General features: G+C 38.5%; 2 protein-coding genes across 2 annotated transcripts; one reads left to right on the top strand and one right to left on the bottom strand.

The window, feature by feature from the left end:
- Nucleotides 1-4,059: 4,059 nt before the first annotated feature.
- On the top strand, nucleotides 4,060-5,936 carry LOC128737119 (translin). The gene is made up of 4 exons (XM_053831685.1): nucleotides 4,060-4,392; nucleotides 4,923-5,223; nucleotides 5,284-5,363; nucleotides 5,422-5,936. Exons 1-4 carry the CDS (start codon nucleotides 4,318-4,320, stop codon nucleotides 5,683-5,685), a joined length of 720 nt encoding a protein of 239 aa, XP_053687660.1. The 5' UTR covers nucleotides 4,060-4,317; the 3' UTR covers nucleotides 5,686-5,936.
- Nucleotides 5,937-12,774: 6,838 nt separating this feature from the next.
- On the bottom strand, nucleotides 12,775-94,855 carry LOC128733947 (proteoglycan 4-like). The gene is made up of 7 exons (XM_053827852.1): nucleotides 94,478-94,855; nucleotides 51,998-52,042; nucleotides 41,405-41,580; nucleotides 15,817-15,917; nucleotides 15,635-15,752; nucleotides 15,430-15,563; nucleotides 12,775-15,374 (listed from the first exon to the last, which is right to left on the bottom strand). Exons 2-7 carry the CDS (start codon nucleotides 52,032-52,034, stop codon nucleotides 13,343-13,345), a joined length of 2,598 nt encoding a protein of 865 aa, XP_053683827.1. The 5' UTR covers nucleotides 52,035-52,042; nucleotides 94,478-94,855; the 3' UTR covers nucleotides 12,775-13,342.
- Between the last annotated feature and the right edge of the window lie 31,011 nt (nucleotides 94,856-125,866).

The following is a 125,866-nucleotide window of genomic DNA, read 5'->3' as shown; positions in this document are numbered from 1 at the left end:
CATGGCTTTGATGAAAAACAATTGATTTAGTAAATTTTCATGTATTAAATTAAAGAAATCTGCTCTGCGGTGATCTTTTGATGGTTTGGCTCAACAGTCAAGATAACCGCGATGTGAGGATTTTTCTTGCAAACTGCAATACAGCAAACAATATTAACGAACTCGCCACCGTTTGATGGATATCGGTACACTCAACCCCCGCTAATATGAAAAACAGCTCGTTCAGATTGGGCGTGTTAATTTTTAATCTGAATATTTGGTAACTCTATTCATTTTCACACACGCGCAAGACGCGCACCCTATGAACTTGTTGTTTTGATTTGACGAAAACAATTGATTTGAAAACATTTCAAACATGCGAGAATTCTAAAGGCTCGGTTTGTAGAAGACGAAATTGGCTCGGCAATTTTGACTAAAATGGTCTATTTTGAGTGCTGGAGAGAGATAAGTTGCATATGAGCTATATTGTCAAAGCTCCTGAGCAAGAGGAAACGCATTAAGATTTTTTGCTTTTTTTTTAATTTACCGGTCAACTTTAACGTCAATTGTGTGTGACGCTTGATCGGTTTTTAATGTGAACGCATTCATACTAGGGATGCTATACCGGTTTTACCGAAACCGGTTTTACCGGTATTACCGGGCTATTTTCCAATACCGAATTACCGGTTTTTCCAAGACCAAAAACCGGTATTTTCGGTATTTTTTTGCATGATCAAATAACAACTCAAGAAGCCTGAATCGCTGGTAAAACTTGTAAAGCACGGGGAAACTTAAATTCATGATTGAAGGTTCTACAAATAATAACTCAATTATGTAGTTCTTCCAAAGGGAAAACCCTGAAATACCTCACCGCTGTCAGCGTGAGCCGGAGTGCCTCATGCTTTTTAAGCAGTCGTCTCCATTCAACTCGTTCCACTCCATGGGCTACTCGTCGCCAATTTCTCAGTCGTCTCAGAAGTCGCAAATCATTATCGACCTGATCGTGCCATCTTGCATGTTGAGCTCCTCTGTTATTGGTGTCGATGGGGTCGTTGAAGAGAACTGTTTTCGTTGCTGAGAAACAAGGATACGCTTTACTTAAGCGATGAGAAATTCATGAATAAATAAGAAATTGTTGTTGAATAAGAACCAGCCTCGGCTGCTGTCGAATTGCTATACCGGAAAAATTGCAAACTCTACGAACTACGAACTCTAAAACTACTCAAGGAACACCTTTCAACTATCGCATAACTGCTGTTCGAGTTACTGTATTGGTAGAATTTCAGAGAGAGTTCGTATATTTATTCGTTTTATAATTAGCCGCACTATTTGCAATGACTTCGTAATATTCTTCAAGACATCAAGGATGTTTTAATAATAAAATTCTGCAATGTTTTATTATTTTAGTCAATGGAATAAACTCAGAAACCGAGCAGCAGAGTGGACCTTCAGTTATAATTTATCATAAATGTCAGTATCTAAGCAGCTTATTAAAAGCTCGTGAACAAGAGTTTTCCTACGCTACATTTCTAATTTATCACTAGGAATTGTTCTTTTTTTCTCTGTGCACACCGAATGAAGATTCTCTGCCTCCGGAAGTTTTTCATTGAAATTTGTTCTCGTTTAAAAGATGATACGGTAAATTCTTTTCGCATTGTTAAATATTATTTTTTAATGAACTAGTCAATTTACTATACGACAGATATTAAGTATCATTGATTATGGAAGGATCTTCTTTAAATCATTTGATTTTTAAATATAGTTTTCAAGAGTTAACTTTTACCGGTTTTTTACCGGTTTTACCGGTATTGCATTTATCAATACCGAAAAACCGGTTTTCAAAATAACTCCCGGTATTGGCATCTCTAATTCATACCATCGGGGTACAGATTAAAAATGTTCAGATTAAAGAAGGTCATACCAACGGGGGTACACGGTATTGAGAAATGTCAAGTATTGACGATGCTCAGCATTTTTTGAAAAAAGAACGGATAGGTCAGTATTGTTCCAAATATACCGATAAAATCTGTAAAATAAATTACCTGTCATTTGAAAAAAATTTAAGTGTAGTCTGTGGTAATACTTTATCCAGCTTTTTACGAGTCATAATGGAGGACGTGTTCGTAATATTTGAACAGCATTTTTGATATTTTCCTAGTACATCGCACGTTTTCTTTCCGTACATTCTTTCAGTTTTACCGTGAACGCGCGGAAAGTAAACGTGCGATGTATTATAGCGAATTCATAAATTAACCTGGCTCAGGTCGATTAGCACTCAGTTTTAATCGAAGTGCCGTCAAAGCGTTCATAAATTAACCGAGATTGCATCTCGGTTAAACTGACAGCATTCAGTTTGAAGCGCAGGTTAAAACTGTCTAGCATTACGGTTTACGGGTCGATCTGTCAAACTGCCCGTATCGTTAATAAATTTCGGGTTGGAGTTAGCACGAACCCAGGTTAATTTATGAATTCGCTATTAGGGAAATGTCAAAAATACTGTTCAAATATAACGAACACATTCACCTTTATCGCTCGTAAAAAGCTGGATAACTATGCAGTCCAATTGAGGATGAAGAGCGCAATAAATATTGTGCTTTGCAGCTGTACCTGGATTAATACAGATTATTTTCTCTAATGCCAATGTATATCACAGAGAACAGACTAACAGGTAATCGACAAAAAGTGTGTAAAAGGTTTTCCTTCAATAGAACACCCCTCGAGCAGTAACTGGCAAACTAAATCTTGATGTCGCTGCCATCGCTGCTATGTAACTCCAGCACAAAGAAATATTGATAAAGGTACATGGATATTTTTTGATGCGTTTGGCAAACTATTTCTGGAGGGCGCCACCGACAAATTTTACACACAAAAAATCGATTACTTCCTTCGAGCCTGTTAATCTGTTCTCTGTGTATATGACAAAACAAAACAGCAACATAGCAATTGTCACTCTTTCTCTTTCTCACTCACAGCATTCGCATTGTCGCATTTTTAGACTGCGGTGTCCAGTAAGGTGCAAAATGTGGGATAACTATACCTATAGAGTGACTATATGCAGAGTGGGGACATGTTATCCCAAAAGTATGCAATGCGTATTTTCTTTCTCTTTCCTGCATACGTGTTGGATTGGTCGTCTGCTCGATTGGAATGACACTGACAGAAAATTATCATTCCAATTTTGACATTATTGTCGCCACTCTATATATGTCGACCAACATTTGAAAAGGGTGGATAAACCAACTGTCAAACAGAACGAGTGAGAGTTATTTTTTGCTGAAGCAGCATATCCGATGTGGTTGCTCTAAACGTAACGTTTGTGTTGAATAACCCAAAACGCTGTTACCAAGTTACTAATAAAACGTACTTTTTTCACTGGGCTTTTGCTATAATCAGGACGATTCACATTAACCTTCAAGCAGTGTCACTGGACTTTCAACAGAAAAAACGCCAAAAATTGTTGTAATTATTGTACTTTCACACAGCTGAATTGACATTCTGCGATTTAATGTTATGCGATTATGAATGATGTGTGAAATGATGTGTGCTTTAAAATTCATGTAACGATCATTGCCGTTGTTCTGTCCAATCCTTGGTCCAGTTTCATGAACGTTCCGTGTCAGTGGTATTCCGTTGACGGTTGATGTAATTCGCTATGTAAGCACAAATGAAGATAGAATTAACAAAAGGGCGAATGTCGCAAGCTTAAACAAACCGAGTGAGGGTTGATTTTCCTATGCTGGTCCAGCAAAAAATAACTCTCACCCGTTTTGTTTACATTTGCGACATTCGCCCTTTTGTTAATTCTATCTAGAAATCGATGTCTTGTACTCTCATGGAACTGCCATATGGAAAGTTTGTGAAGATTTAGTGCAAAGTTTTGTCTATCCTTTTCACTCTTCAATAACTCTGTGCACAGACTTCACAAATAGAACAAACTTGGGAAGGTGGCAGCACCGTTTCGCGCACATAGCGAATGGAAAGTTTGTGAAAATTTGGTGCAAAGTTTTGTTTGTCCTTTTCACTCTTTAACAAACCTGTGCACAGACTTCACAAATAGAACAAATATAGTGTTTTTCAAGATTTTTTTCGGCTAAGGATTTTTGCAAAAGAGTGAATGAAATAGCAAAGTTTTTGTTGGCGTCTAGTTAAATTTCATGCCTGTAACGCAAAATATTGTGCAGCAGAAGAGTTTGGTGCAACAGTGAAATCGGACGAAGCTTTCTCTTGTTTACAAACACGTGTAGAGTAATCTCAATTCAATTGTTTCGTAGTTTCAGTACTCTGCAATTAAATATTGATCTTTGTTAAAAGTAACAACAAAATAAAAAATTATTTACCATGCAGAACATTGTAGTCAAAGACATATTTGAAAGCTTTAACGACCATCTCAACAAGGAACAAGAACTTCGTGAGGTAAGCATCACCGGCAAATGTAATGGAGGCCTATTTATAAGTATAGACGCGCAGTGCAAACTCGTAGATGAATATGAAAACGATCTGTAGTTTTTTGTTTGAAATCCATTGTTTTAATAGCATACCACAAATTTTCGCACCAAATAAACTTTTTCTCAATCCATACAGCATCGTAACCTAATCATTTTACAGTTTTGTTGCCGTTCATGAGTAATGGAAGGTGTTTGATTAGTCACAAGTTTGATTTTTATAATAGGTATCTGTAAAGACGTCTTGCATTACAATTTATAAGTTTTAAAAATAATTTTTGCAGCATAACTATATATATATATATATATATATATATATATATATATATATATATATATATATATATATATATGCATAGGTTTACGCGTTTTAATCGTAGTTCGCTGAAATTCGCGGTGACCGGTTTGTGGCATGTCGTCTTCGTTTTTGATTGTCCATAAACGAATTAATCCTTTTTTAAATCATTTTTAACATTAATTTACGGTGTCTTACTCTACTAGCAAATTCGCGAGATAGTCCGTGAAATCGATTATGCGGCCAAGGAAGCAACTATTGTACTGCAGGTTATTCATAGCAGCCTAACGGATGTTCCGACTGCTTGCAGTAATGCTCGCGTTCACTTCGAAACTTGCAGTAATGGTTACCAACGGTTGGCCGCTCTGATTCCAGCAGGACAGTACTACCGATACAATGATCACTGGCACTTTCTTACCCAGCGGGTAGTTTTCCTGGTTGCGCTTACAGTCTACTTAGAAAAGGAGGATCTTGTGAGCAGAGATGCAGCAGCCGAAATTTTGGGAAGTATGTTTCGGATATGCAACAAATTACTCAATTATCTATAACATGGTTCATTGATTTCAGTGAAAACCAAACAAGCCGATGGCTTTCATTTGGATATTGAAGATTATCTTGTGGGCGTTCTTCAAATGGCGTCCGAATTGGTAAAAATTTTTTCTGCCATTAAAATAACTTTTTATGTAGCGATAAATTATTTTTTAGAGCCGTTATGCAACAAATTCGGTAACATTGGGAGATTACGAGCGTCCATTGAAAATTTCAAAATTTGTTGCCGACGTTAACTCTGGCTTCCGTTTACTGAATATGAAAAACGATGCTCTGCGTAAGCGATTTGATGCGCTGAAGTACGATGTTAAGAAGATTGAGGAGATCGTCTATGACATATGCATTCGAGGGCTGCGCGTCGATTCTGGATCAACACCTGCGGTCAGTGAGTCTACTGCAACCGCCGAAACAGAAAAGTAACGTAAGGTTTTTATAGAACTGTAAGTTTGTGCATATTGGAGTTTTTTCTTCTAATGTAACTAGCTTTTGAGCAAAACTATACAGTCTTTTCTCGAAGATTTAATACTATTTTCACAAGTTGAGACCAAATGGCAGCTTCAAGAGCTTCACATCTGATCAATTCATCAATTCATTCCATCGAATTCACCTAAAATAATAAATTTGCGTTAATAATAATTTGCGATAAAACCAATAATTTTCTCATGGTTCAATATAACTTTAGTATAAGATTTGCTTCTAAATAAATAAAATTAAATTACATTTTTTTTGAATAACATTGTATTTTGCACGAAAAAAGGCACCTTGTAAGTAGCAAATGTAGTCATATATCGGATAATAATCTTCTGTAGCGAGTGCCGTGAGGTGCCCTAATTCCGTGCGGCGCCATATTTCGTGATTTAGCATTAGGTTTCTTAATAAAGCATTCAAAACGTTCTTCAAGTTCCTACAAGCGCAATGACAGTGCTGGCGTTGCTAGGAAAATTGCCTGGAGGGAGCCTAGGGGGTGCCTTCCAAAAAATTTTTGGTTACGATCTTGTTACTCCGGCTGTCACCGGCACAAAGTTTTGTAGGGAAATACCAGGCGGGTTTCATGAGGGTCCGCGTAATTACCAGATGTCTTACCAACCGACAGATCTTGCAAAAAGGCTCGACGTGCAAGCTGGCTCGTCCAGGTCGAAAGCGATTTGCGACTTCTGAGACTGGGAAATCTGCGACAAGTGGACAAGTGGAATGGAAACGACTGCTTGAAACAGCATGAGCCGGGGTGGCTACAGAGATTACAGAGGCGCCGAGACACTCAAAATCCGTTAAATTTTGATACAAAACGGAGAGTACCTTCATAAATAAAAGTAACTCTCCGCTTTCGTTCAAAATTTAGCAGTTTTTGAGTGTCTCGGTGCCTCTGTAATCTATAGTCTCTGTAGGGGTGGCTACTGACGACAACTACGCGTTTGCGACTTCTAGTGAAAAAGAAAATATCTACGCAGCGGGAACATACCAACATACACTAATTTTTCCCGTTTTTTAAAATCCAATGGGGAAAATTTCTGAAGGGGGTCTGGTACCCCAGGCATCCGGCATTTATGACATCCTCTTTCTTGTAAAGAAAGGCGAGAGCTTCCGGCCACCCGACGGTGTTGCGCGGCCGTAAAGTGGCGCAGAAGCTGAAGAGGAAACCCGAGAGCAAGGTGTTCTCATCGGTCTGCGCCTTGGGCTGAGAGGTTAGTTCAACCTGCCAAACGGCGGAGAAGTACATGTCCAACATGGACATGTTTATGCGGAAGCGTCAGTCAGAGGTCGGATGTGTCTGAGCACCCGGCACTCACTCAGATGAAGATGCCCATCAACCAAACCAACGTATTTTGGACCCCCTCAGTAGCTGTACATAATTTGGACACTTACAGCAAAATCAAATGCAAGTGTCCAAATTATGTACAGCTGCTGATGGGGTCCAAAATAGGTTGGTTACCCTAATTAGAGGCAGTTAAGTTATAATTTTTGATATTTTAACCACTTACTTAATTGGCCTATGGTCTTATGACAAGACCTGCTCAGTATAATTTCTCCATCTGTTTCGGTCCATGGCAACTGATCTCCAGTTACGCGGGCACCCAGTGCTCGCCAGATCTCGCTCCATCTGGTCTTGCCACCTCGCTCGCTGTGGCCCTCTTCGTCTTGTTCCTACCGGATTTGTTGCGAAAACCATTTTTGCAGGATAGTTGTCCGGCATTCTAGCAACATGTCCTGCCCAGCGTATCCGTCCAGCTTTAACCACTTTCTGAATACTTGGTTCGCCGTAGAGACGCGCGAGTTCGTGGTTCATTCTTCGCCTCCATACACCGTTCTCTTGCACTCCGCCAAAGATGGTTCTTAGCACCCGCCGTTCGAAAACTCCGAGTGCTCGTAGGTCCTCTTCTAGCAGTGTCCACGTTTCGTGCCCGTAGAGGACAACCGGTCTAATTAGCGTTTTGTACAGTGTGCACTTTATACGAGGGCTCAAATTGTTCGACCACAAGTGTTTGTGGAGTCCGTAGTAGGCCCGACTTCCGCTGATAATACGTCTTTTAATCTCACGGCTGGTATTGTTGTCCTCTGTTTCCAGCGAGCCAAGGTATACGAACTTGTCGACTACCTCGAACTCATCCCCGTCGATTACCACGGTACTGCCCAAGCGAGCCCTGTCGCGCTCGGTCCCGCCCGCCAGCATATACTTCGTTTTAGACGTATTTATCTTCAATCCAATCTTCTCTACTTCGCGTTTCAGTCTGGTGTACTGATCTTCCACCGCCTCAAATGTTCTGCCGACAGCATCCACGTCGTCAGCGCAAAGCAGATAAATTAACTGGATTTATTGAAAATCGTGCCCCGCATTTCGATCGCCGCTCGCCTTATAACACCTTCCAGCGCAATGTTGAATAGCAGCAGGAAAGACCATCTCCTTGTCGAAGTCCCCTGCGAGATTCGAATGGGTCCGACAATCCACCCGGGATTCTCACACAGCACTGGATCCCATCCATCGTAGCCATAATAGGTCTAGTAAGCTTACCCGGAAAGCCGTTTTCGTCCAAAATTTTCCATAGCTCTTGTCGGTTTACGCTATCATATGCGGCTTTGAAATCGATGAACAGGTGGTGCGTGGGGACTCGGAATTCGCGGCACTTCTGGAGGATCTGCCGCAGGGTGAAGATTTGGTCTGTTGTAGACCGACCCTCCATGAAGCCGGCCTGGTAACTTCCCACAAATCTATTGGCTATTGGCGATAGTCGATGAAAGAGGACTTGGGACAGCACTTTGTAGGCGGCATTCAGGATAGTGATGGCTCGGTAGTTCTCACAATCCAGCTTATCACCTTTCTTGTAGATAGGGCAGATAACCCCGTCTTTCCTCTCCTTCGGTAGTCGTTCCGTATCCCAAATCTTGACAATCAGTTGATGCAAACAGCCGGCCAACTTGTCCGGGCCCATTTTGATAAGTTCCGCTCCAATGCCATCCTTTCCCACTGATTTGTTGTTCTTCAGCCGCTGGATGGCTTCTTTAACTTCCCTTATCGATGGAGATGGAACATCTTCGTCGCTTGCTGCACCAATGTGGTCACTTCCTCCGCTATCATGGTCTTCCGCCTGCACGCCATTCAGGTGTTCATTGTAGTGCTGCTTCCATCTTTCGATCACCGCACGGTCGTCAGTCAAGATACCTCCATCTTTATCTCTGCACATTTCGGCCCGCGGCACGAAGCCTTTGCGAGATCCGTTAAGTCTCTGATAGAACTTCCGTGTGTCGTGAAAGCGGTACAGCTGTTCGAGTTCTTCGCACTCCTTCTCCTCTTGGTGACGCTTCTTCTCCTTGAAGAGTCGGGTTTGCTGCCTCCGCTTCTGTTTGTATCGCTCCACATTCTGACGGGTGGCTCTACGCAGCATTTGTACCCGCGCTGCGTTCTTCTCAGCCAATATCTGCTGGCATTCCTCGTCAAACCATTCGTTACGTCGATTCGGTGCCACACTGCCTAGGACGTTCTGCGCTACGCTGTTAATGGCTGTTTTCACGGCATTCCAACAGTCCTCAAGAGGGGCTTCATCCAGCTCACCCTCTTCCGGCAGTGCGGTTTCGAGAGATTTTAACCACTTACGGAGGCTAATTTATACCAACGGTTGTTATAATATGATCAAATATATCAAATTAATAACAACTGTTGTTAGAAAATTTGAAGATGAACCAAACTCGGAAGGGCTATACACCGAGACCTGACATGTGTAGGGACGAGGGAGGGAATCTAATTACAAACGAGCGCGAGGTGGTCGACAGATGGAAGCAGTTCTTCGATGAACACCTCAATGGCGAAGTCGCAGATGGAGGCGGAACGGAAATTAACCTAGGAGCGCCCATGGAAGATAGTAATGTCCTAGCACCTGATCTCCAAGAAGTCAAACGAGAAATCGGGCTGCTGACGACCAATAAAGCCGCTGGGAAGAGCCGGCAGAGCTTTATAGACATGGCGGAGAAGCGCTAGCAAAGGCTACACTGGGTTATTTCGACGATTTAGGAGGAGGAAAAGCTACCGGAGGAATGGATGGAAAAGGGTGATCGGCTATACTGCTGCAACTATCGTGGTATTACGCTGGTAAACGCCGCCTACAAGGTACACTCCTAGATCCTGTTACGCCGGTTGTCACCGATAGCACAAGGTTTCGTAGGGAAGTATCAGGCGGGTGTCATGGGGGCTCGCGCAACTATGGACCAAAGTTTTACTATCCGACAGATCTTGCAGAAATGTCGGGAGTACAACTTGTCCACGCAACACATCTTTATTGATTTCAAAGTAGCATACGCTACAGTCGATCGAGACAAGCTATGGCAGATATTGCACGAACATGGTTTTCCGGACAAACTGACGCGACTGATCAGAACTACATTGGATCGAGTGATGTGTTTCGTACGCATCTCTGGGACACTCTCGAGTCCCTTCGAGACGCGGCGAGGGTTGAGACAAGGTGACGGTCTATCCTGCATGCTGTTCAACATCGCTCTTGAGGGGGTGATCCGACGAGCGGGCATCGAAAGGAGAGGCACGATTTTTACCAAGAGTAGCCAACTTCTAGGCTTTGCAGATGACTTCGATATCATTGCCAGCAGGGATGGTTCCTCCTCAGAAGAAAAAAAGAGAAGAGAAAAATTCAAACTGTGCTCAGTCTTCAACGCGATTTATTCTGCTCCGTTTCATTTTAACTTTTCTCTTTCTTGCTGAACGCAGTTGTATGAGCAACCGCACACTGTGCTACTCATTGAGGAGAATGTTAATACACTTTGAATACGTTGATGCGATGCGCTGACGCATGGCAACTACGGGTAGTTTTAACAAGGGTAGTGCGTTGAGAAAAAACGACGATTGTCAGTAGCGGTCACTGCCATCAGAAAAATATTGATCCATTAATGCAGTTGAATCATGATTCTTACATTTAGTATATTCAGTTGAGTTTGGCTGCCCGTGAACGCAACTGCATCATATGGTTAGGCATGTCACAACGGCAACAGTGCGAAAAACGTTATTTAGATATGACAACATTTGAATTCCCATGCATTTGCTTCTTGACGCGCACCAACAAGAAAGTCCCATTATAAACAAAGGTAATTCTCCGCTAAGATTCAAAATTTAACGACTTTTGATTGTCTTCACGCCTCTAAGTCTATAGTTGCTGTACGTGCACCGGTTTTTTCGTTTACACGCTTACTGCTGTAGCTACCGAGAGGACCGGGAGCAAAACCGAAAGTTGCTCATTTAAGAGCGCATTAAGAAGTTTTACTTCGCGTCGGTTTTTCTCATTGTGTTTAGTCTGTTTCTCATTGTGTGGATTTATTTCTCATTTCTGAAAGCAGTTCTGCTCATTGTGTTGAACAAAAAAAGTTGCACTTTTTGCACAATGAGTGAGGAAATAACAAGCCTGATTGCCAGGAACTTTGCGACGGCGGAGGCAATCTACGCCAGACTGAAAGCGGAGTCTAGGAGAATTGGGCTAAAAATAAATGCGTCGAAGACCAAATACATGAAAGGAAGAGGCTCAAAGGAAACAAACGCGCGCCTCCCACGGACGGTTACCGTTGACGGCGACGAACTAGAAGTGGTAGAGGATTTCGTGTATTTGGGATCGCTGGTGACCGCGGACAACAGCAGCGGGAAATCGGGCCTACTTTGCCCTTCGTAAAACACTACGATCAGGAAGCGTACGCTGCCGCACGAAGCTAACAATGTACAAAATTCTTATTAGACCGGTAGTTCTTTATGGACTCGAAGCCGTGACGCTGCTCACGGAGGACATACGCACCCTTGTCGTGTTCGAGCGGAAAGTGCTGCGGACGATATTTGGCGGGGTACAAACTGAAAGCGGAGAGTGCCGGAGGCGTATGAATCACGAGCTAAAGGCACTGCTTGAGGAGACTCCCATCGTACATCTAGCGAAAGGTAGCAGGCTACGGTGGGCCGTACACGTCGTAAGGATGCCGGACGACAGTGCGATGAAAATAGTCCTCTTCAACAACCCCACCGGCACCAGAAACAGGGGGGCCCAACGTGCACGATGGCTCGACCAGGTCGAAAGCGATTTGCGACTTTTGAGACGACTAGGAAATTGGTGACGAGTGGCCCAAGACCGAGTTGAATGGAGACGAGTGCTTGAAACAGCACGAGCCACCCCGGCTCTATGCTGCTGAAGAAGTTAGAAAATTTGATAACAAAATAACAAGATTTGTTATAATTTTGTTAGGTCCTCCTGATCGGGCTACTTAACCTGGGTCGGTAACCGCCATGCAGGCAGAGGACCGGATACTGTACGTTTCCAACCAAAAAGGTAAGGGATGACGTCAAATATATCTCACACCAATTTCACGAAGAAGGTTCTTCTGTTGTTCGCGATCAGCGAGAAGAGAGTATTCAAGTCTCTGTTCTTTTCTTCGGGGCTAACGATAATCGGGGAGACATACAGTACGAAGTGGCTACTGGAAGTTGCCGCATTCGTTAAGGAGCATTACGTGAAGGAAAATGTGGCCGTTTGGCCAGATCGAGATTGTATAATTACGTGGAGCAAGGTCTGAGGACTACTAGTCGTCCGCGGAAGTGTAGACTAGCTGCCGTGGACTGTAATAGATGGAGGAATTACTCTATGCAGACTTTGTCATATAAAGACGTCAGACTAACTAAGTTAGTGAGTAATTAAACTTATTACGACTTTGTAACTCACTCATTTCTCTTTTGCATTCCTATCATAAGCGATTCTTATTCAGATCGAATTTAACATTTTCGCACTGGTACCTCTGAAAACTTCGGTCAGGAAGATTGCAAGACTACAATCATTTAAGTCCAATTTAAGCTTCTGAAAATATTGAGAATAGTAATTGAAATTACGATTAAAGGTAAAGTGTTTCGGTTAAACCGAACATTGATACAGGCTGCAGTTTGATGTAGGTTTTTATTGGTTTTAAACTCCGAGTGATTGTAAAGGTTTTCCTAAGAAATGAAAAAAGTACATGAAAATCAAATTTTCTTTATTTTTCGCTTCCTTAATTTACACTGTCTCAAATCATGTTCTATCTAACGCTCTCGTATCTTAACGTTCTTTTCATTTTTTTGTATGGTTGTCAAATATTGCATCTAATAATCTACAAACTAAATTGATATTGCAGTTGTTAACTGTGTATTTGTTCATCGTCACGTCTAGTATAGGCTTCCCATTCAAGGTTTAGCAAAGATTGCATTACGTCGATATCACCTTTATTGAGTATTTATCTTTAAGAATACAGCAGAATCATATGTACAGATAAGTTTTGTTTTTCGAAGAATGTAATCCGCTTTTCATTCTCCATCGATTTTTTTTTTTCTTCATTACGACCAACTGCAACTTTGTCACTATCGTTGCCTGCTCACGCGGAATCTTACTCACTTTCTCTAGACTATAGGACTTTCTTTTGAACACTCTATCTAACCTTACCGGTTTGCCGGCGATGCTGGATTGAGTAATAAATAATTTCCCTTCTTTTCTCCTCACAAGAGGCTCGTGAATTTAAATAAATTAAAAGAGTTTATCCTCATGTTTGTTCCGTTCTAATCGAGTTTCCGATATTTGCGCGTTCAGTATTCGTACTCATAGGGATACCGTTGCAGTGGATGCCCCCGCACTTGGCTAACGTAAACGGTTGGATGATGGTGATGATGCGGAACCATCGCTACCGGTGCTCGGATGGTTGCCCTTCGAAACTCGGACGGAGCGTAACTGGGTTCGAATGGGACAAAGTCCGAATCTGAGCTCTGGTGAACGTACCGGTTGCGGAAGAAATTCTGAGGTGCACTTCGTGTTAGTGGTTTCAATGTCGGATTCAAGGCATCGTTCAGCGTGACGTCAAACTCTTCATCGTAGAGTTGATCCAGTGTTTTGACGCGTTCATCGGATGGTCGGCTTGTACTGGTGGTTCGTGGGTCTAACTGAATTGTGCTGGGTGGTGAACTGTCCACGTCTATGCGGAAAGGTGCCGGTCGTTCGGCTTCGTTGTTGGGAATGGAAGGTCGGGATGGTTGGTTCGGTGGTTGTTTCGCTACACCAACCGGTTGGAGTCCTCGAGCTGCGTAGGGATTACCTCCACGGCTTGGTAGGAATGGTCGCTTCGTGGCACGGAGAAGCGGTCTCGAGGGTTCAGTAGCTTTGTTCACTGTGTCGAAATCTCGATTGCTTTGGACTGGCACGGATTTCCTGCTGTCGAGCGGAGATTGTGGTTTTTTATTTTTGAAATTGGTGAATATATTCGCCGGCTGTTTGGTGGTACTTTGCGTTCTAGACTTTGGTCGCTCCGGAGGTTCATCGTCGACATATTCTGGCTTGGAATTGCGCTGTGGACTGTCAAATGGTTCAGGCTTTGTAATCCGTTGGGGAGTGCGGATTTTTTCGTTGTAACGATTTGCCAGCTCTGAATTGTCACGGCTGTTTACTCGCTCAATGCCCTCCGGCTTTTTTACGTTTCCCGGAATCGGTTTCTGTGGGATTGAGTCTTTTGGTACAATAACGTCGTCGTAGTATACTACATCTGAGGATGCACTTTGTCGTTTGTCTTCCTTACCTGCCTCTGTCGCTTTTCGTTTGTCCACGACCGGTTCAGGTTTTTTCGGTTCATCTTCGTATTCATCATAATATTCAGGCTCTGGTTCATTGGCAGGTGCAGGACTTGTAGTGGTTTTCTTTTTCGATGGTTCAGGATTAGCATAGGAGTATTTTGTTTTTTCATTTAAGGGAACCGGTCGGTTTATCCTCGGAGCAGTTCTAGGTCGATCGTAAATCGTCGAACCGGATGGTTTGACGGTAACTACATCACTGGGAAGTTTCGACTTCTTTTCCGGTCTCCGCGGGCTGTAGTCTTCATCTTCCTCATCATATTCGAATCTCCGATCATCATTGTATGGACGTCTTCCGCCATTACGTTCCTCCGGAACTTTTCTTCGGTCATCCTCAGGAAAAGACCTTCGATCTTCGTTCAATGGTCTGTGATCATCAGCGAGTGGTCTACGCTCTGGGATTCGACGGTCGTCAGCCGAAACTCGCCGATCATCAGACGGGAAAGGTCTTCTTCGACGCTCGCTTTGCGATGAGCGTTTTTCTTCTTCCAGTGCACTTCGGCGGTCGTCTTCAGGAGGCCTACGTCTATCCTCATCTATTGGCCTTCGATCGCGATCTCTTCGGCGTTCATCATATCCATACCGACGATCGTCTTCTTCGTTTCTGCGATCATTGTTACGGTTCCTGTTTTTCGGTCGATACGGACGACGATCATCATAGTCTTCTTCCTCAACAACATGATCCCGCTCACGATCCCTATCGCGGTCCCGATAGCGATCAGCGGGACGTCGATCGAACCGTTCATCTTCGTCGTACTCATCGTCGTATGTTGGGCGCCGGTTTCGGGGGCGGTTCTTTCGGCGGCGCGGACGCTCCTCATAATATTCCTCATCGTACTCATCGTCGTCGTAGTAGTAGTCGACTTGAGGTCTTCGTCGTCGAACTGGCTTACGCAAAGGCTTCAGTCTGCTGGGAGCTGTTGAAGGCGAAGGCGTCGTTGGCGTTGTAGGGGAAGGCTTCTGCGTTGTTGTTGTAGTTGCTTTGTACAGTGGCTCGTTTCTGGATAGAAAAATTAGAAAATATTTCGTTAAATATGATATTGTTTTCAAAATACCTGAACCAATATTTCGGTGAGTTTTTGCAGTCCACTTCGGAGGCAAAATGGCAGATGAAGGTCTTTTGATCGAATGCTGTATAGTTAGCACACAGGAAGTCATATCGAATTCCATTGATGCAGTGGTGGTACAGCTGTAAAGAGAGCCGAATTCGAAAGCATTATTTTTTCCGCTTCCTTAAATAATATTGTGTTCAATATTTACCTGGCAGTTATATTTGATTGATGCATAGAAACCGTCGTGTAATTTAGGATCGCAGGTGAATCCTATGTCCTCTTCCGCTGGGACCGAGTCCAGAAAAGGATAAGTGGACAAATTGAATCTGTTGAAAAATGACTGGTATCGTTTGCCTTCCAACTTTAGTGTGCATCAAATTGCGAACTTACCCTCCAAGTTCCCGCGGCAGATTCGGATCCCATACATAGTCCACCTGTGGTATGCCGGTAAGTGGCGCTTTGGTGGCCGGTACTTCACCTTGATCGTCAGACTGATGGTAGTGAGTGATGTTTCGGTTTGAAATCGAGAAAAAGAAAATAAAAAAAAACAGGTGGTAAATAACGCGGTGTAAAATTCGTATAATATGCGAGCCACTTGAATCAATTTGTATGTGGATCGCGTTTGAACCTAAATACATTTAAAAACTGATCGAATACGTAATCGCAAATGGTTATTTGAATGCAGCCATGTCGATAATTGCATTAGGGCTAGAGTTGTTTTTCGAAAGGTACGTTTACCGGATGCCGCTTTCATTGCGTTATTGTAATGAAATGAAATAAAGCTCTCCTTTAAAAGTACACGACTTTGATAACTCATATATTAATTATACTAAATGCTAAATGTTTAACACAAGTCTTTAAATATAGCACTTATTTTTCGACGTCAATGTAACGTTTAACCGCTACAATGATTGTTATAACAATCGTTGTTAGCAAAGACAATAATGACGATTTTAATTCCAATTGAATACCTAATTAAATTCTAATTGCAACTCAAATTTCAAGCCCAATGCCAAGTCTAATTTCATGTGCAATTTCAAACCAAATTTTAAGTTAAATTTAAGTTCGATTTCGTCTCCAATCTAACGTCCCATTTTAAGTCTAATTTAATTTCAATTTCACCTCCGCTCTTAAGTCCAATGAATAAAACAGTTTGCTTTGCTTTTCCCGTGTAAATCTTATGGGAACATTTGCTCTAACTCTCTTATTCATGCGGCCTAATGTCCCATTTTAAGATCCAATGCTAAACGAGTTTAATTCCAGTTTCAACTCCATTTTGAAATCTAATTTTTAGGTGCAACTTCGAGTCCTATTAAATGTTCCATTTCAAGGCCAATTGTAGTTTAATTCCAGTTTTATTTCGTTCTCAAGTTTAGCTTCATGTCCAACTCTAAGTAGAATTTCAAAGGTCGGTGCCCCACCTTCTGTCTATGGCTGGGTCCGCCAGCAGTGATAGTTTGTTATAATTTGTGTTACATCCTCCTGAAGGCTTTCCACCGGACGTCAGATAGGTAGCCGATTGAAGAAACTAACATTCAACGACTAAAACCCTTTGAAAGTTTATTAAACCGGGAAATAGAAAAAAAAAACATGACGAGTGACGAGTGCGATTGTTTAAAAGTGTAACCGTGGCTTTTTGAGGACCGGTCGATTTTTCCTGCTTGTTCAATTGAGCACTATAATAGTTCAGAAACGTTTTACAATTGACTGTGGTGGTTTTTATCCTATTTGTATAGCTGTCTTTTTACGAGCGTGGAACTGACGTAATAGGTTGTTTTTCGCTTTGTTAAGTTAAGATAGCTCGTATTTGCATTGCACTTCCTGATTGGAAAAATTACTACTGAAAACAATAAAATAGTAAATCGAACCAGTTGAATAGAGCGACGGTAATATGACATTGCTTAGCATAATTTTTCGAATTTCGTGCAAAACGTCATGTTGTGTAAGAAATAACCAACACATTCAGCAATCGTAGATGACGGGCGGGTCCTCGTTTGCGACCAGATCGGACGTTAATACTAACTATAAAACTTGTACAATCAATGATAAGTATGTTATAATAATATTCTCACTGATTGACAAAGGTACAAATAAATTCAAACTGCTGATCCTAATCCCGGTCAAAATGTCCAACAACGTGCGGGAGCAAAGTTGTCAGTGCCAGTTAAAAGTAACCATAAATCTAGGAAATAAAGATAGTATATACGAATAATAGAACAGAAAATTTGGTATAATTTTAGAAAAAACTATAGTTAGTTAACTTTAGATAATAAAAACTAGGGAGTAATTTTTTTATACATTACAGCTGTAAGATCCCATGCACTGATGTGCATTTAATTTTAATATGCTAAGGCTTGCTCTACTCCATTCAAGATTCAGTCAGATTCTTCCGAAAGAAAGTCAGTTATCTCCATATCTAAGTGCCTAAGGATATTTTGGTAAGATATCTAAAGAGATGCGTCCTTTTCTAGCAACTTTGGACAAATTAGCGGCATTTTACCCAAACCTGGTTAATATAAAAAAGTGTAAAAGTCAATTTCTCTGGATTTCGTTGGGATAAAATTAATCTTTTTCACCATAAGAAAGTTGCTCTTATGTAGATTCCCACAGCAGTGTTTGTTTACGGCATAGGCATATGGTATTAGATATCAGAAATCAGAATTTGTGGCTCGACCAGCACGTTCCTTACATTCTTCGTGTGGACGGCATATAGTTGTTTTTTTATGCTATGGTCAAACGAATGGTATTTTACGCTAATTTTCACAGTGTAAAAGTGGGTATTTCTAGATTCCGAGCTGGATTTAATCTTTTTACATGAGATAGATTCTATACGCATTGCAACGCCTTCGAGGCCGAAAAGTAAAGCTTAAACGACTTCCTAAAACATCACTCCTCTTTACCGGCAAACTTTGCAGCTGGCTGTTAGAGTCCAGGACAATTGCGGGAATAGTGCAATCTAGCAAGTACCACCTAACCGAGATTCGAACATACGACAACTGGCTTGTTAGATCAGTAACGTACGTCGAAGCTTATTGGGTAGCCGATAAACAGATGTTGAAAATTGTTGCAACGGAAGCAAAGTTCATTATAGCGATATCCAACAATCTTTTGTCGATGAGTCAAATCGTTCGCCGCGGTTAAGAGGTCCGGTTTAGAAACAAATGTGTGACGCTTATCGATTTGGATGGCGAGCTGACAGCTGATACTAGAGAGTAGCCTAAACTCTTTTCCTGTTCGTGCGCCTGCTTGAAAGTTCTAGAAGCTATTGTATACGATCATCCAATGTTTAGCACAGAAAACTATATTTCAAATGCTTATGTGATAAACTTGGAGTATCTGTGTAAATGGTTGCATGGATAAAATCGTACCTGCGGGATCATAAAATTGCTGTGAAGCTGGGAACACCACAATCTTGTTGGTATAGTTACAACTCCGGAGTTCCTCAAAGCAGTATCTTGGGGCCTTCACTGTTTTCGTTGTTTATCAACGATGTCACAAGGTTATTACCTCGTGGTACACGACTGTTGTATGCCGATAACACAAAAATTTTACAGCTTATTCAAAGCTAAGATGATTGCTTCACACTCCAAGCATTAAATGATTTGTTCGCTGAATGGTGCCGCCGCAATTTTTTGTCATTAAGCATCGCCAAATGCACTGCCATGAACTTTCGCCGCAAAAAAATAGCCTTTGTTGTTTGATTATCACATTAATGGAATACCCCTACCACGCAAGGAAGTTGTCACGGTTTTTGGGGTTATTTTGAATGCTGGAATTGACATTCAGGCAGCATCTCCCCATGATCATAAACAAGACGAATTGGCAACTCGGCTCAATTTTGAGACTGGGAAAGGAGTTTGATGATCATGGAACCTTGCCGACCCACTATTGCTCGCTAATACGCTCAATTCTGAAGTCTGCTTGCGTGATTTGGGACTCGTATTGCGACATCTTGGTGAAACGTATAATTCAAAAACGTTTTTATTCATCGTACTTGCCGCACTCTGCCATGGAGAAATCCTGAGAGCTTACCATCGTACAATGACCTCTGCGTTCTTATTGGAATAAAACCCCTAGAACAGCGACGCAAGGCTATAACATCTTAAAAGGCCCACAAAATTCTAACAGGTAAATACGATTGTCCCACTAGCCTTGCAATGCTACAAATATATTGTCCTCTGGGTCCGCAACGTCCTTTACGTCTTCTACGGATAAACGTTTATCGCACTAATTATGGTCAACACGAATCTATCCGTCGTCTAGCTTTGGCATATAATGAAAATGACAGTAACTTTAATTTTTAGTGTTTGTCAGCTGCTCTTAATTTAAATCATTGTAGAGTGTGCTTAGTTGTTAAGTTTTATAATCATGTGACTATGTGAATAAAAAGATGCTGGGCTTTTGCGCTGCTTTGAAAACTTCACTGTGCATTTTCAAGGTGGCTTTTCCCAGCCATATTAATTAGTCATTAAGACTATGTATATCGACTGAAATTATCAATAAATAACAAATAACTAGGATGCAGTTCAAGGAATCGGAGACAGACAACTGTACGGTGTGTGCCATGGGTAAGCAAATTCGTTTACCACTTCCGACGAGCGGTCATCCTGGAACTTGTCCAAACGTGAACACACGTATGAAGCTGAGGTTCTCCATGTATTCAACCAGTTCCGAGCACGAGCTAAGAGACAGACCGGGTCCAAACTGAAAGTTCTTCGCAGCGACAATGGAATGGAATTGTTTCAGAAACGCCTTGCCGGGGCACACCAAACTTTCTTGAAGCACACTTCAGAGCAAAATGGGATGGCCGAGCGTGTCAACAGAGCTGTCGTTGAACGAGTGAGGTGCATGCTGTTCGAGGTGAATTTAACGAGGTCCATCTGTGCGGAAGTGGTAGGAGCTTCGACAAACGTCATAAACCGTTCCCATATTAAAGGTCACAATTTGTTGGCAGAGAAGACCTGGTTCGGCCGCAAGCCTAGTTTGCACCATGTGCGTGTTTTCGACACGAAGGCGATATCACACATTCCTTAACAAAAGCGGAAAAAGTGGGAGGTTACATCGAAGGAGTACGGCCTAGTCGGTTTCGATGAGTAAAGCAAGGCCTACCGTTTGTACGATTTGGTGAAAAAAGATTGTCTTCAAGATCCGAGACGTGGTTTCCTCAACATGTCACCACAAGTCGATGCGCAGCCTCTAGCAATGAGCAGTCAGCAGCGCCAAGTTTGGACTTTCGAGAGTGCGGATTTCCACCACTATGTTCCGGAAACTAGACTATTGTTGGTGTGACTATTCCGACACTCTCTCTGTGGTAATCTTTATATCCACCCGAGTCACATGTGAGATGTGAGATCTAGCGGCCGAAAGCGCGCAATTCAAGGCAAGTACCTTGACTTTGTGTTCACAACCAAAGACTTTCCGTTCCACAATCCTCTAGTTCAACTTGACGAAGCCTGTCCAAGGACTGACGGCGAGCAAGCGACGAACGAGGAGAAAAACCGGCGATCCTCAAACTCCAGCGGAAGCGTTACGAAGCGACAAGGCGTTCCAGTTACAGAGAGTATAGATTACAGAGGCGACAAGGCACTCAAAAACCGCTAAATTTTGAATTATAACGGAGTGTTACCTCTCCTGCGTCCTCCAGTACCGTCGGCCCTTGACTGCCGTTCTCCAACCCCCACGAACACCAGCTGAACGTGCATCGTCTTCGACAGCACACATCCATCGGGTGCGGGATCTGCCTCGGAGTCTACGAGCACTTCCTGGTTCTCTGCTGAAAATAGTTTTGGCTACTCTTTCATCGGGCATTCTGGTCACGTGTCCAGCCCACCGCAGCCTGTCACATTGCACTACCTTCACTATATCAGCATATTTGTACACTTGGTACAGCTCGTGATTCAGGCGTCTGCGCCACACTCCATTTTCCATTTTGCCACCATGTATAGATCGTAGAATTTTGCGCTCAAAAACCCCAAGCACTCGCCGATCAGCTTCCTTTAGCGTCCATGATTCGTGTCCGTAAAGGGCCACCGGGAGGATTAGTGTTCTGTGGAGGGCCAGTTTTGTGCGAATTTGCAAACTACGGGAATTCAGCTGGCTACGTAATCCATAGAAAGCCCGATTCACTGCTGCAACTCGTCGTTTCACTTCGCGGCTCGTTGCATCGTTGTCACATGTCACAAGTGTACCAAGATATATAAATTCCTCCACTACTTCATATCGTTCCCCATCTAACTCCACCTCGGCACCAACCACTTGAGTTCCCACATTCCCTACCAGCAACCATGTACTTCGTTTTTTTGGGGGTTTTAATGGTAAGTCCCAATCTCGCCGCTTCCCTTTTAAAGGGCCTGAAGGCCATCCAACCACTCCTCCGACATTTGGTCTTCCTCCCAGATCCTGACAATGATCCGGTGGATTGCTTCGTACAGCCGCTCGCTCCCCGCTTTGAGAAGTTCAGCCGGGATACCGCCCTTCCCAGCAGCTTTACCGTTTTTCAGCTCACTGATTGCCTTTTCAACCTCCTCTTGTGTTAGTGGCTCCACAGCTTGACCATCGCTTACAATTCCTATCCTGTCTCTGCTGATCTCCGCATTTACCTTTCCATTCAACAGTGTCTGAAAGTGCTCCTTCCAGCTGGCTGCTACCGCCGTTTTGTCGGTAAGCAGGTTGCTAGCACTATCATTGCACATCACAAGCATGGCAAAATTCCTGCATCTCACCGTTTTATAGAAACTCCGTGTGTCGTTGCTGGCGTAACGCTCCTCTGCACCGGCGAGCACGTGCTCCTCGTACTCGCGTTTCTTTAGACGGTGAATTCTTTTTTCCGCAGCTCTAGGCTCTCTGCACCTCTCTCTGTTTTAACGCGTTGCCGCAGTGAGCATGCGACTCCTGGCCTGGTTCTTTGCATCTGTCACTCTCTGGCATTCGGCATCAAACCAGCTATTACGCTGTCTTCCACGCGTCGTGCCTACCACCTCTCTCGCAGCTGTTTCGATGGCACCATGGATGTTCCTCCACAGCCCATTTATATCTTCTCCTTCTACCTGCTGTTCTGCGATTCGTTGGTCAAGCTTCTTGGCGTACTCCACTGCTACGCCGTCTGCCGTTAGCCGCTGGATGTTGAAACGCAGCGTCCTCTCAGTGCGAGCTTTCGCCGTGTTCGACAGTCTTGCGCGAATCTTACTCACTACGAGATAGTGGTCAGAGTCGACATTTGGTCCCCGAAAAGAAGACGTTCACTTTTGCGAAATATTAACTGAAGCATCATGTTGGGATCTACCTACGGTGAATGGAGGACAAGCAAAGCAAAATAAAGTGATATTCAAAGTACCTAAAATCATTAGCTAGTCACGATTGAACCACAGCTGATTGTCTATTGAGGAGAATACTAAGTAACAAATGAAATCCAGCTAACATTAAAGTAGTTAACAGTTATTCAATGTGAATTGAAAACTAATCGACTTCGACATTAACACTTTGGCACACCGGACGATGAAGGTTATTTGCTTGAGTGCGTCGCTTTCCAGGTTCAGAATTTTGTCATTAATCGAATCGAGCGAAGTGTGTTCCTTGATACGAGGGGTCTTTACACTCTGGCTGCATGTTCAATGTCACAGATAAGTTTTCCAAGAGTTGGGAAGCAAGCCGAAGATTGGTAGTAGGCACGAGTCTCTAAAACATGCAACCACATTTTAGCTAGCGTCACGAAGTGGTACGGCGTGAGTCTTTCATAATGCATCTTACCTACCAGCTGGATCGCATGCCTATTGAAACTGCAAATTAACAAGTCGTGGCGCGTTAATTCATTAAGGCTCGTTTTTGTTCAGCCGAAACGAGCGCTTGCTGTTAGAATTCAATTCGCAGCTTTTAAAGCAAGTTTGTTACTATCGTGTAGGTATGGTAAGATTGTTCGTAAAGGTTGTTCCTTCATTTAGTCGGTAGGGTGATTCTGGTTTGAGAAAACGCTCAGCAGGATTAGCTACGACTGTTACGGCTTTATTACAAGGAGAGTCAAAGATTTTGTTTAACAATTAAACCACACACACCTGATTCTGGCCGCTTAAAATATTTACTTATTTTTATTTATTTCAAATACAAAATCTAATACTTAATTCAAATAAGGTTGAAGTCATATTTCTAAATTTGTAACGGGTACTCCCTTTAATTTTTGCAAAGAGCAAATTTAATGCTGTTAAATAAATTGTTTTTACAATTAACTTTAAAGTGAATGTCCGTGTTTTTGCTTTGTAAATTTTTTGCAGTATTTTACAGCAACATAGGTGTTACATAGTAACAATACACCAAAAACACTACACGTGCACAATAGACATCGAAAGTAGAGCAACATAATTAACACTATGGTCATGTACACGCGATATTAATCCGCTATCAACCGATTACTTTGCGTTTTAAACCACGCGTAAAAATCGTACCAAATACACGACAAGCCATTCCAGACACCACGCTGTGCAATGAATCAAAAATGCAAGCAAAAACACGATTGGAAAAACTAGCGAACAACGCTTTCGGAAATGTGTAAGGACGCATATCACATGCTTGTTGTTTTGATTTTTTTGCTTCTGCGACTTACATAATAACGGTGACAACATTTAAGACCGCTTATGGCCCACTCTTTGATGCCAATCGGGTGGAAGTATCTCCCGTGGAATACAAATAAGTTGATTGACGCGATTGAATAGGCGAATTTGAATTAGCGGTTTTTAAATAGATCGAATGGCGTTAAAATTTCAATGCTTATGTTAGAGCTGACAATTGTGTGTGGTGCACGATTCGCCGACATGGTATGGTATGGCCCTCTTCACAGGAAAAAGGTATAACAAAGGCTGTCAAAATTGACTTTCTAGAAAAGACCCAAAAGCCGATTGTTATACATAGGTATATATCAAATCGTTACACGATATATTTTTTGTATGATTGTGGGAGTTGCACTAAAAAAGCTCCAGCACAGCCTTTGCGCCATGGCATGAAACCAAATTCTACCAGAAGATCGTAGGACAGTTGTGAGACTTTGGAAGAGGAACAAGTCGCTTTTCGAGACACTCTTTCAAATGCGCCGGTCCATTCATGGTATCCGTGGTCACGAAAGGTATACTCCGTTATCCACATTAACAAATTGCTTGCCAAATCAAGAATTTTTTGACAAAGTTCGACATCTTCTGTTTTGGGGGTTCTCTGGAACATTAAACTTATCCTTTGCAGTGAAATACTGGTTCCCCGGAATCTGGTTGGAGTCCGTTTTCACGCTTCTGAACCTCGGCTCGAGTTTTGGCCTTCAGCATGAAACTTTTGTTAGAAAAGTTAGACCAATTTTTTAGTGTGTTGCAATTTTATTGGGGACACCTTTTAATCCCAAAATTTAATTTCAAAATCGTAATTAATTCAACTTTTAAGTCCACATTCATGTCGGATTCAATCGGAGTTCAAGTCGGAGTTCAACTTCAGTCCAATTTCAATTCCAATTACATGCTGAATTTCAAGTCCACTTCCATGTCGAACTACAGGGATACCTCGATATAAGACAATTTATAATTTCAAAAAGTTGTCTTATATCGAAATTGTCTTATATCGAAACATGATTTTTTCAAACATTTTTGCATTAGCAGTCGCCAATTTTGTTCTGTGAACTATTTTTTATTGTTTGAGCTATTAGTTTTTTACAATTTTTAGCATTATTTAGAAAAAATGAAAATTTTTATGGCGCCGGTTTTGGATTGGAAAATTGGCTCTGATGTCGTTACCAACTATGTCAAAGCAATATGTCTTATATCGAGGTAAAAATTGTCTTATATCGAGGTTGTTTTATAACGAGGTTGTCTTATATCGAGGTATTCCTGTACTTGTCCTAAGTCCAATTTAAGTCTTCTAAGTCCAATTTAAGTTCAATTACAAGCCATATTCTAAGCTTCAGTCCAATTTTAAGCCCACTTCAATGTCCAATTTCACTCTAAAGTTCAATTCCCATCTTCATTTCAAATTTTAAACCCAACTGCAAGTCTTATTTGAATTCCTATTCAAAGTACAGTTTCAAGTCAAATTTACACAGTTTAATGTTCAATTTCTAGCTCAATTTAATTCTGATTACCAATTAACTTTGACTTTTGAAGTCTGACGTTCAACTTTTGACCTGCAAATTTTACCGATTAATTTTCGGCTTTTGGCGTTTGACATTTTGGTTTTGAAATTTGAACCTAAAAATGTCAAAAGCCTTTTGAGTTTGATTTTTGAATTTTCAACTTCGACTTTTAACTTGTGAATTTTGACTTTTGGCTTGTGATATTTTACTTTTAATTTTTCATTGACTTTTGACTTTTACCCTTCGACTTTCATTTCTCTATTTTTCATTTTCACTTTTGACTTTGAATAAAATTTTAACTTGGGTTTTGACTTTAAACCTTGCCTTCCGAGTTATGAATTTTAAATTTTGACTTGACATTTAATGATTGTCGTTTAACTTTTGATGTTAGGTTTTTAATTTTTCAGAAGTCAAAGGCTTTCACTTTTCGGTATTTCACATTTTTGACTTTTGTATAAAATTTTAACTTTTAGTTTTGTCTTTTGGCGACTTCTACTTTTGGGAACTTTCGACTTTTTTCTTTCAGCTTCGGAATCAGCTTTTAACTTTAGACATTAATCTTAATTTTAAACTTTTTAATTTGACCTTTGACATTTTACTTTTGCCATTACTTTCAAATTTCACCGTTTCCCTTTTAAATTTTAAATTTTTGCTTTTTACTGTGGTCAACTTTTAATTTTTGGCTAAAGCCTAGTATCCAGCTGAAAAGAAATCAGCTCAAGAAAAAATCTTACTATTTACCGAAGAAATTTTGACAACTGCAAGGCAAGCAATTATCTGTCATTTTTTCTTGTGGTAAAAATTGCGCCGGATATTATTCCGTACGGAAAAGTGACATTTCAATTCACTTGCATGTAAAACTGCGCCATCTGAAAATGAAACAATATTTCTTGTGAAGTGCATACTGGTAAAGAAATCGCAAACGGAAAATCTTTTCTTTAGCATTTCTTGGCATATCTTTTTGCCCATTTCTTTTCAGGTCGATACCAGGCTTAAGGGTTTAATTTGATTTGGTATTGATTCTTGACTTTTGACTTTTTACTTTGGCTTTCGTTTCGACTTGTCTCTTTCGGATTTTTGACTTTTGGCTCTTGACTTTTGGTTTTACAACCTTGATTTTATTTATTTATTTTATTTTATTTTATTGATTTACTTCATCTGACACAAAGTCTAAATAAAGATTAAGTGCTATGAATGGGAAAAGCCGATTTGAGTTGAAATTTATTATCTCATTCTCAAATCGGCATAAAAACCCATTATCTTTTCCTTTGTAATATCACATCAAAATATAAACTTAAATAAACATAAGATTTGTTTTTCAATTATGATTCTTGGTTTTTGACCTCTAACATTTGACTTTCAAGCTCAAACTTTTAACCTTTAATTATTTTTACCTTGGGTTTTTGACTTTTGAGTTTTGACTTGAAACGTGTAACTTTTGATTCTTGAGTTTTGACTTTTAACCTTCCGAGTTTGGTCTTTTGACTTAACTTTTATTGCTTTTTTAACCTTTACGTCCCCGACATCAAAAATGAAAGTACTCTCAGTTACACTTTTGGCTCTATCTCATCTGATTTTCAATCGATTTTTATGCAACTAGTCTTAAAAAAACCACATTAGATTGGCCTTTAATGAAAAAATATGCTGGTAAATTCTGGTTTCATTTTCCCGGAGATATTCCAGATCGCGGTGGGATTTTTTTTGACGTCATAAGTAGCAGATGAAATAAAACTGGAAATCTACTTAATTGACTGCGCAAAAGTTATCCATTTTATTTGTAGTCACTAATAATGACTTTTACACTACCCTGTAGAGCGCTGACTTATGCCCCACACTTCAGAACATCCGTTGTCGGTTCTACCGGAACTCAAAAGTGGCCATTTGAAATTCTCTTTGGAAATATGGCAAATGGGGTATCAAATGACAGGATTTTTCAACACGAGTTCTTTAGTGGACATTTGGATGTATTTTGAGCCGATCTGAGTATTCCGGAACATCCGGCATCGGTTCTACCGGAACGCAAAAATAGTCATTTGGAATTCTCTTTGAAAATATGGAAAATGGGGTATCAAATGACAGGATTTTTCAAGGAGAGCTCTTTAGTGGACATTTGGCTGTATTTTGAGCCGAACTTGGCATTCCGAAACATCCGGAATTGGTTCTACCGGAAGTCAAAAGTGGTCATTTGGAATTCTCTTCGGAAATATGGCAAATGGGGTATCAAATGACAGGATTTTTCAACACGAGCTCTTTAGAGGACATTTGGATGTATTTTGAACCGATCTGGGCACTACGGAACATCCGGCATCGGTTCTACCGGAATTCAAAAGTGATCATTTGGAATTCTCTCCGGAAATATGGCAAATGGGGTATCAGATGACAGGATTTTTCAACACGAGCTCTTTAGTGAACATTTGGATGTATTCTGAACCGATCTAGACATTTTCACATTACAAAATTGTTTGGTTTGAAAGAGAAAGGGTTTCAAACGTTTGTTTCTACGGCATTACGCGAATTTCCGGACCGGTAGCAGATGTAAAACTGGCAGGGATGACAATAGGGAAAAGTTTGGGGGCGGCCATTGGCAAGGAGGAGGTTCAAAAAAGACTTAGTTTTCCTTTTCAGTGATTTGATACTCTATTTGCCATATTTTCGAAAAGAATTCCAAATTACCACTTTTGTCTTCCGGTAGAACCAATTCCGGATGTTTCGGAATGCCAAGTTCGGCTCAAAATACAGCCAAATGTCCACTAAAGAGCTCTCCTTGAAAAATCCTGTCATTTGATACCCCATTTGCCATATTTTCAAAGAGAACTCCAAATGACCATTTTTGAGTTCCGGTAGAACCGACGCGGGATGTTCCGGAATGCCCAGATCGGCTCGAAATACATCCAAATGTCCACTAAAGAGCTCGCGTAGAAAAATTCTGTCTATTGACACCCCATTTGCCATATTTTCGAAGAGAATTCCAAATGACCACTTTTGGTTTCTGGCAGAGCCGATACCGGATGTTCCGGAATACTCAGATCGGCTCAAAATACATCCAAATGTTCACTAAAGAGCTCGTGTTGAAAAATCCTGTCATTTGATACCCCTTTGCCATATTTCCGGAGAGAATTCCAAATGACTATTTTTGCGTTCCGGTAGAACCGACAACGGATGTTCCGAAGTGTGGGGCATAAGTCAGCGCTCTACAGGGTAGCGTAAAAGTCATTATTAGTGACTACAAATAAAATGGATAACTTTTGCGCAGTCAATTAAGTAGATTTCCAGTTTTATTTCATCTGCTACTTATGACGTCAAAAAAAATCCCACCGCGATCTGGAATATCTCCGGGAAAATGAAACCAGAATTTACCAGCATATTTTTTCATTAAAGGCCAATCTAATGTGGTTCTTTTAAGACTAGTTGCATAAAAATCGATTGAAAATCAGATGAGATAGAGCCAAAAGTGTAACTGAAAGTACCTTCATTTTTGATGTCGGGGACGTAAAGGTTAAATTTTGGTTTATGAGTTTACACTTTTGACATTTAACTTCGGATATTTTGGACAACTTTTGAATTTAAACTTTCTATTTTTATGCTTTGGCCACAGACAAACAGACATAACTCTTGGAAGAAAAATCAATAAAAATTATCGCATCTCACATTTGACCTGAAAACCAGCACCATCTATGATAGACATTCCCAAATATCAAATAGCAACAGGAGTATCTCTCAAAGTAGCAAGTATTTTTTATGGGGAATTCCCCTTCTTTCATCAAAAAGCGCCACTTTGACCAAAACGGAGACATTCCCAACTAAGCCCAAATTTGAAATGCCGGTTTAATCGGTACCAATAAAGGAAAACGAGTGTTATGTCTGTTTGTCTGTGCTTTGGCTTTTGACCTTCTGCCTTTGGTGACTTTTCTACAGCTCCTTTTGTTTTAGCTTTCAAGATTTGGATTAAGCATTTGTGAAGATAATTTGAAGACTACAGACTCATTTTTAAACCGATTTGCCATCTGCAAAACCGTTTAGTTTTTTGACAGTTTGAATCGGTGCCAAGCTGAGAGAGAGGAGCCAGCTGGAATTGATTTTGTGCACCGAACTGTCAAGTCAAGTCAAGTCAAGTAGTTCTGCGGTTTCAAGTGACTCAACCGGCGTTGAAATGAGACTGTCGGCTGGTCGATGTTCGGGATTATTGAATGTTTTCAATTGATGGGGGTCGTTAAATCACTATTGCAAATGTTCCAGAAGTTCTGCTTTATTTTACGTTTAAATGCACCGTTGGTTTTAACTTTTCTTATTTTCTCTTTCTGGGCATCCATTCCATTATTTCAGTGATAACAAAAAATACTTGTTTTGGTCTTATAAGCTTTGGTTTGTTCAAAAGCTTACAAGATCAAAAGGTGTAATGATGGCATATGTAATTATAAAACACGCTTATAACATACTTTACTGTGACGATTATACACTCAAGTCTTTTTTTACACGGTTTATTTTTTTCGATTATTCAAGAATGGTACGACTGAGGGACCATTTACAAACTACGTGACGAATGTCGGGCCGGTCCCAAATGTATTGAGAAATGAGTGAATGGTCCCTAAGTTGCCCTGTTCTTAATAATCGAAAAAACAAACCGTGTAACAAAAGTACTTGAGTGTAAACAAACGTCAATGTAATTTATTATTGTTTTATCAGACGGTTTTGTTGACGAACAGACAAAAAGACAGCTTATAGCAAAAATGCTTTGCTTTATAAAAATTAGTTTGTAATCTAAGAAGGATTCCAAATGCCGCTAAGCGAGTAGGGCGCTATATCTCTGCATATTAGCGTTGATAAGAGGAAATGCTTATCAACTTAGGGACTTTATTGGCTCGTTCTATTGTGCCTGATTTTTATTTTCAGGTGATTTCAAGCCACCGTGAATCTTGCATGTGCATAGTATTTTTCGATATAAATTAACAAATCATGGTTGTTTATGTAGTACGATTACATTATATTAAATTTATTAAATTTACAAAAAAGGTGTATTTGTGATCTTAATTTTCGTAATTAATACTGACTACAAAAAAAACTATTGAATATCCAAATTATTTTCAAATAAAGGGTGTTTACATAACGAGAATCGTTTCGTATGGAAATTTAGAATCGTTTGTTTTTGTGCCTCGTTTGTTGCATTATTCCACACCGAAACCGCGCATCGTTTTCGACTAAATTACATTTCAATTAAATTGGATCTTTATCTAGCTCCCCCTTCTACTAACAACAATTCCTTTCCCGAAATGCTTGTGAAGCTGCAGAGGATTCCCTGGTCTTTAGTAGAAACAAGCATTGGACTAACATTCCTTCCCATCCCACCAGGACCCGCATTCGAACGTGGCCGGCGTTGGTATTGATCAGCATGCAGGGACCTGATAAGGTTGCACAATGAGGAACAGTGTGTTGTCCCAAGCATGCTTTTTCCAGCCATCATTTTGTAATTTTCATCGGTCCTGGTCAATAACGGAGTAACAGCACACGGGCGGTATCCTATGCTTATGCTTATGCTTAAGAAGGATTCCAAATGCCGCTATAAAACCGTTATAAATTATCATGAATGCTAAAAAGCTGTAGTATTGTTACTTGGGAGCTTTATTAACTTTAAGGTAACTTTAAGGCCGTGAGCATAAAAGGTAAAATTTTACTGTCAGATCATCCTGATCGATTTGATAATTTTCAGCAGTTTCCATAGTTGTACGGCACATGCACATTAAATTTTATCGTGCATATTGGAATGGTAAATGAACGCACCACCAAAATTTCGCAAGTTTTGAAAACCAGTTATTTAAACAAAATAATTATTCGATTAGTCAATCTTAGTTTTTAGTAAAATCATTCTAGTTGCATACTAACATGAAAACTAATTATCAATAACTTCCACTTTGCAACTCGTAATTTGCTTTGACTAATTGTTGTTTGGCGACCAAAAAAATGCTGCAAAACGGCAATATGGCCTCGACTAAAAAATAATTTCAGAGTTGAACTCTAATATTCTTCATAATAGCAGCTATAAATCTGTTTGGTCAGGGTTAAGTATATAACCTTCGCTGATATGGCTCACTATCATAAAGAACTCCTTTTCGCTCTTTCTCAATAGTCAAAAACTATCGAGTCACTAAAGTCAAATATTAGTTTGCCGCGTAACGAAACACAAAGCAATTGGCTGAACTTAATTCAAACATACGACTTGCATAACCGCGCAAGTCAATGGCAAATTCTATCATTATCACATTTAATATAAGGTATAAACGTAAACACTTTAGCTCAAAGCTAGCGGTTGCTCTTTGACGGCTCCGATTGACCCACTTGTGGTAGCGTTATATTTGGTTGCAATTTGCAACTGCCCAAGGTCGGATTTCATATCTGCTTCTCGCACATCTGCTTGCCACAAATGTTGAAAAGTTTTCAATCACACCGACCACGCCCATTAATTAGCCACCACCACCGTAAAGCAGGTGTGTGATTGATGGGTTTGTCACTTCTACTCGAACCCACCCGTTCAAGTCACCTGTGAGTGAGTGCGAAACGGTACGCCATGTTCGTACAATCTAGGATAGGATTCAGATTTTTGTGAAACAGCTATTACGTTTGTTAAAGGTCATAAACCTTTGCATTCGACGTTAAGATGATTGTGACGGTTTTAGTGCTCTTGACAAAAAAAAAATCTTCAAATTGAAAGAGCTGCTGTAAGCTATGCAAATATTTTTTAAAGAGGCTTAACAATAAGTTTTAAACTTATGTTTCTTATAGGTATCAGACTTCAAGTTTGAACAGGAGTACAACATCGAAAATCATGCCATACATCAATCGATACGCATCGGTTTATGAATAACCAACTGACCTTAACCTATAATGGAGTGTTTCATAACTTCCATTGATTAAAAACAAACAAACAAAACTAACACAGTTGACGCCGGTAGCCCGCTGACCAGATGGAACGGTAGCGCGCTATACATGCCGGTGATGCCGGAGGTGATCAGCATGTCGGTAGGCCGTAAAGGCCAACACCATGCTTCATGCGACCGACATTATTTCCACCCCGTCTCTAGCAGACGATACGAACTCGAAACGAAAGATCACGTTTCTTGTTTGGTATTGGTGACAGTTTAGTGACAGTTTGTAGATATGATTTTAAATGTTAATTCCAAATGCATTAATCTTGAAGGGGGACAATTAGCCTTTGAGTTTTGATGAATTTGCGTTCAATCGAGGTTTCTTTCAAATAAATTCTCTGTCTGGGAAGGAGGGAACTTTCTGTCACCACGCTAGAAGCGCGTGATCATTCACAAATCGGCTATCGTTAAATTCGATAAATAACGGTTATCATGTTGAATGGCGCATGTGTTCATCAGTCTTCCAAATGGTATCGCACGGCGGTGTTATGACACGTCTTCCACTCCGCAACACTCGTGTCCACCATCGAAATAGAAAAAAAAAGAAAAAAGACATCGCGAATGCTTCGACATTATCGCCTGCAGCATTTCCATATTCGAGATAACGCAATGACACACTTTTCAGTGTTCCATTATTGTGTGTGCACGCGTTAACCTTGGTTGATTGTTGTGTTGCTGCACACCGCTCGAGGTGACCGCAGGTTTGTGATGAATTGCATTGAAGGTTCATCGAGAGGGTTTCCGCCGCGCCGTCAGAGTGTTGCTGAATCAATGTTGGTGATAATGATTTATGCTACCCACGGCGTCAAATGATGACCTAGAAGTAATAAATCGGTTGCAAGGGGTGTTTATGGACTCAGCAATGATTGGTGACATAAACGGGAACTATGCTGTACAACCTTGAGCTTGAGATATAAGCGTTTAATGACTTGAGTATAGCGAATTAGACATGCATATATGCATAGGGGTAGCTGAATAAGCTGTAAGTTCAGTATTCTTGATAAAGTCATACCTGTTTATCAGGTTACGTTAACGATATGCAAACTGCAATTATTGATTGACTTACACCCATATCAAATGATGCAAGAAAAGGCAAGTTAATAAAAAGGTATAACCTAAAGATTGATTGACATAACTAAAACCTTGGGTCTTTTCTACCATACGATTATTCAATTTTTTTTTTCTAATGATACTCAGTATAATAGGAAAAGTTTTCCAAGATGGTTCATATATCCAAAAATATAGTTTAAGGGAAAAAATATCCCCAATAGCAAGGGAATTCGCAGGGCAGTATCTGGTAGGCTTTATGGAGGCCCGTGCTACTACGGATCAAATTTTTACCCTCTAATAAATCTTTCAGAAATGTCTTGCCCACGCATATTTCGCAGATTTCAGGACAGCGTACGATACAGTCGAGCGCAAACAGCTATGGCAGATAATGCACGAGAATGGATTCCGGACAAACAGACGGCGGCTGATCAAAGCTACTTTAGAACGAGTGATGTGTTACGTGTGTGTTTCGGGGAGACTGTCGATTCCTTTCGAAACGCGCAGAGGGTTGCAGCAAGGAGATGGACTAGCCTGTAAGTTATTCAACATAGCTATTGATGATGTGGGTAGCAAATTCCTAGCCTTCGCAGACGACCTCGACTTTATTACTAGAAACCTTGGAACGGCGGAGGCAATCTACGCCCGACCAAAAACGGAGGCTAGGAGGACTGGGTTATAAATCAATGCGTCGAAGGCTCCAGAGGAAGAGGTTTTGTTCGCCTCCAACGGACAATGACTTTTGACGGCGATGTACTGGAAGTGGTAGATGAGCCCGTGTATTTGGGATCTCTGGCTACCGTCGGCAATAATACGAGTAAGGTGATTAAACGACGCATTCAAGCTGGAAGCCGCCGCACAAAGCTGACGATGTACAAAACGCTAATCAGACCGGTTCTTTACGGGCTTGAGATAGCAACTTTGCTTACGGAAGACATGCGTGCACTAGCCGTATTTGAACAAAAGATGTTGCGGACTACTTTTGGTGGAGTACAAACGGAGAGTGGCGAGTGGCGAGTGGCGTAGGTGTATGAACCAAGTGTTGCAGGCACCGACTGGAGAGATTCTCATCGTACACCTGGTGAAAGCTGGGAGACTACTGTGAGCCGGCCAGGTTGTGAAAGGGTGTCAGACGATTGTGCATGGAAATCTGTTCTCTTCAACAACTCAACTAGCACTAGGAATAGTATTGCGATTTGACGACGCATACGGTTATGCTGTTAGAAGTAAATAAGTAAACCATTTTCGAGATAATTTGAAAATTATTGTAGCTTTGAAGTGCCTTTTACGCGTTTTTCATGTCTTTTCACACGTCAAACGTCTTTTTTAAAAATTAGTCCTGAATCGAAACGGTCAATTGACTTGTGAAAACAGAAACATTTTTTTCACTGAAGCAATATAGAAATGGATTTACTCATTACTGCCTTCATGCGGTTAAATGAGCTCAAAACGTAAATTTCAATTTCAATTCAATTTCAGCAAAAACTCTAGTAATCGTCCTAGTCTACAAAAAAAGATAATTGAAAAAATCCGTGCTTATCCAGCCGTCTAGACAATGACATAACCTCGAAAAACCACAATGTAATCAATATCTTGCCAATTACCATCAGTAAGCATCATATGTAAAGTCGCAATACCAGTATGGTGGTGGAATGATGTAACCGGTAGCAACCGTAATGACCTTCTCGCACCGGCAGGAGTTGCCCTACGACCCACTGAATTCCCACGTTGTGCTGTCGAAGCGCTTCAACTGAAACCAAGATACTGTTGGTGGAGCTGAACAGGTTGTGGAAACTGGTTTTTGCACGTACTTTAGGATGCACCGTTGCCCTATGGTTTGGGTCACTTTGGAAATGCAAATACTTAATTTCGACCTCGACGAATAAATGCATGTTTTTTATGGCGATAATTTCATGTTGTATTAAGTGGCGATAATCGCAACGTAAGAAGATGGTACAAACGTAAGATGGTCCATCCTTTATGTGATGATTATGAATGAATGAATGATGCGCGGTGTCATATTTCATCCCGAAGCACTCACTCAGTAGGACGCAAAAGTGGAGTTCATTGGCGTACAGTGAGGCAAAACCAAGTAAAAAGTGACATAAATTATAACTCTTAAAACTTTTTTGGAAGCGATCGCAAGGTCAGACATAATAAAAGAGAACTGCAAACTGCGGTGTCGATTGCTGACGATGGTTGACACTTCTTTTTATTACTTACGTTTTTCCTGCTTCTGATAAAGAACTAAAGATAACCGACCGCTCCGCAGACGGTTCATCGACATCCTACTGGCTGTTATGCAAAAACCTAAGTAAGTAGGCCATTAGAATGCAAAGCAAACAAGTAAAACTCGACTGTGGCTTTCCTTTGAAGTCGAAAACGTAAAGGAACCGAAAAGTCTGATTTATCGTCAATTGTGTTTAGCAAGAATCTTCAACAAAGATCCGTTGATAATCTAGTTTTTATAATTCGATGTTATTATGAGAAATTTCTAGGAATCGTTTAGAGTTATACTCGAAGGAAAGTTTCTGTTTAATTGACCGTTAATATTTTTAGGTATTTTTTTTATAAAGTTCGGTATTGGTTTTATCAGAAATATGAGCACAGAACCAGCTTTTAAATTGCTTTTAAACCCGATTTTCTTTTTCAAGCATTTTGTCTTATATCAAATTGCCGTGATTTGAATGATTTCTTTATACTTTCAAGAAATGAGCGAGGAAGTTAGCACAATTGCAAGTCGCATCATCATTACATTTAGTGGCGAACATATTACATAATTGTGACCAATTCGATCACCTCAGAGAACCATGGACTACATTCCATAAATAAAGCATTGTTTTTTTATGTGACCACCATCATGACCCAATTTTTACCCGGTAATTTGACCCTTTGTGTTAACGTGTGATAAATTAATTGTATATCATTACAGAGGTCTGGCCCATTCCCGACAAAATTCAAGTAGGAGTGCCGGTCAACTGCAACTCACTTCGTAGGTGTATGTATATTCACTGCACTTTTTTAGCGTGGCGTGCAAAAAAATGTACATCACCGTCTTAGGTTAACACTAGCAAACTAACTCGTGTTAGACCAATGACGACACCGGCCGTGAGTGGACTCGACGTGTTTAGAGAGTTATGTAAAATAACTAAATGCTTCACAATTTACACCACAAAAATGAAATTATATTTGTGCGGTTTCTGTACTGTGTTTAAAAGATTGATTGATTGCTGCCTTAGTGGTATAACAAGCTTCTCTTGTTTTTGTTACGCCTCGTGGTTTTAGCCCAATTTGAAATTTTACCCTATCCTGAGTTGTTCAGAACTTACCAAAACTAAATGGTCTTTGTAGACTTAAAAACTAGTATATCTCGGTATTAACTTATTTCCGGAACGTGGCCTTTTGTTTAATGTACACAGAATTCGTAAGCGGTAATGGGCATGGTAAGGGCAAACGGATGTAAAGGGCAATAAAGGGTGCTCACAAACAATTGCATTACGGAAAACGACACTGCAGAAAATTATCCATTGGGTATTTTCTTTTGCAAATTTGGGTAGTAGTAGTTTCGAGTGTATTGTTTACACTGTATTTTTATCGCTGTCAGTTTTGCGAAAATTGGAAAGAATGGCGTCATCCGAAAAGGAACGACGCGAATTAATTTTGCGCATGCACCTGGAAAATCCTCAACTCTCTCATCGGGACATCGGAATACAACTCGGAATCGTGTGATTAAACGTTACTGAGCATCGAACGATAGAAGAAATGCGATCAGAATGGATGTTCTATTAGCGATCAGGATCACAAGCGTGTGGGCTTCAAATGGTGAGTTGACAACCTGGAAGGAGCGTCAAACATAGCTCTGGTCCTCAGAAGCTCCCGCCTCACGCCTCCACGAGTCATATGATACCAAATGCGGCGTAGCCTGGGCAATGTTGTCAATCTGACAATAGCGAAGTGAGGAGGTGCGACGCGAATACTGGCGCGGTAACCATAGCATGGCGGTAGAGGAAATGCTTCGTCAAACATGAGCGTCTGTTCCCCAAGGAGGTGCGGCTCAAACAGCGTCTGTTCTCCATGTTAGAGGCGGCTGATTATTATACTCGTCCTTATGCCAGCAGGGACTCTAAACAGTGCTGTGCACGATGGTCCTCCGGCGAGACAGGGGGTTAGGGGCAGGCCCAACAAGCCGCCCTGGAAAACAAAAAGTTACCAACAACGAAGAAGAAAATAGGGATCGGAACAATCGACGTCGACCTACGCGACGAAATAAAGACTACGATTGGAAACTCGGGACATGGAATTGCAAATCGCTCGGCTTCCCGGGTTGCGATAGGATAATATATGATGAACTACATCCCCAAAACTTCGAAGTCGTAGCACTGCAGGAACTTTGCTGGACAGGACAGAAGGTATGGAAAAGCGGGCAACGAGCGGCTACTTTCTACCAGAGCTGTGGCACCACCAACGAGGCTTTATAGTACTGGGAAAGATGCGCCAGCGTGTGATTGGTTGGCAACCGATCAACGCAAGGTGCAAGTGTAGGATTAAGGGCCGTTTCTTCAATTACAGTATCATCAATGTGCATTACCCACACGAAAGGAGACCCGATGACGAGAAGGAGGCGTTCTACGCGCAGCTGTAGCAGGTGTATGATGGCTGTCCGCGACGGGACGTGAAAATCGTCATCGGTGACATGAATGCGCAGGTAGGCAGCGCAGGGAAGCTATATATAGACTGGTAATCGGGCCAAACAGCCTGCATGCCGCAACGAACGACAACGGCCAACGATGCGTAAATTTTGCAGCTTCCCGCGGTATGGTAGTCCGAAGTACCTTCTTCCCCCGCAAAGATATCCACAAGGCCACCTGGAGATCACCAGACCAACGAATAGAAAACCAAATTGACCATATTCTAATCGACGATAAATTCTTCTCTGATGTTATAAACGTTCGCACCTACCGCAGTGCGAATATAGATTCGGATCATTTCCTAGTTGCAGTTTGCATGCGCTCAAAACTCTCGACGGTGCATAACACGCGTCGAAGTCGTACGCCGCGACCCAACATCGAGCAGCTACGAGTCACCGGAGTTGCCCAGGAATACGCGCGGCAGCTGGAAGCAGCGCTACCAACGGAAGAGCAACTTGGCGCAGCAACTCTTGAAGATGGTTAGCAAGGCATTAAGACCGTCATACTGCTCTAGCGGCACTAGGTACAATGAATCCGAACCGAAAAAACGATTGGTTCGACGGCGAATGCGAGCAATTAGTGCAGGAGAAGAATGCAGCACGTGCGAGAATGCTGCAACACCGTACGAGGGCGAATGTGGATCGATATAAACAAGCACGGAACAGGCAAAACTCGGTCTTCCGGAGGAAAAAGCGCCAACAGGAAGATCGAGATCGCGAGGCGATGGAAGAACTGTACCGTGTCAACGATAAACGGAAGTTCTACGAGAAGTTAAACCGTTCGCGCAAAGGCTATGTGCCGCAGGCCGATATGTGTCGAGACTCAGACGGTAATCTTCTCACGAACGAACGTGAGGTGATCGAGAGGTGGAAGCAGTATTATGACGAGCACCTTAACAGCGATGTAGCTGAACATGGAGGTGACGATATGGCAATAGATCTTGGAGCACGTGCAGAATACGACAGAATACCAGCCCCTGATCTCCAGGAGGTAGCAGAAGAGATCGGTCGGCTGAAGAACAATAAAGCGGCTGGGGCTGATCAGCTACCCGGTGAGCTGCTGAAATACGGTGGCGACGCACTGGCTAGAGCGCTGCACTGGGTCATTGTCAAGATTTGGGAGGATGAGCTACTACCGGAGGAGTGGACGGAAGGCATCGTGTGTCCGATCTACAAAAAGGGCGACAAATTGGATTGTTGCAATTACCGCGCAATCACACTGTTGAACGCCGCCTACAAGGTACTCTCCCAACTTTTATGTCGTCGACTATCACCATTTGCAAAGGAGTTCGTGGGGCAATCTCAAGCGGGATTCATGGGTGCCCGTGCCACCACGGACCAGATTTTCGCGCTTCGGCAAGTGTTGCAGAAATGTCGGGAATACAACGTGCCCACGCATCATTTATTCATCGACTTCAAATCGGCGTACGACACGATCGATCGAGATCAGCTATGGCAGATTATGCACTACTACGGATTTCCGGATAAACTAACGCGATTGGTCAAGGCGACGATGGATCGAGTAATATGTGTTGTTCAAGTATCAGGGGCAGTCTCGAGGCTCTTTGGATCTCGAAGAGGGTTACGGCAAGGTGATGGGTTTTCATGTTTGTTGTTCAACATCGCTTTGAAGGGTGTGAAGGGGAGGGTCCTTTACGGCCATGAGACATGGACTATGCTCGTGGAGGACCAACGCGCCCTTAGTGTTTTCGAACGGAAGGTGTTGCGCACCATCTACGGCGGAGTGCAGATGGAAGACGGAACGTGGAGGAGGCGAATGAACCATGAATCGCCTGCGATGGGCTGGGCATGTCATGAGGATGTCGGATGACTGCCCGGTTAAAAAAGTTCTCAATAACGATCCGACTGGAACGAGACGGCGGGGCGCGCAGCGAGCAAGATGGATCGATCAAGTGGAAGGCGACCTGCGGACCCTACGTAGACTACGTGGCTGGCGAATTGCGGCCATGGACCGAGTGGAATGGAGACGACTTCTTCGTACAGCAGAGGAAACCACGGCCTGGAGCTGATTAAGTAAGTAAGTATCACAAGTGTGTCGTGAAAGCGTTTAAGCGGAATTCCAATGCTTTGGTCAGGGATGTGGCCAAAGAGTTGAATATGTCCAAGTCTTTCGTTCAGAGAGCCAAGGACTGGGAGAGACTGCATGCGCACAAAGTGCAGAAGGCTGGAAATCGTGACGAACGGCGAAATACGATGGGAAGTCACGGGCCCGGAAACTGTACACTCAGATGCTGACGAAGCCTCATTACGTCAAGGCAGGCTTCCGGCAGCTTCCAGAGGTACTGTTCTTCGCCGCCCAGCACAAGTTTGATGTTCCGGAGAAAATAAGAAAGCAGAAACTTTCAAAGTATGCCAAGAAACACATGATTTGGCAAATGATCTACTCATGTGGCAAACGGAGTGCGCCGTTCGTGACTACCGAGATAGTAAACGGGCAGATCTATCTCAAGGAGTGTTTACAGACGACGCTGCTTCCTATGCTGAAGCAACACGAGGGCCCTACGATCTTCTGGTCGGATCTAGCTTTGTGCCACTATTCAAAGCATATCCTGGAGTGGTACGTAGCCAACGGGCTTAACTCTCGTACCCAAGAACATGAACCCCCGCCCCAAGTAACGGAACTACCGAACCATACCGCATACCGAAAAATACTGGGCTATTATGAAGCAGGCACTACGGAAACATCCCAAGGAGGCAAAATCTGAGGAAGACATGAAGAAAAAATGGGTTTCCGTAAAAAAAGAAGCTGCAGCCAGATGTTGTACAGAACCTTATGAGTGGAGTTAAGCATAAGTTGAATGAAACAAATATGCCAAAAGCTTACTAATGTATTAAATTTTATTGTCTGAAAGTTTGAAAATGTTCGGTCAACTAGGTAATTTTCTACAGCATGTTTTCCGCGATACAATTTGATGTGGGACATCCTTTATACATAAATTTATGCTCCCTCAGTTACTCATAGCTGTTCATCAACTGCGAATAAATTGCAACCGTAAAAAAAATATTTTTGGTAACCCATTTGCCGACCTAACGTTACGCAGTAAAAACATTGTAAAACCAATGCAAAATGAATCTAAGATTAGCAAAGTTGACAAGTCCTGTCCTAGATATCAAATAGATATCAAAACAACGACGATTTTTCGAGTCACTTTGTAATTAGATAAATAATGCAACAGATAAGCCCATTAAGCTTCGATAGTGGTCACTCACCTCTTCCTCTTCTGATGCCTCCTCGGTCGTGGTGGAGGTGGTGGCAGTGGTGCTCGATGCAGACGCTGGTGCCGGCGTTGTGCTGGTGGTTGAGGTGCTCGTGGTGGCTGGTCCGCGACCAAAAATCAACGAGGTCGCTTTTAAGCCATCCACCCGTACCATCAGAGCTATTATCACTGCAAATAAAAAACAAGATGAACGTAGATACAAAGGTGAGCGAAAAACGTGACGTTAGTATATTTATCGCTGTCAGCAGACATTCAGCAAAGACCAAATTGAGCGCACTTCTAATATATGAATTGTTTTTTTTTATTTTGTGATGACAGTGTAGTATAATGTTACGGTACAGTTGCTGGTGTTGTTTTATCAACTATTTAAATATTTTCAAGCTAAGGGGTTTTGGTGATAATTAGTCATAGGTCAGATTTATATTTTAAAATAATTGAAATATTTTACATTCAACCCCATTGTAAAACTTCATTGTCTGTATAATTAGTCCTACAATTGAGCTATGAAACTACATCAGAATAATTAGTGCATCACAACATTTTCATTCCCAAACAATAATGACTGGTGCACGTTAAAGTTTTGGAGTAACGGCAGGTTCAACCAACCAGTCATGCCCGGTTGCAAAACGATGCAATGGCGGCCGGTGCTATTAGTGGCGTGCACTCAGCTCGATGGCGGTGGTCGATATGAAGCGGTACGCCGCGCCGGTCGTGTGCTGATAAAACCATCAGTACCCCGGGTAATGCTCTGTTTCGCGGCCAATATACGGACTGGGCCAATTGTAGTGGGTCAATCGGTGTCGGCTTTTTTTTCGTGTCGGATGGAAAATGACGGCTCGCACAATAATTGGATTGTTTTTGTGATTATACTGTTTTCCATTTTTGGCTGTAATTTCGATCAATTGCATTTTAATTAGTTTCGATTGTCTGTTGAAACGGCGCAATCCTTTAAGGGCATCAACTGAACTCATTGTGTTGTAAATATCTAATTGAATTACATAGAGGTTAGTAAATCAATGTGGTTTTAAATTAGAATGTTGTGCACTGGCATGACGAACGAGTTATTCAAAATTTGAAACGACAATTCACAGAAAAATAGTCGAAAGATGTAATCAGGCAAATTTTTGTAACGCTCGGAATCGGATACATCGTTGTCAAATTAACATTTTCATCAATTGATACAAAACAGCAGTGTAATTCATTTACTGGTGAAAGTAGTCATTTGCGAAAGATATTACTTTATATAACATGTTATTTCAATGTTTATTCCAAATAGAGCAATAGTAAAAGTTTAGCATGAATAAATTCGGACATGACAATCTTTAAAGAATAAAAATCCGCGCTTACATTTTTACTGTGAAATTCGTTGGGTATTATAGTTTTATGCCTATTGTAAAACCATTTTTCAGTCTTACTTTTTACTATAGCCCATTGCTCGAAGTTTTTCCAGATTACTGCCCATAATGCATCATTTTTTTGCAATGTCTATTTATAAGTAGATAAACAACAAAAAATTGAACAATTTTCCAAATTGCATTTCACGTGACTGCTGCTCCTCACTTTCATCCTACTTCTTCAGTTTATAGTTAGTCTCAAAATCGACCACTATTCCTTAATTGGCCGTAATAGCTCGGGCTTTTCAGTCCGCAGCTCCAGATTATTTGAAATTAAAGACAAGAAGAAAACATTAAATTCCACTATTATTATTTTTTCGCGACAGATATGATTTCGCCTGCGACTTACAGGTTTTATCAGTATCTGTTTTCGCGTGTTTCAGTGTTTTCAGTGTGTGTTTCTGTGTCGCGAATAAATATTAATAGTGGAATTTAATTTGGAAAAAGTTTTCCTTTTTTCTTTAATTTCAAGTTGCGTATTCTACTAAGACGTTCCAAAAAATTCAGTGCAGATTATTAGTCAAACGAGAATCTTTTGCGGGAGCTCAGGCCTCTACATATACAGTATTATACAGTCTTCTAGAAATTCGATCGAACAAGGTATACAATTCTTGTTTAGGAAAATGTAAATGTACACTCAAAATAATTAACACATCCTTTCGACATGAAAAATCACGTCAACTTCTCCTCATCAAGTTGTGATTTTGAGTTGATCATTAATGGTAAATATAATCTCGATATTATCTATTTTTCACGTTAATATCGAAATTGTTTTAGATTGCCAAGGCGGTAGGATGTCATGGGGCCACAGTTTATGGCATCAAAAAGTCTCTAAAGGATAAGTCTGACTTTAATGCTCACAGAACACTGTGAGAAAGTCACGGATATCTGCAACAAATTTTTAAAGAGCTCTCTGTTGCATGGAAATCAACATACATACCAAAACGGTCAATCTTCGGAAACCGCACTGCACTGTGTAGTGACGTTAATTGAAAAGCCACTCAAATATCTCGAGTCGAAACTTTGTGCTTTGGTTGATATCGAAGGAGCTTTCGATGACACGTCCTTCGTTTCAAATATTACTGCATCATTGGGAGAAACACCGGTAACGATTTCGGTAATCAAAGTGTCCGCAAGGAGTATTCTCGACCTTGCTTTCGATATTGGTGGCCAACGCACTTCTTCACAAGATACCGCAGGTTGGTTATGAGACTATTGCTTAGGCCATCGACGTAGAACTTATCGTCAAAGGAAAGTTTGACGCAGTATTATCGAATAATTTGTAAGGAGCTCTAAACACCACCGTGTTATGATGCTTACGAGACGTGCTTAATATAAACCCCACAAAACCAGTCGTTAGCATTCACTAGGTGGAAAAAACGTACTATTACTTCTCCTATACTGATTAGTGTCAGCTTCAGTAATGGAGTAAAACTGCTCGGAACAATTTTGGATGAAAAACGTAATTCTGCTACCCGCGTCGATTATGCTGTTAAGAAAGCATCCCGTTGGAATCAAATACAGGATTGTAGACTAAACATTTAAACAGTTTACCTACCCTAATCCTACAGTAGCTAAAAAACTACTCAACTTAACTCGTAGCGAAGCTTACTCGGGGAGCCTTTGTCTCACAGCCACTTGTACATCGGTTATTGTAACCGAAATACTTATAATGCAAAAATACAACAGGGGTCAGTCCCGGCGTAGTGGTTAGCATTCACGCCTCTCACGCCGAGGACCTGGGTTCAAATCCCACCCCACAGAAGTCACGAATGACCCAAGCTGGTTGAAGTGACTATAATCTAATAAACAAACAACAAAAATACAACGCTTTTTTCTCCTTCGGACGTTCCTCCCCATTTGTCAGCTCCCCCTCTTTTGTCTATCCGGTCACCTGCACACCTGTTTTCTTTACGGAAATCCCTATAAAAAAAAGAAAAACAAAGCCTATTTGCACCTTCCGCTTTTAACAATGGCCACCCCACCCATAGGAAATGAATAGTTTTGTTATTGTACTTTTCTAAACGCAGCTTTTTATTTATTTATTAGAAGGTAGAAGGTGCAACAGTGTTTCTTCCATGGATACAACAAACATGTCATTCCTTTCATCTCACTTCAAGACAAAACTTGTTTGTAAACAATGTTTTTAGTGTCGCCACCAGGAGCAAGTATGCACAAATTATTGGCTGAGCCCACTCTGCAGCATGCCACATAAAGTTTACCAAGGGAAAAACATGGTGTTTTCAGATGAACTCCACGCTGTTTGAATGATTGCCCCTGGGACTCAAACAGAGCCGGCCAACAACAATTACCACTAATGATCGAACACTTTTTATACAGGTCACTTTGATTCGGTTCATAATTACACTTGACAAATCTACAGCTGCGAGCATTGCAATTTAGTGTTTCGTATTTTTTCTGTTGTACGGATAAATTGTTACAGTCATGTGGGCGTTACTCCCCCTTCTCGTCAGCAACCTCTGGTCATCAGCTCCTCTTTTTGTCCTGTCCTTATGGGAGAACCGTCTAAACATTTCGGTCCCCCTGTTATCAACCCCTTCAGTGCTGATTCTCTTATGTCAAAGAACATTTGTGCCAAGTTTGATGAATAAACGGTCAAGCCGTTTCGGGGTTATGGCCACCCCCCCTATTAGGAACCCTCCCCCACCTATTACGGAACCTCCCCCCCTTTTTGTTGATCACCCAGCGCTGATCCTCTTATGTCAAGGAACATGTATGCCAAGTTTGATGAAGAACGGTCAAGCTGTTTCGGAGTTATGGCCTCCCCACCTATTAGGGAACCTCCCCCCCTTTTTGTTGATCCCCCAGTGCTGATTCTCTTATGTCAAGGAACATGTGTGCCAAGTTTGATGAACAACGGTCTAGGCGTATCGGAGTTAAGGGTTCCCCCTGTTATGAACCCCCCCTTTTTTGTCAACCCCCAGTGCTGATTCTCTTATATCAAGGGACATGTGTGCCAAGTTTGGGGGAGATCGGTCAAGGCGTTCTGGAGTTATGGTGGAACATACAAACATACAAACAAACATACAAACATACTCACGCTCACTTTTAGATATGACACATTCTGCCGTGACGTTACAACGTTTTGACTTTTCTTTGCACAGTATTTATGTTTTAGCTGTGAAAATCGTTAAGAAACCCCCAAATATTATTATATATTAGGAAAGAGCATAAAATTTCCTATTAAAAGTGGACAAATTAATAGCATTTGCTTTGCCCAGATTGTTTTGGAAAGCAAATATGTAGCGTGACGTTACAACGCGCCAGAAATACGTCTTTTGGTTCTTTTGTTGAAAAACATGAAAATTCTGCTCTCTTTCAAATTTTATCTAAAGATTCTCTTCGATGATTTGATAAGAGATGAATACTGAACAACTTGCCGTTTTCAGAATTCCGATAGTTAGTGAAGTTAATTTTTAAACAGCTTTTACTTTTCGTGACGTTACAACGCTCTGCTTTGCACGGAGAGGGTCGTAGCTCCGTTGTAACGTCACGAAAAATCTGTTCATTTAATATGCGTTAATTATCGCTGTTGCTGCCCTCTGTACATAAGGGATAATCCAAAAATATGTTGTTAATTTGTCTTTCACTATTTCGCCTACGTAATTGTGGGGTTGTTCACAAATTACGTCGCGCTGTGGGAGGGATGCTAAGAAAGTGAGACATAAGTAATATCATCGAAACCTTAAGACATGGCATTATAGTTGCTTCAGAAAAGTTTCTTCATTTAAAAAGCACTTTCTAGTGGTGAAAAAATATTCGGACATTAGGGTGTCCTCAAGCAGATACAAAAAATATTTTCTCTATTTTAAGTCAGAAATGGTTGCTGTCTACAGAAAATTTGTAGAAAAACTAATTTTAAGAAACTTTGTTGAATGCTTAAAATTGATATTTCTTACATAAAAAAAGTTATAGAACCAAACTCTTAGGGACACCCTTAAAAATTTTTTTTTCGATCTAACTCTTTAATAACCCTTCGTATGGCTTACAAATGTTCTAAGAAATTGGTAATCTAATTAAATTGCACATTTTTGTCGAAAATAGTAGAGCACTATCTTTTTCCCTTTAGAAACTATCACTGGCTTTTTTATTTTTATATGTACTCTTTAAGAGGGTGTATCTCGGGGGAGAGCAGCTATGACCAGCTGATCTCACTTGTTTTTTGTGAGTTAATTTATGCTGTATTCCACCATGTACAACTTAGGGTAGAAGACTGTGGAAAATCTAAAAAAAAATATTATGAAGGCAACCGTAGGTGAACATGTATAAATAAAAGAAACAAGGGGTAGCTCCTTAAGGAAAAAAAAATAGATCTCTACTATCTTCGACGAAAATGTGCAATTTAATTCGATTACCAATTTCTTAGAACATCTAAAAGGCGTACGAAGCGTTATTTTAGAACTAGATGGAAAAAAAATTTTTTTAAGGGTGTCCCTTATAGTTTTGCTCTATAACTTTTTTCATGTAAGAAATATAAATCTTCAGTATTCAACAAAGTTTCTTGAAATTAGTTTTTCTACAAATTTTCTGTAGACAGCAATCATTTCTGAATTAAAATAGAGAAAATATTTTTTGTATCTGCTTGAGGACACCCTAATGTCCGAATGTTTTTTCACCACTAGAAAGTGCTTTTTAAATGAAGAAACTTTTCTGAAGCAACTATAATGCTATGTCTTAAGGTTTCGATGCTATTACTTATGTCTCACTTGTTTTGAATCCGTCCGGCTGCCCGCCGTGACGTTACAACGCGAGCTTCAATCTGTTGTAACTTAGGTTCTACTTAACTTATCATCATTCTTTAGGCATCGTTTTAAAGGTATTTTTGAGTACAAAGAGAATACGGATTATTAGATTGTTCAAATTTGTACTTTTCTGCGAAAGCGAAAAAGTGCACCTTTTTCGTGACGTTACAACGCAAAAAAATGGCCCTATTTCATCCACTTGAAATACAAAATAACTGCAAAATTACATCCAAACTATTTTTGGAATGGATTCAGCATATATTCCTTTGTAAGTTGGTCGAAAACAAATGATATTATGAAATGTTTTAGAGCACTGTAGCAGTATTTTTAAAAATATCACGAAAAATCATTTATTTCTTGTAAATTTCATTTATTTTCGATACACGTTTTATATAACTTCCGAAAATGCTAGAATATCAGTCATGGCAGTTTTGTAAGGTTCAAACATTGCCCAATTATGAAAAAATATTCAATAATGCTAAAAGCTACTTTTATAAAATGTCTGGTTGGTATACCGGCCCGCGGAATGTGTCATATATAGATAGTTAGATAGATAGATAGATATAGATGTAGTACCGAATTGAGGCACAAGATTACAACTATCTAGCTCAACTTCATCAACGGGTATAAGCATTCCGTAAAATGTGTAGAGCAATTGGAGCATGCCCAAAAGATGATCATTTAGATTGTTACAGTGGCCTTTTTACCAAAGCCCTTGTGGCATACAGAAAAAGCCTCGCTGTTTAATTTGCACAGGTCCTCGCGCGTTGTACACTTTAAGGGCATTTTGAGTAGTTTCAACCTAGCTTCAACTAAATTCGACCTATTTACAGGTAGAATCATTTCTACCTGTAGGTAGAATCATTTAAGAGTGTGGAGTTTCTAGGAGTTTGTGCAAGATGTTTTTACGTCGTTCGAGTTCCATTCTACACTGATCCGCAACGTGGTGAAATATTTTGATAAAATTTGCACCAGTTGTTCTTCACAAACATGTACAGTGTGACACATTCGAACAAAAATCATTTTATGCTTGCAACGGCATACACAATCAATACAATCATACTAAGACTATGTTTGTGTGTCATCACGACTTAAGTCTTACTTGGCGTAGTTTCATTTTCGTATTGTGTCTCGTTCGGTGTGCACGCGTACTATTGTTTGAGTTACGGTCGTTGATAATAAATAAATTCCGGAACGGTGCCACATGCGGCACTAGTTTTCGTGACCTCAAATATCTCGGCATTAAAAGAGGATTTGTATCCTATACAGTAAAAAGATTTGCCGAGACGGGATCTGTTGAAAACCGTAAAAAAACCAGAAGAAAACGAAGCGTTAGAGCTGCAGAGGTCAAAAAGGTAGTTCGATAGCGAATTCGTCGAAGCGCAGTTGCGACCCGTCCGCACGTAAAATGGCAGTTGAGCTGAATATCAATGGGGAATCTCTCCGTCGAATTTTAAAAATGAATCTGGATGTAAAAGCATTTAGAAAACGCAAAATCCTTGGATTAACGGAAGCAAGAAAACAAAAACGGCAGGAAAGATGCAAACTGCTGCTCCGTCGGCACGGTGATTCCGAAGTGATCTTTTCTGATGAGAAGTTTTTTGTTCTTCAAACCCCGCATCGTGCTCAAAATGATCGATTGTGGTCGGTTTCGATCATGGACGTTCCAAAGCACAAACGGAATGTACCACGATACCAAAAATAATCAGCGGTCATGGTATGGGGAGGCATTTCAAAGAAAGGGAAACTTCCTATTATATTATATTTATTGCTTTCTATAGGATGGAGCTCCAGCCCACATTGCAAATCTTGTGCAGAGGTAGTGCAAAGCCAATCTGACGGATTTCATATCGAAAAAGTAATGACCTCCAGGTTCTTCTGATTTTAACTCACTGGTATTTGGAAATGGGGTATGCAGAAGCCCAAGGGTTATAAAAATCATAATTTGGATGAATTTAAGATTGTTATCAACAAAATATGGGATGATATTCCGATGGAAGCAGTGCGTGCCGCATGTAACGACTTCAAAAAGCGTTTGAAACATGTTTTCCAGGAATAGAGTAATGATTGTTTGTTGCGTTCTGAATCTATGTGAAAACAACTTCTAAAACAAATTCGAAATAACCCAAGTAACAATTTGGGTTTTATTACACTCTTATGATGGAATTTAAGACCAAAATTTGTCATGAAGACCGCCATAAGAGTACAATAAAACTCACATTGTTGCTTGGGAAAGCCTTTATGTACAAAAATATGACTTTGTTTTTGTTCGAATCACACTGCATATAAAGTCATGCTAAATACTTCCAGCACCTAAGCGGGACGTCCAGATTTTCTTTTAGTCATACTTTAGTTGAAGGTGTGATGTGAGAGAAATAGAACTGTAGAACTAACGTCAACGGAAAGTAACATTATTGATAGTCGAATGTATAGTCAATACATGCACTCTTACGAGTAGGCAACGTGACATCGCGAAACATCAATGTTATAATGTGTCAACGTGATTAAAATTTGATGCCTCCATTACTGACGTTCCGGTGATTTTAGATTGACAGTGGCTGACTAAGAAATTCCACTAGCCACATGCAAACCTGTTTAATGTGTCTGGTTTGTTAACCATTTATGTTTAGGCGCTGCGGTATTATAATGCGACCATCGTTATGAATTTTCGCTAAAAATCGTCGAAGAAGAGCTAATGGGTTAAACATCAACACAAATTAGAATTGGCAGCTTGTTTGAGCAAGGCAAATAAAAGCTGTATTATTGGAAATGCGTTTTGTCAACAGTGGGATCAATAAATTGCAGACTCGTATTTTGATTAGAATGCGAAATGTTCGAGATCCGGGTATACATACTAGAATGCCAGCTCTAGTAGATAGAAAGAGTATGAAGAAAAGTTCTTGGTCATTACTGGACGAAGTAGATGCAAATCTTCATTCGTCTCGTGATTATACCCGTAATCGTAATTCTAATCGCCATCCGCCATCGCGTACACTGTCGCTGCCTCTTACTCATTCAGTGAAAAAGTCAAGGTTAGATCTACGATTTAAATTTAATGGTTTACCCCTGACGCATTTCTAAGAAAATTTGTCATCATATTTTTACATTTATATAATATGTATTGTTCGTCTTTATCTTTTTCCTATTCATACGATTGATTGATGCTAATTGAAATGCCCAATTTTACGATTTACGAACCCCCTCGTTTGGTCAAAATAGTGCGAGTAATAATTTCCTGGTTTTACTTTATTAATGCATGCTTTTTATAAATGGTATAATCAACGTGTAAATTATGTTATGCTTTTTTTGTATAATTCAGAATGATACAAAACCAAGTATCTCATAATAAAAAAATATTTTTGAGCATCCAAGTACAATACTTAATGAGTAAAAGAAAAATTTTCTATTTTATTCTACCAGTAGAAATAAATAAATGAACGAACATTATTTCAAAGCTTCGCAAAGCGTTTTTTTTGCAAGGCAGAAAATCGTATAAAAATGAACACATGGTGTGTTTTCCTAGACATAAGGCCATTGCAAATCATTTTTAAAGATTTTGTCAACCCCCTCCCCCCCTTGGAAATTGGCTTGAAAAATCGGGTGCAAAAATATAATTTGCAGGATATGAGTCAATTTTTTTTATAAAATCAATTGTCTGTGGGATCTACAGTCCGAAAAACTCGAAAAATGATTGTACGAGTTGAGTTAACGCTTCTAGCACGAAACAGAAATGGAAATTCGAACAATGGAATTTTTGTAAAGTGTCCAAAAAAATTTTCCTTTGTTTTTGTCTTTTTTTTGTAAATTTTTGCATAGAAAATAATAACGTACCTATATATTATAAGCAAGAATAGATTCGGTTTTCATGTTTAAATTTTAAATAAAAATGTTCAAAATCCTTTTTTTTGCTCGATTAAAAAATTCAGTTTGTTTTTTTTTCACACCCTCCCCCCCCCCTTCAGTGACCGAACACCGGAAGGACGAAAACTTTATAAAATATTTGTTATGGCCTAATTGGGTACAAATTAATTTTTAGAAATTACCCGTGGTAAAGCACGTGAAAAATAATTTCTGTGGATTCTTCAAAGCTAAATCTAGAGGGGATTAACGCGTCAAGAATCTTGTCACCAACGTATGTGGCAGAGCTACTATGGCTCAAGCGGATATAAACTTTAAAGGCGGTAGAACGACCCATAAATTCCTTTATTCGTTTAGTACACAAAGCGTGTGAATTAAGTTATGTCATAATAATAAACCGGCGTAAAAGGATAGACATGGATTTTTCCATTTGTAGATTCATCTAACCTTCACACCTAGCTGTCGGGCAGTCGTGCATTGGAATCTCATCTGTTTTCATTGTGGACTTGAAGATGCTGCTGAACAGCGTAATATTGATAACGAGAGAAAACACATGATCGAAAAACTTACCCGCAAACACCAGCTGCCATCGTCGAATTTTTTTCATAGCGTCTCCTATAAACCGAAAAAAAAAGAAAATCAGATAAAATGAAACAAATTAGAAAAGTGTGCGTTTCCTGTTTGTTATTAATTCAAACGATTACACAATTTATCACAATCGTGAGCAATAATCGATGTATGATGATGATACACATTGATCTATCGAACGATTTTCGCTTCTTTTATTTGCTTCGCCGTCCGCCACGGGCTTTGTTGTTGTTTTGTTTAATCAGCTGGCATTATCACCATCATTGACACCACGCACGAGTGTCGGCGGATCGGAAGAGAGCGAATGATTCAGTGTTCGTGATTACTTTATTCAAATTTTTGGAAACTGCCGCAACTGCTATGGCGGCAATTATGGATATTATACAGCCGCTGTCAGTTTAGAAGCGTGTGTGTATTTTAATCGGTAAGCATTTTCTTATTTCAAATAAAATCCAGACTGTGGTAGGTTTTAATAAACCTTGTCATCCATTCAGAATTTAATTAATTCATTAATCAATTCATCAACTTCAGGGGACATGATCGTCGAAATTTTGACGTAGGACTACGTCTTTGTTTACTATACTGCACTATACTTTGTTTACTAGCACTTTGTGAAAACGAAAATAGAAGTGTAACGTTTGAATGAAAGATTTCAAATGGTAATAACTACTAAACTACTGAACGAAACTAAACAGTTTATATGTCGTTGGATAGATAAAATTATCAGCAATTTTATGGAGCCGATAAGAGCAATTTTATGAAGGGTGTAAGAGGGGGGGTCTTATAAAAATGAAACACACATTTTAGTTGTCACCCGTTAGTTTCCAGGCAAAAATGACAATTTTGAGCACCAGCCAAACTCAGAAGCATAAAAGAAAAAAAAATACGGACCTAAAATTTACAAGAACAAGAACACAAGCTTTGAATAAAACCGGAGTACTCTAGAATCGTTAATTGTGGAACTGCTGAATTATGAACACAATTTTGCAATGCTGCTGTACAACTCAAGGATGATTTTAGAAAGTTTTCTGACATTTTCTTGCCTCTTTTGTATGTACTTTTATTATCAACTAGCAATAATTACAGATTGTTGACTAATAATCTCATTAGCATATCATCAAAAGCGACTATTAGTTTCTGTCAGTCACTATCCATTCCATCATATTTTTAATGTCTGATTAGGCTTACGATAATAGAGACATCAATTTTGCGCAAAACAGCAACAAAACCAACTGTTCAAAATTTCCAACGTACAGAAATGCATTTAGCTTTCGAATGTCTACAATAAAAAAATATGCAACCAGTAGTGACCATCAAGCGCAACCGCAAGCGACACAACCGAATCGCTGTGGATAGATGCTAATAATCACACACCTATGGATCAATCCAGACACTGGGTGTCCTTCAAAAAGCGCGCTCACTTTTGCTGAAGCGATAGTAGTATATGCTCATATGCCCTGTTGAAAGTCGTTTAGTCACCTTAGCGAAACAGTACCAGCCAATTAAATTGAGTACAACTGTTGAAGTGTGTGATTTGATTTTCAACGCTTCTGGCAGAGTGGCAAATTAGGCAGGCGTCTTTTATTGGTATTTTACTCGCTAATAGTGCAGTGTAATAATAATAATTATAATATTCCGGGAAATAATAAACACTTCTAACGTAAAATTTTGTATGACTTAAATTTTGTTGAGCGATGAGGTTTGCAGTGACAACCTGTATAACCGACCTAGTCATGACCGAGCTAGTGACTTTCATTTTTTTATTGAAATATGTCGCCTCACATCCATTCCATATAACCCAGCGACCTAGTCTTAGTAGACTCCTTTCCCTATTGATTTATGCACACCATCGTCGAGACCTCTGGCTCTGGCGAAGGCGTATGTAATACGTATACTTATTGAATTGAAAGTGCACGGTGAGCCCAGCAAGATCTACAATCACGTAACCTCGTAGGTATTGGGCGTTCAGGCAAAATAACACAGTCACTCTAGTTAGATGATGCCGCATGCATGCTATGCTGGTCACTTAACCCACTGACTTTCTTGGTTTTTTCGATACGACGGCGATGAATTGAACCGGAAGGGAATGAATGTCAGCCCATCGACGAAGACGAAGATCTGTGCGGGGCGAAAGTTTTTCCATTCAAAAAGTCAGGTTCGTCACTTAAGATATCGCAAAAAATTTTTTTTTTGCGTAGCTTGAGAGAGTAGAAAAACACGAGATTGCCTCGCGGCACAGTAATAACAAACCGGCAACAGATGGTTGCACGACTGCACGACATTGCACATGTCGACAAAAAGTTTAAGTACTGTGTGTGTGAGAGAGAGCGATATAAAAAGTTCGAATGAATATTTCAAAGAAGGTATAAGAGTAGTTCAAGTTACCGGCTTAGACCAGCAAGGTAAGAGAACCAGTATGATATATGCACCTGTGTGTTGCTATTAACATTAACCATTCTAAAATCCAAATGGAAGTGTTTTTAACTGTTATGTATTTCGCAAAAACAAAATGATCGACAGCAAAAATTTTCTGTGAGTAAACTACATAGTTTATTTGAATTTTGTATCTGAATTGACACAAATATGTGGAAATGGCATGTAGGACAAAATTTTAGACTATTTCTTACATAGGACTCGTTCAGGTAATTAGTACTGCAAGAAAACCAAAGCTAGAGCTTCTTTTGAGTGTACTTTCATGAAAAAATAGTCATTAGTTTGATCGTATCGTTTTTACTATGTTGCCCACTAGAGGGTTAAATCATTTACGGTAAGCGTGATGTGGTATATTGCAGCGTCTTGTTGAAACCACAGCTCCTCGATCAATTAAGACCACTCAATTGTTATTCAAAAATGTCGGAAATCATATTGGTTGGTTGGTTGGCATTATTTGGGACCTTCTCGACACTACGCTCCACAGCAGTAATACCTTGTTTGATACGCGCCGTGCGACGTTTCTGATGATTTCCTGGAAGAGTATTCTTGGAGTCCATGGTTGCTCGAATTGATAGCACTAATGGATAATTATTTCAGCCGTAAAACGGAGGATGAGTTTCTGAAATCTGAACGGTTGTTTTCGTGAAAGCATAGCATAGCATAGCATAGTTTGACCGCCCGTGAGTTGCCCGCGATTGATCTAGATCAGCTGAGATTGCACAAAGAACCATCAGAATGATGCTTGGGAGTAGCAGATCATTTTCAGTGTGCATTTTCTGGTGATCTAATTCTTTGTGATGATCAAGAGCAAAGCTTGCCACGCCCATGCAGGTCAATTTGGGAGGGAAAGGAATGTTAGTCCGACACTTGCTGCTACTAGAGGCCGAGGAATCCTCTGCATCATCCACAAGTGTCCAACAAGTCCACAAGTTGTTAGTAGAAAAGAATTGATCTGGAACCACCGAGGCAGGTGGTGTGATCACTGTCATTCGAGCTCGCGTACGATTTGAGGACGTTTTTGGTTACGTGGCCATTGCGAAACAGGTAGTGGAGATCCGATATACCGATATAGGAAAAAACTATGAGAAATCAGTTTACCGCACCGGAAGTTATGTGCTACCAACATATTCGATTCGTTCGAAATCGCACGCGGTCAGTTATTAAATACCGATAGACATTTGTTGCTATGCACGATAGCTGTCCTGAGACAAACGGGTTTATTTTGGCAATTAAATCGAAAACATTGACTGCGCGAGATACCTTTTTGCATCCTTCGATCATAGAACTTGCTTAAAAACTCTGACTACTTTATTAGGGAGCTGTATAAAAGCAGTCAAGCTTTTGATAGTTGATAATCATATGATAGAAATAACGCGCGATGTTCCTAGGCATCCGATTTTAGGATTAAAATGCATATTTATAAGATTTCAATAAAAGCTCCGGTTTGTAAACGCACCATTGCTAAATGTGGTCAAATGAATGCAAAATGGCGTTCTAAAACAACCGCTATCGGAAAAATCCAACGAGCGAGACACGAAAGCAAACGATGCTAAATTACCATACGAAAAGATTCTCAGTATGTAAGCACCGGTTGTATGAGACTAACCTGGATATTCGGAAATTTTCGTGTAAAGCCAGTAATTAAGAAAATTAAGGTGAAATTAGCAGTCATCGATTCTGCCAATTCCCAAAGCAGTTTTTTTGTTTGAAACAAAAATTCTGTTCATGAAAATATATTCGCTGTGTTCAGATTGACAAGAAGAGAGCATTATTTACAATTTTTCAAACAGAATCTCGCGTTTGTGCTCAAAAACTGCTTCCGAAATTGGGCTCTCCGACGAAAAGTTAATGACTGCTAATTTCCCGTTAAGATCAAAAATACTTTTTTATAAATGAAATATAATGGTAATGGTACTACATGATGAACCATAGTTTGAACATCTATATCGATATTTATTTATATTTATGCACAAGTGACATTTACGGTGGCTTGAAAACCTCGTAACAAAATTAAATTTATTATACCTGAAATTAAAAATCAGGCACAATTAAGTGTGCCAATATGGTCCCTAAGTTGATAAGTATTTCCTCCCTATCAACACTAATATGCAGAGATATAGCGCCCTGCACGCGTTGAACGGTAGTTTTCGTGAAAAATCTGCATAATCTGCTAGCGAAATGCCTAGTATATTTTTCATAATTCAGGATTATGAAAAATAAGGAATAAGAATCAGGATAAATCAGGGTTGGTTTTTTTCCAAAACCGATTTTTTATTCAATTGTTGAATTTATAAATAAAGCTCTCATATATTGCTTCTTTTGAATAGTTGTACCTTGATGAATATTAATGTACCTTGATTTGAAGATATAATAGATCAAATTTTCTTTAGGATTCGGATATTGCATCGGCTCCGATTTCATTGCCAATTTTAGTGTAAATTGATTGAGAAGAGAAAAGTTTTTCCACAGCTGCTAAAGGATCTCATATGAACAGTTGTTCTAGGTTCGACCTTTGTCATTTTCGATTCAGGACAGTTTAAAAAATTAAACCAAACAAGTTTGGAAACAGAAAAGTAGAGAACGATACAAGAAAGGGTACAAATAGATTAGAGAGCTAAATGCGAAGAGAAAATGAAAAATTTTTTTACTAGATCACTTCGTAATTGAAATTGATTTGCCATTATCGCCCAAATTATGCAAAATTTGGTCCATTAAATCGGGTGACTGCCTCGTACAATCAATACTGCGAAACCATTGACTTTACAATGTCTCGGCATAGACTTAAACATCACTTTAAGTCAATACGTATTCGTAACGCGTAGCACACGAAACAAAATAATAAGTACACTTTTTAATCTTCATTTAATTATACAATATTATATAAGAAAATTGTATATATTATACTAGTCTACATCGGTTGACGAAATAAATCAATAAAATAAATTTTAGAACTCTAATGGCCATACCCCCGACTAGGAGAAAGTTTTCGGTACGTCAGGAGATGCTCTAAAACTCTGGAAAATCGTGAAAAATCAGGAACATTGACATCTCTGTCAATGCAAGCGTTGTTTAAGTGTCTATTTATTTATTTATTTATTTATTTATTTGAGAGGGGAAAAGCCCGCTGGAGTGGAACAGTTATAACGTATCAAGCCCAATAAGATTGCATCGATTTTGATAACTTGAGAGGTTTAATGGATCATTCCATTAAAGCGAAACGCACATAAAGGGTGTCCCACATCAAATTGCACCACGAAAAAACGCTGTAGAAAATTACCCAATATCGGGACATAGGAAAAAACTCGGAATCGTGCACTCGGCACAGGACCCTACGAACTTCTGGTCGGATCTATCTTCGTGCCACTATTCAAAGGATGTCCTGGTGTGGTACGCAGCCAACGGGGTTACTTTCGTACCCAAGGACATAACCCCCCCCCCCTCACAACGCACCGGAACTAAGGTCCGTCGAAAAATACCGAACTATCATGATGCAGGTACTACGGAAGCATTCCAAGGCAGTCAAATCGGAGGAATACATGAAGAAAAGTGGGTTTCCCTACAGAAGAAGCTGCATCCAGAACCTTATGAGTGGAGTTAAGCGTAAGGTGCGAGCATACGGTTGAAGCTGAATGAAATAAATATGCCAAAATATTAGGGGGAAGTCGTCTATGCACGGACACCTATAATTTTTCAGATAAAACTCAAAAAATACTGGCTTTATTACATCTATTTTCACTTTAATGTAGAGAAAAACAATATTACAGCGAAAAAAATACAAGGTAACAAGATTTGCGCTGCAAGGTTAATTTTGAAAGTAGACTGTATTTTGTATACAAATTAGCTCAATTCGAAAGCTGTTCTCTATGCTCGGACATGAAAAAATGATCCATTAAAACCTGCATCAATAGAAGAAAAAGATCCTAGAACAATTTAAAACTCCCGCACAAATCTTGTGAGTCCAGTCCTTGCAGGTTTGCTGTACAAAAGTTGAATAAAGTTTTATTCACATAATTTTTTGGTTAAGTGTGCTGGTAATGCGGAATGCACGTGAAAATGTACGCGGCAACTCCATTTACAAAGCACGTTGATAGGTTGACATCAAACTGATATTTTGCTGCAATTTTTTTCTGATTTTTTCTACCTTTTGCATTGTCCTACTAATTTTATTTCACATAGGAATCAAAGATATAGCAATTCTAGACGAAGTAAGCAAATTTCGCTGATTACTTTACTGTCCGGTCATAGAGGACAAGTTGGTGTCCGGCCATAGAGGACACGGCACAGTTTTAAAAAATTAAGTTTTTTCATCAAAATCTTGTATTTTTATGTCAAATTTAAACTGTTTCAGAAAACAACTTTATCAAGCCAACGTTCAGAAAAAATATTTTCAACTGCACTTTTATGAAATTTACTCGATTCTCTTTGTTTTATTGGTTGAATCGTTCGACAGTTCTCATTTGTTTACCTTTTGAAACCAAGATGTCATAATTGGGACACCATGAAATCTTGCTGTTTACTATTGTACTACATGCTTTCCGAATATTTTTATAAAGAAATTTAAATTTTTTTAAAGCTAGTGTCTGGCCATAGGCGACTTCCCCCTACTAATGGGTTATATTTTATTGTCTGAAAGTCTGGAAAAGATCGCTTCACTAGGTAATTTTCAACAGTGTTTTTTCCATGACACAATTTGATGTGGGACACCCTTTATTTGCGTTGAGAAGCCTTAATCCGTTGAACACTATTCTGATAGTACAGAGCCCACACATTTGAAGTATATTCTAATACAGAGTATATTCTAATGCGTTTTCAAACATGGAATACTAGTAAACTCTTTTGTGGCCCTGAATAAGAAAGCAAGGCTTTAGAAGGCTCTCGAGGCTTTAGAAAAGGTGGAGGCTATGTGATCCTTGAAAGTCAGTTTGGAGTCCAGCAAAACTCTTGGAAAGAAGCACTTGGAAGCATTTAGTAGCATCTTATTGATATTACACCAGACAGTAGTCAGTTGCGATTGCAAAAATTGACAGTAGGACATATGCTTAATTACGGAGAAGAGCTTGAATTCGTCGGCATATGATAATTTTATGCATTTAAGAGTAGGATGAATATCATTGGCGTACAGTAGAAAAATATATGAGCCTAGATGGCTGCCTTGAGATGCGCCAGATGTGACCGAAAAGAGTAAAGAGGTAGTTTCAATTTTGACCGACATAGTTCTACCGGTAAAAGATATGATTCAAACCATTTTAGGTTATTGCCGTATAATTCAAACTTCTGAAGTTTCGAAATAGCGATTTAAATCTGTATTCATATTGAAATGGCAAATCAGACTAGACCCAAAAGCAAATGACGTTGACAGCTGTCATGTATTGTCAGCCTAAAGGTGATGTTATAGAACCGGTAGTTTGGTTGGTAAAACAGACGAGTACCATTCGAAAGGATGCGAACCTCACCTGCATAATCCGATATATTTTTGATCTATATCGAAATTTTCCTGTTTACTCAATTAATCATTCTTCGCATCAGACATTCCTCCCTTCTCAAAAAAAGTTGCTTAAAATTCACAAGAATGGAGCTCAAGGCATCCCAGATAATATCCTAACTCTTAGAAGATTTGATCACTGGTAAAAAGATGGGTGACTGAAGTTTTTGGAGCGTTCTGAATACGAAACCTGAAATTAAAGAAAAGAAGAAAACTTTTTCCAAATTAAATTTTACCATTCAATATTTATTTCCGACCGATTCGAACCTTTGAAAACAGACACTGATGAAGCCTACAAGTTGTAGGCGAAATACGTATCTGTCGGGAATAAATATTTAAGAGTAGAATTCAATTTGGAAAAAAGTATTCTCCTTTTCTTTAAAAAAAGATAAGACTGGTCGACATAGGCGGAAGAAAAAGGAAGAAAAATGAGAGAAAGTAGGAAAACAGATTTAAAAAATGAGGAAAAACTGGACGGAAACGGAGAAAAAACGGAACAATAAGGAAGAAAACGGAATAGAAAAAGAGGAAAAGAAAAAGAAAAAAAACGAGAGCAGGAAACGAGAACAGAAAAAGAGGGAAAAAATTAAAGCGGAAAGCAAACGAGATAAACCAAAGACAGAACATTATAGAAAAGGAGGAAAATCAGAACGTAATACGAGGAAGAACGGAACAAAACCATAAATGACAATAAAATTGAAAAAATGTTAGCGGGACTGAAATGAACGAAACTAGAAAAAAGGAATAATGGGCCTGAAAATGGAAAGAAAAAGAGGAAAAACGGAACAGAAACGACAGAATCAAGAGAACTGAATATGAATGAATATATGGTACTACCACCGCCTTAGCAGAACATCCGTTCATAGCAATGAGCCTATCATGTCAAAAAGAGTTGTACATATTCAACGATATAGACAGAATCAAGAGAACTGAGGCGAAAACTACAAACGGCGAGGCGAAAAAAGAACAGGAATAAAGAGAAAAAATAAAAGCGGACAAAAATAAGGAAAAACGAGAGAGAAACATGTATAGAAGAAAATGGAGGAAATATATAGAAAAAGACAGAAAAAGAAAAAAATGTAACAGAAAAGGTGGGAAAACGGAAAAGAAAAAGAGGAAAAACGAGACAAGATAGGGAAAAGCGAATAGAAACCAAGAATAACCAAAAAAGGAAAAGAAGAATAGCGAGAGAAGTAATAAAATCGATAGGAGAAATAAGGAAAACGGTAAAAAGAGGTCAAAAAGGAGAGGAGAAAAAAGGATCAAAATGAGAATGGGATGGGAAAATGGTACAAAAAAGAAGAAAAGAAAAGAAAAAAACTAGAAAACCGGACCAAAAGAGAAAGTAGAATTGAATAGAATAGGACGAACAACGGGAGATAAAAAAGGAAAACGTAGAACAAATAAAGGAGGACGCCAAAATACAAAACAAACGTGACAGAAAAGAAGAAAAAACGGTGCATCTAAAAGAGGAAAAACGGGACAAACAAAGAAGAAAACCGAGTAGAAGATTTAGAAAAAGACGAAAACTGACTGGAAAAATGGAAAAGAGAAGATAAAAGTCAGAAAACGGGATAAAGTTGCAGAAAATGAGTGAAATTGCAGGAAACAGGGCTGAAACTAAGAAAAATGGGACAGGAAACGAAAACGAAATAATAAAAAAGAAAGCATGAACAGAATAAGAGGAAAAATGGAAGTAAAAAGAAAACAGCAAAAACCAAGAAAACGGTACAGAAGAGAAGAAAAACGAAACAAAAAGTGACAAAGGGACCGAAAAAGAGAAAAAAAGAACAGAAAAGTGGTGAAACGTGTGAGAGAGTAAGACGAAATTGGTCAATTTAGGTCCAATCATTTTTATTCCAGTCCCAAATTTAATTTCTAGTTTAATTTCAACTTTGATTTTAAATCCATTTATACCCGAATGTGGGGAGTTTTTAATCTAATCGGCCAGTAGTTTTGTGATAATGATAAGTAATAACAGTTTCGCCATCAAACAACTACTCGATATTTCGAGCCAAAACATTTCTCTGAAAAATCGGCTCTTTTTGTTTATGACTGGGCACGCTGACCCATTTATCCTACTTGCAAAGTTTCAGCGCTGACAAAATAAAATCGATTTGCGAAACTGCGTGGAATACCTCAGATACGTTTAAGTCCATTGGCATCGCCATGGTAAGCGCAAGAGAGGAAATAATTAAAAAAATGTATTTATAAAAAAATTACGCGAGAATTCCTAGCAAATGCTAACGGCCAGCATCCTATACGAGCATATTCTCGTACGGACATATAACATAATCTAATTATAAGAATTACAAACATTTCTTTTTCATTGTTAATTAAGTGTAAATTAAGTAGGCTTCCTATTATAGGTTTGCTAATAAAACGCACTTCGAACACTACAAGCTTTATTAGTTTGAACTTTTTGCAGTCATAGAAAGGAAAATGTAGGCAAATGAAGATAATTATTTAGCAAAAAAATTGTTAAACCTTGTGTTGCAATATTAGACCTCAAACCTTCAACGGGCAGTTCAGGTTTTCAAAAGACCAACTACCTACAATAAATAACTTAGACATGGTCTTTGAAATAAATAATTGTTTGACCCACAGTTAGTTATGACATTTAACGGCAATCCCGAATATATGTGTGCCATCGCTACCGGCAATAGGTAGACATTTTCCGATCAGAGACATTATTCGCATGACAGCACCGCGGTAATTGCGTTTCTGGTGTCGAAGCGGTAGTTTTTTTTTGCTTGGAGTTAATGTCGGTTGGGACGCCTTCAACGAACGGTTCAGTGAGTGGGTCTCTCATGTCATTATACAACGTATGGCACAGTACACGCACAAATTATTTTTAAATACTTAGTACATTCTCAAATGTTTTTGCCGGGTGTAGGTACCCCGTGTTGCATGACAACCTGTTTTTTTTATTTTTTTCTTCTTTCCATTCAACACAGTTTTATCACCTTGGATTTCCTGAACAACGTCAAGCTTATGTATGGGCATTGGTACTCGTGATGGGCGAGAGAACTTGAAACTTGTCAATGAATTTTAATATCGTTTTTTTTGTCCAATATCAGACACCTTGTTCTTAAGTATTTATATAGTTGTCCATTGCATGTCAGATCAACTGTACAGTGGCAGACTTCCGCATACGCCAGTTTCGTTGGTCAACGATCAATTCTAAAAACAATCATTATTCTTATACTTTTCATTATGGCGCTAATGATCGCTGAAATGTTGAAAGTGATTTTCTTGGTATATTTGTTCCGGTACCATTCTAAAATATTTGCACTGATGGCCTTGAGTGGTTTAGGTTCTATGCGAAACTCGGCTGTTGGCACTTTTAAAATTAGTGGGATCGTTGTGCTAGATCCGCAATTTTTCTGTACACTAACAATCGACCTTACTACAAAAGTTCAATTCAATGGACGAAGTAGTCCCTCCTAACAAACAAAAAACCAACCGACCGGAAAGTCTAAAATAGAATTCTCTAAGTCATATTTGACACCAATTCTTCACATTGCTGAAATTTTGGGGACACAATTGCTAAAATTTTAAACATCTAACTGTCTAATAATTAATCTGTTTATCTAGAACTTGCCGAAAGCAATCCTAAATAGTTCTTTGCAAACTTTATAGGTATATGTAAGCTTCTTTTCAACTGAATCATTAATTTTTCAGTCACAAGTCGGAGTAAACGTGCATAAAGGAAATTCTCAATTTTTTTAACAGACTAAAAAAGCATTCCTGCCTCAGACTCATTTTAGTGCGCATTCCCAGCTAACTTTTGAGATATCTTTCTTCGAGAGTGACGCGATTTTTGGATGCCTTGAGAAAGGTTGGTGAAATGGATTATTACATAATTTCCTCCTATTCTCTATACACTAAACTAAGGCAAGCCTTTTTATATCGACGTGGTCAGCAACCCCTAATTCCAATCTGGATGGTTTCATCTGAACGTGAAGATGTCTTATAGTTGCAGCGCAATCATTTCAATTGCTTGGAATGCCACGCCATCACTTAAGTCTTTATATACGTTGAGTTCTTAGTCATTAACTTCGGCGGAAACAAACCGCATATTCTTTACCATTTGCAGCAACTTGACCACTGTATTGCAGTGTAATCAGATGCGTCTTGACTCCTCTTGGTTCGTAATGCTTTTAAAACACGCTTAGGCGATAAAATCTAACAAGTACTTTACTATCTGCGAAGGAAGCTCCCTTGCATTTTAAATAAACATTGTAATGTATAATTTTCCTTATTAAGAAGATGGTGTACTCGAAGTACACGGAGAAAAACTATACTCCTGATTTTTGCTTCATTCATATTACTATTATAATTTAATACATTTAATGTATTTCTATGCACATGTGTTTCTGTCAAAAGATGAAACTATCTGGTATGATTTTGCCTTTTCACACTTGCTAATAAAGTTTTAGCGTGCTGATATATGCAATGCGAACGCCGCGCCAGGGGGAAAAATGTGGCCAATCCGCAATTGTCCATAATCTTGCTGCTGTGTACATCTCGATCTGCAAACCACAGTAGTAGGTAGGCACCAAACCCCGACCCGCGGAGCTGTTGTGGATAATATATTCAATCCGATACCGGTTCATGTGCGTCCGGTGCAATGCATTATTTTCACGCTTTTTCCGCCGCACAATGGCTGTCTGCTCAATATCTTTTCTATGTGCACAAATGCTTGTACCTACATACATACATACATGCTGCATGTGCATATTCAAACAAGTGGGTAACGTCTTTGCTGCTGCATGTTTTGCTGCATGCATGTTTATTGTTTGTAGATTGTAGGAGAGTGCGTTTCGATGGACCGGCTGCAACGAAATGTTGCGAAAGATAAGAAACATGCGAAACCGTACATATGCCGCTCAATGTCAAACTTGGTGGTGCGTTTGGTGGGCTAATTTGGGTCGGCCGTTGATGCCAACGAAATGATTTTATGTTCGCATGGTTCGAAACCGTTGATTGAAAGGTATCTAGAATCAAGCTGCGAAATTAATGATAGTAATTTCGTTATGTAGGCTGTTGACTGATCGGTAATTTGCCGCTGTATTTTGCGGATGCTTACATCATTTTTTCAGACGTCTTATGGGTTATGACAAAGCTTTGATCTCTATAGCAGCCTTTCTCAACCTTTATTATTTCATAAAAAAATCTACCCTCTGCAAAAAAAAAATCAATTTATATAATTTTATGTGATACATGGATCTTAGGCCACTCGTCATCAATTTCCTAGGCGTTTCAGAAGTCGCAAGCTTATTTCGATCTGGTCAAATCATCTTGGACGTTGGGCCCCTCTGTTTCTGCTGCCAGTGGGGTTGTTGAAGAGAACCGTTTTCGTCGCACTATCGTCCGGCATCCTGACGACGTGTCCGGTCCACCGCAGCCTACCGACTTTCTCCAGATATACGATGGGAATCTCTCCAAGTAGTGCATGTAGCTTGCCACTCTCCGCTTTGATTTTGTACTCTTCGTCAAATAGCATGGAGGATAAGCCGTCACCTTGTCTTAACCTTTGTCAGGTTTCTAAGGGATTCGAGAGTGTCCCCGAGATGCGCGTGAAACACATCACTCAATCCAATGTAGTTCTAATCAGTCCTGTCAATTTGTCCGGAAACCCGTGTTCGGGCATTATCTGTAGGTAATCTCGATCGACTCAACCGTATGCTGCTTTGAAGTTAATAAAGGTGTGATAGCTGGGTACTTAGCTCAGTTAACTCCGGGGTACGATGCTGGCCTAACAAGCCAGTCGTTCTATGTTTGAATCTCGGCTGGGTGGTGGTGCCATAGACTCTGTAGGATCGTTGCAGTTTTCTTATTTAAATATTTCTTCAACCGACCCACTTCCATCAATTTCTTCACTAAAACAGAAGTCACTGAAAGTTTGATTTAATTTTAAAATTTCAATCGCATGAAAAGTCCACCCTAAATGAAGGAAATCTATAGAAATTTGCAAAACTTTAAGCTTTTCTGTCATTCTGACAACTGAAACAAGCTGAGATGACAGCATAAAAAGTAAAGAAAGTAAAGAATAAAGAAAGGCTATTAACGTAAAGGGTGTCCCACATCAAATAGCAACTCGGAACAAACGCTGTAGAAACTACCCATTGGGTATTTTCTCTTGAAAATTTGGGTAGAAGTAGTTTAGAGTGTATTGTTTACACTGTATTTTTATCGATGTTAGTTTTTCAAAAATTGGAAAAATGGCGTCATCCGAAAAGGAACATCGCGAATTGATTTTCGCAAGCTCCTGGAAAATGCTTAACTCTCTTAACGGGACCTCGGAAGACAACTAGGAATCATGCAATCTACGGTGAGTCGTGTGATTCAACTTTACTATGAAACCCTGAGCATCATCAAACGGGAGAAGAAATGTGGTCAGAATGGATATTCTATTAGCGATCAGGATCACAAGCGTTTCGTGAAAGCGTTTAAGCGGAATCCCAATGCTTCGGTCAGGGATTTGGCCAAAAAGTTGAATCTGTCCAAGTGTTTCGTTCAGAGAGCGAAGGACCGGGAGGGACTGCATACGTATAAAGTGCAGAAGGCTCCAGATTGTGACGAATGGCAAAATACGGTGTACACCCAGAGGCTGATGAAGCCTTGTTGTCTCATCATAGATGAGACTTACTTCAAGGCGGACTTCCGGCAGCTTCTGGGGTTATTGTTCTTCACCACCCAGCACAAGTTTGATGTTCCGGAGGAATTAAGGAAGCAGCAGCTTTCAAAGTTTGCCAAGAAATACATGATTTGGCAAGCGATCTGCTTATGTGGCAAACGGAGTGCGCCGTTCGTAACTAGCGGGACTGCAAACGGGCCGCTCTACCTCAAGGGGTGTCTACAGAAGCGTCTGCTTCCTCAGTTGAAGCAACACGAGGGCTCAACCATCTTCTGGCCGGATCTTACTGCATGCCACTATTTAAAGGATGTCCTGGCGTAGTACGAAATCAACGGGGTTACTTTCGTACCCAAGGACCTGAACCCCAAATTTTTGAATACGAAAAGGCTAACTATGAAAGTATTCGACGTAGATTAAACTGTTTTATTTGGCAACCTATTCTCAAGAATGAACAAAATATCGATGCTGCTTTAGACATGTTTTAAAAGTTTTTATTAGAAATAATGATTTAGAACATACCGTTAAAGAAAAGAAGACGTCACAAAAATATAAAAAGTCCAGTGCGGTATAGCAGCCAGATTGAGAATCTAAAAAATTACAAACAAAAAGCTCATAAAATTTGTAAACGGCGTGTTGAGATAGAGATATTTTACCAATATATTTGGACATATGCAACCCGCTAAATTTAGCAATCAGCAATGCATTTAAAGAGTATAATTAACAAATGAACTTGACCGGACTTTATAGTCCAAAAAATTTGTTTAATTACGTGAAATCTGACAATTTTCCATCCATAATGCTTCTTAATGAAAGTGTTGGGGATAACTCGGAAAAACTAGCTGTAGGTAATTATTTGTACACTAGCTGATTACCTGATCTTACTCGGGGCTCCTTTGCCTCTCAGTCACTTGTACATCCGTTATTGTAAAGAAAATTTTCATAGTGCAAAAAACCAAACCCTTTTTTCGTTTTAATATGTCTACTCTCTTTGTCAGTTATCCTCATGTTGTCCCCGCGCTACTTGTAAATTTGACTTCTTTCCCGGTAATCGACTATAAATCGACAAAAAATCGTTTTTTAACCTTCTCTTTGTTAATGGCCACCCTATCCCTCCTTTCAGAAATCCAGCAACTTGTATAACTGCTATCGTTCCAGTTGCAAGAGAAACGCACCCCTTTACCCATTTGAACCTTTCTTTCCCCTTGTAAGAGACCATCTCCCTCTTTTGTCAACCCCCCTGCGCTGATTCTTTTATGCCAAAATACATGTGTTTCACAAACGACGTTTAATGAAGAACAGGCCAGAAGTCCCGGAGCTATGGCGAAACATACATTCATACTCACGTTCTTCGTCCCCTGACTTGTCGATTCTTTCCCAGTCAGCTCCCTCTTCTATCATCTTCTATCACGTAGCTAATTACGCATTGGTTTGCTCTATCAAAATCACTATAATGGAAACTAAACAAAGGTCTTTTTTACCATATATTCCTCTTCGGTGGAACCCCCTTTTTTCTCAAAGTTATTTGCACAACTGCAATTGGTTTAAATGCAAGAGAAACGCATCCCATTTTACTTAACCCCTTGTTAGGGCCCCCTCCTTTGGCAACCTCCCAGTGCTGATTCCCTTATGTCAAGTATGCCAAGTTTGATGAAGAACCATCCAGGAGTTTCGGAATTAGGGCCTCCCCCACTGTTATGACCCTCTCCCCTTTTGTTAACCCCTTCAATTCTGATTCCTTTATGTCAAGGAACATATGTGCCAAGTTTGATGAAAAAGCGTCCAGGCGTTTCGGAGTTCGGACCTTCCCCCTTTTACGACCCCCCCCCCCTTGTTACAACTCCCCTTGTTCTCATCCCCTTCACTTCTGATTCCCTTATACTAAGGAATATGTGTGCCAAGTTTGATGGAGATCGGTCAAGGCGTTCTGGAGTTATGGTGGAACATACAAACATATAAACAACCTCACGCTCACTTTTATATGTATAGATTATTTGTAATAGTTGTAATTATTGTAGTTATATGTAATTAATTAATCTGTTGCTGGCGTTAAAATCATGTAATTCTACTGCACCCCTTTTGCATCTTTTATTTATTTAAGATGCTTATTTTCTGACGGTAAAATTATATAATAATATAAATGATATAAGCTGTCAGAACGATAATTTACTTCATTTTTCTAACAAGCTCATAATACTTTATATTCAACTATAAAAGATTACTTTGTTTCAGCGTAATTTAATAGATTGTGGGAATTTTCTTATTCAAAAGCTGTTTCACAGCTGTGAAATAGAGCGGCACATATCTTACATCGGAGGCTCATCTTGCCCCGGGTTCCTTTATTACCTCATACTATAGAATATAAAGGGTGAATGTGAAGGCGCTGGGCTAAGAGGCTTGCTCTGGTCATAAAGCATTATAAATTAAGTCTATACAAATTGTAAATTAAATCTATTTAGACTGTGAAATATGTAAAGTGCGCAATTTGAGAGGAAATAAAGTTATGATTAGTCTAAATTACATATTAATGAAGAAAACATTTAAATGATACCATTCGAACCAAAAAAAACATCACACAATCTCTAAATGAAAGGGGGAAGTATTTTTCTTTCTTTATTACTTTAAGAGATACCGCTAGTTGCGGAAGAGTTAATTGCAAAATAAGGAAAGAGAGGGAAATTATGCATTATTAAATATGAGCACAAATTTAATGTAAAAGGGGTTTTCACTACAAATTCGAACCAAACGGTATTTAAACGGTCAGTTGTCAAATACTTCGTATTTGTCATCGACTGGGTTTCCGAGCAATGTTCAGAAATAAGCTGGAAACAAAATTTGATTGCTTGTTGTCGTAGCGGGTGATAGCTAAAATTTTGAAATTTATTTCTTAAGCTGTCAAAAAAAGACAAAGATACTTGAAGTAGATCTGATTTACTGAAATTAAAGATACATTGTCATTTGACATTGTGTTTTTTTGTGATCGCATTACGCAAAAAAAACATAATCGTTCCTGAATACCCATTTGATCTCATTTGTACCCAAAAACCGCAACCCGACAAATCTTCCACAGTGTCGCCCAATCGAAGATTCTTCGGGATTTTGAGGTGTACAAAACTAACTGTACAGCTGCGAATTGCAAACAGTTGATCAAGAGATGCATTCGTAAAGCTGACATGAAGACCGTACAACGCTCCTGTTCCGACATCAAACGGAAGCCGAATACGGACCGTTTCCAAATGTTCACGAAACACGTATTGTCCATCTGCATAATATTTCTGTAGAAACGGGATAAAAATTTTCATTCGTTCTGGTAGACATCTTGATTGATAGCCAAACCAGCGAGCTTGAACCATGGCTTAGAAATACCTTTCTCGGAAATGGCAATATACAGTACCACTTTCTGTTCAAACTTACGTTTAAACTTATATTTTATGTTCGGAGACGCAGTAAAACTTCCCATGGTATCAATCATTTCCGGGAATGTGCGTCTTTGAAAGAGGGAAGTAACTTATGTCGTCCAAAACAAAGCATTTTCCGAAATAATTTTTATCAACCAGCGGCATTGGGATTTTAGCGTCGAAATCCGTCCCTCAGTATATTCCGGGGCTCTTGTCTTCCTGCGGCACATTATTCCAACTCTTTTCAATGTTCTGCAGATGTATTGGTGGGAACAGTTGAACTTTAATGCGGCACTCCGTTGGCTCACGGAATTTTTATTGTTGAAGGTACGAACAAATAGTCGAAGCAGCACCATTTTCACTTTTAAAATGTTATACCGTATTCTTTTTGCCGAGATCTCTGTGCATTTCAGATGTGTGCAGAAGTGTACAACGCGCTTGCAAAATGCTTCTTGTTTTAACGCCATTTTGAGTAAAAGTTGGCAAGCATAAACAAAACAAACAAAAAAATTGGCAGAAAGAGAAGAGAAAAAACTAACACATAGGGGAGAGTAGTCAACAGTGAGACAACAGGAACAGTGAGACATCGGGAATAGCTTCGCCATAAAACATACAAGATCCATGATATTTTCCTGAAAAGTAAAGTTTGTGAATCTATAGCACATAATACAGTTTGAGAAAAATTTGTTAATTTTTAGTATGTTTTTCAACAAAAGTCGTTTTTGGGGGGGTCAAAGTAAATTTTATTGCGATCATTTTCAGGTGATTTTTAACGGTAAATCGCATAACTAATCCAAATTAAATTTACTACATGGCATCTCATAGGAATGAGAGATAAAAATAAAAAATATAAGACCATCGAATTGTTTGCTAACACCACTATTTCACTATTTCTTATAAAACATTCCTATTGGGAACAGTGAGACAAACAGATGTGGGTAATTTTCAAAAAAAAAAAAAAAATTGTGTTGTATTGTAACCCAATCCATATAAATTGATTGTAAATGAGTTCTGAAGTGTAAGTTGAAGGTCAGATAACCAGGATTTGACCTTTATATGAATATAAATGTAGATGTGAGAAAAATCGGAATTTTCAATAATGCACAACAATAATGTATCCTTTATGCACAAAATAAACAGTACGACCTCTAAACTATTCTTTGTAAACAAAAAATATGATTTAAGTTTAATTCTAATATGTGTCTCAGTATTCAATACTCGTTGTCTCACTCTTCCCACCTACTGGGGAACAGTGAGCCAAAAAGACACCTTCACATTTGCGTTTGTAACTATTTTATCTTTTAATCAAAAGGGCTGAAACTTTTTTTCAGACAACTAGAAGGATATACCTTTCAAGTGGATTGAAGACCTTGTTGGTAACTGTCACCAAAAATTTTTTTAAATTTTTGGAAAAAAAGTGTCTCACTGTAGACGTCTCTCCCCTACGTACTCTCATTTCTCTCTGAGTCTGTTTGATGTTGTGTATAGGGGCCTCGAAAAAATTCTATAAGTTGTCACCCGTTAAATCGGGTGCAAAAATTGCAAAATTGCAAAAAATGCAAGTCAAATGCAGAATCTCACAACTGGGGTAATTTGTGTATCTTTAGTGTAGCTTAGAAATTTCTAACGATTGGATAGTGACTAGTAAAATGCAGATTCCAGAACCATTCCAATCAAAGTGTACAAATTATTTCATTTGTACAGTAAAAGATGTGGTTTTTCGGTTTCAGATTTCTTACGAAAACTTTATTTGACGTTTTCGGCTGACGTTTCGAATTATGCCAGTAATATATGTCATCATCCTCGGAACAAAACGTTAACAATTGTTTTCTTAAAACCTACATCTTTTAGTAAAAATACATCGGTCTGTTGTAATTATCATTCATTTGTATACAGTTGTACATCATTTTTAATAACAAACACAACAGTGTACTTGAAAAAGAAATTCTTGCTAAGATGTACAATCTTGGGCAAGCAAATTGGGTGTACAGACATTGGCATTTTATTCTAAGTAAGTCTGTAATATTTTTATTAGTATCTCAGGCAAAGTTGCTTTGCTCAGTTACGCTAACTTATATTCATTTGATTGTATTACCTAATATTCAGAAGAAAAATTTGTAAAACTCTTGTATAAAACATTTACAGAGCAGAATGTAATCTACAACATTTCTAAATTAAGTATTTTGTATTTATGCTCTACTTTTTATATTTACGCTGATAATACGGCTTTAACTTTTTCACTAGCAAGCGAGCGCTGTAACAAACGGTGCTTTGAGAATTTACGAAAAAATGCATGTATTTCGATGGACATTGCTCATCCCTTGAATCCTGAATTACTGAATGTGAACATTTTAGCGTATATAAGCTGCCCGTAAGCGTAAAGAGTAAAATTAGTTTACAATCTTTCCGAATTGAATACTGGAATTATTTTTTTCAATGACGTTGCTAAAGGCATGTACCTAATCTTTATTGGCAGGATTGGAATATTCGCATCAGCAAGCCAAGCATTCATGAACATTGAAAAAATCAACAAACTTGTTTGGACATTGCTCATCCCTTGAATCCTGAATGTGACCATTTTAGCGAATATAAACTACCCGAAAGCAACAAGAGCAAAATCTGTTTAATCAGCAAAGCAAATAGTTTAAAGTAGCGTGAATTGCTTTTGTAAAATATAGTGTTTCAATGGACATTAATAAATTACGTAACGCAGATTTTAATTACCGTAAAACGGGGTAAAATTGATCATCAGGGTAGCATCGACCAGTTGACCCTTCTCATAAATAAGTGAAATAGGTAACTTCTGCCGGCTTTCCTGAACAGATCAATGTTACTCCGTTTTATGGTACTTTTAACACTCTCGGAAAATTTTGTTGATTTTTTCAATTTGCATGAATGCTTGGCTGGCTGATGGGAATATTCCAATCCTGCCAACAAAGATGAGGTACCTTTGAGGTTCTGATTCAAACTTCGAACACTTAAGCTATGCTGAAACTTTCTTCAAAGAAAAATGTTCGAAAACATCTTTATTCTACTCCCACAAATGGTTTAATAGCATGACAATTCAATTATTTTCGTGTGAAAATTTTAAAAATGAGGATAAAATGTTAATTTACATTGAAAAACACTTAAAAACTGTTGTTCGGTTTTGATTCAAACTTCGAACACTTTCATGGTCGACATTCAAAGCTCGAATATTTCAGTCTCAGACATCGAACACTTATATTATTTTGCAAAGTATTAATGTTTTTAGTGTCATTCAACTTAAATAAGTGAAATTTTATCCTTTTTCTAAACACTGTCTTTTTAAATCCACCTAACAGTATGATTTAAATTTTTTCACACAAGCAAGTTAACTTTGTCCAGCTTTACAATGCAGATAATTCATTTTCCCGAGGGAAAACCGGGAAAAATCTGATATTATTCGTGGGTGTTCGAAGTTTGAATCACACCTCAAAACGTGATTCAAACTTCGAACACTTTAATTTATCTAATATCTTTGAAACAATGCATGAAATATTGTATTTAAACTATGCTTTAGTACATACATATCTCGCAGTTACCTAATAATCGCGAAGTGGGAAGGTAAATGTTCTAAAATTGGTAAAATAATGCAAACGAAAAAACAACTACTTTTGCAGGAAACGCTAAGATTATGTGAACGAAGTTAAAATCTAGGTTCCCACTTTTTTCCAGCGTCTGCTGATTTCTTACAAGGAGTCCTACAGCTCAATGTCATACCTTACCGGATAGAGGACATTCTAATGAACACGGTGGTGTACAATAAGCATAATATTTTATCATATTAGCGATACTAACAAGCATTTTTTATGAAGTGTTCGAGGTTTGAGACTATTCTAAGTTTGAATTAGAACGGTACATGCCTTTAGCAGCGTCATTGGAAATAATGCCAGTATTCAATTCGGAAAGATTGTAAACTACAGTCTGCTCTACAAATGTCTCATACAAGTTTATGATTGATAGTGATCGCCCAATTTATGATGATAGTGATCGTAAGTGAATGTAACTGAGCAAATCAACAAGGACGACATACTCGATGTTTGTGAACACTGGCTTTAAAAACAATGCCTTTCATTTACGAACGTTTTAGTAAATTTTAATGACCTCTACACGTGCATTTTTTCAAACAACAATTAACAATGTAGCTTGATCCTTGTCATTTTTTGCCTTTCTCTATCCGTTCGTTTATAAAAATCGAATATATCGTTGATACCGACATCGAGCATGTATCAGTGCCCAACTAGTTATTCGAGATGAAAACATTCAAGTCATTGAATCATAATCAATAGTTGCCGAGGTTTGACCTTCACGATCTGCGGTAAAGCATCTTCCCTTTCTCGTTTTACTGCTACACTTTTATTTAGCACCTTCCGCCAAATACTTACGTTTTATTGTATTCAAAACTGTTGATCAGGATCTTCTTCATTATGCTCCAAAGTTATGCTGCTGCTCATTAAAAGCTGTTTATATTTACACAAATCAATTTTTAAGGTTATAGGCATGCCTTACTGAATCGATATTGGCACTGCAGTGGTTCGGATGTTGTCTCGGTAACGTTAATCTTTGTCGTGTTTGGAATCTTATTGGCAGAGAGTGCAAAATATGCTTTCCAGCTATTCACGATTGTTTTGGTATTAATGATCTACCTTTTATCGTTGTTTTTCTTTTCGTGAGATAGTTGCTATAGGAACTGTTTTCGTAATCACAACCGGTTCGTTATCCGTGCTGAGGTACGATTACTCGTACTCACTCTAATTCGTTTCTAGTGTTGATGAGGGATGTTGTTACTGAACGTAGAAACTGCTCAGTTTGCTGCAGTTTAGACATATTTTTTGTTGTTTTGTTGTGTTGGTTATTTGTTTGTTTTCAGTTTTACAATTAGACCAACCTTGTCTTGACCTTGAAATGCGGTCAGGCATATAAATTAATATTTTTCGAAACTGTAGTTCTTTTACAATTAATGAAGGGACAGTAGAAGAAAGTATTGAAATTTTTAGAGTTGTGGAGAAAGAGCGGAAAGGTGAGACGGGAGAGGGGGCCCGAGAAAGGTATTAGAGCAAATTGAAAACAAAATTTGATATCTTGATGTAACGCATTTTTAATACTCGGTGTGATTTCATTTTGGTCGACTTAGCGGTTAAAATATCAAAATTGGTTGCAAAAATTCCACGCCGTGAAATTAAATTGAAAACCACTTTTGCTATCAAAAATATCAAACGGAATAACTAATCTTGCTGTTACACAATATTAATAGGAAAGCAGAATTAGGGGAAATGTGTATAATGTGCCCCCCCTAAGAATAAATGGTTATATCTCCGTTATACTTCCCCAAATTAACGTTACAACTACGTGTATATGTTGGTGTTTAAGCTGACAACCAATTGCAATTGTTTATTTCATTTAGTATTGTGGAATAAACATGCTAGGAATTATTTAATAAAAGCACCTAAATGTTGTGTTTCTCGTCTGCGCGGGGTAAAATGCCCCACCTGCGGTATAATATGCCCAATGCGGTAATTTGAGTATTTCTACCAGTGACAGACTAACTCTATTTTGTAGAAAGTAAAACTATTTCCTTTGTTTTGCAAAATATCGTTATTTTATGTAAAATAAACCTAGTTTCGGCCTTCTGGTGCACTTTTTCTTTTCTGCATGGGGCACATTATACTGCAGCTGTGGCGTTTTGTACCGGGTAGTTGAATTACCTAGAATTTGGACGTTGGTAACAAATTATTCTCATCACGGTTGCTCTACAATACTAATTGAATTAAATAATGGCACTTGGCTTCAACTTAGATCTGTTTACCTATGTTTATAGCCACATTTGCAAGGGGGGCAAATTGCACCACCGCAAGTGGGGCATTTTGGCCTGCTTTTACTTATTTGAAAAAATATTAAATGCTAAAGCAAATCAAGCGTTTCATACCGTTATTTTTGGCAGGGATGTCTTTTTGAAGTTCACTTTACGCAATCGAATCGCAACAACCGGTTATTTACAGATTTTGACAAGAAAATAGCTTATGGAAATGACGCCAAAAGTTACATCGGAAGCTGCTCAAAAACAAATTTATTTTTGTTTTGTTTTTACAGCATGTGACAACTGTCATACTTGCATAGTAGGCTAGTTCCATCAAATACTATGGTTTCTGGGTGGTTTTGCATTTTGATTTCGCTTGTTTAGCGAAAAACGAAGGGGGGGCACATTGGCCAGGGGGGGCACGTTATACACATTTCCCCTAGTTATCATTTTACTATCATATGATCATCATTTTGCTATCATCATAATTTGAACCAACCATTTTACTAGAAAAAAATTTAAGTGAAAATATATTAATTTAAATATTGAAGGTTTATTTGCATCATATATAGAATCTGCCAACATATTTTCTTTCAATAAAAATGAAAGCAAAATGATAGCAAAGTTTGATACATCATAAGTGCCATTTTGAGTTGGTAACAAAACATGTTTTCTAGTTGATATCAACAGCAGAATATGTAATAATTTTGATATACTTTTGTTGTCAATCCTTGCTCGGGGGGTTGGGGTGATTAGTAGCTACGCTTAACAAGTAGTCGTTGTGTCCTACCTTTTGTCCAATCAATGCTGGAAGGTGCATAGGTCGAACCAAGCTATAATCTGAGATTATAACCGGATTCGAACCCACAACACCCGTCTGGGCATATGTCTCACTAGTACTAATGGACCTTTGAACCATAGAAGAGCTGGATAAAAGAAGACTGCTCAACCCCCTTATTATTGAGCGACGTCTCTTCCAACTCCACCATCTGGTGGGTTGGGTTATTTATAGACATAAATTGTGCCTCTTCTTCGATCTATTGTAATCGAACCACCGAATTGAGAAGTTTAATCTAACTTGTTTTTACTAACCAGAACGACGAAACTGTACAGGCATTTGTGACTTACAAGGCACTGTACGTGACGTGGTTCGTCCGTTAGCGTGTTAGCCGCGATTCTCAACGCGGATCTTCAGGTTGAAGGTTCCGTTCCGATGGAATAGACCAACCTCGTGTACCTATAGTCCCTACACCTAGGTCCAGCGCCTCTGTGGTTCATAGGTACACGGGTACCAGCGAGCCACATGCCCTGGCGGGTGTCGTGGGTTCGAATCCGGTTATAATCTCCGATTATAGCTTGGTTCGACCCATGCACCTTCCAGCATTGGACAAAAGGTAGGAGTCACAACGACAACTTGTTAAGCGTAGCTACCTATTATCCCCCCCTTCCTTTCCACTCTTTCCCCACCATTCCCAAAAAATTCTTCTTCATTACTTTCCCTTACCGTTCCTTCATCAACTGTAGAACCATCGTTTCAAAAAATATCCAATGCATGGTAAAAAACTGTATCTTTGAGTTTTACGTCCCCAACATCCAAAATTAAGGTAATTACTTAGACATTACGGAGCAAAACGACCAATTTTGTGCCCCGAAAACACCGATAGCTGATATTGCGGAGTGTCTAATTTATTCTATTTCTATTTTCAACTAATATATTGTTTAATTGATTGTTGCCTCAATCTAATTCGATTCTTTTAAAACAAGTTAAATTAAAATGGAACAAAAGTTAAAGTAAATCAAGCTGAAAGTCTGATTGCAAGCACAATAGTTGCATGTGACTTGCAACAGAATTCAGCAAGCTTAGTTGGTGAAAGAAAGTTGTTCGAGACTAACGACTAATTACTATAACTTTGCACATATTGGATAATTTAGAGATGTAAACTCATTGAACTATGAAAAAATCTGCTTATCACTAAAGAATGTTACCTACTATTATGACATTTTATTTTTTGCCCCTTCATATTTCGAAAATTTTTATAAGAGAGGGAAAGGGGGGTGTGACATAAACTTTTTTCAAATTTGCACAAGCCTAACTATATAAAATAAACAGTTATCTGTAGAAAGGTAGACAGTTTTCATATAATTACTGTGATATTTTCAAAATTTGATATGAAATAAATTACAAACGACACGATTTTACAAAAAGAAAGGTTAGGACTTTCAAATGAAGTGAAAAAAAAATTGGCGACCATCTTGGATTTGGCCACCAAGTTGGATTTTATCAAATCATCGCCATTTTCGCCATGATCCCCTCAACCGATTTTAATTTCAAGACCACCATTGAAAAACTAAGAAAAAACACAAGAAACAATCATCATACAAATAATTATTGGTGGCGAGGTTTGATGAATATTTATTGTAGCATTTTTTCTCAGCTTTCTTGAAATTCAAATCGGTTGAGGGGACCATGACGAAAACGGCGATTTTTTAAAATCCAATATGGCGACCAAATCCAAGATGATCGCCAAAAACTTTTACTTCATTTGAAAGCTCAGGTCTTCTTTACAGAACTGTGACATTTGTTAGTTGTTTCATAGCAAATTTAGGAAATATCACGTGATGTAGATCTCAAGGTTTGCTAAAAATTTCACATTTTTTTAAATTATCGGGCCCCTTGGCGAACGAGGTGTCCACTGCTTCAAGGTATTAAAAGTGTAGTTCTAATTTTTTAACCATTTTTTAACCAATCAAGTACAATATTCTAATATTTGAAGACCTCATGTCAGTAGCGGCCCCGTTTCAACGAGAATTACCCCTCCAAATTCATTGACATGTCTGAGATATAGAGAAAACACTTGACGCGACTAACATTTGCAAAAATGTTATAAGATTTGCAAACCCTGGATAAGCTCTATATGCTATATCCCCACTTCAAATACGGTTAGTATTACTATATATGGACAATTACTTTGTATAATTTAGATAATCTTTTGTTTTATCGTATGTTGTTCAATTGAATAAAATATGGTAAATGGAAAAGATCATGAAATAGTCGCTAAATAAAATGCCATTTCTCCTTTTTCTCTATATGACATGATCTTTTGTGTAATTTTTAAGTAAAAACTAACTAAAATGGTAACTTTAACTAAAGTGTCCATATTGCCCCGTAATGTGACCCATTATGCTCTGTACGGTTTTTGATCAAAGCAAAAAGAATAATTTTTTAAACATTTAAATTTGCTGGTTGTCAAACCCAGGCAACAATGAAGGTTTTATTACACTCTTATGACCAAAAATGGGTTTAAATACCATTATAAGAGTACAATAAAACTCAAAATGTTACCTAGGTGGTCAATCAATATTCTATACATGGTTAATTTATCAAAGACATGCCAAATCGTCAGTTTATGACGATTATTATAATTTGGAAAAGGCGCTACCTGTTTTGCTACTGTGTTACCTGACTCATAACGAATATACGTTATATACGGAGGAGGGTCTCGTAACTCACAAACTGTGGGTTTTCGTTTAATTTATTATTATTAATTTATAAATATCAACTATATAACATAAGAAATTACATGTTTACTCCAAAAATAAAAGCATGAGAGATTTTAGAATTTCGGAAAAAGGAATTCGTTATGAGTCAGGTAACACAGTAGGCCTCTACCACTCCTATTTGGTAGAGGTTAACCGTGTAATATTTCAGATAGATTCAAAGTTACGAATTAGCGTGGAATGCTTTCTAAAACTTTTTTAAGTGATCAAATGGAGGCGGACGATTATCTGTAAACACAGTGCACCTGACACTTTAATGAAATGTTAATCTATACCTATAAAGAAGGATTTCTGTCTGTCTGTCTGTCTGTCTGTCTGTCTGTCTGTCTGTCTGTCTGTCTGTCTGTCCTGTGTTCCTTATAGAATCAAAAACTACTGAACCAATCGGCGTGAAAATTTGCATGTAGAGGTTTTTGGGGCCAGGAAAGGTTTTAGTGATGGTTAGAGACCCCTCTCCCCACTAAGAGGGGGGGCTCCCATACAAATGAAACACAAATTTCTGCATAACTCGAGAATTAATCAAGCAAATAGAACCAAATTTGGCATGTGGGTGTTTTCGGTGACAAGAATTTATTCTAGGGTAATTTGAGACCCCTCCCCTCTTTATAAGAGGAATTATAACTCCTCTCCCCTTTAAGAGGGGGGGTTTCCATACAAATTTCCTCATAACTCGAGAACTAATCAAGCAAATGGAACCAAATTTGGCATGTGAAGGTTTTCGAGGGCAAGAAAATTTTCTATGTTGAATTAGGACCCCTCCTTACTTTAAGAGGGGGGGCTCCTGTACAAATGAAATACCAATTTCCTCATAACTCGAGAACTAATCAAGCAAATGGAACCAAATTTGGCATGTGTGTGTTTTTGAAGACAAAATTTTTTTCTATGATGAATTGGGACCCCTCCCCACTTTAAAAGGGGGGGGGGGGCTCCTATACAAACGAAATACAAATTTCCTTATAACTCGAGAGCTAATCCAGCAAATGGAACCAAATTTGGCATGTAGGTGTTTTTGGAGGCAAGAATGTTTTCTATGATGAATAAGAACCTCTCCCCACTTTAGGAGGGGGGGCTCCTATACAAATGAAATACAAATTTCCTCATAACTCGAGAACTAATCAAGCAAATAGAACCAAATTTGGCATGTGGGTGTTTTCGGTGACAAGAATTTATTCTATGGTAAATTGAGACCCCTCCCTCTTTATAAGGGGAATTGTAACTCCTCTCCCCTTTAAGAGGGGGGGCTTCCATACAAATTTCCTCATAACTCGAGAACTAATCAAGCAAATGGAACCAACTTTGGCATGTGAAGGTTTTCGAGGGCAAGAAAATTTTCTACGGTGAATGAGGACCCCTCCCCACTCTAAGAGGGGGGGCTCCTGTACAAATGAAATACAAATTTCCTCCTAACTCGAGAACTAATCAAGCAAATAGAACAACATTTGGCATGTGGGTGTTTTTTTTGGTGACAAGAATTTATTCTATGGTGAATTGAGACCCCTCCCCTCTTTATAAGAGGAATTATAACTCCTCTCTCCTTTAAGAGGGGGGACTTCCATACAAATTTCCTCATAACTCGAGAACTAATCAAGCAAATGCAACCAAATTTGGCATGTGAAGGTTTTCGAGAGCAAGAAAATTTTCTATGGTGAATTGGGACCCCTCCCCACTTTAAGAGGAGGGGCTCCTGTACAAATGAAATACAAATTTCCTCATAACTCGAGAACTAATCAAGCGAATTGAACCAAATTTGGCATGTGTGTGTTTTTGGAGACAATTTTTTTTTTCAATGATGAATTGGGACCCCTCCCCACTTTAGGAGGGGGGGTCCTATACAAACGAAATACAAATTTTCTCATAACTCGAGAACTAATCCAGCAAATGGAACCAAATTTGGCGTGTAGGTGTTTTTGGAGGCAAGAATTTTTTCTGTGATAAATTAGGACCTCTTCCCACATTAGGAGGGGGGGCTCCAATACAAATGAAATACAAATTTCCCCATAACTCGAGAACTAATCAAGCAAATAGAACCAAATTCGGCATGTGGAGGTTTTTGGAGGCAAAAATATTTTCTACGGTGAATTAGGATCCTTCCACACTTCAAGAGGGGGGGCTTCTACACAAATGAAATACAAATTTCCTCATAATTCGAGAACTAATCAAGCAAATGGAACCATATTTGGCATGTGGGTGTTTTTGGAGGCAACCATTTTTCCCATGATGAATTAGGACTTCTTACCTTTTTAGGAGGGGGGGGGGGGCTCCCATTCAAACGAAATACAAATTTGCTCATAACTTTAGAACTAATCAAGCAAATGGAACCAAATTTGGCATGTGAGAGTTTTATATGGCAGAATTTTTTTTCTGTGGTGTATTACGACCCCTTTCCCTTTTAAGAGGGTGGGCTCCCATACAAATGAAATACAAATTTCCTTATAATTTGAGTACTAATCTAGCAAATGGAACCAAATTTAGCATGTAGGAGATTTTTGAGTCTTGAATTTATTTTATGATAGTTAGAGACCTCTCACCCCTGTGGTAGGGGGATATGGACTCTCATACAAATAAAACAGAAATTTTTGCGAAACTCAAAAACTAATCCAACTCGAGAAATTCGAGACTCTTCCATAAAACATTAATCAATAACAAGACCACAAAAACTATCTATAGTAACACTAGATCATTCAGGACGAGCCGGTCGCGAGTGTTGCCGGTGACCCGCCGTCGGAAGCGCCGCCCACCGGGGGGCTTGCAAAACTCGAGAAGTGACAAAGATCATCCGAGATTCATGATTTATGTACAACACAGGTTAATTTGTGGCAATACGAAGTTTGTCGGGTCAGCTAGTGTTTAATGAAAATGTCAATTTAAACCTCATGTAAAGCCAGAAGATCTATGCTTTTAAAAATTGTCGATTTTTGTTTTCAAGTTTTCCGGTAATCATCCCCAAACCACAAATCCCCAAACCACAGAATCTGTCTTAACGAATAAAAACAATACGCAGGATTTATCATGTTTACTGAAGGAAGTTTGATTGCTGCAAAAGATAATTTTAGTCTTTTGTCCGTGAATAGATCTATCGTAAAGAGAATAAAATTTAAATTATTTAAAAACTATTCAGAGCAAGTTTTTACGGTTCTACCTATATACTCACAAAGCGGAACAACCCGACGCACGAAACAAATGTCATTCCGTGGGAGTGGGAGCCTTATTAGCAAGAACTCCAGAGCTAGAATAGATCCGCTATCAAGATCAGCAAACCGGTCACTTTTCTGATCCGTGGCAAACAAAACCGGCTGACAGCAGCTTAGAGAAAGGCCGCTATGGCTATGGAACCGCTATTTGCTAATCATTCCATAATACTGCCGTCGCGTCGTGCTGGGTAGTTTTTTCTGAGTTGGCACTACTGAACTGACAGAGGCAGCAGCCTTCAACGTCCCATGAGCAGTCGTCAGCACTGCATTCAGTGGTTGTGTGATGCAATCTACAACCGTAAGTACCTTGTGGTAGAACCACTCAAAATTTAATAACTTCATGCTTGTACGTTTCATAAATAAAATAAATTAAATTCATAATTGAAAAATGTTTAGAAAATTAATGTTGTGCCTCAGAGTAGTACTGTTTGTGCTTTGAAGATACACAGTCAACACAATGTTGATTATGACGGTTATTTATTCAGATTATAAGAACTGAAAACATATTGACATATTTAGCTCAATAAACATTTGGAACTCAAATACTAATAAAATTAGTCAAAGGACATGAATCATAATGATCATCTACATTTATATCGCAGCATAGCAACATTCTTACAAGTAAAAAGGTTGCGTATGTCTGGCTGTGCAGGATGTGATGATTGTAAAAATTTCACGATTGGTTAAATGCCAGCTCCATAATATAAATACATCATTTCTCAGAGATTTCAACAGTGTTTTCATCACTCTAGTATGGTTGAAAGAGGCCTTTTGATCGTAAGGTTGGGTTTTTAAAGCAAAATTTTTTTTTCTCAGGATCTAGTTTCTCAAACAGTTATAGATATAGGTAGCTATCGTCTATCATTGACAACGCCCAGACAACACCGCTGCAGCTTCGACGGCGGACTAGTTAGACGATGTAATTTATTCATAGCAGGAATATAATAAACTCAGCATCCTGCTGATTTTGATAATCGATCGTATTTTTCTCTAGTATTTTGAACCATTTTAAAGCTGTAGCTTTAAAGTTCAAGGTGAAGTGAATCTCAGGGAATACGTTTTGGTCGAAATGCGTGGACCGTTTATTTTGTTTTAGAAATGTCATGCAACCATGATCGCATCTGCCTCCTGCTAATCATCCTTCACTTTTAAATGTTTGAATTTTATGGTCGACCCAAGCTTTGCATCGTTAAACATAACTTTTAAGCCATTAGCAGTCCTTGACTTTCCCATCCGTGTAAAGTTTTTCCGTATCGACAGTTCAATACTGAAAAATACACGCAAACAACAACAACGTTTGGTAAAGTTAATTACCGGCTGCATTAGTACAACTGCGCTAAGCTTCCTTTCGTGGCTTTGTTGAGCACCCTTGCGATGATTTGCCAGAAGAATTAACACGCAAGAGGGTACTGGAATGGTTCATGGCTAGTGTCCGCGAGGAATGCACTACAGGTATGACCGGTGTGGCGGCACGCTACGGTAGATTAAAATTACGTGCACACGTCTCATGCCGTTTGCAATATTGGTGGTCGCGATGTAGCCGAGCGCGATGGCCGGCAGCGGCAACGGAAAGCGGCGTGTTCTAATTTCTTAAAAGCGTTGTCATTGAAGCGGTCATTACAGATGAAACGCTTGTTAGTCGCCGCTTGCTGCTGCCGCGGTGTGCTCCAATTAAAGTTTGATTCCGCAAATGACAGCTCTAAGCAAGCAGTTTATGCCAAATTATGAGTTAATTTGTTTACCGTTTGTGTTTACAAATAGCTAACGTTTGGCGGTGTATACCGCAATGATCCATCGTGATATTCCGCAAGCCTCATATGCATAATACTTATTGACAAAATTGGCAAAGACTTACGATCGGGATAAATTTAAAAAAATAAAATCATTGTTTCGAAAAGATAGGATATTGTGGCTGTTGATTTGGCATAGTCAATTTGAAAGGTCAAACCCAGCGGGGTGCTATCCCTATCTTAACGAACGGTGTTTGACAGGCAACTTAACGAAGGGCGCTATTGCAGGAAAAGCGCCCGTCTGACAGGTAAATTTGCTGCCAACCTTGTCGAGATGTGCTGAGATGTTAGTAACAAAAACATGGCACCCATCGCAAGCCCCTGGTCAAACCCTATTCTCTTCTTGAACTGTACCCTTACAGGCCAGTGTTATTTACTAACATTGTTTTCTTTGTGCGCTCACATCCAAAACCGAATTTCTTTGTCATATAGAAAAAATGCTAATTTCTTAGCAACAATACGAAGCAGCTTCCTGATTGGCCGATTCGAAAAACGCAATTTAATGTTAAACCTCTTGGTTTGGTAGATAAGGCGCCTCCATCGATTACAGAGCAAAGGAGGATGGTGAATACTGTAAGCAACAAGACGTTTCCAGTCAAGTAATAACCAGTGGTTTTCATGACCAATTTCATAAAAGCGCTGATAAAACTATGAGCTCCTCCAGAACTTTCTAATGACCGCTTTCTAATGACCTTTCTATGACCGCAAGTTATATCCTCAAGTAGTCGTATCACACTCTTTTGAAAGCAACAATAAAACCGATTAAGTTTTCGCTGCTTGGCAGCCTCCGCCATAACTTAATAAAACTTTTCGCTTTTCGCACTGCTAAAAAGCTAAATCAGTCCGCTAGCTTTGTTAACTTCAAAAGACTTCAGTGGGCTGAAAAGTTAAACTTTTACTGTCAGATCATTCTGATCGATTTGGTTTATAGCGACCATAATACCTTAGAGAATATTTAATAAATTTTGGGCAACGAAGATTTCGTTGCACAATGGGCAAAAATGAGCACGTAATCCCAATAATTAGAAGCCGCTGGCTGGTTAGGAGTCTTACAAGATACCTTTTCCTACAATGTAAAAAAATGCACTACTTACTTAGGTGGCTTGCCGTCCTAAGACAAAGCCTGTTGAACAAAATTTCTCCATGTAACTCGGTTGAGGGCTACCGCTCTCCAATTCCTCGGACACCGAGTACTCTCCGCCAGATCTCGCTCCACCTGGTCTAACCATCTTGCTCGCTGCGCTCCTGGTCGTCTTGTTCCTACCGGATTTGAGGCGAACACCATCTTTGCAGGGTAGTTGTCCGGCATTCTTGCAACATGCCCTGCCCATCGCATCCGTCCAGCTTTAGCCACCTTCTGGATACTGGGTTCGCCATAGAGCTGTGCGAGTTCATGGTTCATCCTCCGCCTCCATACTCCGTTCTCCTGTACGCCGCCGAAGATCGTTCTTAGCACTCGTCGTTCGAAAACTCCGAGCACTCGCAGGTCCTCCTCGAGCATTGTCCATGTTTCATGCCCGTAGAGAACAACCGGTCTAATAAGCTTCTTGTACAGGGTGCACTTTGTACGGGGACTTAGTCTGCTCGACCGCAATTGCTTGTGGAGCCCATAGTAAGCACGACTTCCGCTGATAATACGCCTCCGGATCTCACGGCTGGTATCATTGTCCGCCGTTACCAGTGAGCCAAGGTAGACAAATTCATCGACTACCTCAAACTCATCGCCGTCCATCAATATACTACTGCCCAAGCGGTGTCGTTCGGCCTCGGTTCCGCTGGCCAGCATGTACTTTGTTTTAGACGTATTTACCTTTAACCCAATCTTTTCTGCTTCGCGCTTTAGTCTGGTGTACTGTTCAGCCACCGCCACAGATGTTCTGCCGATAATATCCATGTCATCGGCAAAGCAGACGAATTGACTAGATTTGTTGAATATCGTGCCCCGCGTGTTTTTAAAATGAACTGGTTCTATTCGAGCTTATTCCCCAGCCTTTGAGTAAGTTTTAATCGCTTTAATTAGGTCTTATTATGAATTTAGGGGTGCATTAGGCAAAATGGACTATTCTTGCATTTCGCGCAGTATAGAATGAATGGGATTTGATTCTTCGGATGTTTTAACAACATTTGGAAGTTATTTGAGTTCATTTTACGGGCAGAAAATGTGTTTTTATACTGTTTAATTAACTTTTGCCATGATGTTTGGGGATAATGGGGCAAAATGAGCATCTTCCCAAGGTCTGCGCAAGATGGGACTATCATCGATTCCTTACATTTTTTGCATTTTTACATAGGAATAGGTATCTTGCATAATTCCAAACCAGCGGCCTCTAATTATTGGGATTGCGAGCTCATTTTTTCCTATTGTATGTTGGTTTGAAGCATATGCGCATTGAATTTTATCGTGCATATTGATGCATGGATAAAATCAACGCGCCTTTAAAATTTTGCAATGTTCGAAAACTGGTTGTTTTAACAAAATAAATATGTTCAGTTAGTCAATCTAAATTTCTAGCAAAATCATTTTACTTGGTTTCTGTGACAGGAAAAGCGATTGATAATTACTTTACTTCTGCAAAACACTTTGCTTTGATGAATTGCAAGCTAAATCAAAATTCTAGAATATGCCGATATGGTCTCGCATAAAAAAATGATTTTGGTGTTGAACTCTAATACTCTTTATAATAGCAGCAATTAATCTGTTTCGTCACGGTGTTACCGTTTTAATAGCTCTATAAAATTAATAGATTTATTGCAGTCCATAAGCAAGTGTAATAAGATCAATGTTGATTGGTGCGTCATATTGTATTGCTACGCTACACCTATGGTAAGTTTATAAGGGACGTGGTGCAAACCAACTAGTTTTATCGTGGTAATATAAGCAACCACAATAAATTTGCTTTCTTAACAGTTTTATTATGGTTTTATAGCTAGCTATAAATGTATTTTGACTGGTATCCTCTTGGCATTTTATTGCGTAATATCTACCATAATAAAACCAGAGGTAATGATTAATATCACAATAAAACCATTTTATGCAGGTGTTTCAAGTTAAATAACACAGTTAAACAAACTGTTTGCTCTATTGAGTAGCCAAGCTAGAAGGTGCGATGCTGGGTGGTTCCCGGTTGCCTGATCTCAAAGCTGCGGGTTTGGGTGACGGCTAAGCAACACGGCCGTGTTAGTGGGTAAGCTTAATATAAGTTATTTTAATTATGTGTTTCGTTTTAGCTCATGAAGCACCTCCTACTGTACAGTGAAAACTGCACGGCCAAAACAAGTTTAAATAATGCTTATAAATACCAGAAGAAAAAATCAAATTAATAATGGAATTCGAAGGACTGCTGGTGAGATTGTTCTATTTTTGCCCATGTATACTTCAGTTCATCTTAATGATATGATATATCATAAATATCATATATGTGGAAGGGTGGATGATGGAAAGGATTCCCAACCAGAATCCTTAAGCTAAGCAAATATGCCACGTTCCTCTCACAAACAAATATCATCACGTGGGTTAAAGTTGGTACAGCGAAAGAATCATCTTATAACCCCGGAATACGCACAAGTACCTCTGCTTTTTGGTCCGCCCAATTCACTTTGGCCCTTCTATAACAGTATTAGTGTGAAATTCAGTTAATAATCAAATTTGGATCTACTGTAATTAACCCTACATGCACTGGCAAGTCCTTGAAGTGATAGAGGCTACCCCCTACTACTACTAGGACAATTACGGCCCTAGTGCAACGATCCTGCTGACTCTATAGCAGTACCATTTACACCTAACCGAGATCCGTGCATGCGACGACTGGATTGTTAACCCCAAAGCCCAACTGGGTGGTCAAGTAAATATTTAATGTTGTGAAGGATTTTAAAGGAGAACGTAGATATAAAAAGTCGGCACAGAACTTTTAAAAGAACTGGAACTAGGGAGTGATAACTGAGAAAGAAGATATTGTGGTGCGTTAATCTCTATACGGGATATGGCAGGAAAGCAGTGTCGCGAAACCCTCTGATTTTCTCACACACGCTCTCGTTATAACGAACGCACCTGCAAAAGCATCGGATCTCTCGGATCTCTTTCTTATTTTTTATGCCCAGTGACTAGGTTTTGCATTATTTTACCAATTTTAGAACCTTTATCGTCGCTTTTCGCGATTATTAGATAACTGTAAGGTATGTATTTACTAAAGCGTAGTTAATATACAATTTTTCATGCTTATTTCAAAGAAAATAGATAAATTACAGTGTTCGGAGTTTGAATCACGTTTTGTGGAAGTCTTTCAGTCACGAATAATATTAGGTTTTACGCGGGCTGTTGACAGCTTACGAGCTGTTGGTTTCAGGAGTGGACTACGCAGAATGACGCTAGGAAGTTGTGCGCTCGCGAGTGTGTCGGTAGCAGAATGTATGCACACAGCACAACCAGGTTGTTTGTCGTACACTTGCGTCAATGGAGTAAAGGCCCAGACACAATGCATACGGATTTTACTACGTTGCGGAAATTTGATAGAAAACCCATGGAAAAACTGTTAAATTGCCGCAACGTAGTATGTATGCATTGTATCTGGGTCCTAAGCGTTGAATGCTTGCTTCTCACACTCACTCGCGTACGGGTCGGTATTGTTTGCTTCTCGCTCAATTTGCAACATTATTGCTAGAAACCCAAGTAACACAATTGGTTTTAAATAAGAATTGATAACAGATTTAAAACAAAGCTAATTGCTGACTTTTCGTTTTCGCATACTAATTTAAAACCAATTTCTGACTGAAAAAGCGGCAACAAACGAGCTAAAATGTAACATGTTTGTGAAATATTTCAAAGTGGCGCCTATGCGTTGCATGGTTTTTGTACTACCAACAGAAAAGCGCAAATAACTGTTGACGGGATTTTTTCTGCCATTTTCCTGAAGTTATGTATTTACAAGCAAAATAATGTCAGATATTTTTCGCGTGATAGAATTAATCAAAGCAATATTGTAGCGTTCAAATAACCCAAACTAAAGTGCGATTTTAAATTTATCGTGAACTTTGCCAACTTCCAAAAAATTGATGCGCTCAAGAAATGCTTTGATAGGGACAAATTGAGTGAAGATGAAATAAATATAATTTTTTGACGATCTCACAAAACATGGTAATCTCTGTGAAAACCTGTGGGAATTATATTATATGTTCCTTTTATACATAAAATCATACTACGACACAAAAATAATGATCTATTTCATCATATTTTTGCGCAGTAATCGGCCATATTTATACAAAAATGCGTACAAATGGGCACACCGATAGCCGAAAAGTTCGAAACCAGTGAAAAGCTTTACTGTATGAAATTTGTTTTGCATTATCATACAACGTGATACAACTAATTCAAAATTAATTTTTATTTGAAAACGAACTTAAATTGCGACCAAAAGATACTCGGAAAACACATAAATTGGAGTATTACAAGCAATGCGAAATATTGCATTGTTGCGAAAATGTGTGAAAGTTATTGATCTGCGCTGTACTCATCGTGATTGCTTCGCCCGATTGTCAATACTGGCAATGAGGTTGCCAATAAACATCGTTTACCAATATTTTTAAATATGGATAGCAATTCAACGGCAGGATATATTGTGCAAAATATATATTTTAGACGTTTTAGAAAACAATAATGGTTTGTAGGTATGAGTTGTTTTTTGCTATAATAAAATTTCTAACTTTCAAACACATATACAATATTATCTCAGTATTGTTTCCTCTTTGATTATATGGCTAACAATAATTGAATCTGCCAACCTTGAAACTGAAAACCCGCCTACTATCTTGTCTCTATACTCAGTTGTAAATGATCGATGAAAGCTTAGCTTTATAACCGAAATACAACATAAACTTGTCATTCTGATTGAAAACATCGGCGTTAGAAATAAAACATTTTTATAACATCATGTTTTCCATGAAACTTATTTATAATTCAAATATAACTGTTTTCTGAATATTTTTCTAAAAAATATGTTGCAAAAATATGTTGTAATATGTGTACTTCCCAAGTAACACTACACTAAGTAGGAAGTACAAGTACAGTAAGAGGGGTACAGATCTTATAGTGCCAGTAAACATCCGCATCGGCACTTGAAGCAGAATTTGGTTGCCAAGAAGCATGCTAGGCGTTTGTAGGAGCAAGTTCTGATGAAATTTAACGGATGTATTCTGATCTACGATGATACCTACGTAAAAATGATTTCAAACAACTTCCCGGTCAAAAATTTTACATTGAAACTGGGCATGGCGATGTGGCAGGCAAGTATAAGTTCGTGTTAGGTGTATAAGTTCCGATGCCGATACGTTCATGACTGTGGTGAAAAGCAATGGTCCAAGATTACTCCCCTGAGGCACTTCAGACCAGACAGGGAATGAAGTTGACTTGCTCTTATCGATCTTGAGATTTTGCGATCAATTAGATAATCGCTTATCCACCTCAGATTTATGCCTGAATAAACTATGCAAGGGAACTAAAAAGTCCTTTATAGAGATCTTTAGCATAGAATTCGGAATTCCATCTGGTCGACTGCTTTAGATATATCCGGAGCCGAAATGGTCAATGTTAAGTCAGACCGAACCAAATGACAAAAATCTAATTTCGAGAAAAACGAAGTTAAAGTATGCTATTCTGTATTGTTTTATATATCCGACTAATTATAACATTATTTATGTAATGTAATCAGAGTAAAGTGTTGCTTAGGAAGTTCGTGATCGTTCGCTGTTATTAACTCATTTTTTTCAATTTTCCGACATGGTCCGGTTTGGTTAAACACTGACCAAATGGTATTGCCGCCATTCGACAATGATAATGCAAATGATGAGAATAGCTCTGCTGCTTCACATCACTGAGGGTTCAGCTTTCTTGTCTTTATTGACAGTATTTGTCGGTAGTTCTTTGTTCTGACACTTTGAATTGCCTTACGTCCAAAATGTCCTGTCGGATTTTACAGTAGACCATTTGCAATCTGCTCACGTAAAGACTATGTCGTCGTGGTAGAGACTGCTCTTTCTGAATTTTCATTGTCCTTTTAAATAGTAAAATTGTTTTTTCGTTCAACCACGTGGGATAACTGATTGCTACCTTACACTTGCGACCGGACAAAATTTCATATAATTTGCCATAAAATACTGTTACGTTGATTTTTAGTGCCGTTTGCACTAACAAAGCTTTTCTGTTCAAACGGCCAAACGCTTAAAAATATGCGATAACTTTGCAAGGAACGATTCGAAAGATTTGCGATCTTCTGCAAAAACGTATACTTTTCGTACTTCAATAAGACCATTACAAATATTTTATAAAGTTTTTGTCCTTCCGGTGTTGGGCCACTGAAGGCGAAAAAAAACAAAGAGATTTTTTTAATCGAGCAAAAAAATATTGGTTTTAGGCATTTTTATTTAAAGTTTAAACATGAAAACCAAATCTATTCTTGCTTTTAAAATATACGTTATTATTTTCCATGCAAAAATCTACGCAAAAAGACAAAAACGAAAGAAAAATTTTTCGGCCGATTTTCGGAAATTTCGTTGTTCGAATTTCCATTTTCGTTTCGTGCTAGAAGCATTAACTCAACTCGTACACTCATTTTTCGAGTTTTTCAGGCTGTAGAACCCACTGAAAATTGACTTCATGAAAAAAAAATTAACTCATACCCTACAAATTATTTTTTTGTCCCCCGATTTTTCAAGTCAATTTCCAAAGGGGGGTGTGACAAAAACTATTGAAATTATTTGCAATGGCCTAATTGTCTAGAATAATGAAATCTTGTAAAATGTAACTAACGTAAGTTAAGTATGAACTAATTTTTAACAAACTTTAAATGAAAATGCTCTATAGTTTTGCACCCAATGAATATAGAAACTTCATTTTCTCAACAAATTTGCTTGTTTTTATATTTTCTATAACTCTGGCAAAGAAACTATGTTTCTAAGTTCCACTTTTTATCCTTTTGGATTGCAGTACAACGCTTCTTAGATAAATGAATACATAGCTGCTCTTTGTAATGTGTAGTTCCCAACCGTGAAAGTCCCAAACAATATTCAATATTTAAGCCAGCTTTGAGTCCGGAAATGTTGCAAATAGGTAGTGCTCCACTGTTGCAATGCAGTAATTTTTGGTTATGGGACTACAATAAATATTAGTAGTTTTACCAGACCAAAAATAATTAATGACAATTTTTCATGAACTAATTTTTTGAAAGCAGAAAAAGATAAGCAGAATTGTTTAGAATTCTTCAATGCTTCAGTTAATTTTTTACTATAAAGTAGTGCTAAAAATCGTTCTCTGCATCAAAAGTAAAACCACTATTATTTCTCGACACGTTTTAACCCCGTACTAGAACTAGCCAACTTTCAAGGATATTTTCTTGCTTGATACGGATTCAACACTACCTTTACCTAGCAGCAGACCAGCCTGGCAGCTGTCTCGTTCACGTATACCACGACTTGTATTCACCCAGCACGGGGAATGAAAAGGCAAAAATCACGTCCAAACGACGCTGACAGCAAGCAACCCTCGAGGCTCGAGTCGAAATACAACATTCACTTTGCAGTGGTCTTGTTGTCGCCACCACGCCTCTTAAGCCTTGCGCTTAACCATGTTGACGATATTTCCTGTTGAATAAATAAATCGGCCGATAAATTCTCGCATTCTACCGATCGTAGACTTGTAGAGTAAAATGTGTATATTAAGTTCACTATCGACAGCAGCCATCGACAAGAGCTGGCAGCGTTTGCTTTCAAAGCCGTAACTTTTGTGTCAGCATGAAATCTTGTAGAACCCAACCCCAAGGCGGTTCGGCATTCAGCAGTAAAATGTTTTCAACTAATTCGAACTAATTTCAAACTAGGTCGATTAATCGCGGCTAAAAATTTTCCACCAAAATGCAAATGAGCAAGGGCTAGGCTTATTTTGAATTTGCCAACAACATTGCTTTGTTATTGTGCCTGGAAAGTACGTTTTGCGGTCAAACATAGTCAAACCGTACTGAATGCTACCGACAATAAATAATCAATTTGAATCAAGCTTTGGATGAAAAACCAGACCAGAATACCAAAAAAGACAACACAAAATGATTTTGTTGCATGATAATGCTCCACCACACACTGCAAAAACGTTCAAAGGGTAATGAAAAATTCAACAGGAAGAAAAATAAATTCTCAAAATGCGAAATAAGTGTTTCACATGCTTGCGTAATACGAAGGTTGAAGTTAAAATATTTCATGTTTTCAATGAATTTGAAACTAAACCACAATTATTAGATTATTGTATGCTATCGATGTAACTGGCAACAGCTCAGTTCTACGTTACCGATTCGTATAACCCCTTGAGCAGCATACTTTTGCTTTTGAGCTTGAATTGCCTAATGAATAGACCGCTGGGAGTTGAATTAATTGCTTGACGAATGGATTGCTTTGCGGTTTATCATAGTGAGTTTTGCTCTAGACAATTTACGCACCACAATTATTGTATATTTTGCTTATTTTTCAATGTATCGAGTTCTACTTTACAATTTTCGCATTTCAATTTAAACTTTGATAACTCGTAAATATGACTTGAAGTTTACAGAAATTAAATCTGGCTCATTAATATCCCACGTAACATTTTGGGTTTTATTACACTCTTATGATGGCATTTAAGACTAAAATTAGTCATGAAAACCGCCATAAGAGTAAAATAAAACTTACATTGTTGCTTGGGATTATTAGAATATTATTTGAAAATAAATACAAGCAGATATATACGACGCCAATAAATCAAATTGAGTAATTTCCTACATTCTATGTGTACCCAACAAGAAACTGAACGTCAAGTGCTGTACACTTGCAGCCATGTTTAACGTTTGGCATTAATTCTTGCATACATTGAGCACATCAGCTGGTTTTAACCGTGCGAACCTTGGACGGAAACCGGCATCCGTTGAATTAATTAATTTTAATTTACCAAAGCCGCGACTGCGACTGATCATGCCTAAAAATATTCAATCAGTAGAGCGAGCATCGCGGCAGAGAACTGAGGCGATATTTTCCAGCTAGCTCGCCGTTTGATACGGGTTTATTAGAAATGGCTAACGTTTCAGATTGGTACGACCAATTTTGGCCGTAAATAGTGCTAACTAGTTTACCTAGTACACTTACCGTTACTGTTTTAATCTTGCGACAGCCGCGAAGCCTGACAGATTTGTCCCCGCTGGGTAGCCAATGTGTTGTCCTGTGTTGGATGTGTGTAACGATTGCAGCAAATATGAGAAAGCTGCGGCCCTGCCGTCGCTGCAGTTGATGTGGTCTGGCGCGGTTCGATTCAGTGGTGTGCAATAATCGACTTGAACCTAGTTTTCTAAAAGTTATGTATTTCTTCAGATTAAAATTCACTCGCTATTTACACTTGACTGGAGCTTTGGCTAATAGACCATTATGGTTTAGACTGTTGGACGAGATATGTGCAGATGGGAAATAAAGCAAACATAACTTGGAAACCTACGAATTGAAATCATCAATCACATGCACATAAATCTACAGATACTTCAAAACACTAAGCACGACTTTTTATTCGGATCAATGCACTAGATGAAAACGGCGCGTGTGCAAATACAACGAAAAAGACGACGACGACGGTCACTCGCTCTCGTAGGGCACCCGATATGGCCGGATGATTTTCATCAATTGGAACAATTAGTAGCTTCACTCTGTTACTTCATTCCAAAGTGATTTAGTGCACTTCTTTTGTTTTGTTTGACTTTTTTTCCGCCGTTTTATTTTTCCACTTCTTCCTCAATTGGAGTGCTTGACTGCTGCTGCACTGTTGTTCTCTGTCCGCGATTCCATTTCTCTCTGTGATGATCAAGTTAAAAATTTCAATTCGAATCCGACGAGCTGGCAGTTGGGGGATCAAAACGAAAACTGCAACTGCAAAAAGAAATGAGAAAAAATGTATTTAAATATTGTGTAGGTACTATATTATACGCTGCAATAATTTGCTATGGCTGATAAAATGTTCATATCAAATAGTAGTTTTGAAATATAAGTCGATATAGTAGGGTTTATTTCTAATTCCCGTCGTAGTAAAAAGCCACTCTAATTTTCATCATTTCTTAGGTGGATTTAATGAATACTCCAAAAGCTCTGCTGCTGATTTGACTCATACACACTTGCCTTCCGATCCGTGCCCTTTGAATTCACTAAAAAGCGATTAATAAAGCATTTGATTGAAATTACGCAACTGACTTTATATCTTAAATTCGTCGTACCGTTTTGAAATCCGTCCATTAAAATTTTTCATCGTCCGAACTAAAAATCACAATTATGTTTACGAAGCTAGCGCGCCTGTATTTGTGTAGGACAGCATGACAAATGTTATTCTGCAAAATTTCTGTAGGTTATGCAAGTTTTCCCGGCTGCAGAATAACAACAATGCGTTGCGTGAGTGTTTTTCATTTTATGAATGACGGAAATTGAAACGATTAGTCGACATTTTCTTCTTCGTCGCACGAAAAAACGTTGGAAATTTGGCTGCTAGGAATTATTTAATGAAAAAAGCATTTAAATAGATCTCAACCCACTTTGATTGATCGCATATGAGAGGCAGCACACTAAAATATTAAGGAACAATGCAAAATTAGCATTGTGTGTCATAAAAATCGCTGATATTTTTAATAATTTGTGTTGGGTAGGACGGGAATAGGCAATTACGACGAAGCAGCAACATACCCTACTGTATCCCAATTCCCAATGATGACGTAATTTTTTAAATCTTACTCTTTTGTAAAGAGAATAAATTTAAATGAGTTTCAAGCTATGGTGTACACACTGCGATAAAATATCAACATAAAACTATTATCATAAATTTCCAGGAAATTAGCTTTTAATGATCGTTATTAGTATATGTTTGCCCGATGTTCTCGAAATTTTTGCGTTATTAAATATTGTCATTATTTTTCAATTGTTTTCTTATACCTCACATTTCAACTTTGACTCATCTTTGTCGTCGTGTCAACTTTTGCATCAATATTAAACTTATGTTCCCCTAGAATGATCAAATTCGAATCAGTATTTGCCATTGTTAGTAATATTTTATGAATTTAATAATTTCAATATTTCGATATTAAACCAACGCACAATGGTCCGTTTTCGAAAAAGTGCGGACATGCGTATTTTGACATTGAACTTTGTGAAAACGAAAATAGAAGTGTAACGTTTGAATGAAAGATTTCAAATGGTAATTACTACTAAACCACCGAACGAAACTGAACAATTTAGTTGTCGTTGGATAGATAAAATGACCAGCAATTGCATGGAGAGTTTAAGGGGAAACCGAAAGTAGCTCAAAGATGGCTGGATAAATGGCTACCATTCGAAGCAGGTATTGTTTTGCGCCTTAAAAATGCATCTGTATTGGCAGAGCACGCTTTCGCCACGTAATCAGTGCTTCCAGCGCTGTTATAAAATTCCTAAAACTTGTAATTTAATTTATCGAACTGCTATGTATCAATAAACGCTCAGCAAAACATAATTGCTAATAGAAAATAAATTTAACTGAACATATCGATCATTACGTGTTCATAAAAGCGACCAATGTATAATTTGGAATTAGTTAATAGATATTTGGTTACGCACATATTTCGTTGAACTAGCGATTTCCGAAACAGCAGCAACACAGTATCAAACTTTCGTCACATCAATGAGCTTTTAAAGAGCTTTCAACTTTCGCCGCATCGATGAGCTTAGAGTGAAGTAAACAAACAAAACGCAAACGCAGGAATCAAAAACGCAATCCGATGCAAGCGGATTAATTAAACATCCTAGTGATCCTACGCATTATTCAGTTGCTGCTGTTAATTTTGATTGAATCGGAATGCCTTGATAAAGAAAACAAACCCTTTTTCGGGATGTTTGTAGCCAGTACGGTTGGCGGATCAGCTGTTTATGTTTGCAAGCTCCGCTATTTGACATATATTACCAATACTAATGCAATATTCAAATAAACGTTTAGGTTTTCAACGAACACATGAGATGTACAGTACAGTGTTTGTCGCACTAACACAATAACGTTAGCCACTTTTAGTTCCGCCTTAAGAGAGCAATTTTACGGGGGGCGTAAGAGGGGGGGGGGGGGCTCCTATACAAATGAAACACAAATTTCCTCAAAACTCGAGAACTAATCAAGCAAATGGAACCAAATTTGGCATGTGCAGGTTTTAGAAGGCAGGAATTTTTTCTATGGTGTACTGAGATCCCTTCCTCTTCTAAAAGGGGGACTCTCATACAGATGAAATACAAATTTCCTCATAACTCGAGAACAAATCAAGCAAATGGAACCAAATTCGGTATGTGGGAGTTTCAGAAGGCAAGAATTTTTTCTATGGTGAATTGAGACTTCTACTCTATTTAGGAGGGTGGGACCATTCCGGAAAAAGGCGGTCTTTTCTCGCTTTTCCTGACGTTTTCGAGCTTAGGAGAAGTTTCATAAAAAAGTATTCTGCATCTAATTTCATATAATTTTCATATAATTAGATATTAAGGGGAAACAAATTTGAATAAATTAATTTTTTATAGAAACTAGATAACATGGTCATGTGTTTGGCAAAGTTGTAGAGCTTTGAATTTCACTAAACTTTGCCGTAGATACTAAGTATCTGCATCATATGGTTTGCGAGATATAATTGACTTTCTGTCGTGACCCCCTTAAAATCAGTTTTTTAAACTTTATGTACACACAACCTCATCTAACAGGTTCGACATGTTCCACAAACTTTTTGATACTATTAAAATACGTAACTTTCTAGAAGGTGTAAATATCATATGTTGCTTTATTTGCTTTAAAATTGATTTGAATGTTGTCGAACATATTTCATGGCTGTATCATAGCAATAAGTTCTAAAACTGGCAACATCGACAACATTCTACTGGATTTAATGTAAACAGACACGATGACAGTCGTGTTTCTGGCATTTCAACCTTTATGATGCACACAAGTGATTTTTAAAAGAAATCCCCATGTCTGGTTGTAGGAGTTGTACTTATGAACCCCCGTCCTCGTATTTTCAAAGCCACCATTGCATTCAATGAAGAATTGAATCTGAATATTTCGCTCTTCTCTTTTAAACATTCACTTAAACAATAGCACTCACAGATTCTTATAAACATACATATGCCAGAAATAGACTAATGCCAGCGAATAGACACATTGAAATGAAGAAAAAGGGGTTTGTTTCTTGCATGAGAACTTTTTTTAAAAAAACAGACGTACAAGTGGTTGAGAGACAAACTGGGCCCGAGTAGGGTTGGGCAATCACCTAGCATGCAGAAAAATATCAATCAAAACAACACTAATCCAAATATAAGAAAAATTTATCAAATTAGAATGATAATTTTGGATTAAAACAGCATCACTAAGAAAAACAAGCTTTACAAGAATGCTTTTTGGAATATTGCATTATATATCAAAAACACTGAGAAGAAATAAGATAAAATTCGAAACAATAAATTGTCATAAAATTGACAGACGTTTTAAATTAAATTTTATTTTGTTTCCCTTTCGTTTATATTTCCACTACATTTTGTCTTAGTATCTGACTTGTTTGTTTACTTTTGTCTCCTGCTATGTCAGTTTAGCGTTGTTTTAGCAGTTTCAAGTTTTAAAATGTGATTAAATTTTATTACAGTTTTGATCCAGTTTCACTCCCGGGTTTATTTTGATTGATCCTAAATTATCTTTATTTGTCTTTTTTTAATTTTAACGAGTAATGTTTTCAATGGTTGTCTCCTTAATCGAAACTGTATTCAATTTACTCTGTATTTTTATCTCAAGTTTATTTTTAAGCGTCTTAGTAGTACAAAAAATTAAATTAAAGACAATAAGCGGAAAATAATGGTTTTTAGAAAATTTTTAGTTGTTCATGTCCCCCCAAGCAATGTGCTCAGTCGAAAAATTTAAGGAACTAATTTTTCTCATCTCAAAATGATTTAAATATTTTTGAACTTTTTCCAATCTACTTATATAAGCTCACGTAGACACCCTTCCCGGTGAATATAAATAAATCAATGATGATTCGCTAAGTCGAGCACACAATATAAATCACTTTTTCGGCATTGAGAAATCTCCTCCCGTACATCGAAGGTGAAAACAACCGTGTTCAATGGTTTTACTTCGTTTTTCGCTTCACTGCAATATATTGTTTCTTGCCGAGTCCGGCTGAAGTGTCGATAGGCGGTTCGTTCGGTATTGGCCAAGGATTATGTGTAAACCAAGCGGTAGATACTTGTAACCGTCAATCATTTTTTGCAACAAGCGAATCAGCATGATTTTATCCAGTGCAGTGGGCAAAGTGCTAACAAGAGTGTTGCGAAAATTTATTCTCGGCACGTCATCGATAGTTCACGATTGCATGTTGTCCGGTAGAACAATTATGATCAGATCACTAAAAATCTTGTTTATTTTACACGCAAATTTGACTACTTTCGTAGTTATAGGGTTTATTACAATGATGATATTAAAGTTCCTGAAAGGTAAACGATTACAACCAGGGTTTGTTTTTATTTTACACTGCCTAATTTCTCGAAAAACTGAGTTTTTTATTTTCCAGATTTAAAAAATTTGTTATTTATGAGCATCATAATTTTCTTCACGAAATTATGAGATAATTAAAATAAACTCTTAAAAAAGTTTTCAAACTGAACTCGCTTTGGAAAAGTTTACGTTTTGTTTTTTTAACTGTTTAACTTATTCGTAAAGTTCAAATTTAGCAAAAAAAAAAATGTTCGAGGCACTTAATACTTTCAGGGCTAATTTAAGTTATAACAGGAAAACTAACGACCGGTTGTACTTCTTCGTATGAAATACCTACTATTTAAAATTTCTTATGCAACTCTTTATGTTGGGTTACCTTCGCCAATAATTGCATTCATGAGTCGAATGCTGTTCAAACGAAAGGAGCAATAAATGTAAAAGTTTATCTAAAATGCCTCGTAACACTCGACAACAGCTAGTTGAACATGACGATGAATAAATGCTGCATAATCTGTTTCAAGTTCGGTAAAATGAAATAAAGTTAATCAATTATGGGATTGGTTGGCGCACGGAAGAGAGACTATGGAGATGAAGTCCGACACGAATTTGCCCAATTTCTTGCTCGGAACAAACGCATTACAGCTGCGAAGACGATTCACTCGCGAGCCATGATTATGGTGCATACCCGCGAAAATTTGAATGAACACAACTAAAGCGAAAACTTAAAATGTTCGCTGGGGTTTGATTGCCAAGGCGAAAGAAATCGTTGGGTTACGCAAAAAAGCCTATGTTGCAGTGTTTACTAATAGTGAGATCGTTTTATTAACCTGGGCTCATGTTAACCAAAATTTTGAGCGATAGGTAATGCAAGTTAGGACAGGTCGTCTCGTAAATCGTGATTATAGATAGTTCATTTCTAGGTTCCACCATTTATGAGAACGAGAACTCAGCGAGGTCAACACAAACTGCAATTAAATCCTTGCTAAGAATTTTGTTGTTGTATTTTTCCTAATGAAACAAAAGATTTCTCGACACACGCAAGTCAGCTTCAACCTCGGTGGAGCCATCTAGCTCGTTGGGCCTGCCCTACTCTTCTTGGTTCCTGATGGGGTTCTTAAAAAGAACGGATTTCACCGCTCAGTCGGCCGGCACCCTTGCGACGTGCTGGCCCACCGAAGTATCTGTTTTGCCAGGTATACAATGGGAATCTCTCTAAATAGTGCTCGCAGCTCGTGGTTCATACCACTACACCACCTGCCGCATTCCGTTTGTACTCTGCGGAAAATAGTCCGCAACACCATTCGTTCAAATACGGCCAGTACACGTATGTCCTCCGTAAGCAAAGATACAGTCTCAAGTCCGTAGAGAACTACTGATCTGATTAGCGTTTTGTACACGTTCAGCTTTGAGCGGCGGCGTAACATCATTGATCGAAGCATCTTGCGGAGGGAACAGTAGGCTCGACTTCCAGCTTAAATGCGTCGTTAAAACTTCTTACTAGTATTCTTGTCGCCGATGAGCAGAGATCCTAAATATATGAACTCATGAACCACTTCCAAGTTATCGTCGCCGATAGTCACTGTCCGTGGGAGGCGAACGTTATTTTCTCTCGTCTTTCCATATACTTGGCTTGCGACACAATGGTTTGAAACCAAATCTTCCTTGCCTCCGATTTTAGCCTGGCGTAGATTGCCTCCGTCATCCCAAGGTTTCTGGTAAAGATGTTGAGATCGTCTGCGAAGGCTTGGAGTTGTGTAGTTTTGCTAAATATCGATCCTCCCGTTTCGATGTCTGCTCGCCCGATCACACCGTCTATAGTGATGTTGAATAAGTCTAATCCCTTGCCGCAACCCTCTGCGCGATTCGAAGGGATTGGAGAGTGTGTCCATGACGTCAGGACACGCACGTCGCACATCACTTGCTTCAGAGTCCAGGGTAGCTTCGATCAGCCGCGTGAGTTGGCCCGGAAAACGTGTTCGCGCTCGACTGTATCGTGTGCTGCCGGGAAATCCATGGAAATATGATGCGTGGGCCAATGTTGCAAATCGAGAATCGAAATCGAGAAATAATCGATGCCTGTTCTAGCGAGTATTAGAGGCATTGCATCCAACGCGTATGCCACTGACGCAAGCGTACGACAAACAGTCGCCGTTGCTGTGTGCAGACATTCTGCTATATACGAACTTTTCTTTTCACTTTTCTTCATCTAACGCGCGCAATTCTACTAGTGGGTGGGAGTGCGAACCTTCGGTTTCAGTGAGCGAGAAGGACGACATATATACTCGCAAAAACTCATCGCAGTGCATGAATAAATAAGAGCAAAAGTCTGAAAGCGATGTGTATGTTGGCGCATTTGTTAAAACGAGTACGCGTGTGTGAGAAAATTAGATCACACGAGTGTTGGCTTCGTAACAATGCTATGGGCACACGTGGCACTCACGACGTTTCTGGAGGATTTATTGGAAAGTGAAAATTTGACCCCCGGCAAGCTCGCCTGATACTTCTCTAACGGATTCTCATGGATGCTATTGGGGATAGGCCACGTAACAAAATTTGTGAGAGTAACTTGTACAGCTAGTACTACTTCTCCTCCTGCCAAATCTTTGAAATTATCCAGCGAATCGGGAATCGTTACGCACTGCTAGGTAAACTTCCGTTCCGTCTACTTCTGTTATATCGTCATTGAGGTGCCTATCGAAGAACTGTTTCCACCTAAACCAAAACCTAAACTGTTAACCAAAAATTCCAATAAAAGTGGATTTTTTTGGCTTAATTAGCCAACCAAATTATCATGAATAGAATACTATTCAGTGCAATTTTTAAGCATCTAACCGTACTTTCAAGTTCACATTTGATGATTCAACTTTAAAGGGTATGCAAAGCAGCTTCCAAATAGAACTAGAAAGTTCACTAAGGTCCTTGTATAGAACGCTGTTTAGCACGAAAAAAACTTCAATAACCTTCAAATTGAACAATTGAGCAGTTTTACGCTTTTCCTCTGTTTAGCCCATGAGCTGGGTTACTAACAATACAGAATGAAAATGCAAATAACATTCACTGATGCAAGATTAATTACAGCTTCATTGATAACAGATATGCTAAACATAAACATAATTTACTTTGGGGATGTTTTTCACTATGTTGTTTTAAAGCAACATTGCACATTCAAGAGTTAATGTTAAGTTTGTTTTTCCATACTTTGAACGATTTTTAACACCGCAGACTTTGAACACTTCGTGATTTACGCAACGATAGCTTCTCAATTCCTTTCACGAAATACTTGTGAAGATGCAGAGGATTCTCTGGTCTTTAGTAGCAACAAGTATTGGACTAACATTCCTTCCCAATCCCATCTCACCAGGACCCGCATTCGGACGTAGCCGGCTTTGGTATTGATCAGCATGCAGGGACCTGATAAGATTTCACAATGAGGTATAGCATACTGTCCCAAGTATGCTTTTTCCAGCAATCATTTTGCAATTTTTATTGGTCTTGGTCAATAACGGAGTAGCAGCACACGGGCGGTATCTTATGCTTATGCTTAATTCACGCAACGATAGCTTCTCAGAGTATCATTTGTGCAGAATTATTCTGTGTGGCGACACACACGCTCTTGAATTTGCACTTCTTTTAACATTTATCAGTTGTGTGCCAAAATTAGCATCTTATATAAACACTGAAATAGTTTTCATAATTTTTCGTTAAGAATAACCTTCAACCATTGAAAAACAAGTGCCCACTTTTTAAAATGAACAGTTCTTTGTCTACGGAGAAGCTATATTTTACAATGTAAAAGTAAAGTAGCTTCCAAATTACAGTAAAACGAATGTATGCTGGCACATTCCAGCGTGTTACGGGTCATGTGTATAGAGTGGATAATGTCCCGTAATTATAGAGTAAGGAGGGGTAAAAGTGCGATGCGGGTAAAAGTGCGATACAATGATTTATCGGTGCAGATTACGAGTTAATTTCGAGTAACGTAATCTTTTGTTGCTTACGAAGCATAGTTGCTGAGTTATGTGCAAATGTTATTTTAGGGCGGTTTTGATATAATTTTTCGTTATGCGGCAAATACGATATTAACAGGAGGATATTACTTGCTGAAAATTTGTAGCAGCGTTTTACATCACTCACATATCTGTTTTGAAAATAGGGTGAAAAGAATTTACAAAATATATTTCGCTTTTCCGTAATTTAATCTAACCCCGTCAAGCAGCTAGCGGGGTAAAAGTGCTATTCACGAACGGGGCAAAAGTGCGATTCATGGACGAGGCAAAAATGTATAGCTAATTAAATACAGCTTTAGGCACTATATTACAGATACTAGAAATGGAAGATCTGCAATAAACTGTGTGCTCTACAGATGTTGGACGAAGGAAAATAAGGTTTTTCCGCTGATGAAACAAAAAACAAACGTTTGGAAAAGTTTCGATCTAACGGAGGCTGCAATACACCAGCGCAAAATAGGAAAGGTTCAAATTGAGAATATTTCTTACCGAAACATAACGCAGATTGAAGATAATATGGTTTTGTTAGCTACTGTTGTGCTAATTTCATGGATTCGAGCTTCGCACTTTTGCCCCGCAGTATTCGCACTTTTGCCCCGCTAGTGGGGTAAAAGTGCGAATCGGTATTTGATCAGAAGCAAGAAAAATTTATTTATTATATATATTTATTATATACTACCGCAGATTATTTATAGTTGAATGTGAAGACATTGAGTTACTGCATCACTTTAAAATATATTATGTTGTTGTCCTTCTTTATATCTCACGAAAATTGATGACAACTTCAAACATCGCACTTATGCCCCGCCCTACTCTAATGTGTCTGTCGTATTTGAATAAATCAGCTGCATTGTATGGTGCTCCTCGATTATTGGAGTATTATTCCACTCTCATACACTATATGGTAATTAGCTGTTAAGTTGGCAACAAATAGTTTTGAAAAGTTAGCACCCAAATATACAAAGGAAAGGCCTTAGGACCTGCAATAAATGGTCATCATGAAACACATCGAATTTCGTAGATTACACCTGCTGATTCGAATTTTCGTAGACATTAAACAAATCCTTAGATTTTATTGGTTAAAGTAAATTTAGTAGTTAGGAGTAGCTTTAACGTATTATTTATTTATTTTTCCCTGATCTAGTCAATATCAGTCGCCTAAAGGTTATGATTGCATATATACATTCCAATTTAAGCATAGTGTAGGGATTTATTTCAAAATAGCTCGTTTTTCCATAATAAAAAGGAGATACAACATCTGAGCATGTATCGTAAAAAACATAACTGGAGCATAAGATCGGTATGATACCGGCATGATTTTCCAGGCTATCTGTGCTGTTTTTTTTTACTTAAAGATAACTGGTGGACGTAACAGTTGAACTCAATACGTTTACTTCTTATGCAGCAAGAGTACATATTTCTCACACAACGCAACATCGGTAGGTTCACTATCCTACCGCAGACGGTCAGTGTGTGCGATGACAAAGTTGCTAAATCACAATCTTCACGCCATTTGTGGACCCCGCACTGACCACTTGTTGCTTGCAATTATGCGGTGAAGCCGGTCACCGCACTGCACCAGTCCATCAGTTGAATTTGTAGTCGTGCAATCCGACTCAACTCGGGTCTCGGTGCATTTTCTTGCGTGCTGCAGGCTGCAGCAGCACGCTGCCTGGGTTTCCTCTATGCGTGGTTGATACAGATTCGCCTAACCAGATAGGAATATCTGCCGACGCCGCCTAGCGTAGCCTTCGTTGTTCGTCTCGGGTGCCAATCTGGCCGGTGACTTTGAACGGTTACGGAGGGTCCGTCGCTGAAATGTGCAATTACAAAAGTCGACCGGACCGTCATCACCGTGCGTCGGCTGCTGCAAGATGCGTTTACTCTGATTACAAAATTCAAGGTGCTCAAGAATGAACTGTGTTTGGTTCTTAAATAGAGATATAATGCTTCATAAAATTTTCAGAAATACTGCGTTGAACTGAACTTGATATTCTACAGAAACATATACCTAGGTAGTAATTTTAAATAAACACCATCTAAATGTACCCACTCTGCTAATTTTAGGGGTCAAACATTACTCCAACTAGGCACACTCGCCTCGAATATGAAACCTGTGAGATAAAACAGTCATTACTCGAGAAACCTACACATCTGGTGAAATCGTACGTTTCGTTGCTGTTTTTTGCTGCAGCTTCATATGTACCATTTAACTACTTAGAAGCTGTAACGAACCATTTGCGCACTTAGTATGTACAATTTTCTCCATAAGGTACATTTTAATAGCTTTTTCATAACAAATATAGTTGCTGCATAGGTTGCCACATACCGGACAATCCGCCGGCTGTGAAACTCACGAGTGCTTCACTCTCGACTGGTACCCCTGCATTTAAGATGTTCACTCTCGATTGAAATGATGAGCTCCCGATCGCAAAGATGGTACAAAACCATCGCAAATTAAAATTATTATACGTGGTTTTCTTTACAGCTGGGTAGTGAAAATATAACTTGTATCAATCAGGTTATTCTCATAATCGATAATTAATATTTAATTTAAAATAAAACTTTATTGTAACACATAAATTTATATTCAAATAAGATACAGAAATCAGCTGTTATTGTGAAAGTGTTATCACCTTTTGTTAGCTCGCAAATGTCGGGCGTGGACAATCTGCGATGTACCGATGCAGATGGGGAAGGTTTCGCTCTCACTATCGTTGCCAAACGCTTGTACTAGTAATTACTGTGCATGCTGCACTGGTCGACAAGCTGGTTAAGTGCATTTACAGTGTACGTTTTTCCGTCTCTGCCGACTGTTCCTTCCCCGAATCGAAATCGTCATCGTAGTTTCTCATGTACCACTGGACCAGATAGAATATGACCACGGCCAGCACCATAAAGCGAAGGTAGATCCAGAAGATTTCGGTGACATATTTCCAAGCTATTCGAAGCCTTTCGATCATAGGCGGAAGTGCAGCTTAAGATCACCCGTTGTAAATCCTGCATTTTGGAAAAGAAACGTTGTGAGCTTAAGTTTCGAAAGGAGATTTCCTGGGTAATAGGATGTTATAGGAGGAATTCACTACCAGTAATCAATTTAATTTGTATTTTTTTATAGAGTGGCGTTTTTGAAGCAAGATATAATCCTGTTTCGAAGGCTTTAGGGAAATTTAATAGTCCGATTGTTGACGACAGCCTTTAGTTACGTGTTTGCTTGCAAAGTACGCTGGCATTAATATCAACAGACTCGTGCTTTGAAAACATTTTTAAAACCCGATTTATTTCACCTAATGGTGAAAGGAACCTTTGCTATAACCTCTTATTTATCATTTAAGATGCGAATCGACACGACTTACAGACATAGTTTAATTGTCTCTTATAGCTGTGTTAGTTGGTTCATATCACCTAACTTAACGTTTAATAATTTGCTGGGAAATTTTACTCCGTACCATAACTTTGATCAGCTATCATTCAAAAAGATTGCTCAATCATGATACAGGAATCCCTCGATTAAGGCGATGAGTGGTACTCTGCGCCCATCGCAGTATCTCAGCTGTTCATTGACCAATAAAGTTGATTTTTGACAGTTAACTAGGTTATAGTAGATATCAACAATGTACCAAAAATCAACTTTATTGGCTAATGGGCAACTAAGTAACCGCCGTGGGCGTACAGCACCACCTATCGCCGTATCGGCGGACCGCTGTACTTGCAAAGCATATAAAATGAGAGGTTCATTCTTTAAAAGACAGATAATATTGTGTTGATGACTACGACGCACTATGATGCTTTAGATTTTTTTACGTCGATGCGATGGGCACAAAACTTAAACTAAATTGGAGCACTTTTAAATTCGATAGGTACACTGATAAAAACAGACATGGCGTTACCAAGGCAATTGACATATGATTTTAATGTGCAAATATTGTTAATTTTGTATCATATGCCAATCATTCGGGTATCAAAAGTTTTTCCCTTAGATTTAACGTGGAATGAAATATTAAAACGGTCATTAAACGGTCATGTTTTTCCAGCAAACTTCAGTAAACTTGGCAATCAATGTTTTTGCGCTGCAAATCTACGTGTTTTACCATTAGTGCATATCCTATTACAATGTACAAAGAATTAAAGTGTGAGTTTCTATAAATATTTCAATGGTTTTACACGTTTGATCAAAGAGTTTTACTGGGTTTTACTTATGAAAAGCGTTTCACATGTCGTTCCACTTAAAAATAACGTGACTCCTAAAGTGTTTTACCATTAAACCATGATTCATGTGTTATTCCTATGGAACGGTAGTGATTAGCACTAGGCAAAAATCTATGCGATTTTTACTTTGATTGAGCGTGTGTAATTTTTTCGGTATATTTTTTATGGAGTTGCTGCTGTTTCATACTCATCAATTGTTAAGAATAATAATACTACTGAAGTAATACTACTGAAGTCACTCTTCAAGAGATAGAAAAAGTATCAGTTGTGCCTCACTTGTATAATATATTCAACCGTATAATTCAACCGTGTACTTCAACCGTTATTCTGTGTTGATATAAGCATTTACGTAAGAGGAGAAAACTTTCGTGTCATATGCTTTTCTGCAGACGACAGCTTAGATATTTTCAGTACCTACTTGCAAAACCTGACAATCTTTTCGAATTGCGTGTAAAATTCAATTAATCATTTCCCCTCTTTAGCGTAGAGATTCTTCCCTCAAGCCAAGTAATAATTACGAATGGTATTGCTTTAAGATGACCAGATTCGGTTAAATACGTGGGACTAGCTTTTAATAAAAAAGAATGCATCAGGCGGAATAATATTTTAAAAATTGCTATTTAATGTGGTTTTAACCAATTGGTCATTCACCATATTTTAAAAATGGTTTTGGAATATTTTCCTTGGTTTAGATGGTATTACCCTCGGTCAAACAAAAATGTATGTGAATTGATTAAATTTTCTGTTAAAAAGCTATTTTTACATTTTACAAATTATCTCACTTAGTATAAATACGGAGAAATATTCAGCTAAGCTTCCGGCTTACCGAATTCGAATTGCTGAGCTTTTCGCTTAACTCTTGCAATCAGATTCTGTACAGATCCTGCCTTTTCCCCTTATTCGCAACTTTATACACCAGTTTGCTTTATCTGCTTCTCTGCTTCCTACAGTTGTTCTTCCTTCTTCAGATTTCGCTTAAACGTCACCCAAGATTTCTCCCTTTGTTAGCCTTTGTTCCGTAATTGCACGATGCCAAATCCAAACGAAACAGCATGTGTTACGCCAGGAAAGGTAGCAAACGTGTTTTCAATCGCTCGTTCATGTAAATTTCCTGATTTGGTCTTGATTGCAATGAAAACATTGCTTTTCAAGCCCCAGACAAGAACAGATAGCATGCCAAACAAGATATTTCTTAGCGAATTTCGGTAGATTCATATATTTGAAAATGTCTGCAATTGAAAATGTTCCAGCTTGAATGTCTCTAGCGGAACAGCCTTAGCAAACAATTTACAGGTATTAGCAAACAATTTACAATCTTTCCCTGTAATGCCAGCTACCTATTTTCTTGTAGCTGGAAAGAGTCTTTTATGTTTCCAGTGTTCAAGAAGGACAAGAAATGCAACCCAAGTAACAAAAATTTTTTCGTAATTTTTACTCCCATATTCATAAAAGTGACCATAATTTCTTCCATATAACAGCTATAAAACCATTTTAATCCCTAATACGAATAATTTAACAGTAAAACATTAAGCGAACACAAACGACTAAAACTTTTGAAAATTTCATTTTTTTTTTATTTCAGACTTTGATTCTGCAGTCTTTTCTGCTACTGATACTTTTCTGATACTAATTTTGTAATGATCCGAACACGGGAAATGTCCAAAAAACGATCATACACGTAGGCATTCCAGTGTGGCGTGGAACAACCTCGACGGAACAAAACGCCGCTTCTGAAAAACAACGATTTTCAAACTTAATGTACCTTTTTCTCAGAAACTACACAATGTATTGGAACAATTTTTTTTTTGTTTTGTTGGTAGTAGCTTGACAAAGACTTTTATAACTTTTTAGCATTGCAAACGAAATACAGTCCAGCGCCTTTGTGGTTCAAAGGATCATTACCACCGGCGAGCCACATGTCGTGTTGAAAAATTCTGAGATTTGATACCCCATTTATCATATTTGTTAAGAAAATTTCTTGTAAGGTTTGTTGCATGAAATCTGTGGAGATAGTACCAAATGTGTAACAGAAAGTACCCTTATTTTTAATGTCAGGGATGTAATTATTACATGAAAACTAAGCAACAACCTGTCCGCTATTTGGGCAAAACAATGACCAATTTCATTATAATAAAGCATCAACGATTATTGCTATGGACTTGATTCGCCAACGTTTCCTTTTTTGTACTTGAAGGACAAAGTTTATGACTATCTTGTAAAAAACTTGGTTACCTTAAGTACTTCAAACAAGTTTTATTCACGTGCGACTTGTCTTCTTCAAAAATATAATAAGTACATATAGCTGATAATCTCAATTATAATCTCAGATTATAGCTTGATTCGACCCATGCACCTTCCAGCATTGGACAAAAGGTAGGAGTCACGACAGCTTGTTAAGCGTAGCTACCTATTACCCCGCCTTCCTTTCCACTCTTTCCATTCCCAAAAAAAAATCCTTATTCATGACCATTCCCTTACCGTCCCTTCATCAATTGTAGAACCATCGTTACAAAAAAAATATTAATATATGCCTGACCGCATTTCAAGGTCATGACTAAAATCACGACGTTTGGTCAACATATAGATGAACTAACCGCATGTTGAATTCAGCTAAAACCATCGACAAAATGGTTTCGGCTGCTTTCGAAATGGTGGCCAATTGCATATGGGCGTCCATAAATATGGCGTTCTTTAATATTATAAGTGATCTGACTCTTCTAAATGTTTAAATGGCTTCTTATCAGGATTTCTTTAAAATTTGGCAACTATCATCTTTGTTCATGAAATGATCAATTTTTGACGTAGGACTACGTCCTTGTTTACTATACTGGGACTGGGTAGCACTTTACGAAAACGAAAATAGAAGTGTAATGTTTGAATGAAAGATTTTAAATATAGGGGTCAATCCTGGCGTAGTGGTTAGCATTCACGTCTCTCACACCGAGGACCTGGGTTCAAATCCCAACCCCGCAGAAGTCACCAATGACCTAAGCAGTGTTAAAGTGACTATAATCCAAAAAAAAAGATTTCAAATGGTTATAACTAATAAACTACCGAACGAAACTGAACAATTTATATGTCGTTGGATAGATAAAATGACCAGCAGTTTTATAGAGAGGGTTAGAGAGCAATTTTATGGAGGGCGTAAGAGGGGGCGATCCTATGCAAATGAAACACAAATTTCCTCAAAACTCGAGAACTAATCTGGAACCAAATGGAACCAACTTTGGCCTGTGGGGGTTTTAAAAGGCAGGATTTTTTTCTATGGTGAATTAGGACCCCTTCCCCTTCTAAGAGGGGGGCGTCCATACAAATTTCCTCATAACTCTAGAACTAATCAAACAAATGGAACCAAATTCGGCATGTGGGGATTTTTAGAAAGCAGCATTTTTTCTATGGTGTACTGAGACCCATCCGTCTTTTAACAGGGGGGATGGGGGGGTCTCCTATACAAATGAAACACAAATTTCCTCATAACTAGAGAACTAATTAAGCAAATGGAACCGAATTTGGCATGTGGGGTTTTTGAAGGCATGAATTTATTTTATGATAGTTTGAGGATAAGGACTCTCATACAAATAAAACAGAAATGTTTGCGTATGTGCCATATTTGCTGCTATGTAACGAGCGGTAAACTGTGAGAGTAAACTTATAAAACCTTCTCGAAGCAAAAGACAGTGAATCGACGCCGCTAACTTACGTGCCTGTTGTCATTCATGTCATAAGAGAAGCACATTCAAATGGCTCGTAATATTTGCGATGAACGTGCTTTGGCTTTATTTAATGTTGTTTGTAATCAATCCTTTTAAAGGCCACAAGCGAGTTAAAGGAAGATTATTGAAACACATCGAGCAGCGCATAATCATATTTAATACAATAATCTGTGGGCTAATCATTCATTACTATTTCAACCTTTATGATGCACACAAGGGATTCTTAAAAGAAATCTCTATGTCTCAATGGTTGAAGGCGTTGCATTTATGAACCCCCGTCCACGTATTTTCGTAGTCACCATTGCATTCAATGAAGAATTGGATCTAAATATTTATTTAAAATAAATAAATAAATAAAAAATAAAATTAAGTCTTTATCAGAGAAAGTAAACTGGTTCAGTAAATAAAGCATGTGAAAAATGTATGATGTAAAGTGTTTTTTATCAAGAGAACCATAAAATTGTCGACACTTGTTGTGCTTTTATCATACTTTAAAGCGACTCTTGGAAGTTACTATATCATAGATATCGATAAAAATTGCAAGCTTAACGCAAACGCGAAACGATTTTACAAAACGAAACTAACCTATTTTATTGAAAAACTCTTCAAACGCACCTTAAAACTGAACCCTCCAAACGTCTAGAGGCAAGCATACAATTGGCGGAATAAAATTAACAGCATCATGTTATTCGTTTATATGATATGATACGTTTATATGATTTCTATAAATTATCAAATTATTGAATTGATATTCCATAAAAAAGTACAATCAAAATTTAAAAGTGCTCCGATTTTTTTCAAACTTTGTTCTTGTTCTTTTTCCGAAAATTTAAGGCCCATAATTTCAATTTAGCGCGTTGAGTACCCCCTTATGAGCTAAAATGATCCCAGAAACCATAATTTTTGTCAAATTCACTTTTATTTGTTTTCAATATAGTATTCAGGAAATATGTTTCACATCAATTTTTATCTTCTTTTGAAACAGAAGCCAAAATTATTCCATGCTAGTTTATTTCGTTAAAATAAACTATCCCTTATAAAATAATAGATCAAAATATATGCATGCATATTATTTTGGACTATGAATATTAATTTCTAATTTTGGTCAATCAAAACTTTTGAACAAGGCATTCTTAAACTGGAACAAAATTAATGATAGAAATTTTAGAAATTTGGTCATGTAATTTAATTTAATTTCAATCCAGTATATTAGATCCAGGCTCCCAAATTTACATTCGATTCTCGCTTGCGAATGATTTGTTACGTCGCCGGTTTAGAAACGATGCAGGCGACCGAAAAGAGCCGTTTGATGTTGTGCTCCACTATGCTTCCAAGAAGGCGAGTAACCTAAATCACGGTTTATTAAATGATATTATTATGTAATATTTTTCTTGCTGAATTTTGTAGCTGACTGTTGCTATTTCTTTTTCGCTGCTACGAGTCAGCCGGTCCACTCGACAAACACGACTCATACGCGTATAGTGTTTGCTTTCTCGCAAACACCGCCACCGCAGCAGCAGCAGACTACCGAGACTTTATGCTGCACTGCTTCGCTGCACACCTAGCCTGTCCGTTTGCACTTTACAACACCCGGTTTCTTATGCGACCGCATTTATTCTCGCGTAAGTCTCTGACCAAATCCCAGCAACAAATCGGTTCAGCCGATTGCTTGCATCAGAGGGTAGTACCGGCGAGTGCGGAATCTGGCAACAATATATATGATGTTGCGTTTAGCTCTGTTCACGTAGTTCTTGTTTTCGCTAGCTACAGTCAAATGGATCACAGAAAGGTATGTGGCATATGGGTAGTTGAATGATGTGAGAAAATAGTAGAAAACAACTAGGACTGGTTCCACAGAGTTGTGCGTTAAATAAAATGTGTGCTTAACACAAGTTAAACGGAAACGAGCAGATTACGAGACGAAACAGGAGGTTATACAATTTCTATTGGCAGGTGTTCTGTAATGATAACTACATTTCCAACCTCCGATAGAACCAGTTTTTATGTTGATAAATATTAGATGCACTACCATACATCTACCCAATAGCAAATTCACCAGTAAAATATGCCGAATTTCACATACTCCTCTGAAGGTACACCGTTGTCGGTCGACCAGGTTCGTCGCTTTTGTCTTTCAATCTCTTCTCCAATTGTGTTACAGCATATATTAGTTCACCTGTTCAGTGCACATATTGTCTACCTGTGAAGAGAGAAAGGAAAGAGAGAAAACGCGAACAATTAGTATCATCATTACATGCTTGTCTCTGGTGCAACAAATATTGATAAGTGCGATAAGTCTGTGGTAAGCGGCTTTTAGCAGCGAATACCTATATATTAAAACTGGAAACCCCACATCGCGAGAGAGCAAATATTTCAAACATTCAACTAGTTTTTCCGGAAGCATAGCTGTAACAAGACCATGCCCGATCCGAATAAGTGCGTGAGTGAGGAAACTGCGGGTTGAATGGGAAATTACTCATGCCGCATCATCGATCTGCAGGCCGCTGATGCAGCAAGTAAAGGTGGAAAATTTCTAATCCATGCTTGATGATGGACAGAAAAGAGCAACTTTGGTTAATACGTGGAAGCGAACAGGTAGTCACATGTTGTATATGCAAACGGACCATTTGCCGTGTGCACACATTCACATACCGGTCCGGATGTGCACTTTTGGAAGCTGGAACCATTATCGGCTGCAAGTGCTACCGTCCACGCTACTGCTGATGCTGACGATGCTACCGATAATTATGCGGTGCAGTTTACGTTTTTTTTTTTTTATTCCATCGAACCGACCCACCAGCAAATGCTTGGAAACCCGTAGGTAGGTACCTTTATTCAGGGAAGCAAAGTAGCGAAATAATAACACTGAAAGGTAGTAATTACACATCACAAAACAGCTGTTTGATGAAGTTGCTCAAGCCAGTGAACCAGATATAGTCGGATATTATTTAAAACATCTAACGACTAGAGTAAACGTTTGAACCGAGCCGCGGGCGTAACGTAACGTATTTCTCACCCTATAATTTAGATAAAAAATATATGAAGGTGTAGATAAATGGTTCGAAAATTAACTAGAGCAAAAAATTTTCTTAAATCTTAAAAATATATTTTCTATATTGTCATATTATGTTTCAAATTATGGCACTGCTTAGGGAGTTTAGTTGTTACAGTTTCAGTGGGTGTTATAATTATAATGTATAGTGAATATGATTAGTTTGCGATTTACAAAGAATTTTGATTGTTTTCTAATTTTATCGACAATATGATGACTCTTAAGCTGGAAGTGGAAAATTAGGCCATTACAAATATTTTATAAAGTTTTTGTCCTTCCGGTGTTGGGCCACTGAAGGGGGGGGGGCGAAAAAAAAACAATGAGATTTTTTTAATCGAGTAAAAAAAATATTGATTTTAGACATTTTTACTTAAAGTTCAAACGTGAAAACCAAATCTATTCTTGCTTTTAATATATACGTTATTATTTACCATGCAAAAAACTACGAAAATAGAGAAAAACGAAAGAAAAATTTTTCAGCCGATTCGGAACTTCCGCTGTTCGAATTTCCATTTCTGTTTCGTGCTAGAAGCATTAATTAAACTCGTACACTCATTTTTCGAGTTTTTCAGACTGAAGAACTCACAGACAATTGATTTTATGAATAAAAATTAACTCGTATTCTACAAATTATTTTTTTGCCCCCCGATTTTTCAAGATGATTTCCAAGGGAGGGGGGGGGGGGGGTGACAAAAACTTTTGAAATTATTTGCAATGGCCTTAACTGAACATAAATTGCACGATTCGGTTAAGTCATACTCAATTGACAATAATTAATGCTCATAACGATTTGCTCCATTGTTTCATAAGAAAAAACTTTGTTCTGCTAGCTTAAGATAAAGTTAGCAGCGCAATGTCCGAAAATGGTACTTCCGGTGCAGATAAAGCTACCTGACAGATTAATTAATATAAATTAAAATGCCAGTCCAGTCAAAATTAAAACAAAATATTTTATAATTTCGAGACAAACGGTATAACTAAATTGAATAATAGAAAGCGAAAAATTATATAAAGCAGTAAACAAAAACAGAATTGCTGTAAAAACTAATGTAAACAAAAAAAATCTAGGAACAACCTGCTATAACGCCTATTATCAAAACCTTTGATGCACCAAACGCTTTGCACTTAGGGTAGCCTGGGGTAATATGCACCGTTTAAGGAAATCGTGGTTTTCCCTATTAAAGCTTAAAGTAAACATCAATCTTAAATACTGAGCATAATCTCATGAATATTAGTTAAAAGTTTCTGAAGCTATTATGCTGAAAACCTTTGTGAAAAAGGCGTGCAAAGTGATTTTTGATACTGAGGCAAAAGTCTGAAAACGCAACTAGCCGGGGCAAAATGCACCCATGCATGTTTTGTTTCAATTAAAGGGAATATATTCAATAAATTCATTAATTGTAATACAATTCGTGTGTGCTAACTAACAATGTCGTTTCTAGTTTTTACCAAATGCTGTGATTACAGTTCTTAAGCGAGGGAAGGAAGATGAATTATTGGAGGTGTGTTTTCCTTGGAATTCCGCGTACCCGAGTAGCATAATTTTTAAAACACAGAATTTAACACCCTCCAGTGTTGACTGCAATTGTTTAATAGTACCTGACACCATATTGGATAATCGGACGTAATTGCGTATCATTTTTGAAATCATTTTTGAAAAGAAGCAAAGTAAATAAAGCATGTTTGCTGAGGGTGCATTTTGCCCCGAACTTACATAAAAAATGTTTTTGGTAAAACAATACTAATAAATTTCAAAACTTCTAATGTTTTATTAGAATTGTGTAGGTGAAACCACAATTAATCGAATTATAACATTTAGAAGCGATTAATCTGGTCGGAGCAGTTAAAAAGTGTTAGTGAAGCAAAGCAAAAAGTTACAGGTTATTTATAGAAAACATATTTTTGTTATTATTTACGTTTCCTTATTAGATAGAACTGCCAAATTCACATAGTAGCCAAAGCAAACATCGATTTAACTGGCAGAATTACTTTTTTATTTTTAAATTATGTTTTGGCTTAGAAACAAAGGGGGTGCATTTTGCCTCGACGGTGCTTATTACCCCAGGTGCCCCTAAATCATTTTCTAAGCTAAGGCTGTGAACCATTTGCGAAATAGTGAAACTTTTAGTTAAAATCTGACAGGTGAGTAGTTAAATCCGCTCCGGTTGAAAATAACTTTGCTCTGAAGCGTGGTCATTTTTGACGGTTCGATAGTTATTCCAGATGAAGAGAATGCATACATAGATGAGAAGAAAACGTCAACAGTTCTTGTTCTGCAGAAGTAAATTTTTTCCTTCACGTTGGCATTTACTCTTATTGAGAATCAAATAACTATTGCCGCGTAACTTTTTAATGGGACCTAAGTAACAATGAAATTTCCACCGTCGTGGATATTTTCAAATTATTTTTTAAAATTGTAAATTCCTAGAATTGCGATAGTGTTTTTTCTGAGTTATGGCTGAAAAACTGCCGGTTTTGCGTTGATAGAAGGAAATACCTATCAACTTAGGAATAGTATTTTTCAATAATTGCACAGGATTGTAGTTTTCAATATGGTAAGCCAAACATTTTAGTTTTACCAGGAGAATTTTGTTGCAATACCTGAGTTGTAGACTTCCATTTCATTACGTTTTGATTGGCACATGGATAGATTCTTATAAATACAAACAATATGATTCTACAGCAGTAATAGAATGATGATCGATAGCAGGGGTAAAATTAGTTATGGGCTATAGTTAAAATAACTAAGGATTGCAATAATTATGCTGAACGGTTGTTCTCTAGGTAGTGGCTTAGGCTATGTTGGGACCTTTTCCTAGTTGCCTTCCCCATTTCATACCCTATTCAAAGGATCTGAAATTTCTAGCATAGCATAGCATAGTTTGACCACCCGTGAGTTGCCCGCGATTGATCTAGATCAGCTGAGATTGCGCAAAGAACCATCAGAATGATGCTTGGGATCAGCAGATCATTCTCAGTGTGCATTTTCTGGTTATCTAATTCTTTGTTCTGATCAATAGCAAAGCTGGCCACGCCCATGCAGGTCAATTTGGGAGGGAAAGGAATGGTGGTCCGACACTTGCTGCTACTAGAGACCGAGGAATCCTCTGCATCATCCACAAATGTCACAGGAAGGAGTTGTTGGTAGTAGAAAGGAATTGATCTGTATCCACCGAGGCAGGTGGTGCGATCACTATCATTCGAGCTCGCGAACGATTTGAGGACTTTTTTGGGTACGTGGCCAACAGGTATTGGAGATCCGGCATACCGGTATAAGAAAAAACTATGAGAAATCAATTTACCGCACCAAAAGTTATGTACTATCAACATATTCGATTCGTTCGAAATTCGGATCTGAAATTTCTTGTAAAAATCAATTTTAATTATTTAGCAGACTTATGACACTGTTTGCTCGTAAAATAATAATGCAATCTAAACAATCGAAATATTCTGTTCGTTAATAAGTAATGCAAGTGTATTGATGAACGCATTTTTATTGTGTATGTGAATTTCACACTCCGAACCGGTCAAGATAGCCTCGTGAAGCCCGGAAAGTGCAAATCTTAGAAAAGATACTATTTTCGTAATCAGAAGTCATTCAACGCATAATAACCTTTCAACACATTGTAAATCAATACATGGGCCCCTTAAAAAAGAATATTAAATTCCACTGGGCGCCCATTAAATAATTTTTAAATAATTTTATGTATCCTCTTTATGATTTCCTTAGCTTAAAATAATTTTTTTGTTTATTGTGTTGTCATTAATCTACCTTCAGGACTAATATGGATAACTAATGTGGATAAGTAATATCAATAAAATTTTAAAATCACTAAATTAAATAAAGATAATCGCGTCGAGGAGCGGGAGGAGTTGTTTGAAGCAGTGTGCCAAGGAAGATTGATGTGGCACGCTATATCTGAAGGGTGCGATTATGCAACTTTGATGTACTTAAAATTTTCTTTCGCAGCGTATTAGTACAGGTCTTCACGATTCAGAAAATGCTAATTTAAAAAAAATCCATCGGGAAAAAATTGAAAAAAGTTAATTTGAATATTTTAGCTGTAATAAACCGGATACAAGTAACGCACTTAGTAATTCCATCATCAAAAGTGCTCCAATTTTGTTCAAACTTTGTGAATTTGTTCTATTTATGGAAATTTCAGACACGAATTTTTAATGTGGCGCTTAGGGTGCCCCCTCTTAATTTGGGGTGGTCTAAAAATCAGCATCACAGGCATGACACCTTCTTTTGAATACTCAACTTTTGAATGCCACTGTTGACACGAAATCTTTAAATATTTAAATTGTGCTTGATTGAATGAAAAAAGTAAAATATAGAGAATTTCATTTTAAATAACTCGAAACAGTGGATCCCTCGTTCGCCTAGTGGCCAGGCAGTATTAAAAAGAGTTGATTTTTGGTGTACTTCAACATTTTTATCGTGTGATATTCCCTAAATTTGCTATATAAATAAATAAAAAATGACACGGTTTTGTAAAAAGAAAGGGCGAGACTTTCAAATGACGTGAAACATTTTTTGCGGCCCTCTTGGATTTGTCGCCATATTAGATTAGTTCAAGAAATCGACTTTTTGGCACATCAATCGATTTTATCTAAGAAGGCAGCTAACATTATTTCCATTTAATTTGAAAACAACAATATCTTTCTTCTTTACAAAACTATGCTGTTTGTTAATTATTTCGTAGCAAATTTAGGAAATATTATATGACAAAGAGCGAGGCCGCAACCGCGGTGCTAGGTGTGGAAACCTCGAGTGCACGAAATGATTGGTTTGACGGGGAATTCCAAGAAGCGATAGAGGAAAAAAGAGCTTGGGAAAACTATCTGAGCATATCCACGAGAGAGAATTTGGCCAAGTATCGACGAGCGAGGAATGAGTTGACCACGATCCTGAGAAGGAAAAAGCGCCAGAAGGAGGACAGAGATCGTGAGGAGCTTGAACAACTATTCCGGGCTAATGATACCCGCAAGTTTTACGAGAAGGTGAACCAAACTCGCAAGGCCCACACACCAAATCCTGACGAGAACGAGGGAGGGGATCTAATCACAAACGAGCGCGAGGTGGTCGACAAGTGGAAGCAGTTCTTCGATGAGCACCTCAACGGCGATATAGCATCAGGAGACGCAATGGAAGTTAACCTCGGAGTACCTACAAACGACAACAGCGTACCGGCTCCCGATCTCGAAGAGATCCGACGAGAAATCGGTCTGCTGAAAAATAATAGAGCCCCCGTTAAGGACCGACTCCCGGCAGAACTCTTCAAAAATGGCCAAGAACTGCTGGTAACAACACTTCACTGGCTGATTTCAAGGATTTGGGAAGAAGAGAAACTACCGGAGGAGTGGATGGAAGGCGTAGTCTGTCCCGTCTACAGAAAGGGCGACCGGCTAGACTGCTGTAACTACCGCGGCATTACGCTGGTCAACGCCGCCTACAAGGCGCTCTCCCAGATTTTGTTGCGTCGTCTATCCCCAACAGCAAGAGAATTCGTACACGCAGAAAAAAAATTGTAAATACAAAAAAAAATCTGTATAAATTCAACAAAAAATATCGTAGACTGAAGGCTAACCCAGATATTTTTTTGATTCCAACTGTTTGACTTTTTAGTTCAACAATAAGGTTTGTTATTTCGAATAATTGCTAGTTTCTATCAAAGAAAAAACTGTAGAATCAAAAATAAGTACTTTTGGGTTTATAAACGATCTAGTAGAAGCAAAAGGAGTATGAATTCAGTTTAAACAATATTTTTTTGATTCAAAAATATGATACAAGTTGAACTCAACAACAGGGGATTGTTGTTTCAAACTATCATCATTTTTCTGCGTGTAGGGCTTTATGGGGGCCCGTGCTACTACGGATCAAATTTTTACTCTCCGACAAATCCTTCAGAAATGTCGAGAGTACAACGTGCCCACGCATCATATTTTCGTGGATTTCCGAGCAGCATACGATACCGTTGAACCCAAACAGCTATGGCAGATAATGCACGAGTACGGGTTTCCGGACAAACTGACGCGGCTGATCGAAGCAACTCACGCGTGAGTTTTTATTGCATACGATCAGGTTGACTTGATTCCATTATAGTTGATTTTGATTTTTGATGAATTTTGAGTTCAGACAGGAGCTGGCGAACGTGACCAATCGTTAAGTTTATACAATTCCCTTGTCAAGATAGGCCCATTACTATAAACGGTTGTTCTGCTGAGATAGGTGGTAGTTGCATACATACATACTTATATACAGACATACATACACACAAACATGCCTATATCCATACATACATTCTTACATATGACTGAAAAACTACCGATCAATGACAGCATATGTTGTTATAGTTTTGTTATGTATGTTGTTAGTTTTTCGACTGCAAATCAGAAACAAAATATAAAACTATTGTGAAATTTTCACTATTGAAAGACGGAAAGTCGGCCAATAAGAAAAAAATGTTTTAAAAATTTGTCGTAATTTAGGCTCTTTTGAGAGTTACCACTGTGGAAAATTACGTGAAAAACTTTTTCCGAATAATACCGTGCCTGCGGGTAATTCCGCGCAGCATATTATTCCGCGCACTCATCCTAAAAATCTATTTTTCAACAGTAAATTTCACTAAAACGTCATTAATAAGTATACTATCATGGTATATCATGTTCCTTTAATGTTTTTGTTAAAAACTGACAACTTTTGCATCGTTAGTCTGGCCAAACCAAAGGCTATTTCATTGCACCTTGATCAAAACGTGATTTCCGAATGTTTTCTTAACAATTGTTCTAAGCGGAAGTCAACATTATCGGAAGGTTTTTTTCGCTCCAAAAAGTATTTTTTATGATGAATTTGTGCTACATAGGTACATAGATGTACACTTAACTGTTTTATGGAAATAGTTATTAATAACTCATTTTTCTGTTTGTTTTGTTTAAAGATTTGTTGTGAGCGGAATTAAGAGCAAATAAATTAGTGTTGTTTATAATTCCGCGCGGATGTAGCAGGATTATATCGGGGAAAAAACGGATAGCAGAATATGCATTACTCTACAGACAACTTTGTAGATACGTTGAAGAAAGTCAAATAAGGTTGTTCAGTACGGAAATCTGCGAAAATGACCAGGATTCCGGTCAATACCTTACGGAATGAAAAGCACCAAATGCAAGTGATCCAAAATCAGTGAACCAAAACGTTCCCACTAGAGTTTTGAGTAGGAAATCTTGGTTTTAGGTTTGTGGAACCTTTGCAACCGTTTCTTTAGATTAAAAGATCTTTCGTTTGGTGGAATTCAACTTTTGATTAATCCCCCTACAAGTGAAATGAAAAACTCAGTTTTCTTCAGTTTCAATATAACACACTGATGTGTTCTGCGAAGTTTTAGAGCATATTATTATGAAAATTTTTGCTGAAGACAGTAATCTTCTATCCCTTCAGCGAAGATAGAAAAATTCTACTTTTTATAGATGAATTGTTAAAATCAATTTTTCTATTTTAGCTCTTTCTGTAGTTGTTTTATGATTTTTCCATGTTCTAGTTGTATAAATAGGAAAAATACACAACTTTGCTAAATATAGTATAACTCTGTGGTTGCTTGTTTAGGAACTGTAGAACTTTTAATATAAAAAATTCCCCAATTTTGACCCCGAATTACTTGACTATCGGCAGCCGGCAGCTAAGTAATTACATGAACTAGAAACTATATGAAAAATGCAACAAAATCCAGAAGGTTTCATTCGTAACCGACATACTAGTTGAGTAAACCGGGGTCGAAATTGGTTTTTTTATATTGAAATTCTACAAAGGGGGGAGGAGGGGATGTTTTTGGTCAAAATTTGCGAGACGTACTAAATGGATGTCGCCATAGAGGTATACTATATTTGGCATGGTAGTGTATTTTTATCATTTGTACAACTTTGTAAAACATGAAAAAGTCATACAATAATTACAAAAAGAGCTAAAATAGAGTTTAATGATTTTTTCAATCTTCGGATTTTTTTATCTTCGCTAAAGAGATAGAAGGTTACTGTCTTCAGCAAAATTTCTTATAATAATATGCTCTAAAACTTTGCAGAACACATCAATGTGTTATATGGAAAATGACGAAAACTAAATTTTTTATTTTACTTTTAGGGGGATTAATCTAAAGTTGAATTCCACCAAAAGATAGAACTTTCAATTTTAAGTAATACTTGCAAAGGTTTCACAAACACTTTTCCTACGTAAAATTCATGTGCGCACGTTTTTTTAGTTTTGGACCAATGTGAAATGGCGTAATTTCAGGATCACAAACGAGAATAAAACTCTAAACCATCGAATTACGCTGAACGCGTTTAATATCTTTTCAACAATTGTAAATATGAGTGACAGAAAATAAAGAAGCAAATTTTAGTCATCAATATAATTATTATCGCTAAGCTAATTTTAAAATGTAGCGATCGTGTAATGTATCTACTGCCTAGAGGTTATTCAAGTAAATTTGTCCAAACATTTTAGCTTGAGCCATTTTCCGGCTTTATGCAGTTTTAATCTATTATCGTTGATGAGTGCAGTCCATTTTTTTATTTAGTTGTTGCCATGTGTTATTATTAGCACTCTTTCTTATGATGCTCCAAGATGTTATGTACATGCTTGTTTGTGTTGCTAAGTCTGTTTGTCTATGGTTCCAGTTCCTACCAGAAGTCCGGACCTAAAATATACTCTTTTCAATTTTAGACTAATTTTGCCTATGGGCTTTTTTAGACTTTGTGTCTGTGATTATTACAATGAAAATATAGTGCGCGGAATTATGTACGCGTCTGAGCGGAATTATAATCAAGTCATAAATTAGTGCGCGGAATTATGTGCACTGACACGTAACCGGCTGAAGGATTTTTTTCTTGTTTATTGGAACTTTACACCAACTGTCATATTTTTCTCATAAAAAGGACTAAAAATTCTATCCGATGGTGAAGTTATGGTTATTCTAACTCACCATTTGAATTTTTTACACAGATCATAACATTGTCTGCGCCTTAAGTGCGCGGAATTACCAGCAGTCACGGTATTTATTCTGGGCTGTTAAAAAAATTTACTTTCATTATCATAAAAAATCTTTGCTCCACGGTGCTTGATTCATGAGGCGTGAATTTTTAAAGTTGGTAACTGTGTAGAAAATTGAGTTTTCGAGTCAAATTTCGGTCATTATAAAATTTCATCTATCCTAGAAGGTGTCCTTCACCCTTAGTTCAGACAATTGTGCGAGGTGTAAAAAATAAAGGCGTGGTAATAGGGAAACTTTGGAGAAAATAAAAGATTGTGAAACAATTAACCTTTTAAAAGTATCAATCGTGTAACTTTTCAAAAGGATCTAAGTGACATTGAGAGACTCTCTTTGGCAGCCGATTATTCCGATTATTGCGGCCACATAAATGCATTTCAACGAAAATTTTATCTTAATTGTGACGTTAGCAACCGAATAATGCAAGGCTGATGTTTAAAAGTACATTTGTATCACCATGGCAAGTGAAAGAGAAGAGACACCAAGAGAATCTCTCATCGTTACTTATGTCGTTTTGAAAAGTAATGCGAGAATTATTGTTTCTAGTTAATAAAAGTTGTAGTTTAAAATCAAAACAGCAAAAAAAATCTCTCGCACTTTTCTCAGAGATGGCTGGACCGATTTCGATTATCTTGGTATCAAATGAAAGGTGCGTTATAGGTCGCCACTGAATTTTATACTGATTGGATTTTCAGTTCCAAAGTTATATATGAAAGTATGAGAAAAAAGAAATCCTATTTTCTCAAAAGTCATTTAACCAATTTGAATGAAATTGAATGTACTTAATAATCATATAACTAACTCAATTATACATGGGTCATTCCACGCGAATGTCCTAGCCGCGTGTTATTGGCTTTCTCGGTTTTGATTCAAATTTTGTCAATTGTTCGTTTCAGAGGTCAGCAAGTAGAATCTCTAGATCTGTGCCGCTTGGACCAAAAGAAAACAAGATTTGACAAAAGGGGTCTTTTCTTTTAAAAAGGTAAAGTTCCCATTAATCGAAAAGAGATCCGCGCGGCACCAAACTTAGGGTTTCTTTTTGCTGACCTTAAAGGAACAATCGGACAAAATTTGGTTGAAATCCGAGAAGGTCGATTATAATCGTTTGAACTTTTTACATGTTACCTCACATGGAATGACCCATTTATAAATCAGTGCACAATACTGGGTCATTTTAACTTTAACTGCCGAATTATGCATGAACATTATACTAATTAATTGATGAAATTGTTACTCACAAGTAGAACTAATAATTTGATCATAACAATTATTTTGTGAAACTTAACGAAAATTAGCAACTAGGGCAAAAATGACTCAACAATTGTGTGTGATCCATGACTGTGAATAACAGTACTTAGAAATTAAAAAAAAAGTTTTAGTAGATAGGCTAAGTCACACCGCCAAGTGGATTAATTCAGGTTTTTTTCACTTGGTTGTGAAAAATATGCAATGAAACCTTCCGTTGAATAAAAAAACGAAATTGTTTCTAAACAATAGAGCGCGATTTGTGGCTGAAAATTTTTCAATTTACTGCAACTTGAATGAGCCCCTGCTGAGTACTGAAATTGGCCATTCATTCGAATGGCAGCTTGCACAAACAAACAATCCAATTTTAGACGATCTCGATGATGCCTTTGGCCAAGTACCACTCCGTCAGTACTCCTCGATCAGCAATAAAGCAGGAAGCCAACGTTCAATTACTGCTCTCGAAAAATATACAATCGCCAAAGACATTCCCAGACACTCGTAGTCGAAGCCGAAGCCAGTGGCCAGTGGTCAGGGCGCACACGGAAAACCATAAACTGTACAATTATATCCACGTACAATTACAAACTCTTACCTTATACTTTTCGCTTCCTCAGGTGGTGATCCTCCTCTACAAAGTTTGGAAGCTTCTGTTAGCGATGGCTGCGATTGGTCGGATTGATCCTCAAATATGAGCCCCCTGTAGTTGCATCGCCGTGGATTTCGAACGGAAAATGGTGTGTTTACCGCG

The sequence above is a fragment of the Sabethes cyaneus genome, chromosome 2, assembly GCF_943734655.1.
Source record: "Sabethes cyaneus chromosome 2, idSabCyanKW18_F2, whole genome shotgun sequence".
Taxonomy (NCBI): Eukaryota; Metazoa; Arthropoda; class Insecta; order Diptera; family Culicidae; genus Sabethes; species Sabethes cyaneus.
The sequence above is the reverse complement of the archived record's forward strand: the minus strand, read 5'-3'. Positions and strand labels throughout refer to the sequence as shown.

Coding starts and splice junctions, on each gene's coding strand:
- LOC128737119 (XM_053831685.1), top strand. CDS start 4,318: ATGCAGAACATTGTAGTCAAAGACATATTTGAAAGCTTTAACGACCAT. Junction 4,393..4,922: donor AGGAACAAGAACTTCGTGAG/GTAAGCATCACC, acceptor TTACTCTACTAG/CAAATTCGCGAGATAGTCCG. Junction 5,224..5,283: donor AGCAGCCGAAATTTTGGGAA/GTATGTTTCGGA, acceptor CATTGATTTCAG/TGAAAACCAAACAAGCCGAT.
- LOC128733947 (XM_053827852.1), bottom strand. CDS start 52,034: ATGAAAAAAATTCGACGATGGCAGCTGGTGTTTGCGG. Junction 15,918..41,404: donor AGGCATCAGAAGAGGAAGAG/GTGAGTGACCAC, acceptor CACTACCATCAG/TCTGACGATCAAGGTGAAGT. Junction 15,753..15,816: donor CTGCCGCGGGAACTTGGAGG/GTAAGTTCGCAA, acceptor ATTTTTCAACAG/ATTCAATTTGTCCACTTATC.